The sequence below is a fragment of the Tribolium castaneum genome, chromosome 5 (assembly GCF_031307605.1).
Source record: "Tribolium castaneum strain GA2 chromosome 5, icTriCast1.1, whole genome shotgun sequence".
NCBI classification, from domain to species: domain Eukaryota; kingdom Metazoa; phylum Arthropoda; class Insecta; order Coleoptera; family Tenebrionidae; genus Tribolium; species Tribolium castaneum.
The window spans coordinates 1,392,334-1,502,448 of NC_087398.1; the positions used below are offsets into that span (position 1 = coordinate 1,392,334).

General features: G+C 36.6%; 17 protein-coding genes across 30 annotated transcripts; 10 read left to right on the forward strand and 7 right to left on the reverse strand.

Annotated features, from left to right (window-relative positions):
- The first annotated feature begins 4,505 nt into the window (after positions 1-4,505).
- Orc3 (Origin recognition complex subunit 3) lies at positions 4,506-7,305 on the forward strand. The gene is made up of 9 exons (XM_970136.4): positions 4,506-4,681; positions 4,865-5,008; positions 5,061-5,339; positions 5,389-5,874; positions 5,924-6,235; positions 6,283-6,573; positions 6,620-6,850; positions 6,911-7,095; positions 7,157-7,305. Exons 1-9 carry the CDS (start codon positions 4,655-4,657, stop codon positions 7,257-7,259), a joined length of 2,058 nt encoding a protein of 685 aa, XP_975229.1. The 5' UTR covers positions 4,506-4,654; the 3' UTR covers positions 7,260-7,305.
- Positions 7,306-7,480: 175 nt separating this feature from the next.
- Positions 7,481-8,916, reverse strand: LOC664112 (CKLF-like MARVEL transmembrane domain-containing protein 8). 3 transcript variants are annotated; one of them, XM_970128.4, is made up of 4 exons: positions 8,689-8,910; positions 8,353-8,492; positions 8,038-8,304; positions 7,481-7,988 (listed from the first exon to the last, which is right to left on the reverse strand). In XM_970128.4, the coding sequence occupies exons 2-4, from the start codon at positions 8,485-8,487 to the stop codon at positions 7,854-7,856; spliced, it is 537 nt and encodes a 178-aa protein (XP_975221.1). In that variant the 5' UTR covers positions 8,488-8,492; positions 8,689-8,910; the 3' UTR covers positions 7,481-7,853. The 3 variants fall into 3 exon arrangements, with proteins under 3 accessions (XP_975221.1, XP_064212909.1, XP_064212910.1); XM_064356839.1 differs by having other exon boundaries at positions 8,038-8,492; positions 8,689-8,916; XM_064356840.1 differs by lacking the exon at positions 8,689-8,910 and adding an exon at positions 8,554-8,674 and having other exon boundaries at positions 8,038-8,492.
- A 643-nt stretch (positions 8,917-9,559) lies between these two features.
- ast (asteroid) lies at positions 9,560-11,903 on the reverse strand. Its single transcript, XM_970119.4, has one exon. The coding sequence runs from the start codon at positions 11,767-11,769 to the stop codon at positions 9,586-9,588; it is 2,184 nt and encodes a 727-aa protein (XP_975212.1). The 5' UTR covers positions 11,770-11,903; the 3' UTR covers positions 9,560-9,585.
- A 154-nt stretch (positions 11,904-12,057) lies between these two features.
- Positions 12,058-13,461, forward strand: Icmt (Isoprenylcysteine carboxyl methyltransferase). The gene is made up of 4 exons (XM_008196196.3): positions 12,058-12,383; positions 12,429-12,690; positions 12,741-12,850; positions 12,896-13,461. Exons 1-4 carry the CDS (start codon positions 12,195-12,197, stop codon positions 13,178-13,180), a joined length of 846 nt encoding a protein of 281 aa, XP_008194418.1. The 5' UTR covers positions 12,058-12,194; the 3' UTR covers positions 13,181-13,461.
- Positions 13,462-13,623: 162 nt separating this feature from the next.
- Positions 13,624-20,082, reverse strand: Ack-like (Activated Cdc42 kinase-like). Of its 6 annotated transcripts, none has more exons than XM_008196202.3 (10): positions 19,939-20,078; positions 19,610-19,697; positions 19,166-19,523; positions 18,135-18,949; positions 17,828-18,089; positions 17,247-17,771; positions 14,891-14,962; positions 14,688-14,841; positions 14,141-14,640; positions 13,624-13,921 (listed from the first exon to the last, which is right to left on the reverse strand). In XM_008196202.3, exons 1-10 carry the CDS (start codon positions 19,952-19,954, stop codon positions 13,727-13,729), a joined length of 2,985 nt encoding a protein of 994 aa, XP_008194424.1. In that variant the 5' UTR covers positions 19,955-20,078; the 3' UTR covers positions 13,624-13,726. The 6 variants fall into 6 exon arrangements, with proteins under 6 accessions (XP_008194424.1, XP_008194423.1, XP_008194420.1 ...); XM_008196201.3 differs by adding an exon at positions 19,847-19,890 and having other exon boundaries at positions 17,828-18,949; positions 19,939-20,075; XM_008196198.3 differs by having other exon boundaries at positions 17,828-18,949; positions 19,939-20,079.
- Positions 20,083-20,167: 85 nt separating this feature from the next.
- mRpL20 (mitochondrial ribosomal protein L20) lies at positions 20,168-20,921 on the forward strand. Its single transcript, XM_970102.4, has 3 exons — positions 20,168-20,396; positions 20,446-20,556; positions 20,611-20,921. Exons 1-3 carry the CDS (start codon positions 20,310-20,312, stop codon positions 20,860-20,862), a joined length of 450 nt encoding a protein of 149 aa, XP_975195.1. The 5' UTR covers positions 20,168-20,309; the 3' UTR covers positions 20,863-20,921.
- Positions 20,922-37,923: 17,002 nt separating this feature from the next.
- On the forward strand, positions 37,924-38,914 carry LOC664077 (transcription factor HES-1). Its single transcript, XM_970094.3, has one exon. It carries the CDS (start codon positions 38,025-38,027, stop codon positions 38,721-38,723), a length of 699 nt encoding a protein of 232 aa, XP_975187.1. The 5' UTR covers positions 37,924-38,024; the 3' UTR covers positions 38,724-38,914.
- A 1,333-nt stretch (positions 38,915-40,247) lies between these two features.
- On the forward strand, positions 40,248-40,893 carry LOC664068 (uncharacterized protein). The gene is made up of 3 exons (XM_970086.4): positions 40,248-40,406; positions 40,460-40,621; positions 40,678-40,893. Exons 1-3 carry the CDS (start codon positions 40,404-40,406, stop codon positions 40,819-40,821), a joined length of 309 nt encoding a protein of 102 aa, XP_975179.2. The 5' UTR covers positions 40,248-40,403; the 3' UTR covers positions 40,822-40,893.
- A 189-nt stretch (positions 40,894-41,082) lies between these two features.
- Positions 41,083-41,570, forward strand: LOC664057 (NADH dehydrogenase (ubiquinone) 1 alpha subcomplex, 7, 14.5kDa). The gene has a single exon (XM_970076.4). The coding sequence runs from the start codon at positions 41,172-41,174 to the stop codon at positions 41,478-41,480; it is 309 nt and encodes a 102-aa protein (XP_975169.1). The 5' UTR covers positions 41,083-41,171; the 3' UTR covers positions 41,481-41,570.
- A 635-nt stretch (positions 41,571-42,205) lies between these two features.
- Positions 42,206-44,394, forward strand: LOC663218 (uncharacterized protein). The gene is made up of 5 exons (XM_962465.5): positions 42,206-42,437; positions 43,367-43,518; positions 43,570-43,789; positions 43,834-43,966; positions 44,013-44,394. The coding sequence occupies exons 1-5, from the start codon at positions 42,309-42,311 to the stop codon at positions 44,366-44,368; spliced, it is 990 nt and encodes a 329-aa protein (XP_967558.1). The 5' UTR covers positions 42,206-42,308; the 3' UTR covers positions 44,369-44,394.
- mRpS22 (mitochondrial ribosomal protein S22) lies at positions 44,351-45,540 on the reverse strand. The gene is made up of 2 exons (XM_970067.4): positions 45,372-45,540; positions 44,351-45,314 (listed from the first exon to the last, which is right to left on the reverse strand). The coding sequence occupies exons 1-2, from the start codon at positions 45,496-45,498 to the stop codon at positions 44,407-44,409; spliced, it is 1,035 nt and encodes a 344-aa protein (XP_975160.1). The 5' UTR covers positions 45,499-45,540; the 3' UTR covers positions 44,351-44,406.
- A 141-nt stretch (positions 45,541-45,681) lies between these two features.
- Positions 45,682-47,029, forward strand: LOC664035 (splicing factor 45). The gene has a single exon (XM_970056.5). The coding sequence runs from the start codon at positions 45,813-45,815 to the stop codon at positions 46,974-46,976; it is 1,164 nt and encodes a 387-aa protein (XP_975149.1). The 5' UTR covers positions 45,682-45,812; the 3' UTR covers positions 46,977-47,029.
- On the reverse strand, positions 46,965-48,867 carry LOC100142025 (zinc finger protein OZF). Its single transcript, XM_001815551.4, has 2 exons — positions 48,643-48,867; positions 46,965-48,595 (listed from the first exon to the last, which is right to left on the reverse strand). Exons 1-2 carry the CDS (start codon positions 48,766-48,768, stop codon positions 47,411-47,413), a joined length of 1,311 nt encoding a protein of 436 aa, XP_001815603.1. The 5' UTR covers positions 48,769-48,867; the 3' UTR covers positions 46,965-47,410.
- A 467-nt stretch (positions 48,868-49,334) lies between these two features.
- Positions 49,335-50,229, forward strand: Ctlp-5c (chymotrypsin-like proteinase 5C). Of its 2 annotated transcripts, NM_001167620.1 has the most exon segments (3): positions 49,335-49,412; positions 49,468-49,624; positions 49,682-50,229. In NM_001167620.1, coding segments are annotated over 3 exon segments (741 nt in total). In that variant the 5' UTR covers positions 49,335-49,345; the 3' UTR covers positions 50,199-50,229.
- A 2,064-nt stretch (positions 50,230-52,293) lies between these two features.
- Positions 52,294-73,643, reverse strand: LOC664004 (trissin receptor). 2 transcript variants are annotated; one of them, XM_970028.4, is made up of 8 exons: positions 73,482-73,643; positions 59,699-60,005; positions 57,602-57,746; positions 57,033-57,192; positions 55,540-55,734; positions 55,190-55,327; positions 52,730-53,031; positions 52,294-52,680 (listed from the first exon to the last, which is right to left on the reverse strand). In XM_970028.4, the coding sequence occupies exons 2-8, from the start codon at positions 59,898-59,900 to the stop codon at positions 52,497-52,499; spliced, it is 1,326 nt and encodes a 441-aa protein (XP_975121.1). In that variant the 5' UTR covers positions 59,901-60,005; positions 73,482-73,643; the 3' UTR covers positions 52,294-52,496. The 2 variants fall into 2 exon arrangements, with proteins under 2 accessions (XP_975121.1, XP_015836095.1); XM_015980609.2 differs by lacking the exon at positions 73,482-73,643 and adding an exon at positions 64,858-65,903.
- A 9,758-nt stretch (positions 73,644-83,401) lies between these two features.
- Positions 83,402-95,665, forward strand: Atg17 (Autophagy-related 17). Of its 5 annotated transcripts, XM_008196194.3 has the most exons (13): positions 83,402-83,674; positions 84,004-84,122; positions 88,307-88,521; positions 88,572-88,854; positions 88,906-89,116; positions 89,162-89,344; positions 89,796-90,613; positions 90,659-90,785; positions 92,098-93,145; positions 93,197-93,492; positions 94,026-94,429; positions 94,761-94,814; positions 94,989-95,665. In XM_008196194.3, the coding sequence occupies exons 2-12, from the start codon at positions 84,055-84,057 to the stop codon at positions 94,783-94,785; spliced, it is 3,678 nt and encodes a 1,225-aa protein (XP_008194416.1). In that variant the 5' UTR covers positions 83,402-83,674; positions 84,004-84,054; the 3' UTR covers positions 94,786-94,814; positions 94,989-95,665. The 5 variants fall into 5 exon arrangements, with proteins under 5 accessions (XP_008194416.1, XP_008194412.1, XP_008194414.1 ...); XM_008196190.3 differs by lacking the exon at positions 94,761-94,814 and having other exon boundaries at positions 83,402-83,781; XM_008196192.3 differs by having other exon boundaries at positions 94,761-95,665.
- Positions 95,666-96,267: 602 nt separating this feature from the next.
- On the reverse strand, positions 96,268-103,738 carry gcm (glial cells missing). Its single transcript, XM_008196188.3, has 5 exons — positions 103,609-103,738; positions 100,251-100,588; positions 99,939-100,189; positions 97,295-97,388; positions 96,268-97,245 (listed from the first exon to the last, which is right to left on the reverse strand). The coding sequence occupies exons 1-5, from the start codon at positions 103,617-103,619 to the stop codon at positions 96,383-96,385; spliced, it is 1,557 nt and encodes a 518-aa protein (XP_008194410.1). The 5' UTR covers positions 103,620-103,738; the 3' UTR covers positions 96,268-96,382.
- Between the last annotated feature and the right edge of the window lie 6,377 nt (positions 103,739-110,115).

Here is a 110,115-nt window from a genome sequence, read left to right on the forward strand (position 1 = left end):
GAGCAATGACTTTATCAGTTGGAATTATTATCGGATAATTAACTACATTTTTTCATTGACTGCAAACTATTCCGATGGTAAAACTTTACATTAAAATAAAAAACAATTTTCGGTTACAATTTATGATTAACTGCGAGAAAATAGGAAGAAAATTGGTTTCAGTATTCAGTTAATTCAAAGGTGTAAAGTGATGTAATGTGTGAGAAAAGGTCGCCAGGAGCCACAGCAACTGTACCTCAACGAACTGTTTACAGGCTTGAAAGAAACAGATGATGAATTATAAAGCATTTTTTAAGTATTAGAAGGCCCATAGAGCAGAGTTTTAATAAAAAAAAATTAAAACAATAATTAGGCACGAATTTTAAATTTGTAATCGTCAAAATTACAAGTTACGTTATGAAATAGTGCATTATTAAAATATTGTCATTTTATTACAGAATGCTTTATTTTTTCTTTTTTTATATTTTTGTGAAAAACAATTGTTTCTTACATGTTTTTATAGCATGAAACCTAAACCCAAAAAAAAAAAACCAAAAAAATCACCCCTTATAAAATAAAGCAAGAACAAAAAGATAAGGTTTTTTGTATAAAACTTTCAATAGTTTTTTTAACTTATTTATTTTATTTTCTTCTTTATATTTTGAATTTTTTTATACTTACCAGAAAGATAGCGATGTGTAATTTTAGTGCGTTACTTTTGGTTCAGTCTGTATATCTTTTTTTTAGACAAAATCATTTAGTAATGACATTAACAAACAGTGAACGAAAGATAAAATAAGTAATTCTTAACAATATTCTACAAAGACTAAATAAGGCTATGAAGGTTTTTAAGGTTTTATAATTTTTTAGTAAAATAAAAAAATTTTTTGAAAGAAATATTTATTGTTTGAACATTTTTTTTATTTTATGTCATGCTAGTGAACCAAATTATTCTTTTCATATTTTTCCAAATAATTACGTAGATCAACAAGTACTCATAAGATGATTAATACATTAAAATGCGACGTTTACTTTTCAATTTTTTTTTAATCCGTTTGATTTTCGTCAATTTTACGTTAGGTATTCCTAAGAGATGCAAAAAAACATTGATTAAAAAGTGTATTTTTCGTAAATTCTTGCTTGTCTGTTTACACTCAGCACTACTTTGCAACGATTTCTTGTTTGAATACAATTGTTCAAGATCTTTTACTGAACCTTTTCCAATTTTTTAATGAGACTTTTACGAAGAATTAGTACAGCCAACTTATGACTTGAGCTAAAAAAACTTAAAAAAACAACCACGACAATATTGTGAATGGGTTATACAAAGTCAATCTGCGTCTCAAAAACTAATAAATCAAACAGGGGGCAACCCTTAAATTAAATGAATACTTAATTTTTTTCGTTAAACATTTAAATTTAACCCAATAATAAATCGCTGCAAAAAAATAAAACAATAATTAATTTACACAATGCTTACACAAAATTTGTGTAAAAGCGTTTTTTTAAATAAAATAATGGAAAACTTATCCTTACTAAAAAGTTGTCTTTAAGGGTTTTATAAACCAGTAATTAATTAATAATTATTGAACCAATGAGCATTTTACTTTTCTGTGATATATCATTTATGTGCTTTTCTCTTTTATCTTTCTGCTTTTCTTGGGCCAATAATTTGCAGCCCCGACCTCTTTTCTTTCACTTCAAGTTTTTCAAACCGCGCCACTTCTCTGCCATTGTTCCTGCAACAATCTGCATCGGATGCGCCTCATAAAGAATTCAGAAAATTGTCGGCAACCGGCGATAAAGCCAACTCGCGCCGTTCCGGATCCTGAAAAATCGATCCTTGAAGGTCCTGCTGAAATCGTCCGGAGCGGCGTTCCGGTGTGCGGACTTGCGCAGACTGCGTTCGCGTATACACTTGCCGGCCCTGAATGAAAGTAGTAACGGGACGCTCACTTATGCAATGTATTACAGTTATATTGCGAAGTTCATAGACCTCGGCATCGGAGATCTCTTTCCTGCGCGCTCCAAACGCCCGGAATTTTTCTCTCTCACACTCGTGGAATTCGCGGACGCGGACGCGAATGTGGACCAACGCTCCGGAGTAACCCGAAGAAAGGAGCGTATGCGGAATCGAACTGAATACGAAGTTGTATTGTTTATTTCTTCGCGTTCTCTACTCACTGCTAAATTATCAAGACTGGACTTTAGTTCTACTTTCTGATATAACGGTTTTGGTTTCGTTAAGCGATTAATAAACATTATGCACTGTTTTTGTTTCCATTTCTCCACGCACACCGCGGGAGCTATCGAACGCTTCTGAACACGAAAAAATTTTGTATGTAACATATTGTTCAAAACGAACACATTCTTTATTACTCCATGGATTTCGGCGGTGAAGTCGCTGAACTTGTGATGATCTGCAATTTCCATGTCGTGTGCATTTATGGTGAGTGCTCAGCAGGATAATGATGAATCTGCCTGCGAATGTTCCTGCTGGGTGTTTCGAGTGGGAACTTAGTTTTATTATGTTAATAGTGGGAACGTCTGAATTAGATAGTAAAACTTCGATTTGCAAATTATGGACAGGACGATAAACTAAATGCGGGGAACTGTAAACGTTTCCTCTTATTCCCTGTATTATGGGGTTAAATAAATCTACGTAGTTTGGTATATTGTTTAATTTAGTTTCAAAAAACAAAGAAACATTATCGACGAAAAAAATCTATTTCTATGTAAACCAAAAATAAAATAAAAAGATAAGTGTTAAGAAACCAATATTATGATGCCGATCTCTTCGATAGGTTCCATAAACGGCACAAACCGCAACTAATTAGCTGTTTATGAGCCTCCGGTTTCTGTAACTTATCGAAAAGACATCTGTTCCATAAATGCTGCTTAACTGCCTGCAGAGAAACTCTTTTCACGAAAATTGCAATATTTTGTTAATTATGCAACGAGTTAATAAAATACGAAGTAGTGTATTTTTGTCTGTTTTAAAACATGTCACAAATTTTGGCGTGGGTTTTTTTATATTTTATAGACCGTTTATCATTATTCAAAATTTTAATACAACTGACACATTTTTGGCCCAAATGACCCACTCAGTATCGCGGTGCCTTCCACACAAATACTATTATAATCCAAATTAGAAAAATCTGGCGACAGTTACAGCTACAGTATAACTGTTTTTGATTTATGAATTGGCAGTATACGGAGGTGTCGAGTCAACATATCACTCTGTTTGCCTTATTTGGATAAACGAGTTTCTTCAAGAATAAACAAAACATTGGTTTGTTTATTCTTGGAACATTATGGCAAAAAATAAACAATTTGATACAATTTTTAGGGAGTTAAGCCTCTGTTTTTCCACACGTGATTGTTGCTTTTGTTTTATGTTTCAAGAAACCGTGCAATTATTTCTTTATCAGTCAAACATCGCAAAGTTATACACTTCACCTGCAGAGTAATACGATGACACATCATGTTTCAGAGCAATTTTAAAACCTTATACCTGCTGTGCTTACAAAATGCACTCTGCAGATGGCCAATACCGTAAAACGTGAACCACCTCAAATTAAGTATTTACATAATTAAGTAAGTAACCATGGGTATGTAAAGTATACCTTGACATTAATTTAAAAACTCTTTTCGGTGGGTTTTTTTCGATAAAATCTAAAATGGAAACGCTTCAAAGCACTAGTAATATTTTTTATTCTTGCGTTGTTTAATTATTTAACATCTCATAGTCATAACTCATAACTAGAGTTAGGTGTTTAGTGTTGCCTTGATTTTTGCTCTTGTTCTAATAACGTCTGGCTACAGATTAATAGGTTAATAGGTAGCCAAGCTTGCAAGATGCTATTTTAGCAGATGAACATAATCGTAAGCTGAATATATGGAGTGAGGAAGTTCAATGCTACTACGTATAATAAATAGAACGTTAGATTATGGAAAGGTCTGTGTCAGATTACAAAGTTTACTGAAATTTAAATAAAATGTTGGGAGTTCCACTGTACTTAACTCTGACGGAAGTACACTTTCCTGCTTTAGGAGTGCATTAAATTAGTAATAATTTTTTTATTTATATATTATTTTTATTTATTTATTTATTATTTATTTTTTGCTTGATACACCTAATAAAGAAAGATCTCTCGTGCGCTAAATTATTTTTTTATGGATGCGATTTTCTTAACTATACCGTAACTAGCTATCCTCTCCCTCAAAATGTTTTTTTTTGAAATTCTTATAATCAGTTATTATTTATTTCAGAAAAAAAATAAAAAATACAAGTTACAATGTTACAATTTACAAATTCTTTACACGCCACAATAAAGCTTTTGAGCATGCAACCAACAATACAGTGATAATATTTTTAGTTTTATTTAATTTTTGATTAACACAAATTAATTTAGCACAGCCATAATTGGATATATTTAGTGTGACACAGCACAGTAATATTTTTAATCAAAATTTGTATTTTTTACTTTTATGGTTTTGGAAACTTTTCATAAAAAGCGCCACCAGCTTCAAAATGGCTCGTAATGTCAAATGTCATTTTTCAAATTGTTGTTTGTTGTAACAATTGTAACTTATTTGTGATTACTGAACAATTTTAATCTAAAAAATTTATTTAGTTTTACGCAATAGAGTTACGTGAATATTGTTTATTGAAATGGCTGCGACCGTGTCCGTTTCAAAGGTAATATTCGAAACCTAACCTGAAAACTTGTGTTAAAATTGCGCTATTTTTCCTTTGTAACACTCTTTTATCAACGTTTTCCGCCTCTGATATGCGTACTTAACACTAGTTTATTGCAAAATCAAGATTCAGTCGTACTGAGATTGCATTTAATGATTGTTCACAATTTGGCGCCAATTTCAGGGTGTTTTTGTCTTCAAAAATGGGGCTAAAGCAGCTTCAAAAAAATCCAGAACGAAAGACAAACGTACCCAGAGTCTCTACTGTGATAGCTTGTGGTATAAAACTTACAAGTCTTTGTGGGAATCAATCGAAACCCAAATTCAAGTACTAATCCTCACTTTCGTGCGCTAAGTATTTTTTATTTGATTTATTTTAGGAATTAAATAACGCCATGTTTTCCAATATCCTTTGTAGTTTAGTAAATTTTCTCAAAAACTGTTACAAAGACACAGTGAGTGAAATCCCAGCCGCAGCTTTACTCACTGGCATAAACATGCCCGACCATTCAGTCCAATTCAAAACGCTCAAAAAAGAAATCAAACGCTCAATAACACCACACGTTGTTACTCTCAGTGGCGAGGATTGCCACAGTTTGAAATATCTCGTTGAAATAATGGTCAATCAATTAGTCAAAAGCGAACAACTTATAGATGAGGTAAGAAAGTAAAAGGCGTTTCGTTTCAATGATGCAATGATTTCCGAAGGATTCTGACTCAGACACGCGCCAGATTAAAAAATCACAGTGCAGTTTCACACTTCTCCAGGCCTGGTATGAGGAACTCTACCAACCTCCAGGAACCGCCAACTCGCCAAAAAAGCAAAAAACCAAACACAATAAAAACATAATCGTTGTTATAATCCCCGATTTTGAGAATTTTGCCCCGAAAGTGTTGCAAGATTTTATCCAAATCGCGAGCTCGTATCTAAACGTTTTACCCTTTGTCTTTGTTTTTGGAGTTGCGACGTCCCTTAACGCCGTTCATCGGTCACTCCCTTGTTACGTTTCCTCGCGCATTAACATCCAGGTTTTTCACTCAACTCCCTCCACGGTTTATTTGAACAACATATTGGAGAATATTTTATTTTCGCGCCAGTGCCCCTTTCACTTAGGCGGCAAGGTTTTTAATTTATTCACCGACATTTTCCTATTTTACGATCTTTCAGTCAGCGGTTTTATCCAGAACTTTAAGGTGATTGCGCCGAAAATTGTGTCACTTTTTCGTGAAATTTTGGTTTTAGTACGCCATGCTTGAGCATTTTTGTTACGGCAATGTTATGGCCCTCTGTCAGAGGAAACACATCAAGCAAATTATCTCCGATTTCTCGCACGATGATCTCGAAAATGCTCGTCGGTTGATGTCGTTCCGAAAACTGGTCGAGAGTGAATCCCCGGAAGCCCGAATCGCGCTCCTGACTGATGATAATTATTTCAGAAATGTTTTGCTGCGGGAAGTGCGCAAAATTGTGGCGTATTTGCCGAATTTGCACTTGTTTTTGAGGTGCTTGCACGTTCTTGTGGGGGATTTACCCAAAGCGCCTTTGGGGAAACAGGTGTCAAGTATTTTCATTGCAATCGTCAAATTAACTAGGTTTTGAAGGTTCGTGAACTGTACGCGTGTGCCGTTTCACGAAATATTACCAAAAGTCAGGAATATAAAGAGTGTTTCCAACTACTGGCGTTTCAATCGAGGGACGAATTGTGTAACAAAGTGAAAAGAATCACGGATTTAATTGTTAATAACAGTGAGGGTTTGGAAGTGGGGCGTGTGATAACCGATAGGCTTAACCGTTTTTTGGATAATTTACACAATCTTGATCAGGAAGAAGACGAAAATGAGGTGGCCCAAGAGGGCATAAGTGAACTAATGGGGAGATTACAACTCAGAGAGGTTTTTTCCGGTGATTTTTTATTACGTGTCTAGTTTTTTCTTCCAGAAATTGCTCCAAATGTCGAAGCAAAACAAACCGATGAACAAATACGAGAAAATCCGCTCAGGCTTACTCAATTTTTTGTCCGAACAGTTCGAAATATATTTACAGGAACCGACCGATTTTCACTTTCACGAAATTTTCTTCTTTAACGACATTTCAGTCCAGACTCACATCATAGGCTCTCACAGGGCGGCTATTCACACAGCGCTCAATGACCCCCACGTTTATTTACAGGTAATTATTTTTTTACAATACTTGTGTTAACACGAAGGGGAAAATACTGTATTGTTTTAGTGTCCTTGCTGCGAAATTGCCACCGATTCTGTGATCCTTCCCTCAATGCCTGACATCAGTATCGTCTACAAACTCCACTTAGAGTGTGGGAAAATGATTAATTTGTACGACTGGCTCCAGTCTTTCCTTAGTATTGTTGACCCACAGGAGACTGAAGACAACCCGAAAGTCAGTCCTCAGTTGCAGTATCCTTTTTTTGTTTTTATTTTATTTTTTTTAATAAAATTTGACTTAACGCACATTTAGGGCCCGATTTACGCAGGCTGTAGCCGAACTGGAGTATTTGGGATTCATCAAGAGCTCCAAAAGGAAGACTGACCATGTGGCCAGACTCACTTGGGGTGGCTAATTTTTTCTACCAATGTCTTTATATTTATTAAATTTTTCTACCAATACTTTCGCCAATAATTTAAACCCACTGTTTAATGGACTCTTTTATGCCTTTACAACCCTCTGAAGTTGTTAAAAGTACAGAAAAAAAATCATAGCTTGTTTTTTTAATTTTTTCAGATATAGTTTTTGTGCAATACGTCCAGAACTGCGGGAAATGGGTTGAATGAAACCAGTTAATAGGTTGATGGAATGTAGGTGTCTTTATTAAAAAAATGTAAACACAGTCGTACAAATATTTTAGATTCGTTGCATTGAAAACATTTGTTTCAATTTACATATGACAAAAAAATGATTGCGTCTTAGGACATGTGACTGAGTAAAGTGGCCCCTAAATGTCTTAATCTAGAAATTTGTACAGTGTGTATAAGAATAAGTATTAAATAATCGCTCTCTTAACAAAAATATATTACAAAATTCGTCTTTGATAAGTAAACTACATGCACAGTGCAGTGTTACGTGAAGAAACAGTTCGGTAAAGCTTCCAACAATAACATACAATTGAGACTCTGCAAAACATTAAGTAATTATTTAACATTCGATTAACACGGTTCTAATAATGTGTGGGTGACGTGGTCGTTTGCTTGTTTATGACCCTTTCCCCTTGAGCCAGCTCTCCACTCATTGCCGCCTTGAACTTCAAATAGGCGTCTCCGGCGTACACCACCATGGCACAGAAGCCAAAAAACTGAAACAAGTGATTGAATTTGGGCGAAAATCGGCTCAGAACGGCTTACGGCCGCCACTGCAAAGGCTTCAATTCCGTACGTGGCTGCAAGACATGCAGCTATGAGGTACAGGGCGGCCCACAGAGCGTCGAAACCAAACTCGATTTTCAACCAAGGAATTCGGTAGAACTTCTCTATGACATGGAACAGGTAGAAGAGGAGGAGGAAGCCGGTGAACCAGAAGGCCGTCATCGAGACGAAAATGAAGAAACTGCCACGCGAGACGTACGAAAAGGCACTCACTTCTATGCAGATGAAGCCCAAGAGGTTCAAGACCTTAAAATAAAATTCACTTTCGGAAATAAAGCCTGGCTTGAAATTTACAATCTCTGCGACTTTAAGAATCCCCGGCAGGGTCCTTATGTAGGTGGGGTCATATCTGATATTGGTCTGGACCGTTGTGTTCGAAGTAACAGTGGTGGTGGTCGTGTGCTGTCCCGGGAAGCCTGGGTCTGCCATTTCACCTGAAGCCAAACAAATTTAAACGTGACCACATGATGATGTCACCCAGACTCAATATTTTACAGATAGCGGGCAAATTGGGGTCAGATTTGTTTAACCGTTTTCCCTAAATGGAGAAAACTACGAAAGTAAAATTGGTAATTAAGTTACAGTAGCTGGGAGGCGAAAAAGAGGGCGTGCGAAAGCTGAATGACTTACCAAATGATATAAGTCGGTTCTGAGTGATTTAAGCCCAGTTTTATTGTTATTTGCTACAAAACACGACTTTTGCGACTAGAAACACAACATTCATTCAACTTGGTTTGTTGGGAGGCGTAACAGCCTTGCGCGGTGGGAACCCGATGGGTGGGTGAGTTTTGATGGGCGGATTTTCTCGGGAAACGAGCGCCAAGTCAAAACAAAAGTGTTTCTTTCTTATCTGTTCTGATAACAAAGATATGCAACGTACATGTACTTGTAAAGTACAAAATTGCATGGATAGAAAGGCCAAGGTCGCTGTGTAATTAACTACGTTATTGTTTGATACTTTAGAAAGATTTGGTCATAAAATGGGAAATGAAATACTATACACCCACACCTTTCAACGCCAAACGCGACTTATTTTCGGTTAATATACAGTGCTGCTCAAAAAACTCTGGACAATTCCAAAATTTCCGTTGTGCATTAAAAATTATGAAATCTTTTAAATTTGATTACTTTAGCACACGGGTGTATTTAGCTCTGAAATATCCTCATATCAATGACTATTGGCAAATAATTTTCAAAACATAATATGCTCCCAGTTAGATTTCAAATCCTTTTTCTCATGTTTTCCTGAAGATAAAAATTACGTTATTTACGATTCACATAAGTAAAATAATCTTTTAAATGCGATTAAGCATAACCATGTCAAGGCTACCGTATGCCGGTGTTCCGTCTAATAAACCCCACATCAGAATTATTAACTGGAAGTTATTCCGTCGGTTTTGCCAAACCCTTTTAAATAAATGTGACTATTATAATTTATAATTTTCATCCTTGCGTTTTTTGTCATCTTTTAACTGTGCTATGTGTATTAATATTACGCAAATTAAAGGATAAAAAATCAACCAAACTTTATTTATTTACAAAAGATAACAAAGAGAACTTGTTATTTGAATCGAAAACGTATTCCTCATCCGAGACATCGCTGAAAAGCTCAGTTTCGGGCAGATGACTAATGGCTTTCTTCTTCTTCTTCCTCTTCCTTGGGGGCTCATGCCTCCCCGCGTTGAAGACAACCCGATTTTCAATTTCCTCAGCCATCAGTTCGAACGCATCCAAAATTTGGGGGCACTTCCCCAGCAGAATTCCCATATACCCTTTCAAGTCCGTTCTTTTCCGCAGATTCGCTGTCATGTTGTAGAGAAACGTCCCGTCGTAAAACTCCGAAATTGTGAAATTCGGAAACGGAAAGTTCAACAGCGAGTTCAAGTACTTGATATGCAGCAGACAGCTCTGCAGTTGTGCAAAATCGTGGACAATGCCCCTGTCAAATAATTTAACGTAACAGCGCATTTTCGCGTCCATTTGGAAGTAATCAATCAAGGTTTTCGCACACGAGACACTGTTACTCAAATCGATTGCGCTCAAGGCCTCTGGTATGTTTTTCGTGGAAGTTGAGGGTTTTGCGGGTTCGTTATGCGAGTTATATTTGGACAAAAATGATTTCGTGGATCTATAGAAACCGACTTTGGTGTCGACGTGGTTTAACATGATTGCGCAAAGAATGAGCGAGTAGACGTGGGGCAGGTCGATTTTTTGCGTGTTCGTCACCCAGTAATTAATAGCGATCAGGAAAAGTTGCCAAGACTTGGGGAAACGTTCGAACGATTTGTCGATTTTTAAAATTTGTAGTAACACTTGCTGGGCGTTTTGTTGGGTCATATGTTCAAGTTCTTGTAGTTTTGGCACTTCGCGGTCGTACGCTGGGACGGGGGATCTTTTAATGTTTGAAAACTCGTTGCGCATTACGCAAAATAAAGGTCGTGTTTTTGGGGATGTTAGAATTTTGTAAATTGCCGCAACTATTTCCCAGCTGATTTTATGGCAAGGTTCGAGGGAATAATCCTCGATTAGAGGGATGAAGTAGTACGTGCTGGACATGATCATGTCCATGAACGAGGGCGGATATTGACACTTTTTGTAATTTTCGCGAAAAAAGTTGGGAATAATTGATTTTAACACAGGGATTGATTCTTCAATTTCTGGCTCGTCGGGCGTTAGTTCTTCCGAACTGGACATTTCATCCTCAATTTCTCCTTCTTCAAGCTCTCCTTGCCCCAAATCTTCAACATCTTCAGGCTTGGGCACAATTATTTTCCCACGTTTATCACCAACTTTTTCAATATTGAAGTACGAACAAATGTGGCTTTCGCCGCTTTGATACGCCCCAATTGCCTTCTCAATTCTACGTGCCAAAGTCCTCCGGTGATTCATTTTATATCGCCCCAAAATTTTCCGAAGGGCTGATTCCGGCGTTTCGTTTTTGAGCCAAACAATTACCGATTTAATCTGAGTTTGCTGCTCATTCTGTTTCGTTTTGTGCATTTTCAACTGACGATAAAACACCGAAAAGGCACTTTTCTTTATGTAATCGTTCCCCAACAAGGCGGCAAGTAGCGGCAAATTAATTTTATCCAAGCCTCCAAACGAATTTAAAAATTTTTCGATTCTGTACACCTCACACACTAAGTAGTTCACATTTTTGCGCTTTCGTAACCGTAACTGCATGGTGGAGAACGGGATGTACAACACGTCGAAAATAAAAAAATCCGAGTCGAAACTAACAATAGGGCACCCCAAAGTCCGCGCGAGCTCAGCTGACTCGCTGTCACCCTCAAAGTCACATCTCAGGCACTTTATGTTCAAAGTGGTGACGATGTCGACGAAAAGTTCGCGCAAAAATAGGGGAAACACCGAAATACGGCCCTCGGTCACACTGTTCAGGTCTTTAGAGGCACTGATTTTGTTCCTCATTCTGCTGTATACTGTCTTTAATTTGCGTTTTTCGTACGCTCCATCGAACACAACTAGAGGGGTGATGTTACAGTCGGACAACAATTGAAAGAAATTCTTGATAACGGCCGCGTATTTGTCGTAATCGCCCCCAAAACAGTCGTTGCATTTGCAGTGCCATTTGTATAACTGGCAAGCAATGCTGTTACCATCGACCACCAAATAAGTATCGTGCAGTTCGTAACTCTCGAGGTACTGACTCGATCTGTTGGCTATAAATGTTGTCAAGCCCCGAATACCCATTTTGAGTTTCACGTTTACTGGTACAGGTTATGTGCCATTGTCAAGTTGACAGATAGCTAACCTCCCTAATGAATAATGACAAGACGTGGAGAAAGTGGCTACAGTAGCGTCTAGCACTTCCGACGTCGTCAAATTTGGACACAATTCGTACAGTTAAAAATTACTAAACCAGTTTGAATCAACAATAACCGAATTGCCTTCGTCCCGTTGTTATTTCGCGTGATTTCATCGCGAAACTATCAAAAAGGTCTGCCCTCAATTTTGAGGCGTAGCCTCAGCCACACTCTGTTTTGATATTTTGACGTTTATGGTAGTGTTATCTAATTCCAAAATGTGAACAGGTATTCCCGTGTGATCATTTCCCCAAATAATGCAGAGTGTTTTTTATTGTGATAAGGGATAACCCAGCTGTTAAAACCAAAAAAATGTTAAGTCCCGCAGGAAAAATCTCGTTGCAAAGTTTCACCGGATCGTCGCTCGTATTTTTCGTAATCTGCATGTTTAATCATTATTACGGCATCACAAATCTGGTGGTCAACACCTTGATTGTGTTTTTCTACGCCGTCAATGTTTACTTTTTCCTGAAATTCTTCTATAACGAGTTTGCTTTCGCGGTGAGTTTTTTTTTAAGTGACAAAAGTCGGAGCAATTTTTTCTAGATCGCAATACGTGCCGCTTTTTTGGGCCTGGTTCTGGTTTTGGGACTGTATATTAAGCTAGTCGCGCCCCCGAACATCCAGATTTTTGGGGGCTATATGTCCGTCATGGCGTTGTTTCACTACAGCGAGTTTTTGGCCATTGCGATTGTGCAACCCAAGCAGGTTTCAACGGATTCGTTTGTGATAAATCATAGCCCGCAATACACAATCGCTGCAGTGAGCTCGTGGGTGGAGTTTTTCATTGAAACTTACTTTTTCCCTGGTAGATTCAGCACTTAATTATATTTCAAATAAATATCTGGAATTTTTTAGGACTTAAAGAAATTCACTGGCTTTCAAACATTGGTTTATGCGTTTGCATTCTTGGCGAAGTTTTACGTAAAACGGCGATTCTCACAGCTGGTTCGAATTTTAATCACTTGGTAAGAATTCTTACTTTACCCAAAAAAATCTATTTTTTTATTTAGGTCCAATGCGAAAAATCAAGCGATCACGTTTTGGTCACCCATGGGGTGTATGCCTGGTTTAGACACCCGAGCTACGTTGGGTGGTTTTACTGGTCAATAGGGACGCAAATAATCCTAATAAATCCACTTTGCATTCCAGCTTATACTCTTGCAAGTTGGATGTTTTTTAAAGAGCGAATTTATATTGAAGAAAGCATGTTGTTGAGCTTCTTTGGTCAACAGTACTGTGATTATCAGCAACAAGTAGGGACTGGTATTCCCTTTATTGAGGGATATAAAATATAGGAAGCTGAAATGACTTATCATTTTTATCTACTGTAAACGCAGCACAGCTTCCTTGATAAACGAAGGAAGCTAGTAACTGACCTCTAACGTGGCAAAATGAGTTACTTTCTTCATTTATCTAGAAAGCTGTGAAACACAGTATTATGGAAGTGTCTAGGCCCCAAGCGACTAGCGACTAAATGTTTTAAGTTGGTGCCAGAATCCTGAAGCATTCTAATCTTTTTATATGACTTATTTTTGTTGTTACTACTAATTCTACAATAAAGATATATTTTACGTCACCCTGACCGTGTTTTTGGGGAAAATGAGAGCCGACCTTTTGTGTATAAATTTATTGTAAAACATTGTATAATTTTTAAAAAGTGTCACTACTGGTTTAAGATGTATAAGCCGTAAAAATTTGTCCACTTGTACAATTTGAATAAAAAATAATTCTAACATAATTATTTGATAACAAAATTTATTTAAATGTCATAAAAAATAAGTTAATTTGTTTAAATAATATAACATTGGCAAGACAAAGAGAATTTAATCTTAGTTGATATGTTACACTTGAGTCACTTCGTCTTGTTGCAAAACCCATTGCGCAGCCTTAGCCACATCCCAGGCCGAGTTCTCCAACGCCTTACAACAGACACTCATTTCAGCGCCCACCATATTTTGCAGTTTGACGATTTTTATTGCTTTCATCACCTCCCACTCACACTGGTCCAGCGCGTCCACGCATTTCTCCTTAGATACCTGGGCCATGCAAAAAATAACATTTCTGAGACAGATTTTGATTTTGAACAAAATTGTGGTGCCTTTCCTAGCCATTTTTTTCAACTGTTTAAAAAACATTCTTTCAATTCTACGGAGGACTAGATAAGAAGACAAAACAAGATACAAAAAATATTTTAAATTAATAAATTAAATAAATACAGAACTGTTGAGCATTTTTTTTTAAATGATGAGACTTACATCTTTCCCTAAAACCTTCAACATAATCCGGACTTCGTCCGAATCGATGCCTCTGGCCCTCGAGCTCGGTTTCGTGTTCGCAAACTTGAGCAGATCCTCGCAACTCACATGATGACTACTCAACTTCTCCTCATCAACCCTCCCATCCACAACATCCAGTTCTTGCGGAATCTCGTCCAAAGCGTTCAAATCCGACTCGATTTGCGCCTCAAAATGAATCGACTCCGGATTTTTCTCCGCCATTTGCGTCACACTATTCGAATAAACCGGAAACGGTTCAACCGTAACCGTCGCAGGCGGTGTAACCGTATTGATTTTATCCAGTGTGCGTTGCAAGTTACTCGGGGGGATGATAAGGGGGTGCTTGCGCGTATGTCGCGGTTTCGCCGCCAAGAGCGTCTTGTTCCTGTCCCTTGGCGGCAAAGGAATGGGGTTATCGTCCCGGTGAGGGTGCGGTAAAGTATTAAAGTTCTGTCTTGGAGCCTCTTCAACGGACAAATCTGCAATCTGGTGGTTAACTTCTATAATTGAAAATGTGTTGGCACACCTGTTTTCGTTCCGTTCAAATTCTCCGGGACAGAATTTCGGACCGATTCGTGGAATTTCGGCGGGAGAGTGCTGGCGACGCTTGCCGAACGCGTCCGAGGGTTGATAACGGGTTGACCCGAACGTAAAATCCGCAATGGGTTCGTGACCATTAGCTGAAATTGGGCGTTTTGTGGCTTTTGATTGGTGATTGGGGGGACTTACTTGAGTGACGTCAGCTGAGGGACTTTCGACGAGTTGTTTGTAGGCCATCTCTGCCTCTTGTGTAACTTTGGACTAAAGGGAACAAAGAAATAAAATAAAAAACAAAAGAGGTCCGGGAGAAGAAAGTGGAAGTGCGGCCGTTACCGATTGAAGCGTCTCGTGATCATATTTAATTATACAAAGTTAGTACTATATTGCTATCATTGTAAATGGGAGGGATACGTTACGTATAATAAAGTGTATAACAAAGTATTAAACGCTACATTTATTACAATTGCAGCAATAGCTTTACATTACTCTGATTCGAGCGGAATTTGACAGTGAGGGCGCCTTGAATTCGGAGGAAGTTACGCCTTCGGGATCCATTTTTCTGATATTTAGCGGCAATTTTTTTTAAGGGGATCTCGACCGAAAGATAACGAGAAATTCAACATAGTTCATGAAAGGAAACGAAATGCTACTGATAAATGTGATGCAATTAATAAAAATAAATTATATCAGTTAGTTTTAGATTTTTTTATTTGAAACACTTTGACATTAAGAAATTTTTAATCCGCATTTTTAAGTTCGAAACAAAAAATAAAAATATAATATACAATGTTGTTAGCCATTTTTATATCAAATAACGTACTTTTTTGGGCCAAATTTTTGTGGTCTGATAATATTTTATTGCCCTGGCGTTTTACCGGAACCTAGCCTTTGTTGTTAATTTGAAAAAACTGAGTCGGTGTGACGTTATTTCTATTATTTATCAAAAAATATTTATGTAGTGTTTCCGAGTTTTTTTTGGGAACAAACTTAACATTGATTTTCTCTATACCTCCAACCAGTCGAGTTCTCCTTAATCTGGCTTTGTGAATTTGTGTTACCACTGATTTTTTTAAAAAAATTTTTCCAATTTCTGTTATTTTTTCACTTCCTCCGAACCGAGCGCTTTTACAAACTAGATTCCGAAGACGTGGAATTCGAGGTCCTTTGACACCTCGCGGCCGACGTGGGCGACAGCCCGCTCAGAATGCTATTACTTGGAGGCGGTGACCTTCCCATCATTTTCGCACTGAAATGCGGTTTGAGAAAAGGATTGGTCGACCTTTTGCACATTTCCGACCGAATACTACTATTGGAGGCCGAAAGTCGCGACAGTCTTCTGCGCCTGCGCCAATCCAAGTCCACAGACCCGACACTAATACAATCGCTATCGCTCGAACTCGATTCGTACGCTTTCGGATTATACGATTGTCGTCTTCGGTTCCGATCGCGTATACTCCGCCCGTTTTTCCTCGGAATATTATCCTGCGTATCGCTGAAGCTTAAAGTACGAGGCCTCTCGAAAAAGTCTTTCTGTTTTGTTGCAGTGTGTCTGTACTTCATGTCCTTATCGTAGTCAAACACGTTATCAGTCTTGTAGTAAATGTACGAAGTCTCGAAATACTGCGAGCCGTTGGCGTTGTACGACCGCTCCGGGATGTTCTCCCGGAAGAAATGGTCGTGGTGGAGGCGCGGGTCCGGAGCGTAAATCTTCCGGGCCATGCTTTCGGATTTTGTTAGAGTCCGGTCACGGTACTGCATCTGAGGGCGATAGTAATTGTCTTCGAACGAGAGATTTTGGAATTGGTGCTCGAGACCGTAGTCGTAGTCGTGCAAACTCGACAAGTTCCGACACGAGCTGTGGGGGGCTCGGTGGTGCGCTGAGGGGAAAGGCCGCGAGAGCAGTTCGCGAGATTTGGCAAAGTAGAATTCGGCCGAAGCTTTGTCCCAAAGCGGGAGGCGTAAGCTGTTGTTTGAAAGCTCGTCAAGGGAGGAGGGTGAACTCATAAATTTCTAACGGGACGTTTGTTGGAACGAATATAATCGAAATAAACGAAAAGGATGTGGGGAAGGGGAGAAAGTCTGTGTTAGTATTGTGTACTAAATCAGAACGATTACATTCAACAGACAAATGCGATCGGCTTTTGCAAATGTGATTACTGACAATCAAATGCAGTACAGAAGGGACCAATCGCTGTTGTGCTCAAAAAATAGTCATGGAGCACATGGAACTTTTTTTTCACGTCTGTGGCCAAAAAAATGACACGTCCAGGAGCTCAAATCTTTCAATAAACGTTCATAATAATTATGAAACCATTTAACTAATCTAATATAATTGAAGAAACTGAAACTGAAGAAGAATAATTATTTTATGGTTAATTGTTAAATCTGTTATAATTTCACTTCACTGAAAATAAAAATTAAAAGAAAAAAATGCTTTAAATCACTTATTGACACCCTTCTTTACTGTATTTTTGTGTATTTCAAAAAGTTAAGAACGTGCGTTTTCAACAATTCAAAAAATATTTTTTCAAATTATTGTACCAACCTGTAAATCGGACGTGGACAACGCCTCCTCGGAGAAATTCCTCCTCTCGGTGTTCTTGTCATGTTCCCCAACTGAGGGAAACCTAAAACTGAATTTCTTTTTGTTGGGCGACGCCGGCGTCGTAGGCGCCGGTGCCGACATTGACCTAGTGCTCAACTCATTCGCTAGAGCAATAGCGGTATCGAGAGTTTTCTGATCATGAGTTGAAATCGGTTTAATCGTTGCTTGTTTCCTCGACTTTGTCCCCAATTTCTCTCTCAACTCATTACTCCGATTGGAGCCCTCATGGTCCAGTGCTTGGTTCGGATGCCCAAACGAATTCAACATTAACTCCATCTCGGCCATTAACGAGGGCCCCAGGTCTAAATGGGGGCTGTGCGTGTTTTCTTCATCGCTGATTTCGTGATATTCGTGGTCTTGGAGGGGCGCCGGCGCCGGCACGTGGTCCCCTTCCAGGAGAGGCGCCGCCTCCAGGTCTTTGTGGGGGCGGTAGGGCGCCACGACTTGCGTGGGGACCGATCCATACTATTTATTAATTTTTTTTATAATTTAAACCAAGGAGACGATTTCCAATAACTTACACTTCCTTTTGATCCTCCGAGAAAACTCAAGTCGCCAAAGTAAGCCCCGTCTAGACCCACATGACCTGTATGTTTTAAATCACCCTGAGGGGCACTAATCATTTCACTTCGGAGTTTTTTCCGAGAGGATGATCGGGTGCTATCGGTGCGCAAAAACGAAGAACTCGGGAGATCACTACCAAGGTAGGCAACGACGTTGATTGGGTCAAAAAGCCCAGTTTTCCCACTAGCTGTGACTCCCTTCCAGAGGGGGTGGTGTGTCCTAAAATAACGTTTAAAATTTTGATTTAAATTTTTCGGGACTGACTTTTTATCCAAGACTGTGATAACATCACCAACGCGGAACGACAGCATGTGCGGGCCTTCCCCGGCCGAAGCTTTGGCTTGGACTTGTTCGGGCCGGCATTCGGCCAAAACCGGTCCGATCTCGGCAAACTTGGGCCGAGCCGAAGCTTCATGCCTCCAACAATCCAACATTAAATTATAATGATCTAGCGGACAACAATCCGGTTGTTCTAATCTCTGGAAATTCGGTTCGTCGATCGCTTCAAGTATTTGTTGGCCAGTCAAGGCCGCCCATGGTTGAAAACCGTACGAAAACATCTCCCATAAAGTCACACCAAACGCCCAAACGTCGCTCGAAGTCGTAAATCTGAGATAACTTATACATTCGGGCGCACACCAGGCGATTGGTAGCTTCAAATTAACGTTAAAATTCGTCTGGTAGTAATCCTTGCCCTGGCCCAGGGCCCGACTCAGGCCGAAGTCGGAAATTTTTACTTTGCTTTTTGAGAAAACTAGAATATTTCTTGCAGCTAAGTCCCTGTGGATTAGACGGTTGGCTTCGAGGTATTGCATTCCGTCGCATATTTGGTAAGCAAAATCACAAAGCGTTAAGACCGGGAAACTCGATCTTAACGAAGGTTCTTTTAAACATTCTAGAAGAGATCGCAGAGGCGCTAATTCGGTCACGAGCATCAGACTTCCCTCAACGTTCGGTAAAACGACGCCGAAAAAACGCACAATGTTGGGGTGGTCGATGTTGTGCATTATTGACGCCTCTTTTAGGAACTCGACCATGTTGCTCTGCATTCGGTCCCGCGATAGGCATTTTATCGCGACCTGGAATATTTCACAACGTGAAGTCTTAACTTTCTAAAGATCAAATAATTACTAATAATAATGAATATCAAGCGTGCAAGGACGGGAAAAAACTATCTCTGTGACGAAAATCTATTCTTTCAGAGCAATGAACCATTAGGTAACTGTTTTTTGGCAAGGCCTTGTAGGGAAGTTAATTGGCGTTGTATTTAATCGCGTTTTCCTGCCGATAATTACCTGTATCCTTTCGCCTTCATTGCACCAGACGCCCTGTTGCACCACCCCGAACTCGCCCATGCCCAGCTCCTTGTTAATGGTAATGCTGGCGGCTGGTATGATGTGCTTGCTTGAGACTCTGGGGGCCCGCGAAACGGACAAAGAGTCCATGTTCATGAGCAGATAGGCATCGTTAGAAGATTGTCCCTGTTTTTTGTAATTGATGATTTTCTTGAGTTTTGATAAATAGTTGTGAGGAAAGTGTTTATCGTAGTATTTGCGAAGGCGCCTCATTTCCGGCTTGGACATTCCTATTTCTATTAAATCACTTTCAGCTGTAAATTTCAGCTGGGAAGGATGAGCAATTTTCAAAGTATTTCTAAAAATAACAAACAAATGTTCACTTTGTTGGGGTTTTTATCAAATTAATTGGGTAAGTGAATGGGTTTCATTGATGGAACTTACTTGAAACTATTAAAATAATGTTGGAGTTCCGCCTCAACAAGGAACTCATAGAGGCCAGGCCCCTTTTTTATGGAGGCATTGACACCCTCTGAAAGTACAATGATTAATTGTTACACGAGGAAATTTAGCGTGTGAAAGGGGGACGAATTTATTTAAACAAACATGCGAGAACAAGGAAGATTTGTAGATAAGATTTGTGCAAAATATGAGGATAGAGAAATAAAAACAGTATCATACCCATGTCCACTAAACTAGGGAAAACCGCTCAAAATACACACACACTACAACAATTAACTAGTACACAGTTGAAGAAACCATCTAAAGGGTACCTGGAAGTATTTCCATCTTGAATGCACTATAAATATTTATACAATTAAAATAAATAAATACATTCCAAAGATTTCTATTGCTCAATATTTATCATTCCTCCATTGTGACAGGAGATTGACAACTGACATTGACGGCTTGTAATTTGACACCAGATATTGAGCGGACGTAATCAGCACTTCCCATTTTTTTCGTTCAAGTTGCATATTTTATCAGTTGCAATTTATGCAAGAGCGATTGTTATCATAAGGCAAAAAGTGGACTTGATTTTATTTTACGGTTTTCTATAAGTGGATTTTGCAAGAGCAAGTCCTTCACTTAGCTGCCTCCATTTAATCCTAACCTCTTTTTTTAACCTAAAAAAAAGTAAAAAATGGTCTTTACAACAGCAGTAAATTTTGTACGAAGTCGTGGCCCTGACGAATTCTGGCGTAAACGCAAAGTCTTCAAACTAGCTGCCGTAATTATGCAATTTGCTTGAGTTACTTTTTCCATTTTTTTCATTACAGGCCTATATCGGTCGAAGTCGTAATTGTTACAGTATTGCTATTCGTAGCGTCCATCGGGCATTAGTTTACGCAACCAAAGGTAGAAAACTAAAAAAAGAGGACTTCTCCAATGTAACTATTGTCATAATCTTTTATTATCATTGGTCTCATTTTCGCCAATTCCAGTTGTGGGACACTAGAATCACCGCAGGCTGTGAGCAACATGATATTAATTACCACGTTTTTAAAGAGAGTTTGGCGAGAAATAATATACTTTTGAACAGAAACACTTTGGCTACTTTAGCTTGTTGGGAGCCCTTCACCTTCAAGGCTTTAACCGACATTGCACACAAAAGGGCCTCAGAGGATGGAATTACACCCCCAAAGGAAAACAAGGTTCTGTACATTCCGAAACGGGGCTCACAAAGCAAAAATTAATTGTGTTTTATAAAATTAGTTGTATAGTATAGATGAAATAATAAAAAAACTCGAACTTTTTTTGTAGTTTTTTTTAAATGTAAAAAAGCCAATAACAGACAATTAGGCCAATAAACGTTCTCATTAGATTACAAGAGACAAAAATAGTCTGTGTATTTAATTTTTGTATGGAAAATAATGAAGTTTTTCATGATTAATTGATTACATAAAATAAAAACAGCTCCCGTTGTTGTTACGACGGCCTCTGTCAGCCACTGGCTTAAACAGAGCAGTTACATTCTCTTCTTTACCAACTTCAAGAATACTTTTTTGCGACACAAATATCCCAAAAAAAGTAAAAACTAATACAGTTAAATGTAAAATGAAAAGAAATTTGCGTTTATTTTGCTTCAGCCGCAAACTTTTATTTCCAGAAAGCTTTTGCTTTTCGGTGCATCTCCGTTTTATTTAGCAAACTTAATTAGAGTTTATTCTGAAAGTTTTTACAACGTATCCGGGCGTAACCATATAACGTCTAATGGAAGGACGGAAGACAGAAGCCATAGGGGTAGTCATAAAGATTAAGTACAGTGTAGAACAATCATGAAGACATGAAAGCAGCGACCGGCTATAAACCGTGCGGAAGTTATTCAGGGACTCTCCTGTAAAATACTGCAGGCAGAAGCTACATTATTTTTGGTTTATAATTTGTTCCCTAAACATAATTTTTATCCCTCTCCTGGCACTTTGCAGACCGTATCAATGTGTCAAGCCCCACCGAAATAGTTTACCCAAACTGTATTTTCAGATCGAGATTTTAAATATTTTATTTGGCAAAGTGCAACGACCGTCATTATTATTCACACCGATTCGCGACCTAGACGGACTTTCTTATATTAACCACAACTCAAAGGTGCCGATAAGCAGCTTTTAATGACCATTTTTCCATCGATCGCGTTTATTAAAACGTTATCTATTTACACCGATGAACAGTCATGACTTTTTCATTAAACTGGAATCGATCACAAAGCCATTCATCGACGCTTGCTTACAGATAACTAGAAATAGCACGTGCTGCTATTGTCACAATAAAGAAATCGGTGAAAAATTAATGGATTAATTGCGGTCAGTTTTTTGTGTGTTTCCCTTGAAAGAGTTATTTGTCATCGATGGCACAGCTATAGGTGGAACCGTTTAGAAAGACAGAACGTTAGAGGGCCGTTTAACAATGGTGCGAGTTGCGGGGGCGGTAAGGCCATGGGGTGGCTTCGTAATCAGCAGACTGTGGAGGCCGCAGGGGGAGGGTGAGGGGTGTTGAACCACGCCGCGACGCTCGGGTTGACCTGCCGCCACGCTTATCACGTTTACATGTGGGCGTCGAACGCTGCCTTCCTATTATGATATCCACCCACGGTAATTAATCTCCGGGGTGGTGGGTATCCAGCTCTGTTTGTTCGCGAGGTGCTAACTGAATTTTGCTAATTTCCAAAAATGCATTTCTAGACTCGAGAGATTAAATTTGCGACTTTTCGGACGTAATCAGCGTGGGATTAACAATGCGGACGTGATCCATCACTTTTTTATCATTCTCGAGGTGACCCAGATATGGGGATAACAGTTTTATGGTTGGTTTGAATAATTAAAAAATCTTTGGGTCGTTGTTAATTCCTAAATCAATACCTCCCACGTTGTTGGACACTTGACTCATCGCGCGTTCCAAGATTCGCTCAGGTATTATTTTTACCGGGATCAAGGACTCAAAATCGCGTTAGCGCCAATTTATTTTTGTTTATTTTTTTGTTTACAAGATTAATTTTATCACCGATCAGCGTGTTGGAAACGTAATTGTTGTTGAAATGAGTTAGAAAAAATGTTTTTTCTGGACTCGGATTTGTGGTAAATGGACGAAGGGAAACGATTTCGTCGTTGGAAACCTCCATGTAAACGTGACGGCGGCGAGCTGGCGTCCGGGCGCGCGTGCCGCCAATATATGAGAACCACAGGAAAAGTTGAGCGAGCGGGTTTCAGCACGATTTCAAGACGAAAAATTCTGTGTTACGCAGTTATGGACAAAAGAATTTTTAAAAGAAGTAAAAAGGCAATTGATTATGTTCGTAAAATGCAATAAAGGCTTATACTTTATCTAGTTTTTTTTTTTAATAAATTATTGATTAATTTTCATTTAACTCATCTACACAACTTAAATTTAAAAAAAATATATATTTTTTTAATTCGTTGCTCTAGCAAAGTTTTATGGACTTTTATATGCCCCTACAACCCACTCGAGTTGTTAAAAGTCCAAAAAAAGTCCATATGTTCGATTTTTGTTGTTTGATTTTTCCAATTTTTGTCGCGATTTTTGTCGATTTTGGGTACCCGGAACATTTGTTGAGCAATAGCTCCGGAACTATCAGAGATAACCCCATGAAGTTTATTATCGTTGGAAAGCTCTTTGAATTATCTATTTTTTTCAAAAAAATTATTGTTCTCCGACTAATAGTTTTTGAGCAAATTGCAGATAAATGCAAAAATTGGTAAAATTTTAAAAAATTCATAACTAAAAAACTATTGGGAATTTCGCAGTTTTTTTGATGCCAATCGATTCCCCGTATTATTTTGCATAGGTAAGGATCAAAACAGTTCCACTTTTTCGAATAGTTTAGCCGTAATTTATAAAATAAAAAACAAATTAAAAAAAATTACACAAAATACACTCAAAATCAAATACAATTTATCTGATGGAAAAAAGCCTAAATTGAAAATATTTTTGCGAGAAATCTCGCTGAAAGCTCTCCTGCTCGCTCGTGTCGCCGATCCAACGTGGTGGGGTCGGCGTTATATATCTCGGAAGCGAGATAGAAAGCGTGAAAGTATGAGCGCTAACGCTGGATTCGTAATCTTAAATCGTGTGTGCTTATGACACAAGCACGGAGTCCTGAATCTTGCAGGGTTTTTCCAGTTTTATGGATCGGGTTAATGACGGCACCAAATAAAAGAGGGAGGTGTGTAAATAACGAAACGTCGAAGATATCTAAATTCGAAACTCGGCGAATCCACCATTTGTCACATTTCTAACTAAAAGCCTCGACGCGCCTCAATGGCGCAACATTTTCAGGCTTGCACTGCAATCGGCATTAACGAGACAAAGGAAAACCGAACGCCGTCCGCGCCTAGAATTGAAGCAATTTATTGCCGCCGTGCCGTGATTCCAACAGAAGGAAAAAGACATGATATCGGGGGATTTTTAGACGCGGATTATCACAAGGCTTAATCGAGATCCGATTTCCAAGACAATCTCTGAGAATTTTAATTAACACCAACAGTGAGACATTTTTAAGAGCGGTTATTTACCAAAGCTTCACTTAACGAAGCCTTCAAATACGTGTTTCGAGAAACCGGATTTCGACAACATTCAGACTTATTAAGACTAGCCGTCAAATGTGAGTGGTATGTGCTTTGATCTGAATGAAGCTTCTCGTCAGCTTAGAACTTAAATCAGAAGCGATTATAACGGATTTCACGCACTGTGTTAAACCCGAGAATAGTATCCACATTTTTTCATTCTTCAAAGTACAAAAGAATTTTTTGTTATGTACAAGTACTAGAAAAAACTATTTATTAATACCGACGTTAATGAACATTCGACGAAAAATGCAAATAATACAACTACATATTTGGCGAAATCATAACAAAATATCGTTGTTTTCTGCGTTCTCTTAGTTCGACAAGGTGAGGCCATTAGGGGTAACAAGTTTTACAGTGATGGTCTGCCAGAAATAACCGCAAAAAGTAACAGTTCATTTCCACATTATAGCCTTTTTGTGTCGAATAATCCGAATGTAATACATACAAAGCGAAAATTCGCCATAAACAGTTCATTAGCTTTTGTTTTTGAGTAAACCACAAACACGCATTGCTCATATTCTGATTTATTTTGCGTTACATCAAACACGATCCGTTTTATTTACAAAAATGAGCACTAGGACATTTCAAAGTGGGATTTATTTACTTGTATTGTTCAAAAGTGGGATCGAATTTACCAATTAATTGCATAGAACGAAAAATATAAAATTTTGGTTCGAAACCTCAAACTGTTGCCTTTCATACGAGAACTTCCAAAAGCCATCAGCCCTCTGCTCTTTGACAAAAACGTTTCCATTCACCGCTGTTACATCTCTCTTCAGATCTCATAATCTCGCCCTACTTATTTTTGTTTTACGTTTCTTGCATTATGCAGAGATTTACTCGTACTGTCAAGGTTTTACAACATACAAGCGAAATTATGTCACGAGGGGAACATTTCAAGCGATTGTAATAAAATCCGGTAAATGAACGCAATCCCTTTTTCTGCTGGACTCTTTGATTTGCCCTAAACAGTTTTCGGTCCGTTGACTTCTAAAGTCCACCTTTAAAATCAGGAATGCTCGACTCTCGGAGTGACTCATGGGCGATGAAAGCCACCACCAAAAGGCGGACTTAGTTACTGGTATTGTTTCCCAACGACTTCAATACGGCATCGGCCAACAAACAACTAATACCCTGACTTAAAAAAATATGTAAAAAAATCCAAGTGGCGTTTTTTAATCTTTAATGAAGTTATGAAAATTAAGTTCACGTATATGTGCCATCTGCCATCCTAGCGTCTGACGAAATTTATGAATTTTTCCGCTAATTTCCCCCTGCTATTAGACGCGGCGCCGATAAAGAATAATAAATAAGCTTCGACGGCAGCGATCACGTGCCAAATATCATTTTTGTATGTGTTAAATATTTGATATCGCAGTCGGTACAGGGGCTCCTAATTGAAATCGAATTTTCCGCTGCATATCTATAAATAGGTGTCGTGTCTCGAGACCGTGCTAAAATAGTAATTAAGGTGTCCCCCGCGAACGCCTGCATATACCGAGCGTTTGATAATTCAGCCGCTCTTAGCTAGTAGGTATATGGCAAAAATTCGTCTATAATTAAATCGGAGCGGTGCTAATTAGCATCGTCTTGACGCCGCCGAAGCGCTGACAGTGTAATTACGAGCGAGCGACGCTGAAAAATGCGCTCCGGTGATAAACCGCTGAAAATGTGTGACTCCGGGCGTCCAGGGTGAAGTCCAGGGAGGGCTTCGCACCCTCTGACGGAATAGATTTATCAAAAGCTTCGAGTACAGTAGTCATGGTGGCACGAGAGGCGCTAACCGAGACATTTGCCACAGACAGGTGGCCTCCCACGCAATATCGCATCCGTCTTCGTCTACACACAGGGGCGGATTGTGCGATTCTTTCGATTATTTCATTATTTAATACAGGTAAAAATCTGAGGCGTCAGAGTTTGATAGAGCAAAACGGTTTGTAGTGAATTCTACACTTCATTTTATGTATTCTACCAATTTATCACGAGATTTAAAATTTTGATTTTTTTTGCATAAAATTACCTGAGTACCTTCAAGAAAGTGAAAAAAATATTTTTTTTAAATTCGTTTTTTTATACTTTTTCGTATTTATATATGTCTTTACAACTCTCTAGAGTTGTTAAAAGTCCAAAAAAAGTCTATATGTTCGATTTTTTGATGTTTGATTTTTTCAATTTTCGTCGCAATTTTTGTCGATTTTGGGTACCCGGAACATTTGTTGAGCAATAGCTCCGGAACTATCAGAGATAACCCCATGAAGTTTACTATCGTTGGAAAGCTCTTTGAATTATCTATTTTTTTCAAAAAAAATTATTGTTCTCCGACTAATAGTTTTTGAGCAAATTGCAGATAAATGCAAAAATTGGTAAAATTTTAAAAAATTCATAACTAAAAAACTATTGGGAATTTGGCAATTTTTTCGATGCCAATCGATTCCCCGGATCATTTTGCATAGGTACAGATCAAAACAGTTCCACTTTTTCGAATAGTTTAGTCGTAATTGGGAAAATAAAAAAAATTAAAAAAAAGTTAACACCCCCCTTCAAAATGGTCAATTTTAAAAGTGTCTCAGAATCGAATAAAACCGATTTTATCTTATAGATTTTGATGTGCTCTTTCCGATCTAAAAAAGCGTTTTCTCCTAGCTCTTTTAGTTTGGCCGTAATCGGCGTTTGAAAATTGAAAATTTTTTTGCGAGATATCGCCTTAAGTCCTATGCCATTTTGTAGAGTTTTTTATTCCGGTTATCCTCCATTTTTCCGTTTCTCGATATCTTTAATAGTTTCGCCGTAATTGGCGATCGAAAATTGAAAAAAAGTGAAAATGGAAACTTTTTTAGCGTTTTTCTCGGAAACTGTAAGACTTAGAGCAACGAACAAAAAACCATCTGATAGCGCTTAATTTTCTCTATTTTTTCGATTAAACCCGGAGCCGCTCCGGGGAACGGTTCCGGCTACAGAGGCGATCAAAGTTTTTCACTAAAAAAATTCATAAAAAAAAAACTAAAAGTCGTAGAGCATTGCGGTTTGTTCGATTGAATTCTACGGCTCATTTTACATATTATATCGATTTTTCACAAGAACTAAAAATTTAAAATTTTTTGCCTAAATTTAGGGTAGCCATTTGTCATAGTGGAAAATTTTATCCAACAAAAAAATTCATAACTCAAAAACTAAAAGTCGTAGAGCAATGCGGTTTGTTCCATTGAATTCAGCGGCTCATTTTCTGTATTATACGAACTTTTCATGAGATTTAAAAAAATTATTTTTTTTGCTAAAATTTCCTGAGTAATACACATGCCTTCAAGAAAATGAAAAAAAATTATTTTTTTAAAATTTGTTTTATCATACTTTTTCGTATTTATATATGCCTTTACATCTCTCTAGAGTTGTTAAAAGTCCAAAAAAAGTCCATATGTTCGATTTTTTGAAGTTTGATTTTTTCAATTTTCGTCGCAATTTTTGTCGATTTTGGGTACCCGGAACATTTGTTGAGCAATAGCTCCGGAACTATCAGAGATAACCCCATGAAGTTTATTATCGTTGGAAAGCTCTTTAAATTATCTATTTTTCTCAAAAAAAATTATTGTTCTCCGACTAATAGTTTTTGAGCAAATTGCAGATAAATGCAAAAATTGGTAAAATTTTAAAAAATTCATAACTAAAAAACTATTGGGAATTTGGCAATTTTTTTGATGCCAATCGATTCCCCGGATCATTTTGCATAGGTACAGATCAAAACAGTTCCACTGTTTCGAATAGTTTAGTCGTAATTGGAAAAATAAAAAAAATTAAAAAAAAGTTAACACCCCCCCCTTCAAAATGGTCAATTTTAAAAGTGTCTCAGAATCGAATAAAACCGATTTTATCTTATAGATTTTGATGTGCTCTTTCCGATCTAAAAAAGCGTTTTCTCCTAGCTCTTTTAGTTTGGCCGTAATCGGCGTTTGAAAATTGAAAATTTTTTTGCGAGATATCGCCTTAAGTCCTATGCCATTTTGTAGAGTTTGTTATTCCGGTTATCCTCCATTTTTCCGTTTCTCGATATCTTTAATAGTTTCGCCGTAATTGGCGATCGAAAATTGAAAAAAAGTGAAAATGGAAACCTTTTTTAGCGTTTTTCTCGGAAACTGTAAGACTTAGAGCAACGAACAAAAAACCATCTGATAGCGCTTAATTTTCTCTATTTTTTCGATTAAACCCGGAGCCGCTCCGGGGAACGGTTCCGGCTACAGAGGCGATCAAAGTTTTTCACTAAAAAAATTCATAAAAAAAAAACTAAAAGTCGTAGAGCATTGCGGTTTGTTCGATTGAATTCTACGGCTCATTTTACATATTATATCGATTTTTCACAAGAATTAAAAATTTAAAATTTTTTGCCTAAATTTAGGGTAGCCATTTGTCATAGTGGAAAATTTTATCCAACAAAAAAATTCATAACTCAAAAACTAAAAGTCGTAGAGCAATGCGGTTTGTTCCATTGAATTCAGCGGCTCATTTTCTGTATTATACGAACTTTTCATGAGATTTAAAAAATTTATTTTTTTTTGCTAAAATTTCCTGAGTAATACACATGCCTTCAAGAAAATGAAAAAAAATTTATTTTTTTTAAATTTGTTTTATCATACTTTTTCGTATTTATATATGCCTTTACATCTCTCTAGAGTTGTTAAAAGTCCAAAAAAAGTCCATATGTTCGATTTTTTGAAGTTTGATTTTTTCAATTTTCGTCGCAATTTTTGTCGATTTTGGGTACCCGGAACATTTGTTGAGCAATAGCTCCGGAACTATCAGAGATAACCCCATGAAGTTTATTATTGTTGGAAAGCTCTTTAAATTATCTATTTTTTTCAAAAAAAATTATTGTTCTCCGACTAATAGTTTTTGAGCAAATTGCAGATAAATGCAAAAATTGGTAAAATTTTAAAAAATTCATAACTAAAAAACTATTGGGAATTTGGCAATTTTTTTGATGCCAATCGATTCCCCGGATCATTTTGCATAGGTACAGATCAAAACAGTTCCACTTTTTCGAATAGTTTAGTCGTAATTGGGAAAATAAAAAAAATTAAAAAAAAGTTAACACCCCCCCCTTCAAAATGGTCAATTTTAAAAGTGTCTCAGAATCGAATAAAACCGATTTTATCTTATAGATTTTGATGTGCTCTTTCTGATCTAAAAAAGCGTTTTCTCCTAGCTCTTTTAGTTTGGCCGTAATCGGCGTTTGAAAATTGAAAATTTTTTTGCGAGATATCGCTTTAGGTCCTATGCCATTTTGTAGAGTTTTTTATTCCGGTTATCCTCCATTTTTCCGTTTCTCGATATCTTTAATAGTTTCGCCGTAATTGGCGATCGAAAATTGAAAAAAAGTGAAAATGGAAACCTTTTTTAGCGTTTTTCTCGGAAACTGTAAGACTTAGAGCAACGAACAAAAAACCATCTGATAGCGCTTAATTTTCTCTATTTTTTCGATTAAACCCGGAGCCGCTCCGGGGAACGGTTCCGGCTACAGAGGCGATCAAAGTTTTTCACTAAAAAAATTCATAAAAAAAAAACTAAAAGTCGTAGAGCATTGCGGTTTGTTCGATTGAATTCTACGGCTCATTTTACATATTATATCGATTTTTCACAAGAATTAAAAATTTAAAATTTTTTGCCTAAATTTAGGGTAGCCATTTGTCATAGTGGAAAATTTTATCCAACAAAAAAATTCATAACTCAAAAACTAAAAGTCGTAGAGCAATGCGGTTTGTTCCATTGAATTCAGCGGCTCATTTTCTGTATTATACGAACTTTTCATGAGATTTAAAAAATTTATTTTTTTTTGCTAAAATTTCCTGAGTAATACACATGCCTTCAAGAAAATGAAAAAAAAATTATTTTTTTTAAATTTGTTTTATCATACTTTTTCGTATTTATATATGCCTTTACATCTCTCTAGAGTTGTTAAAAGTCCAAAAAAAGTCCATATGTTCGATTTTTTGAAGTTTGATTTTTTCAATTTTCGTCGCAATTTTTGTCGATTTTGGGTACCCGGAACATTTGTTGAGCAATAGCTCCGGAACTATCAGAGATAACCCCATGAAGTTTATTATCGTTGGAAAGCTCTTTAAATTATCTATTTTTCTCAAAAAAAATTATTGTTCTCCGACTAATAGTTTTTGAGCAAATTGCAGATAAATGCAAAAATTGGTAAAATTTTAAAAAATTCATAACTAAAAAACTATTGGGAATTTGGCAATTTTTTTGATGCCAATCGATTCCCCGGATCATTTTGCATAGGTACAGATCAAAACAGTTCCACTGTTTCGAATAGTTTAGTCGTAATTGGAAAAATAAAAAAAATTAAAAAAAAGTTAACACCCCCCCCTTCAAAATGGTCAATTTTAAAAGTGTCTCAGAATCGAATAAAACCGATTTTATCTTATAGATTTTGATGTGCTCTTTCCGATCTAAAAAAGCGTTTTCTCCTAGCTCTTTTAGTTTGGCCGTAATCGGCGTTTGAAAATTGAAAATTTTTTTGCGAGATATCGCCTTAAGTCCTATGCCATTTTGTAGAGTTTGTTATTCCGGTTATCCTCCATTTTTCCGTTTCTCGATATCTTTAATAGTTTCGCCGTAATTGGCGATCGAAAATTGAAAAAAAGTGAAAATGGAAACCTTTTTTAGCGTTTTTCTCGGAAACTGTAAGACTTAGAGCAACGAACAAAAAACCATCTGATAGCGCTTAATTTTCTCTATTTTTTCGATTAAACCCGGAGCCGCTCCGGGGAACGGTTCCGGCTACAGAGGCGATCAAAGTTTTTCACTAAAAAAATTCATAAAAAAAAAACTAAAAGTCGTAGAGCATTGCGGTTTGTTCGATTGAATTCTACGGCTCATTTTACATATTATATCGATTTTTCACAAAAATAAAAAATTTAAAATTTTTTGCCTAAATTTAGGGTAGTCATTTGTCATAGTGGAAAATTTTATCTAACAAAAAAATTCATAACTCAAAAACTAAAAGTCGTAGAGCAATGCGGTTTGTTCCATTGAATTCAGCGGCTCATTTTCTGTATTATACGAACTTTTCATGAGATTTAAAAAATTTATTTTTTTTTTGCTAAAATTTCCTGAGTAGTATACACATGCCTTCAAGAAAATGAAAAAAAAATTTTTTTTTTAAATTTGTTTTATCATACTTTTTCGTATTTATATATGCCTTTACATCTCTCTAGAGTTGTTAAAAGTCCCAAAAAAGTCCATATGTTCGATTTTTTGATGTTTGATTTTTTCAATTTTCGTCGCAATTTTTGTCGATTTTGGGTACCCGGAACATTTGTTGAGCAATAGCTCCGGAACTATCAGAGATAACCCCATGAAGTTTATTATCGTTGGAAAGCTCTTTAAATTATCTATTTGTTTCAAAAAAAATTATTGTTCTCCGACTAATAGTTTTTGAGCAAATTGCAGATAAATGCAAAAATTGGTAAAATTTTAAAAAATTCATAACTAAAAAACTATTGGGAATTTGGCAATTTTTTCGATGCCAATCAATTCCCCGGATCATTTTGCATAGGTACAGATCAAAACAGTTCCACTTTTTCGAATAGTTTAGTCGTAATTGGGAAAATAAAAAAAATTAAAAAAAAGTTAACACCCCCCCCTACAAAATGGTCAATTTTAAAAGTGTCTCAGAATCGAATAAAACCGATTCTATCTTATAGATTTTGATGTGCTCTTTCCGATCTAAAAAAGCGTTTTCTCTTAGCTCTTTTAGTTTGGCTGTAATCGGCGTTTGAAAATTGAAAAATTTTTTGCGAGATATCGCCTTAAGTCCTACGCCATTTTGTAGAGTTTTTTATTCCGGTTATCCTCCATTTTTCCGTTTCTCGATATCTTTAATAGTTTCGCCGTAATTGACGATCGAAAATTGAAAAAAAGTGAAAATGGAAACCTTTTTTAGCGTTTTTCTCGGAAACTGTAAGACTTAGAGCTACGAACAAAAAACCATCTGATAGCGCTTAATTTTCTCTATTTTTTTGATTAAACCCGGAGCCGCTCCGGGGAACGGTTCCGGCTACAGAGGCGATCAAAATTTTTCACTAGAAAAATTCATAAAAAAAAAACTAAAAGTCGTAGAGCATTGCGGTTTGTTCGATTGAATTCTACGGCTCATTTTACATATTATATCGATTTTTCACAAGAATTAAAAATTTAAAATTTTTTGCCTAAATTTAGGGTAGTCATTTGTCATAGTGGAAAATTTTATCCAACAAAAAAATTCATAACTCAAAAACTAAAAGTCGTAGAGCAATGCGGTTTGTTCCATTGAATTCAGCGGCTCATTTTCTGTATTATACGAACTTTTCATGAGATTTAAAAAATTTATTTTTTTTTGCTAAAATTTCCTGAGTAACACACATGCCTTCAAGAAAATGAAAAAAAAATTTTTTTTTAAATTTGTTTTATCATACTTTTTCGTATTTATATATGCCTTTACATCTCTCTAGAGTTGTTAAGTCCCAAAAAAGTCCATATGTTCGATTTTTTGATGTTTGATTTTTTCAATTTTCGTCGCAATTTTTGTCGATTTTGGGTACCCGGAACATTTGTTGAGCAATAGCTCCGGAACTATCAGAGATAACCCCATGAAGTTTATTATCGTTGGAAAGCTCTTTAAATTATCTATTTTTTTCAAAAAAAATTATTGTTCTCCGACTAATAGTTTTTGAGCAAATTGCAGATAAATGCAAAAATTGGTAAAATTTTAAAAAATTCATAACTAAAAAACTATTGGGAATTTGGCAATTTTTTCGATGCCAATCAATTCCCCGGATCATTTTGCATAGGTACAGATCAAAACAGTTCCACTTTTTCGAATAGTTTAGTCGTAATTGGGAAAATAAAAAAAATTAAAAAAAAGTTAACACCCCCCCCTACAAAATGGTCAATTTTAAAAGTGTCTCAGAATCGAATAAAACCGATTCTATCTTATAGATTTTGATGTGCTCTTTCCGATCTAAAAAAGCGTTTTCTCTTAGCTCTTTTAGTTTGGCCGTAATCGGCGTTGGAATATTGAAAAATTTTTTGCGAGATATCGCCTTAAGTCCTATGCCATTTTGTAGAGTTTTTTATTCCGGTTATCCTCCATTTTTCCGTTTCTCGATATCTTTAATAGTTTCGCCGTAATTGGCGATCGAAAATTGAAAAAAAGTGAAAATGGAAACCTTTTTTAGCGTTTTTCTCGGAAACTGTAAGACTTAGAGCAACGAACAAAAAACCATCTGATAGCGCTTAATTTTCTCTATTTTTTCGATTAAACCCGGAGCCGCTCCGGGGAACGGTTCCGGCTACAGAGGCGATCAAAGTTTTTCACTAAAAAAAATCATAAAAAAAAAACTAAAAATCGTAGAGCATTGCGGTTTGTTCGATTGAATTCTACGGCTCATTTTACATATTATATCGATTTTTCACAAGAATTAAAAATTTAAAATTTTTTGCCTAAATTTAGGGTAGCCATTTGTCATAGTGGAAAATTTTATTCAACAAAAAAATTCATAACTCGAAAACTAAAACTCCTTGAGCCAAATGGTTTGTTCCAGTAAGTTCAGCGGTTCATTCTACGTATTATCACTAGGTTTTAACAAAATTTAAGAATTTGAAACTTTCTGCTTAATTTCAAAATTTGACTAGCTATACCCTCTCCTTTTATAATTTGTACGTAAAAATCTCTCTTCGTTTATTTCAAAATAACCAATTAACTAAAACAGCCCTTGTCCCCTGGGGCTTCGCTGTAGCCCCGATAAATTATTATTATGTATTATTATTAGCGTATCATGTATCGCATTAATGGGTTGAATCCCGCTGCTGGCCAGTCCAGCCCTGCAGGAGGTCCTGGCGATTGATCCGATTTGCCTATCGATTTGATTTATGCGAGGCCCCGGTCGTGTGTGTAAAGCATCCGAAAATAAGCAAAAATGCCTTGGAAGGCGGCTCCAACAACCCACGACGACGTCGCCGACGACAAAGCTTAACAAAAATGAATGTTGAACGCCTCGTGCGACCGTTGAAATTGATTAGTCTTTTGCGCTGAGAGTGTATGCGGATCCCTCGGGTTAGATAAGGACAACACTCGACCAGAGAATTCCGCCAGCAAGGGCGTCGCTAGCGTGACGCCAGCACCACGTTCGTAACAGAGACGTATTTAGACCACCGGATCGCTTTCATGCCCCATTTCAACGCGAAAAACTCACGCTTCATGCGGCAATTAGGAGGCGCGTGCGACGAAATTTTTACATGTGTTTACACGCACTGGAATTTTGAATGGAGGGCTTTCCATTTTTTTGAAAAAGTACACTACCAAAGTTTAAATAATGGAAACTAGTCGGAAGAGTTCTCATACTAAACTAAAGAATAATAAAAAGAATGACGTGCTTCGCAGTAGAGATCAATATTCTCTATTAGCTCAATTTAGACATAAAGGGTATGGAAATTACGAGATTAGTGTCATAAATATTTGATTTAGATAAAAATTTATACCCATTTCGTCCGAATAACATTTCTGTCTTCCAGCTTAATGATTTCATTTTTGAATATTTAATACCGAGTATTGCAGTTTGGTGTCCTTTTAATTTTTTTTAATAAAATAGTACAACAAACCATAATTTATGTTTTTTTGCATCATTTGATTGATAATGTACTACTAATTTTGAAGATGTGACCCGACAAGACAAAATAATACAACAAAGCCAGAGAAATAATAAACAGCTATGGCCGCTTCTTTCAGTTTTCACGCCGTTTTTTTTATATAAAATGGTGGCACTCTTTTAGGTATATTCAATTACGTCCTCTAATGTCGGTCGTGTTTTTACGAGAAAACAATGCAAAGTAAACCGACGTCAATGCTCGAAGGCATTAGAATAATGCCGGATTTCCTAAAAGTCATGTGCTTCGAAAAAGACAATAGGCGAGCCATGCAATGAATAAAACCCCACATAATGTAAATATATAACGCGCATTTCGTCCGCTTCTGAGGTCACCTACATACGTGCACCAGGTGATCGTTAAACGACAACGAAACGAATTTAATTACATAGATGAATTAATCGTTTTCAGTAGTTTTCTTGTCTATGTTAGAACTGCGCGGGTTTGGCTCGCTCCAGGTCGTCCTGCATCCACATTAACCAAGTTTGCGAACGGGCTCCGGCCCTGTCCGGTCCTAAAATATTGAATATTGACATGATGGAGTATTTATAGTGTAGGAGAACGTGCAAACTGGCCAAGGCATGTCGGCAGTCAAAACAGGCTTTCCACATGGAGATCACGTCTCGATCCGGCCCGAAAAACTAGCCTCAAGACTGAATAAATGAATCTCGTGTGCATATCCGAATTTAAAATATGAGTCTGGGCCGAGGCATATTTAGCGTCGATGCCGCCAGCACAGGGAACAGGTTGGCCGGTAAATGAGCAATAATAAAGCTGGGTAGCGTCGCGACGCTGCGGTGTGGACGAGGCGGCGCGTGTCTGACGCGTCTCGTGTCTAACAAGCGACCCACCCGGCGCCCCGCGTCAACCGCAGCACGGGGGTTCTCAAACGGCGGCGCTTTTCGATTTTTAAAGACGAAGTGCCCATACGACCGACGTATTAGACCGGTCTGGAGGCCCTTAGACGCTCCATTGCGAAAAGTGCGGTCAAAAAGCGGGATTTTCGCCGCTTCTATGGCGATTTCGAGGGAGAAAGAGCGTTTTTCTTTAATTATAAAGAACGAAAAGTGATTAATTTCATTGTAGTCACAGTTTTGGACGCATCGAACTGTTTTTTATTCTAAATTAGGCGTAATTATGAACGGTTGCAAACTGGCACGAAGGTGTCCGGAGATATTAGAAAATCAATAGCTAGTTCGGGAAAAAGTAAAGGATGTGCTTGAAAAACTACTCGAAGCAAGGCTCGGATGGAAGGGCAAATTAACCAAATAGGGAATTAAATTATTATGGTTATTATGGTGCGATCTTTTATTTACATTCACCGTGGTCTTTTGTTTTTCGTACTTAAAGCAACGTGTTTATGTTTCTCGTCCTTTCGGCCTTTATTTTAATTCCGTCCCAAAGTCAGTTCAAGCTTATTTTTAACTCCGGCATTGGAAAATGTCTGCGTTATTCCATCGAATTTTTACAAGCTAAGTGACTTATGGTGATTTTTCGGCATGAATTAACGAGATCATTTCACATAAGCCAACAAAACGTAGTCGATTTACTCGTAGCTTGGCCTACCCATTAAGTTTTTCGCTCAAAAAAAATAAATCTAACGAAAAAAATTAAAAAAAAATAATTTTTGGCTTTCATTTGCACTTTTGGTATATTCTGGGATAAATGTAAAATAAGTGAGTATTTGGTTGAAAAAAATATGCTTGAAAAAGGTAAAAGCGTAATTTTTTTACGAGGTAATTTTTTAGTCTGTTTGACTCTAGAAAATGTTTGCTTAAAAATGTGCTTAAGCACTTAAAAACGACCTAAATAATGATTTTGAACTAATTATTATACCTACGAGTAAGCTTCCGCGTAAAATTTCAGGCCTTTTTAAATAAGATTTTAGCAAAACAACTACATTAGAACAACAAATTTTTTGCCGTTTTAAAAAAAACAGTCTTATGTTTTTTTATAGGTTCTCAGGTTTGTCAGTTCGGGTTTAATTTCGAGATTTTTCAGTCTAGGAGTTTTGAGAGGTTTCAGTAAAAAATTCTACACAAAAATTATTGATGCATTTGTATTTTTTAAGTTTTAATTCAACGATGATTATTGATTGGTGATTCCGTTTCTTAAAGTTAACAGAAAAATGTTTATGATAATGAATTTAGACATAAAATTCTTATATGTACTTCGATATTTTTTAAAAAGTAGGAGTTCATATCAAGAAAAACGGTGAGGTGACGACGACTGCTAGACTAATCGCAGTTAGTCAGCGAAAAAAAAAGAATATTTTTTAATTTTAGGAAAGTTTTCGACAAATTTTAAGTGTAACATCATTGATTTCTATTCCAATTTGTTTTTATACAGGGTAAGTCAATAGTGTTTTTTTTAACGATTATCGATCTGGTTAGCTGAAATTGGTATTACTATTTGCATATTTACATAAATTCAGAAAAAACCCACTATTGAAACAAAATTTAGAGAATTGATATTAAATGCCTCAACTTTCCCAATAAATTTAGGAACTCAAAGATGCCATAGTAGATTATATTTTTAGGCGTAAAGTGATACTTTATGTGGCAAAGCCGAGCGTATATTTTACCAAGTCAATAATTCACCAGAGCTACAAAAACTTACTCTTACTTTTTAAAACATAATATTTTATTCGCAAATGAAATTTCTCAGGCATAAAAGTTGTCACTTTGGAGAAATTTCCGGTTAAAAATTATTTATTTAGCTTAATATTTAGTCTGTTCAACTCTATATATTTCGCTTATTTTAGACCGAATCGAATCCAAGTCAAAAAAATCTTCTTCCCCATCTCCCTCCGGGGCCTTTGAGGCCCCAAAACCCCAATTTGGAGTCTGTAAAAGTGCGTCCCTTTTCGAAACATTTTGGTGTTCACCGATCGGATCCGTTGGTGTGATGTGGCGGTGTCGGCACGCGACTAAAGCAGCGCCCTTCCCCCGCACTCGATCCTCGCTACCGCACGCGCCACCCCCCCGTCACTGCCACCGCCGCCTGGCAGCTCGCACTCGCCCACTCGTCGGCTCGTGCTGCAGCAGTTCGCCTCGTCCTCTCGCCGGCATCGCCGCCGATGCGCCTCTAGTATGACCGCCAAGAGCAAGCGAGCCTCCGAGCCACGCCGCGCCAACAAGCCCCTCATGGAGAAGCGCCGTCGGGCTCGCATCAACCAGAGCCTGGCCGCCCTCAAGACCCTCATCCTCGACTCGGCCAAGGCCGACAACACCAAGCACTCCAAGCTGGAGAAGGCCGACATCCTGGAGCTCACCGTGCGCCACTTCCAGCGGCACCGCAGTCTGGACATCAAGGGAGTGCACCAGTACAAGGCCGGCTACGCGGACTGCGTGCGCGAGGTGCAGCGCTACCTGGACACGCCGGACGCCCAGACGATGACCGTCGTCGACGCTGGCGTGCGCCAGCGGCTGCTCCGGCACCTGGACAACTGCGTCGCCGAGGTGGACGTGGACGTGCGAAACGCGGGCTTGCCGCCCCCCGAGGAGCGGCTCCAGCCCCCGGACTCGACGCTCGAAGAAGTCAACAATAACCAGAACCGGAGCGAGGAGCCGAAGGAGGATACGACAGCGAAGAATTTTGTTCTGTTACTTCCCGAGCATTATCTCCAGTTGGCCAACGCTCTGGGGGTGAATTTGAGGCACAGTGAGGGTGGAGCCGATTCCGGGGCCTCCTCGGGGGAGAGTAGCGATAGTTCGAAACAGTCAAGTGGGGAAAAACCGCTCGATTTTAGCAAAAGTAACGACAATTGTGATATGTGGAGGCCGTGGTGATTTAACTGTTGGGATTTTTTCTATCTAGTCACACTTTTCCAAGACTTGAGCTACGCTGTATTTTATTAAACGCTTTACAATGTTAGCTAAATGTCTGTAAATAAATTGTACAAAACCGTACTGAATGCGTTAAATTTGTATATAATTATTTATTGTAGATAGGGTTTGTAAATAAATGATTTAGAAATAAACACACTTCTTTCCACGTTTGTCCACTCCATTCACATTTCCCCCTACTCGAGATAAAACATTTTTTCAAGACTGTAGCGTTTTACTACTCATTCTCAAAAAAAAAACTCAAAAAATTCAAGCTGAATGAAGTCTTTTCTCCTTTTATTTATTTCCATAGCATATGTGCAAGCGCCTAACCTTCCCAATCAAATTAAAAAATAATTTATTAGTTGTGGGTTGTTTCGAGTCCGGGTGTGATTAAATTACAAATTTGTAGAATCCTCGTGCGGAGAGCCCTCACGACTTAATCAACCCCGGGGACATTCGCCGGTTCGGCATCGTGCCAAATGAAGCAAAAATTTCGCTTGGGTGTTTTGCGCCCTTAAAAACGAAGATGCGTTTATTATTTTTCGTTGGTGGTCTAAATTTGACGCGTTTAATTAAAATCGACCTTAAAAGATTCCGCGCTGGTCGCATGCAATTAAAATAAATAATGGAGCGTCATCTTCTATAATAACTTAAAAAATTATAAATTGTGTGCGGAAAAAAGTTAATATGTTTGGCTTACGGCCGTTTTATTAAAAGCGGACTGATTAAAATGTGAGACGAAATTAAAAAGAGAGACCGGGGAAGTGGTATTATTGTGATATGGTGCGGTATCGACGCGGCGTTTAATGGCCGATTTTGAATTATTAAGTGGGTGCATATCGAATATTATCAGCGCGAGTGTTACCCATTTATATTTTAGATATGTTTTATTGATGGGTAAAAGCCGCGCCGAATAAAAAAGAAACTGGATCACGATGCATTACCAACAAAACATTCACACAATATCGGCTAATATTGTTTGGAAAAAAGTTTATCTATTTTTGTTTACCTAAATTAGCATAATTGCATTCAGAGATTACAAATCACTTATCAGTATAAGTGAATATGTATCTAAAAACTGGTTCTATTAAATAAACCAGGAGAAAAGTTTCGGCACTTTGACTGTGGTGCCTTTCCATATTTTTCAAAACTCTGCAAATAGCTCAAAAATACAAGAAATATTAAACAAAGAATGTTGAAAAAGTGGTTATTTACCAATTCAAAGAAAAAATTATTTATGAAAATTAACAGTTGTTGCTAAAGATTAGGAGCACACCACAGTAAAGGCTAGAATTAATTTTTGGTTATAATTTAAAAAAAAAAAAATCCATGGATATTTTTGAATTGGGAGCTCCTATTTTTGTATTCTCTAGTGGGCAATAGCTGAAGCACGCAACTATAGGCGTGATTTCTGTTTTACCGACGATTATTCTAGAAAGCAATCTCGGACACACTAAAAAGAAATAGCGATATGCAACTCCATAGTTTAAACAAAGACAGACAATGGGGATTTTGACAATTTAGTGCGACTGAAAACCTCGTGTACTTTTGATAACCTCATATCGGTTTCGAGCTGATTCTCGTGTTTGCCGGCAAGTTTCTCGAAAGTTCTTCTTTACTTCCGCCAATTAAACACAAAAAATGGTAAGTTTACGCTTAGCAATTAAACGTGTGTTTAAATTTACAAAAAAATGCAGTCTGGAGCTGCCAAACGCTTGATTCCCCTCTTCGACCGTGTGCTCATCAAAAAAGCCGAAATGGTCACGAAAACCAAAGGCGGAATTGTAATTCCTGAGAAAGCACAAGCCAAAGTTTTGCAAGGGACTGTTGTGGCCGTAGGACCTGGTGCTCGGAATAATGTAAGTTGAAATTTTGACGTTTTGGATTTTTCCTGACTTTGAGCATTTTTTAACAGAATGGAGAGACTGTTCCCTTGACTGTTAAAGTGGGAGATAACGTACTACTTCCGGAATATGGGGGCACTAAAGTAGAACTTGAAGAAAATCAAGAATATCATCTTTTCAGGGAATCAGATATTCTAGCCAAATTGACGCAGTAAAACCGCCTTTTGTACTTTTTTTTTGTAATTTCGTTACATTCTCTATGAGAAGTCTGCCGTAAATTTAAGTTATCAACCTCGATTTTGCTATTTTATGATCTGTGGTAACTTAAATTTTACGGACGTGTTATTTTCAGCAGAGTTGAAATGTTACTGTCTGAAAATGTGTTGTTTTGTAGTCATCTAGTTTAGGTTATTTCGTGTATATTTCCAAATATATTTCTATAAAAAAAATCGATTTTATTTAAACTATCCAGTTTTCATCAATCTGCGCAGTGCGCAAAGTCGGCTGTGCGCACTTATGCAACAAACGTCAATTTTCGAAGTAACCTCAAAATTACCAAGTCAAAATGAGTAAAAATATTCGGGATATATCCCCTTTTTTGCAAAAAGTTCGTGACTTTTTGCTGGGAAGGCCCCACACTTTGGCATTGCGATTCCAAGACGAAATTGCCACAAGATCACCCCCGTTACCTAATCTCCCAGACGGGCCTTCGCATTGCTTGAGCAGTAATTATTATTACACAAGGGATGCACGACGTGAAGTGGCCCCACCTGAAATCGTGGCATCCGGACAGAAGTTGATAGCAAGTGGCGAAACAAGTCCTGCAAAGCCGGTCAATAGTCGCACTCCAGGACAGTTGTACCACTGGGATTAAGGGGGTAGGGAAATGTAAATAAGACAGAAACTTAGTGTAAATTATTAGTGTTCGCCTATATTTGAAATAAAATGGGTTATCGTAAATGTTTTTTTATGTGTCATTCATTTATGGACCCAAGTCATTCAAAACCTTTTTAGTTTTTATATTATTATTAAAGACACAAGCTTCCCTTGTTTTGTTACGTAATTTTGTTAAAAAAATGTGAAATAATTTGGATAAATATAGATTTTTCAAAGGTGAGCTCCCATAGCAAAAACTCTAAAAAGATTTTCAAAATTAAAAAAAATCAAATGTTTTAGAGCCGTATAGTAATACGTAAAATAAACCATAGAATTCTTCGGAGTTATACGTTTTCAAACCATTACTGTTCTATATTTTTTGCTTTTTTCATTTATGGGTCAATACTATCAGTTTCGTCATTGCATAAACGTAAAGACGATAAATTAATTACGAAATATGAGATCACAAGACTTGAAGAAAACAACAAATGCAATCGCGATTAAATTTCATCAACCTTTTCTTTCTACAAAAAAAACCGTACTATTCCTAAACCCAGATATTTCGTTCCATTTCCTCTAATATACAAGGACAGCCTTTCTCCCAATGCCCTAATGCGAGAAAATTTCATGGAATCCTCATTCATTTTTATCACAATCTGATGAATTCGTATCGATAAACTGGTCTCACATTTCAATAACTTGTAGTAAACAAGAGTGGGGACCGGTTGAAGGTTACTCATAAATGGGTTGTTAAGCCTTGCCGGTCTTTAGTTCACGTTCATTATTTGAAATTCAGCGATTGTCTTTTATCAAATCAGTATTTATCATGGAAATTAAAAAGGTTTTGGTTGCTGATGCCGTCGATCCAGCTTGTGTTAAACTTCTTGAGAAGCATTCCATTCAAGTTGACTGCAAATACAAGCTTCCAGTCGACCAACTGATCGCTGAAATTAAGGTAAGGGAGGAATTTTGCTCACTTTGGTATTCTAGAGGTCAATCGAGCGATTTGCACAAAAATAAGCCACGTTATTTAATTGCACTTTTTCCGATTAACGGTAATTGCAATGTTAATTGGTTTGCATTGCATTGCAAATGAGTATTTTTTGTACTTCTTTCTTTTCAAATATTTAAATGAGCACGTTCAAATTTTTCTTTCTGATAAGTGTTTTTAATTAATAATTACGTACCAAGGTTAGGAAAAGGGAATTTTTTGGAATTGAAAGTACATTTTACTCATTTTCTTTAATTAAAACTAATGGAGTAAAATACAGATGCTTCTTATTGCTAATGGTTAAATTTAAACATATTTTTAAATAGAGTTTTCACTTATGAATAAGTTTGTTTGAACAAACAATGATTTGTCCACCGATTGAATTGTTATTGTAGTTAGCTCTTAATTAAAATAGTACGAAATACGCTTCAAAATCTATCTCTCGGATGATTTTAGATCATTATCGTTGAACTTTCTTACATCTTGTTTTGAATTTATAAGCACACCACACTGTAGAAACAGTGATAAGAGTTAATTGACCACTTCTCAACTAAGATTACAATCAGGCATACGTAAACATCTCGTACACAAAAACATATTTTTCACCTAAAAGTTAAGTAGTTTTTAATCGAAATAGAAAACTCGGGTCTAAATAACAATTCTAAAGAATGATTGAAGCTCGTTCTGACAAAAGCGAATTTATTAAAGTGGTCCAAAGTTCGGTTTAATTATTTGTCGTGTCTTTAACAGTTATGAAGCCATGCGATTTTAAATCAAGATAAATTTACTAGATCAATAAAAATCTTCTACAATAAATTTTCAATCATATTATCAGTCGATTAATCGGTGGGAAGTAACACTGGAATGGTTACTTAATTCGGATTTATTTTTAGAATTACGACGGTCTTATCGTAAGGTCGGACACTAAAGTAACCGCTGATGTAATCGCCGCTGGAAAAAACCTCAAAGTTATTGGTCGAGCGGGTGCTGGGGTTGATAACATCGACCTTAACGCCGCCACCGCCAAAAACATTCTCGTTCTCAAGTAATTCACACCATATTTTACTCAATTTTTGTGTAATTAAAAAAATCATAGTACTCCTGGAGGTAACGCTATAAGCGCTTGCGAATTAACATGCGCTTTAATTACAAACCTCGCTCGAAATGTGACCCCAGCTGCCGCCTCCCTGAAAGCGGGACGTTGGGACCGAAAATTATACGCCGGTCATGAACTAAGTGGCAAAGTTTTGGCCATCTTAGGATTAGGGAGAATTGGACGGGAAGTTGCCCTCAGAATGCAAGCCTGGGGCATGAAGGTAAACAAAACAACCCCCTGATTTTTTTAAATAATTTTCTTTAGACAATTGGTTACGACCCCATTGTTTCGGTCGAAGATGCGCGAAAATTCAACGTGCAGTCAATGACTCTCGAGGAAATTTGGCCGCAAGCTGATTACATCACAGTGCACACGCCGCTAATCCCACAGACACGAAGTAAAGAATAAATTAAATAAACCGAGTTGTAAAATTTTTTTTGCAGATTTAATTTGCGAAAAAGTGTTCAAATCGTGCAAAAAAGGCGTTAGGATTGTCAACGTTGCCCGAGGTGGTATTATACACGAGGCTGATTTATTGAAAGCTTTGAAGGAGGGTCAGTGCGGTGGGGCCGCTTTGGATGTTTTCGAACAGGAGCCCCCGACCGATCCCGTCACTTTGGAGCTCATCCAGCATCCCAAAGTTGTGGCGACACCCCATCTGGGGGCTAGCACTGCCGAGGCCCAAGTCCGTGTGGCTGTAGAGATTGCGGAACAATTTGTCGCACTTACAGGGAAAAGCAAGGAATATACAACAACACCAGGGGTTGTGAATCACAGCGTGTTAAAAAATGTTAAATAATTGTTTAATAAAGACAATTTCTACAAGTTTTGTACAACTTAATTAAGACCATGAGCTCGTTTGATCCCCTCTTCGAGTGCGTGCTTTTGTTTGGCGGCGTTTTTATACGCTTGGAGGGCCAACTCAAGGGCCGCTTTTTTCGTTGAAAATTTCCCAATATATTCCTCAATTGAATTACCCCTAAATTTCTCCCCATGTAACTGGGCGTAAAGCTCAACCAAAGCATTGGCCTCATCAATATGCTCGCTTTCAATGAGGTCAAGTAATAAATTATCAATCATTTTATGCCAAGCGATAAAGAAGGCAAAACTACCAAAATGTCTAGTAGACCTAATATCCTCAAATTTATTATTTTCGTTAATGTGTTGGTACGTAACTGAGCAAACTTTCTGGTAGAATTCATCGTTGGGCTCAAACTGCAAGCACGCCCTGTCTAGAATAAAGTTATATTCGCCCCTCTTTAACAAATCGTCTAATTTATCATCCTCGAACATTTTCGGGGGCGTAACTTGCCTCCGAGCTACGGGGAAATACATTTGATTTATTCTATCGCGCGTCGCCCAATCGGCGTCCCTCAACGTCCCCTCAGTGTCCCTCACAAGAATAATCCGCTCAGAATCGGGAACACCGTACGAAATATCAGTAAAAATATAATTAGAGGAGTCCAAACCTTGCAAAGCTGGATCTCGCGACACGACTTTATCGCGAGGTTTACGTACGGCAACAACTGGTGGTATCTGGAGGATTTCGTCAACTTTTCGTTTAGCTTCATCCAAAGCCTCTTGGAGTTGTTCATCAGTCATGAATTTGTAAACTGGTTGTTCTAATTGTCTCCCGCCCAGTTTCCTTTTCCTGTAAACTTTGGCCAAATCTACGCGAGTTAGAGTCGTGAGAAGGGTCTGCACTTCTTTCTTGATGAAAATGGGGCCCGGGTCCGGATTCCCATCTAGAAATCGTGGCCACTTAACCTCGAACTTTTGATTACTTGTTTAAACAATAATACCGTACGGCATGGGTGTGTAACTCAACAGGCGGACGCAGACCACATAGTTGTTGCTCACTGGTGCCCTTATGTCGGTTTTTAATGTACTTGAGAGCAGTTTTTTTGAAAAATAGCGAAACGCGGCCATTTCGGGTTACACGTTTCGCGACTGATTGTTCCCGCCACCGAAAGGTGTCCAAATCGAACGTGCTTTCACGGGCAAAAAAAAACCACCATAATCTCTGCCATAACTTAGATTTTTATACCACGCTTCATTAGCAAAGCACTGGTGGTAATTTCTTGCAGGATTGTTGTTTTTGCGAGCAATCACACGTTTTTCTGACGAAACAGTTTTCGGTAACTTGGGCTTGACTTGACAAGAAGCATAAATATAACCTTAGTTTTGTGGTTCACAGATTTGTTATTTTGAGTGTAACTGATGTTATTTTAACATAATTGGACATGTCTCTGTACGACGACCTGGACGTGAAGGCCCGCGCCACGGAGAAGGTCTCCGGCTGGTCCTCCGGAATCAAACTCCTCCAGTCCCAACTCCAGCTCAAAAAGGCCACAGTAACGCAACCAAAGCGCGAACAACAACGCAAAGTTAGTTTAGCCCCCGTGATAGACTTGAAAAGCAAACGGGACGACGACGACATTTACCCAACGTATCAAAAAGTTAAAAATGAGCCAAGTCTCCCCACACTTAGTTCCTCGGTAACTTACGGTATTGAATACGACTGGAACGTGGACGACGAGTACGACCCTCTATGGCCAAATGAGTTCGATAAAGTCGTGAAAGAATTGCGCGAAAATCGCGAACGAGAAAACGATAAGGAAGAAAAACGGCGAGAGAGGAAACGCAAGTCACGTTTTAGCGACCCTGAGGAGTCGCTCGTGATCCCCACACCACAAATAACACAACCACCGCTTGCTAGCGGATTTGCCGGAAGATGGGCCGAAGAAGACGACGAAATAGAGCCTGTGCAAGCCAAACCCCGGGCTTCAGGTGTGGCAATTGCGCCCCCGCCCAGCCTTCAGGAACCGGCAGAATCCGCCCCAATTTTCCCCAATAAGCCCCCAACTCCCGCCGCCAATTTCGGCTCTTCCGTGGCCGCCAAAATTATGGCGAAATACGGCTTTAAAGAGGGTCAAGGTTTAGGCAAGCAGGAGCAAGGCATGGCGAGTGCTCTCCAAGTGGAGAAGACTTCAAAACGGGGCGGGAGGATTATTCACGAGAAGGAAATTATGGCAGCAGCGACAGCGTCGCCGGTTCTTGAAACACCAGCAAATACACAACAACAAAGCATTACTGAAATTATTAAAAATCCCAGTAAGGTTGTGCTACTGAAAAATATGGTAGGGCCGGGTGAAGTTGACGATGATTTGGAGCCGGAAGTCAAAGATGAATGTAATACGAAATATGGGGAGGTTACAAGCGTAATTATTCATGAAACTCAAGCGGAGAATCCTGAAGAGGCTGTGAGGATTTTTGTGGAGTTTAGGAGGATAGAGAGTGCGATTAAAGCAGTGGTGGACTTGAATGGAAGGTTCTTTGGGGGAAGGCAAGTCAAGGCCAGTTTTTATGACACTGAGAAGTTCGATAATCTTCAGTTGATGGACTAAGTGTTTGTATTGTTTTTTATTTACAAAATAAATTAATGTACGGAATAAATAAATATTTGTCTTGTTAATAAAATGCACAAAATGAATCATTTAAAAATAGAAAAAAAATGCATATTTAATATCAAGCGCTTTTAAACTAATGGTCCTGTGTGAGCATTACGTGAATGAAATGTGTGGAACTAAGCGTTTCTTGCCTAGGACAAAATAATTACTACATCAAGTCCGAAAAAAATGTGATCACGTTTAAGAATAACATTTTTCGAGAATCTTTTTAGTTTTCGAAAAATTTTATTCTAAAAATGACTTCTACTTCATTATTGTTTTTAACTTCATACTGTTCGTTTACAATAAAAGCGACCTATTTTTTACTCAATGGCCACTCAATTTCGCAGTAGAAAAAAATACGTATGCACCTCGTTACACATTTTTGCTCCTCAGCCTGTCGTTGGCGCGTGCACTTTCATATGCGTGTTAAGAGTATTACTTTGCGTGAAACTCATACCACAAATACTGCAAGTGTAGGGCCTTTCCCCTGTATGTATCCTCACATGTATTTTCAAAGTTGACGACTCTCTGAACGCTTTCCCACAATACATACAACAGTGATTTCTCTCCCCTGTATGTATCCTCCTATGCGAGGTCATATGTGACGAAGCTTTGAACTTTTTCCCGCACAAATCGCACTGATAAGGCCTCTCATCAGTGTGAATCCTCATATGTATCCTCAACTCGGACGTAGTGCGAAAACTTTTCTGGCAAACATTACACGTGTGCTTCAACGGCGGTCTTTCCCCCGTGTGGTGTCTCACATGCTTCTTCAACTGGTCTTTGGTCGGATACGCTTTTCCGCAATCATTGCACATAAAGGGACACTCGTGCGTGTGTTTGGTCCGTATATGACTATCAAGATTGACTTTCTGGGAGAAAGAACGGCCACAATCGGGGCAAATGAACGATCTTTCCCCCCTGTGAATTTTTTTGTGCGTTTCTAACGAACCACTGTAAGGAAACGATTTCTGGCACACGTCGCACGTGTACGGCTTGTCTCCGGTGTGTGTTTTCATGTGGATTTGCACCTGGGCTGGGGTGGCAAAGGCCCGGGAGCAAACCCCACACGAGTAGGGCTTCTCGCCCGTGTGCGTCCTGAGGTGGATTGTGAGCTTATTGCGCTCGTAAAAGCGCAGCCCGCATTCGTTGCATTGGTGTTTCTTGTCTTTGGTGTGTCTTCGGACGTGTTTTCTCAAATTACCTAGCTCTATGAAGGTTTTTCCGCAGATGTTGCACACGTGGGGCTTCACCCCGCTGTGGATGTTCATGTGGCGGCGTAAAGAATGGAGCGTTTTGACCTGTTTTTTGCAAATGTCGCACTGGAATAACTGGTGGTTTAAAGAGTCTTTCAGGTCTTCGGTTTCGGTGAAATCGGGCGTTTTTTTAATCTGGCGTAAAGATTCACTTTTGTTGTCATTGCTTGTGGTGTAATTGATACTTTCACGTTCTTTCTGGATGCAACGCAAGGTCGTATCGCTTTTGATTACTTGGAGTTTGAAGGAGTACCAGCGGTTGACCTCATGGACGCAAATCTTGCACAGAAGGTTGGGAAGACCATCATTTTCGTCAATCTGGCGCAAATTAAGATAGGGTTTGTGTCATGAAGTGGACCACATACCTCAATTGTTGCTAGTTCTTTCAATTTCTCTGATAAACACTCTTCAAATAGGTGTTTCATTTCCTCGTGTTCGTTCAAACAGATGCGGCAAATTCTATCCACGTGAAAATTCGACCAATCGTTCATTGTAATTTAACTAGTTTCAGTAAAGAAATGTTGTTTGTAAACAAATTATTGACCTACAATCTAAAACTAGGTTAGGTGATTGACAAAATTACAGGTTTCTGTAATTTTCGAGCGCCATTTTTTTTCCAAAAAATGTTGCAACTTTCCAATTTAATTTTTTTTTCATATTTTAAGCGTTAATTACGATCAAACTATTGAAACTAGGAAAAAATGTCAATTTGTTTAAAAAAACTACAAAATGGCAAAGGTTTCAAGGCGATACCTCGAAAAAAAATCAATTTTTACTCTTCTATTAGGGCGACTAAAAGAGCGAAGAGAAAACGTTCTATTCTATCTTAAAGACCACATAAAAATTAGTCACGTTTTCTAATTTTGTATATTCTTTTTTTGTTATTATCTGAAGGTATTTGGAGCGATCGTTCCAAATTACTTATTAATAAAATGCCAAAAATTATCACCACTATCAGTAAATGTAAAACAACCACCCAGGGAGAGGTTTGTAGAACATGATATGTAAAGTGTGGATCACAAAAATGTATAAAAGTCGCTTGGTAAAAAATAAAGCTACAAGTACAAAATGAAGCGTTTGTGTTTTTACTTCCCCACGATTTTAATTATAATTTCTGGAGAAAATCCGTGTTTGGGTAAAAAATTACTAAATACCAAGCTTTTGAACACCAGATTGTCTATTTATAGCAGCAGAAGAAGACGAATCGCGAATTGTGGGCGGATTTGAGGCAAACAAAGCCGACTACCCTTACGCTGTGTCCCTGCGGGACCCGAACAACCACCACTTTTGTGGGGGCACCTTAATCGACCACGAACACGTCGTGACCGCCGCCCATTGCGTCGCTGGGTTAGACCTCCTCAAAATCTTATCAAAAATCCTCAAATCGTTTTTCCCCGTTTTCAGCGGCCGCTCGAACGTCGTAGTCGTGGGCAGTGACTCTCTAGACAAGGGTGGAAGCACCCACAAGGTCATTTCCACGACGGTTCACCCCGAATACGACCCAAAATTGGTCGTAAACGACATAGCGCTGTTGAAAATAGAGCCGGTCACGTCGTACAAATTTTCATTTCCGGTCAGAATGCAATCAAATTTATCGGACTATGAAAATCCGTGCTACGTCATGGGCTGGGGCTTAACGGAAGCCGGGGGAAAACTCTCCAATAAATTCAAAGTGGCAGAAGTGCATCCTGTGAGTCCCACACACTGCGAGGAAGAATGGAAGGAGGCGTATAATCCCAACGTGATTTGTACCACCAGCGATGGAAATTCCGCCTGTCAGGGGGATTCGGGGGGGCCGTTAATTTGCGATGAGAAGTTTACCGGAATTGTGTCTTTTGGGAAGCCGTGCGCTACGGGAAAGCCGGATGTGTTTACCTCGGTTTTTGCCTACAACGAGTGGATTGACAAAAATATGGAATGATTTTTCTTCGAAAATAAAAACTTGAAGAAATTTTGATAATTTTATTTTATATCCCGCAATGGCATTGTTAAAGTTGGTATGTGCGGCAATTCCGGGTTGTTCGAGGACTTGTATTACCAGCAAATGCGTTCGAATTTATCACAGCTTTGCCCGGAAACATTTTACAATAATATAATATGTTTTATTTTACGACTCTGAGTTTTTAGACATTGTTAATTAAGAAATACACATAACTTCAAGTCAATAAAATGAAAAATCCAGCTAAAAAGCCGAAATACTGTCACTCTAGACCCTTACTTGTGATTCCTTGTCTTATTCTGGTAAATTTACGTCAAATAAATGAGTTTTACCTGAAAGACGTAGGCATGAAGGAAAATGCGTTCAAATATTTTAGACGAAAGGGAAACCACACTCTAAATTTTGCACACTTTTTTCCATAATTGGATGATGATTTTCTGTGATTGCTTTAATATTTTTTCTGATTTTTCCAATATTGCTCCTAAACTACTTTCTCTACATTTCTCGGTTTGTTTGAGCAAAGTTCTCGAGAGTAACTTAAAAAAGTGCTTGAAAATGTTACAAATAGTGACTTTGAATTAATTATTATGTAAGGTTTTTTGCCTTTTTCAGGAAAGTTTTGTACAAATTAAATATTAGTAGCTCTCTCATAAACGGAATTTTAGGAAAATGGATCAAAATAGTGTTATTAGACGAAATTTGGGCAAAATTAACTCACAAATAAAGGTCTATATAGGATAATGTGTCATTGGTTTTTATACTTTAGGGTTTATTTCCTCACCTACTTTTTAATTGTTGTTAATATGTAACATATTTTCAAATAGTAGACAACAGAAGAAATTAAAAAAAAATATTTTTTTAGTTTTAAATTAAAATTCGTTTATTTGCTGTTTGAAATAAAAAAATAAGTCATAAAGTGTGGAAATAATTGTAATTTTGCTGACCATAGCTCAAGAATATGATTCTTTGATGTGTAAACAGCAATAAAATTTGTGTAATGTGCATGATGTACTAATGGAAATTGTCACTGTCTTGGGAATTCCGGAGGACCTTTAGTCTGTCAAGATCAGCTTACCGGAGTCGTGTCTTTTGGGACACACGCAGTCGGAAAACCTAATGTGTTCCTTGCGGTGGAAGATCACAATGACTTGAATACAGCGTGAAATGGTTTTTTCAAACTAATTTTTTATTATTGTTAAACAAATTCTTGTTGACTAAGTTCATTAAAATTCCCCTACGGAGCCTGGACAAAGCCTATTATTTCATATTTATTAGATACAGACATAAGAGTTTGTACAATATTCCCATCTAATTAGGAGCCCTAAAGAAAAACAAACCAAAAGATAAAAAAATGTATATGCAACTGAAAGTTTTTAGCTATTCGTTTTAGCAAAACAATCCTTAGCTTTACATGCATGTCTGAAAACCTTGACTTCAAAACGTGTTCTTGAATTAAATACATTATGAAATTCTGAACAATATGAAAATGAAATATCACTGTAGTTTTTGTCTTGAGAATTATTTTGTTTGTTTTATTTTACGGCAACAAGGTTCGAGTTTTCCATAAGCTCTTTTAAAACAAAAAGCTAATATGAGCAAAGTTTGAATGTTGGCCGGTATACAGTCATTAGCTCCACCTGTGACAATCAGCTTTTTGTGCATGGTCGAGTTCTGCAGTCTTTTGACTCAATTTTGTCCGTTATTAATTAGAAGTCTGTTACACGTAATGAAAATTATTATCAGGTGCATTCATTACGTTAAAACCGTTCGTTTATTCATATTTGTGCATTATTACAAATTGTGGCTTAACACATTGTTCAAACGTTAAAAAGATTTGTTATTTGACGCACCTGTTATTTAATAGCAACTCCCAGTAGGAAGGTATTTAGTACATAAATCACAGGACGTAAATTAAGCCCTCACGTGCGATTATGACAAGCATGTCATTATTCCACATGATGGAAGGCTCACATAGGCCAAGTGAAATTAATTGATTTCACTGATCGTGAGCTTTGATCCTGGAGGATTATTTAGTGTTGTGGCGTATCTCAGGTTAATAAAACCCATTGATTTTTTGTACTGTTTGATTATTATAAAATACATTCGTTTACAGTCTTTTGAAACAAGTAGGAAAATACATATTAAATTTACAATCATTAAGTATTTACAAGCAAACATCACATCAAATTCACAAATTTGTAACACTTTAATCGGTTGCTATTTACAATGGCCTCTGCCCCTTTAACTGTATTTGGAACAGTAGAGGCAGGAAGCGCAGCCTCATACATCGTGCGAGCATTCCGAGCTGTGGTCATTGTTCACAATCGTGACCGTTGTGGCGTTGGCTTTGACGGTGGACCTGGTGGACGCGTGCCTCTGGATGCCCACATGCAGGCTCAGATGGTTGCTCTTCCCCGGCTGGCGCCTCCTGCGGCAGGAGCACAGGAGGATCTCCCTCATGCCCCTAAATGACCCCAACAGTTGGTTTTAAAACGCGAAATTGGCCGACTCACCGCCTGAAGTTTTTCGACAGGAAGGCGTACAGCAAAGGGTTGACTCCCGAGTTGAAATATGTGGCGAGGAAAGTCAATGGGGTGAAGAGGGCGCTAAAGTTGGTGTCCCCGTGATAATTGGATGACCGATATTGCCACATTTTTCGAGCATGGAAGGGCAAGTTGCACACGGCGAAAGCACACACCACGATTATGAGCATCTTGATGACGCCTCTGCGAGCTGCAAGGACGTTCTGGCTGGAGTTGGATGTGGACATGTTTGAGGAGGAGTTCTGCAGGAGTTTCGCGTCGCCGTTGGCCACCTGAAAGGCCATAATCAAGCGTTAATTTATTTTTTGTCAAATTTCTTATAATTCCTTCTAACTAAAATTAATTAATTAAGATAAGAAGCCAATTTCATTAACGAATTTAACTTTTTATTTAAATTTTATGTCGATTTTACCTCTAAACTCTATTTCATAATCATTTCCATTGTATATTTAAAAATTAAAGCCCGTTAAAGTTTAAAGCTGCAATTTTTGCCCATTAACGTATTTAATTCTCCATATAAATTATGTATTTGCAAATCACTATCGCACGAAATGTATTTTTTTAACCCAGTAAAGTGCACTGTAATAAATTTTTCTAACTAGCATTCGCGTTTTCTTCAAAAAAATCTTCCTTCCCTAAATCATACTCTTCATTAACTCCCTCTAACTATTGTGTTTTTTGCAATTTTAAATTTTAAAAAATTGTAAAGGGAGTAACTTTCTTAATTTTATTATTTTTCGTCTTTGCAACAATCACACATCATCAAATTCACTCTTAGAGAAGACAAATTCCTACATTCAGTTACGTTTCATTCGCTCATATTGATTTGCAAATTTTTTACATAATAAATGGAAAGCTAAATACGTAATGGGCGAAAACAAGCATTAATGCAATTTGTTCATAAAAGCAAAAATAGGGACAATTTAAAAAAATTATATCAATATTTAAAAAAAAAATTGCTAAAACCCTTCCTATTTGATAGATTTTGATCTGCTCTTTACAATGGAACAAACTGTTTTGCTCTCAGTCTTGCAGTTTCGCCGCAATTGTTCCATTTTTTTTAAATTTAAATTTGTTTGGAAAATCGGCCCTCATTTCAGGCTGAACAAAAACGCGCATGTAATTAAGCAAATCGGTACAATTATTGGGATTAGGTAAGGCCGATATCACGCTCGAATGTGTTTTGGCTTGACTATAGATACTACATAAACCCCTATTAGATCAGATACACAAAAGCCGAAAGGGAAGTCACTGCCTGAATCCCTGAACCGATTAACTAATTTGAGAACACGTACGTGTGCTAGACGATCAATGACAAATTAATACGAAATTTTCTTATCGCCACAAGAGTTGTTTGAACGGAAAATTGATTTTCACTCAAAGACAATTGATTTAAGTGAAAATCTGGCTTGAAGTTGCTTTTGTCTAAACATTGAAACTTTAAACTATAAGTTACGTAAGTTTATCTTTCGGATGAGAGGAGCGCTTTGTTGCTGTGGAGCCGTTTTTTAATCCCGGTTTACGTTTCACTGCGAGATAGTAAGTTGAGGCGAAATAATGCTTCACTAACCGTTTCCCGCATTAAAATAAATAAAAATGTTCGAGGGTTTACTGCTTCCAGTTGATTTGAAATAATGCGATTTACGTCCAATTCCTTGACCTAGAAATTTTTATTTTAGAAATGAAATGTTAAAAGCACACTTTTAATTGTGGATTTGAATACGGGATTTGGCCCCGAATGGAGGAGATTTGTGTCAAAGAGATTTGAGCGAGATTAGTTATTACTTTGCAATCCTTGATGTGGAATCATGAGCAACAACAACGGCTCGTTTGGAGGGATAATGTGGTTCTTTCATTTCACTCCAATTGCAAAATTCGTTTCACGCGCTTGCTGATCTGATGAGCATTAGACCCAAAAATGTAAAAATATACGATTTTGTATTTGCAAAAGAACTTTTAAGATATTGATAAAATAACGAATAAACACTCGCATCCGCATCCTGCTGCATGTATCAGACTCTCAAAGCGCATTTTAAAATAATGAAGTGTTTATAGAATTTACCTACCAATTTCCTCTCCTATTTCGCAAGCTCAAGCGATGCTATTTGAGTGTTAATTCAATATTATGAAACTTTGTACCGAGATGGGAGTGGTGTAAAGATTTATTTCAGCATAAAACTCAATTAAAAATAATTACGGGTTTTAAATACCTACTCTTGACGACACAACGCAACTTTTTAATAACTCTACTAAAGCTGCTAATAGATACATAAGCCAGAGTTACAAACTTGGACAATGTAGTCGCTTTATGAGTTGATTTCTGCTCAACTCAGTTGGATAAAACCGCACGAGAAGGCAAATATTGCTCATTGATTGCCTCGTATTTGCATAGTCTGATGAAAATAAAGCATTTTTCCGGGTGTAACCTACCTTTTTATCGCTCCGATACCGACTGGATTGCCGTTGACACAGCCCCTGGTACTGATTGGGATTCGTGGAAGCGTTGAGTTGTTTTTTCAACTGTTGCGAGCTATTCCAGAGACAAATCGCAATCCTCGAATAGAGCAACTGCAAGCGATGGAAATTTAATTTTTGTGAACTAGACACGTCCGCGTGATAATAAGAGGACGTGACTTTTGCTGCCGATACGTTTCAGGAAATGAAAATCATGCATGAAGAGGGCCTAATGTTTCGACAAGAATCGTAAAATTAAAAGCAAGTTTACAACAGGGTGTAAATTACAGTTGTCGCTTCTGGATGGAGCATAAAAACCCACTTACTGACATAATAATTAGCGGGATGTTGTAAAACAAAACGAAGTGAGTCACGTCGAACAATTCCGAATTGTACTTGGTCCTGTTCAGGACGCACATAGTCTCTGTCATGTTCTTGGTTGGGACGGTCACAGTGTTGCCCCAGTAAAATTTCGGGGCGCTGTAGAGGATGCACGTTATCCAGACTCCTAAAATGATTAACTGCAACAAAATGGAAATGTTAATGGCAGTCGTCCGCCATCGATTTTTATCAACAATAACTCCAAGGAATAGTTGAACGAAATTCTTGTAATTTAATTAAAGTTCCTGCCGGATTTAATTTTATTCGGTTGCTCTTCTTTCCAAGTCGCTGCCACTTTAATTAAAAGAATTGTGGCGCAAAAATTAGTCGTTATTTTTGGTAAACAAAATCAATTTTTGGCGATACTATGATTGATGGCCGGATTAACCACACGTTATCACTTCGGATTAGCGTTGGAAAAACAGCCAGATTAGCGTTATTAAATTCTTAATTGTTTTATTCAATTTTCTGGTAATACTCGCGAATAAGCTCGTAAGCTAAAATCAATGCAGCGTAAGAGTGGATGAAAAGTTTAGCACTTGATTGAACGGCAAAATTTGAGCATGATAAAAAATAAAATTGGGTTTTATTCGGATTTTGTTGACTCTGCGAGCTTTTAAAATTAGAGCCCGTAGTAAATATTTGCCACTTTAATTAAACGTGTTGATAGACGATTTAACAGAACTTGCCGCTCAATTAAAGCGTTTTTTGCTTGCATGCGAAAAATTCACTTTTGGCTTTTATTAAATCTTGCTATGCGGACCATATGTTTGAGAAATTCCTCAAATAGCTAAAATATCGACCGGGACATTGGCAAACAGGACGTGTTGGGCATTTGCCTAAAGATTGAAAGTGACATATTACACAAGAATTTCAGACAAGAATTTTGTAAAACTAGATAAAAGTTTATTAAATATATAAAATACAAAGGCGTCTTTTGTGTCCTTTAAGATGCTTGGATCGTAAAATTAAAATTGGAGTATCTGGACTGGTGAAACCAAATCTCCTTCAGTTATGTAACACTGATGCATATTCAAACTCTAATGATTGAAAATGCATATTTGTTACAGTTCAACGCGCTGTGTACATATTTACAGTAAATAATTCTCGCTCCGGTACACCTGTAGAAGTGAATGTATACATAAACTAACGCAGCGGAAGCTTTATTTATTTTACACTTTTACCAAGCGTTGAAAGTTAGTGTAACAACATTCGTTATGACTCGAAAATGGTTTTAATATCATATTTATGGAGCTTTTGCTGCACAACTAGTGTTACAATTAAAAGCTCCGAGCGTAATTTCGTGTAATGTGTGTAGCAGTGCTCAGAAATAATTAATTGGAAAAAGTTCGAACGCCTGCACCTACAATATCGAGCAGAAGTAATTAAAAACTCCACGAAAGAGTTATTAATAAATGTCTTCGGGAACAAAACCTACCCTAAGTCGCCTCGGCGTGAGGATCTGTTTGCAGGTAATGGGGTAAATTATGGCAAAATACCTCTCGATGCAGATGATAACGAGGATAAAAATGCTTGCTGTGTTACTGAGTGACTGGATGAACATGTACATCTTGCACAGGAACTCGCCAAGCATCCAGCTGGAACAGAAACTTGCAATCAGTTTACGATTTCGTCTCCATAGAGTTCGAGCTGTAGCGAAATTTCGTTTTCATTGCGGACGGGATGAAAAATTTAATAAAACCCCAATGGTTTCGCGCGAGGCTGTGCTTTCATTTTCCTTAATTTTGGTTTAATTGTGCACCACCTTTTCATAAATAAAAGAAAGCAGAAACTGAGGATTTATAAATAAATTCGTTTCGGTGAATTTATCCAAAAGCTCCAAAAGCCGTATTTCTCTATTTATACGATCTTATCGGCTTAATGTCAGCATGTGCTGACCTTAATATTTTGCAATATCCTGTTTTCTTGCGCGAACCGAAAATATTTACAAAATTTCTCTTGTTAACGACGTTTTCTCGAGTAAAATTGGTAAATAATCGCTCTTACCTGTCGACGAAGTATATAAACAGATTTTGGTAGACGCAAAAAACAGCCACGCAGAAGTCGGCCACCGCCAGATTAGCTAGGAAGAAGTTGGTGATTGATCGAAGGCGTCGACTTAACGTCACGACCAAAATAACCAGCAAATTCCCTGAAATGACAAAATTTCTCGCTCAGGAAATCATTAGTGTCTTCTCTCAATTAAAATCGGATATTTCAGTCTTGATAACAGGTGGCATTAGACGGAGAAATAATTAAATTAGGTCTTGCCTTTCAGTGGTCTTCATTTACATTTTTTAATGAATAGGTAAAATCGTGTACTTGAAGTAACAATGAAATGTAAGACTATTTCCAGATGGCTTAGGAAAATTGAGACGCTCAATTAGTGCTGTTGTCTTCTAGAAACAAAGCATTCAACCGAAAGACTTTAGTACTTACAGAAAATATCTTTCTAGCTTGTTTTTGCATTAATTCATTAAAATTTCAGCTAGAGTTATAAAAAACTAATTTCAAAAGCTCTTCAATCCAGGAGTTTCTTTCTCAAAAATGTGTTACCTAGCATAAATCGTTGGCCATTCCAGCACATTAAACCTAATTAAAACAAATTGTCTTTAATTCCCTCAAAGCCCCAGCTCTTTCGAGCTTGAATAAGACATAATGAAGTTGCATTTAGGTGCAATTATTGGTTGCTTGGAAAGTTCGGGATAGTGGCAGACCTGAGAAATTTGATTAATTGGGGTCTGTATCGGTGCGATGATTTACTACCGACAAAATTAGATATGCCAGACATATCAAATACTAATTTATAACCAAACGTAGTGCGTCTAGACGCGCGATAATCCCAGCTTTTTGGCACTAACTTATCGGTCCAAATTTTGGTTAAAATTTTAAGCTTCTGGGATAAGAGTGCAAAGTTTGGCTATTGATCTTATTTTGAACGTTGCTGATACTTTCAGAGATGTTTACGAAAACTAGGCGAGCGAGCACAGATTAAACCGTCTGATTTTAAATTAATAGAACGTTGTTTTTGCTGTCACAGTTTAATAAAATAAAGAATCCAGATAGAAATTTCTGCTTGAATGAATGATTGTAGTGAGCACCTGGTAAACAAAATTCTAAAGCTTCAAACGTTGTGTTTTCGCAATTCGAATTAAATGACTAATACATAGTTAATGTTTCATCATTTGTGGGAAGCACTGGTTTGTTATTATTATTATTATTATTAAATCAATGATGTTTCTACAGTTGTTCGTAATATCATTCATTATTCGAAACAACAGCTCCAATTTAATCAACATGGGTGGCCTGAATTCATGTTTGCCGTAATTCAATTTGTTTAATAAGACTAATTAGAAGTTTTTGGGCAGCAAAGTGAAAAACACACGAACTCCCATTAAATCGAACAGCTGGACTTTATCTACGATATTCCTGGGAGGAAATCTTGTCGAAAGCTTTTTATGGGCCATGAAGCTCATGTTTTATGTGTTTTAGAAACTTGTGCAATAGTTTTGAACATTGCTTTGTCTCGCCGTTTTCCCACCTTTCTTTTATTTGTCCGCTCTGGATGACCTACATTCTGAAAATATTTGTCAATCTCGAGCTGAATTTAATTCCAGAATGCTTGTGCTCGTTTAATCAAGCATATAATATGCAATACGTGAGATTCTTTAAACTAAAACCAATATCCGTTTTGACGTTTTCATTATAAAGAGAGCTTAAAGTGTCAGGATGCACAATTCGATCGAGATTTATTGTGCACTCAAGGAGGGCCCTAATTGGACCGTTTGTCGCAACAAAACAATGAACGAAATCGTCGTTTCATGACTACAGGTTTGTTATGAATGAAATCGTTCTATAAATAACTGTTTTACGGCGCTCATAAAACGATTTTCCCGCAAATGGACGAATTATTCGTAATGACCTGTGACGTTGAAAAACTAATGCTTTTGTCAATTTTGACCCAATTTGGGCATCGATCCCCCAAATGACGTCAAAGGCACGAATGAAAATTTTATCCATAAAATGCTATTTCAGCTAGCAAATGATAGAAGTTTAAATTAATGAACAAGCGATTCTGACGATTTCAGCGCAACAATCACTTACCGAAAAAGCACAGACAGAAGACGACGGTGTAGAGCGAGATGAATATAATCCTAATGTAGACTTTATCATAGATGTACTCCTCGTATTCCATGGCAAAGTCGGTGCCATTGTGCTGGTCGGAGTCGTTAGATGCCTCCAGATAGATGCTGGCTGTTGACATTGTGTCTTCAGTGAAATTATCAACGCCGTCAAACTCATTCATGATCGTCCGGATGGAAGTAAAAAGCCGGCTTTCGAGTTTATCTCCCAGACGAAGGATGCAAGCGCTTCATTTCGTTGATTTAGCTACTTCGATTTGTACTTCATTCTGGAAAACGAAGCACATTATGGCTGATATATGTGGCTCTGGCACGGGATTCTTTTCCGGCGAAAGATTTGTGTCAATATTACACCGTTTCATGTTTAACATATAGATTAAATGCAAATTTCTGGCGCCATATCTTAATTTGAGGTGCAAACGCAGCTGGGGTCCCACAATCACGCATGTTTTGATGCAAAATTACCGTTTCTGTGTTCATTTTTCCAATTAGAATTGTCCCCCCGAATACGTGTGTGCCAATTAAAGTAACTTCGCCGCGATGTTTGGCGTTTGTTGTAAATTACAATTAAAGCACATAAAGCAGTGAGTACGTGTTGGGATTTTAATGAAACATTGTCGGAGGAAAATTAGTGATACAACTGGTGTATGTTTAGGCAATATGTGTACAAAATTTCAAACATGCGGCTTGACACGTTCTTCTGTTATAGTGCCTTCGTATGGAAATGCTTCCAGAGTGGGCTATTGATACTGTTGGTATGGTAAACGTCTCTGGAGACTCACAGTATGAGAAAAAACGTGTTTACATATTCGAAACATTGACATTTGCCAAATGTACGATTCGGTACTTTTATGTCGGGTTAAAAGCATGAAATTGGAGCGCTTGTAGCTGAAAAAGCTGAAAAATACGTGGCAGAAAGCTCGCATTGCCAAGCTGTGACTGCTCGATATTGAAACGGAGGCAGGCACCCAAAACCTGTCAATTATTATCAAATTGGAGGTAATTCTGGAGAGCTGCTTTCAGGAAACTCCATTATTATCGAGATAATTTCTGTTACGACTTTTTCTTTTCAGACAAGTCTTGGAATAAACCTGTTGGCATAAATGTGATAAATATTTTTTTTATTTATTAAATAAATAGTGTAATTTTGAATAAAGAAAATTACTTACTTACAAAATATTTTTTTTAATAATAATAATATGGGAAATGTGGGTTTTTCACACATTCTGTGCCTTATCGTGTCTACAGTTTGAAAACAACAAAAGTGAAAAGCTTTTTAAATTTTGATTCAAATGAGCGCACCAGTCAGATAAGCAGCTAGTATTCAATTTTTCTCTATATAAAAGTGCTTTCACATTTCAAACAAGTCTTTATTCACGAAGAACAAAACTTAACATTTAAAAAGCTTTCCATTGGTGCTAAAATTTCGCAATAAACCTTGTCTCGCAAAATGTGGTTCAGAGAAGTCTGAATCATTTTTAATCAGTTCTCAAAATTGGATGTGCAGATTTAATTCGAAAACTTTTCTGAAACGTTGAAAGTGGTCGAACTAATTAAGGTCTAGTCCAATTTAAGTTCATAATTTATTAACACCTTGAACTTGAACGAAAATACAGTTTTGCGGAACTACGATCTAAATTAGTAATCAGGGACAAGTCCAGTTTGTTATTTTTATTTATCATTAATTACTACCAAATTGGAGGTAATTCCAGAGAGCTGCTTTTAGGGAACTCGATTATCTGGGATAATTGCTGCTACATTTTATTTTTTAGCTACGTCCTACAATAAAACTTGGATTATTTTTTCAGGAAATGTGCGTCGAAACGAATAAACGAATCAATTTTTGTCAATCAGGAATAAGGGAAATGAGCGTTTCGTGTCTCGTGTCTAGTTTTTTAAAACGTAAAAAAAACTAAAAAAAGTTTTTGTAATTTTAAGTTTCAGCGAGGCGGCTAGTATTTGCTTGTAATTTCAGGACTAAGCTTTTATTCGAGAAAAAAAAACTTTCGATTGGCGCTAAAATCTCGCAATAAACTTTTTCTCGCTAAATGTGTTTCAGAATAGATGACATAAATCATTTTGATCACTTCCTAAGATTGGATGTGCAGATTTAATTCGAAAACTTTTCTGAAACGTTAAAACTGTTCGAACTAATTAAGACCTAGTCCAATTTAAGTTTGTAATTTATTTACAGACTGCACTCCAATTGAAATGAGAATACAGTTTTGCGGAATATTGTGCTAGTAATTAGTAATGCGATGCCCCCAAATCGCTGATAAGTGGCTAAAGTGCTACTTTAAATCTCTCGATCTAAGCTCTTTATTGCAAGAAGTGATAAAACGTGTCAAATGAATTAATATCAGTACAATTACCTCCAGCTTTCTGATTTGTTGAATCATAAAGAGCGTTTAATTAAAATTACTGATGTGATTTCAGCTGTGATATATTAGCATTTCAGAGTCAATGAGCAAAGTGAATTTTGCTGGATATTGACTTTCGTAGGAATTTTCGTACTGATAGAAAATTGCTGTTACATTGTCTGTACATAACATGTCACCAAAGTGGATTTTCTCTACTACACCATTTGAAATTTTGGTGATGTCAGTTGACTTAAATTTAACGACAAGGTGATCGATCGCTTCCTGACAGTAAAATCATTATTTCCCCAGACAAGATGTGCAGGTGGTAAGAGCAATCATTCGCACGTTCTCTTTACGTTTTTCAACGCAATGTTAGAAAACACCTGCATTTCGTATTATTGTCTCTTGTGTATCTGAGAGGAATTGGCTTGAAGTCACGTCACGTGTGTTGGAAAGGGTTCGATTCAAGGATGTGTGGCACAAATTCCAAATAGTTGGGATTTGTTCGTGGATTGTGGGTAAAAATTTAATAAAACAGGCTTTTAAGCAAAAAATTGATTTTTTATTTTCAAAACCTCTGAAAACAGATCTTTCAGGAAATTTTCTTTTCGTAATTAAATCGTATATTTAATGGACGAGAGGTAGTTCCCAGTTTTTTCTTGGTGGACAAAATTGAATTTTGCTCCGAGCCATTAACCCGAAAACTCTCACTTATTATTTTATATACGAAATAATATGCAATCACATTTGAGGCTTAACTCGCATACGCCAGGAATCATTAAAAATAATTTAGGGTTTTAGCGTTTTTGCTATTTTTGGAAGCTTTTATAATCGATAATTGATTGAGAATTATTTTAATTACAGATTCGCTAATTAGCGCTTTGTGAAACGATGTTCTTTAAGGAATTTATTGGTGTTCAAGAAGGCGCTTCCGCCGATTGCAGCGCAATAATAAAAGTGCAAATTACAGCGAGAACAGACATAAAAGAGCTAAAAAATCAATTAACATTGTGCCGTCTCTGAGGTTGTATTAGGAAATCTCTTGACGATCCACCAAAACGTGCACCGTGTGCTGAAAAATTAATACTTGTGAAGTAAAACTCTGAAATTTTCGCTTTGTAAATCTAAAATGAGTTCGGAACTTTTAAACATGTCTTTGAGGTGAAATTGGCAATATGTTTGCAGATGCAGGTCCAGCGAGAACTGTTCCCGAGTTTGAAGAAATTGACTTGGTATTTCCGTATGTTGCCGCACATTTAATCTTATCTTTTATCCAGCGCTCTATTGTGACTTCTCCAAGTTGAATTGTTTTGTGTCGGTCTTTAAAAAAGCGACACTTTTATTAAACGGACGCTGGTATTGATATAAGCGAAATGTGAGCGAGCTTTGAACTCGGCTACTGTTTTTATTTGTTACCAATGGAAAAATATTTGCTTAATTAAAAGTGGAATTTCTGCTTGTTGTCGTGAGCCAGCGGGCGCAGAAACGACAAATCGAACGAAAGTTCGACAACTCAATCTTAGAAAAAAGTAATTAAAGCTTCCCTCGATTTCTTTAAGATCAAGTATTTTTCTTTCTCTAATTAAGTCTCCAAACAATATTTTAATAGTAATTTAACTGGGGAAACATTTTGATTTTTGACCCAGTTTTTGTGTTTACAATTTGAAATATGGTGAACCACATTTAAACAAATTATTACCGGTTTAAGTGAATCTGAAAATTGTTTGTTGATAACAATTAGCAAATAATTAAAACTGGAAATCGATTCAAATAAATATTGCGTTGGTTGGGGAAATGAAGTTCTGGTTTAATTACCAAACATCTGTAATTCTACAAAATTTATCGTTGACGTTCTTGGAAATACTTTATGCAGCTTGCAGCAAGTTTAATTGTCCCTTAACCTTTACCGTTGACATTAGGATGAGTTAGTAGGCGAACTAATTATTGCAAGGCATGAACTACTAAACTACTTAGTTAAATGTAATAGAACTGGGACGCAGTTAGTGCTGGATTTTTTCTAGTTTGTGTCTTTATTATGTCCTTGTACACATATTTCGTGCATCGTTTGACACCCATTTCGGGCTATAGGGCATTTAAGGAGTAATGTTAGAATGAAGAGTCTAATAAATCATATTTTATCGTATCCGAACATGCACGTTACACTTTCATGTTCTCAGACGTTTATGTGGCTATAAACTGATCCCACATTTGTTTATTAACCTGGACACTTGTTACAAAATAACAATCTTTTATGGATTTTGTGTCAGGATTCTGGGTCTCTCTTGATTATTTTCACGAAATCTGCGAGACTCAGCGTCGACTCTGTCAGGATCCAATTGTGAAATGTGTTGCTTAAAATGATTGAAACATTACTTATTCAGAAAACTTTGTTTTCTTTTTCGGAAAGAACTAATTTATCCATAGCTTGTGCAATAAACTAGTGTCTGACGTCTCAAACTGATAATAGCCGATAGTAAATTCTAAACATTTATTGGATTGCTCATTTGAAGCAGAACAAGTTAATTGCCAATCTCGTGAATAGAACTAAAGTTTAAAACTGAGTTGCAGACACACAAAGTTTAAGATTAGTTCGAGACCAAACATGCGATTTTATAGATAAGTGGATCAAATTTTGCGTAATGACAAATGATTCTTTGTGAAGTACTTTGATAAAAAGTAACGATAAATTCTAAAATTGAAATGTTCAAAAATCTAGCACAACAATGTAGTAGAAAATCTTTCGAGATCGTTCATATTTTACCTAAGTAGATGTAAAGTACATGTTGCTGTAAATAATTCTGTGTTCGTAATCGGTTGAGATTTTCCGCTACTTGGAGTCTTATCCCGATGAATCTTTTAAAACTTTTGATACAAACTCAGCTCGGTTCTCCAACTTTCACCTCAACGTGGAACAACAAATATTTCACTCTGTCCACACTGTTGTACAATCGAGAGTAAAATATTAAAATTCAAAAGATAGGAAACCAGATAAAAGCTCTGACGTGACGATATGTAGCAGCTGACTCGGCATAAAAGCTCAAATAAATTGAATTTTTAACACGAGAAGCAGCAATTGGGGTGTGTTGACTGTTATAAATATGTGTTTGACACAGTTTAATTTTTAAATCTGCTACACCAAATAATTGCGATTTAGTGCACTTCCGCACCGATCAATTGACAGCCGGCAGACAGGCCATTTCACCGCGAAAAATACCCGATTAGGGGGAAAATAGCTCATAGTTTAGGTATTTTTGGAGCGAGAGCTTTGTCACACTTTAATAAAACATGTAATTGTGCTGCATATTTATGAGGGTTTTAATTAAGTCTGCAGTCTCAGAGACGATCGCAGCTGATTACACATTCAGTTACAATGTGATTTTTATTCCTGATTTGTAGTTTAATTTTTCCGGGCTTTGGAAACGCTGAATAAATCCTTGGTAATGGTGGTCAGATGGTACTTTTGTTGCACTTTATTACAAATGTGACACGTTTTAGTGTTGGATACGTTGTTGCAGCGAAAATGTAGCCGTTATGTTAGGGAAAAGGGCCATTTGCTCTCGCATGTCTCGTTTTGAAAATTTGAAGGTAGTGGAAACATTTTTAATCAAAATTGATGAGCGCTTAAACCGGTTAAAATACTTCTAACCAATTAGAGCGGTAAAAAGTGCGCCTGAAAAATGGGTCTCTTTTACACTCGAACTCGTTTAGTTTTTGCGTTTCATGTAATTTGTTGCGTTGGTGATTAATCGAATTAAGTAGCTTAAGACACAGTTTCGCGTTTGCTTTGCTCTAAAATAAATGGACGCAAAAACCAAATACAACATGAGAGCGATTAGGCGTCTCTTATAAAAATATTAGTGTGTAACTTTATTATTCCAGAGGATGCTCCAAACTTTCGCAAAAATTTCAAAATAATTGGGTTTAATTAAAATCTGAATGCTTCTTCATTCGCTGAGTTTGGCGGAGACCAATTTAATTAGTCAAATTGAATTATTAACGAGAGTTTAAAGGTCACTTAAATTTAGCAGATCTTTGGAATAATGTACTTCCGTGCCGTGTTTCCCACTTTCAGCCCCCAAGACTAAAATCGGAAACATCAAATCCGGGCTGGTTTTATTGAAGCGATTTCAGGTGAAATATCTTTGAAGTCGTGGTTTATGTTGCGGAATAAAAAAGCCTCTGTAATGTAAAGAAATCCTATTAAAATGCTAGTCAGCTGCTTGGTCATGTTTTAAAAATTAAGTGAAAAGAACGTTGGGGTATTTTCATTACATTATGCGTGACCGCCAAGGATTTAGCAAGTGCATCAGGCTAATGAACATAGGGTTTAATTAATAAATTTGCAAGCCCTACATCTTGTTACCACACTGTGGAAGGTGTTAATTTAACGACTCATTAAGTTGCTTTATTACCTTAATTCAGAAGTGACTAACACACGGATTTTATCAGATGATAGTCAATATTTCAAATTTGTTTTCAATTGTGTTAGGAGTCTGGGAGTTGTAACAAGAAGCCAGACCGCGAGAGCACTTTGTGCCTTTGTGGCTTGTTATTGCTACAACTATTTTTTGATGTTTCCATTTTCCGTACCAAATAGAGCTTTTTATCATTATGGGCAATAATTATAAATCTCTTCTGGTTTATTGTTGGACTATTTCTATGACTATCAAGCTAGTAGAAATTTATTGGTGGCCCGAAATTAATTTCTACGTTTGTTGTGGCAAAATAAATCTCTCAAATGTACGAAATTCGGGAAACTTTGCTTCCAAATCTATACCGATATTGTAATTCCTTCCTGGCAGTTCCAGTTGTAGTTTGTTGGTGTTTCAAGTAAAATGTAATTTAAGAAGTGTATGTAGATTTCTCATTTCATACTTTTTGTCGTCGTATACACCCCATTTTTTAATATAAAGTGATTTTTTATACGTTTTTGCGCTTTTCCTGTGCTTTTTTATGTCCCCATCTTAATAAATTAGACGTAGCATTGGTGATGCAAGGGTAAATAAACATTCCCAAGTAAATGAAATCCAGCGGGTCTTCTTTAGAAACTTTTTTCCTGATGCGCATTTTATTTAAACTAAGAATTTCCAACTTTTTATAACTTTAGTTTAATTAACTGAAAAACCGTGTATTGAAAATTGAACCAAGCGAAGTTCAATATTTCAACTGTAGAAACAAATTTAACGATCATTTAGTTTGCTGCTTCGCCAGCTTTGCACAAAGTTTTACGTGAATTTTAAAGTTTCAAGCGTTTTAGTATGACACTGGTCTATTACGTTTAAAGTAAAATAGAAAAGTTGCTTTCCCTTTAGATACCCGGTTTATCAGTTCATAAATCAGCTCTAATTTATATTTGACGCATAATTGGCTTTATTCACTCGTTCGCGCGTGTAATTTATTGAACTGCAACGAGTAATTAAATTAATTAAGAGGTTAAAAAAATAAAAAATACTGGTTAATGGTTTCCCCATTTTAGCAAAAACGCAGTTCTAAGTGCTTTTTAACAAACTTTTCATTAACTACTGTACTTATTTACCAACAGCTCTGGTCCACAAAAGAGTAAATGTAATCTTCCTAAAGCTTTAATAAACTTTTAATGTGTTTTACAATTTGGAGACCAGACTACAGTCACGTTTATTACGCACATTACAGTTACGTAAAATTTTTTCAGAGCAGTTTAAGCCTGAAATAAACGATTGAGATAACAGGACTTCTGAAACACACGCAAGGCGAATTATTACACGCTGGAGTAATTTCAGCCTGAAAAGCTAAACTAAGTTGTTGAGGGAATCGTTCCTTAATTTTAATTTGAAAACGAAGTTTTTCGTTTCAAGCTTTTTCTATTGAAACGGCTAGTGAAAATTCATACTTTTCGCAATATGTCACACTCGCTCTAAATTTTTTCTGCTGCGCCTAAAATTCGCTTTTGAATAGGATCATTTTTGTTAGCTTATGCTTTTCCGGGTTTACTCCTTCGTTTGGCATTCAGCTCACGTCGTTTTTCATATTCGGAATTTTGCCATAAATCTCTATTTGAATAAATTCGATCCTGTATTTATTAAGATTTCAATTTTGTATTGGACGGGTTTTAATCCTAAAAACTGGAAATGGAGATACAAGGAAGAACTAATTTGCTGAATTCGTGCTATTTAAATCCGGTCAAATTACGATTTTTAATCTGCACATTCATGCCAATTTTGCCCAAAAATTTAATCAATCAGTTCGTCGGTTTGTATTGAAAGAAATTGATTTGTTTCATGAATAAAACAAAATTGGTCAAGTGGATTGGTGGATTATTTTATTAGAAAAACACAAGCAAAATAGGGGAGGGAATTTTTTGTTTTGTCCCGTGGCGGCCATAAAAACCTAAAGTAAATTCAGAAGCGTGAGCTATTTACAAAACAAACCAAAGCAACTGTAAAAATGTCTCATCATGTTTGTATTAAAAACAGAAATAGCCCAAACAATATCAATACTCAAGACACGCAACGTTTCTGAACTTTCAGTTACATTTTCAGCCACCACTTATGCAAAACACTGCAACATTTCCGTTATTATGCAACACGCGACTTAATCGTATTGTGATCACTCTTGACACAATTATGTCTCGAATTCAGTTCGCCATAATCCATTTACGGGAGCTTTTTATGCTCGCTGATCATAGGTGGGAGCTTTGTGGAGCAGTTAGATCTTATCGGAAGCTCAAGTGCGAGCTTTGTGTGCAATTACATTAAAGCTCAACCCTCAACCATTTGTAACTGCAACAGGAAGTTTACCGAAACACGCGTTCGGCTTCGATCTGCTTTTTCGCACACTATTAAGATAACGGGAATATTATATTTCCGCTGTTATCACCGCTTTTTAATTCTACGACTCTTAATAATTTCCGCTGTTAATGGAACAATATGGCAGGCATTTAATTGAGAAGGCTTGTATCATGTGACTGTGTTTAATTTTTGCAACGTTGCCTTTGTATTGTACACAATGTGACCCAAAGTTAATTAGCCTCGGTAAACACAACGACACAAGCTTTTGTGAACTACTTTGAGTAGTTTTTTATGGAGGCAAGGGCTGTTTTAGTTCGGACATTTGGCTTTAACAAATTGATTGCATCTGTGGTAAACGAACCAGAACACTTTTTAAGTTGTAATACAGGTGGTTCGCGTAAGATGATGACAAAAATCTATTTCGATAAGTTAATAAAAAAAAATGTTGTTATTCGATTATTCCAGTTTGTCTAAACCAGACCTTCATAAGCTTTAAGGGTCAGACGTTTCCGGAAGGTTCTCTCAAACTGGGCATGGAGTGTAACTGGCATTTTATAATACCATTCTTTATACAGGGTGTTTTATTTTATTAAACATATTAAATTATCTTGACTTGAGCAGTTTAATGGAAAAGTTAGACTACATAGCATTTGATTTAATTTTGAGTAAACTTGGATACGCCCGATATAAATCACAATCAAAAGAAACGACGAAAGATTTGGCGTATATTTGGGTAGAAAAATATTTATAACCCTGCCAAGCCGGGGATTGTCTAGTTTAGATTCATATTACAGCTCTGCTGAAAAAATGCGTCTGGATCGAGTGACAACTTATAAAAAATGTGATTTGGAATGTAATTTCGTTCACAGTTAGCTGGATTAAAGTGTAAACAATGCCATGTATGGAATATCAAACAGCTAAACAAATGTAATTTACAAATCTATTTAACTTTTGTCATTTATATGTTGGGTTTTTAAATTTAGCACAAACAAACAGAATGTTATATTGTTTTGCTACAGCTCGTTTGACCACATTACATGTTGCTAATAAAATTCTAGTTAAATTTTGTTGACTCTGAACATTGTCAATACGCTCAACCAGTTATGACTCTTTTAATGAACAGTTTTTTTTTGCTTTTAGCAAAAATCATTACGTGTTTCGTGTTTATTTAATTAGCGCGGCAATCTGTTAAATCGAGACAGCGTAATTGTTAATTAAATTTAATGTAGCATTAAACGGAAAGTGAGCCATTAAAGATCGAGCACCAAGATGTACAATTATGATAATTTTAAACGACACAAAATAATTTCTCCAAAGCTATTAATTTTACTTGATTATTGGAAACTGGGAAAAGTGCCTACACTCAGGGTATTTAGCAAGTCCGTTACATTTTGTTAGCTTGGAAGTTACTTTTGCGTTTAGCATTTAATTTTACGACCCAAGTTTGTGTTTTCTGAGAAAATTAACTCTCTTGGTGCTTCCTTGCTTGGTCTCATGCTAATAATAAAATTCGTTCTAATCTGTCTATTAATATTTAGGGCAAATGTGCAATTTTTATCGTTAAAGAAAATAAATAAACTGGGGCTGCTACCGGTCGTAAAATTTTATAGCGTTGTTTTTTTAGATAAATCATAAATCAATATTATATCAAAATTACATGTCAGCTCAAACATTTGCATGTGTAGAAATTTTGTGTTTTTTCAGCTGAAATCTGTCACGCAAAATCTCGCTTGTGTTTGAGCTTGCGACCGCAGCAATTGGGTTGGAATTAATTTACAAAAAGTGTGTTAGAATGGGGCGAGTGTTCAATTGGGTAATTATCTGGGTGAAATAGTGCATGTAAAGTTCAGTACGCAGTTATCTGATAAACTGTGTAGACGCAGATTAATTCGATAAACAAATTAGCTTAATACTACTGTTGGCCGTGTAAATATTTTTATAAGGACTGATTTTATCGGTACATACATCTGGCACAGAATAAAAGCAGCCGTTCCACTTTTATTACAAATGCTTTGATATATCGATCTGTAATATTGCTTTCTCTTCAGCCAGAATTTCCCATCAGATATGATTAAGCCCGAATCATTGACAGGATACGGGAATCAATTTAAACTTGCGGAATATCCAGGTGCAAGCCGGCAACAAACCTGTCTCTGAAGTTTGTATTGTTAACTGGTCGCAAGTTTTGATTAATAAAAATTCCAAACTTTTGGTGCTCCCTAACTTTTATCTATCATTCGAGTTGAGTTAGTAACAGATTCCGACCAAAATATTTTCAAGTGTAGTTATAAACAGAATGGATGATTGCATTAAAAAGCTGGTCGGAAATTAGCGGGAGCGGAATTATGGTTTTTAGCGTGATTTAAATGCGAATCTCAACTTGGTCTAAAAATGATCTCATTTTTCATCGTTACGGTTTCGTACTAATATTTTATGTAACTAACGTGGCGAATTTAATGGTCGCGAAATATGAGCAATTTACATTATTTTTCCATCCCTTAGCGGCCACATCAGTGGTTTAATAATTTCAAAATTTCTTATCTACTTTTTAATGCGGCATATCGTATGCACTGCATGCGAATTAAGTTATGCCACTGTAATACATAACCTGGGCTGTGTAATTACAAATTATTTGCATACAGTTATGCATAGTAACGCCGTAATTGCAATTACTAGACCAATTTTCGGATTGTAACACAACCGCTTCGAAAAAGCGAAAAAGCACAAACACTTGACGCCGTGTTAATTGGGTTACGACTCGCTAGAGCTATCTCATTGTCTCTAAGTCCCTATAAACTATTTGAAGGATGCGAAAGCAGTCGCTGACGCCTCGTTATAACAGCGCTTTTACGCAAATTAGTTGTTTTGGGACTTCCAAAGGTATAAAAGTTCAAGCGACGCAATTGCAAATATGCGTAACAGTTAAAAGTTTTAACAAGAAGCATTGTCGCCCTGTTTTTGAATCCAATTTTAATTAAGAAAATGATTAAACGCGAGCACGTCAATTTTAATATAAATTTTGAAGGTTTTATGTTTTGCTCTTTGTTTAACGCTTAAACTTTACAATCTCCTGTAGCTGCCAGGTGCAGCAAAATTTGAATAAATTTGATATAACTCTAGCGAGTCAGCTTAAGTCAAAATTGTTGCACCCCAAATTCAGGGACTGTTTTTTATTTTTTTTCAAACAGTCAAATGATTAAAATGCGATTATCCGAGTGAACCGTCAACACAAACACGTATTTGTCCATAATTTCAAGCGCCGGAATGCAAAATTCGCCCTCCGTACGCGTGAAAATTTCATTAAAACCGGGAAATGAACCGTAAGCCCGCTGAAATTGCTAATCTCTCCCACAACACAAAATAAATCAGCGAAGAAACAGGACACTTCCGTTTTGTTGGTCTAGTGTTTATTTTAGTTGACACTTGGATTATTTGTTCGGTTAACGAAGCTTCCGAAAGCTTTACTTCACCTCGATTCATTTGCATCTATAGTGGAATTGGGGAAATTAAGTGTGGACGGTGAAAGAGGGTCCATTCGTTATTAGGTCTTAAGAAGTTAGATCAAGACGGGAAGACAATTTCCTCCGTGGCGGAACGGTTTTTTTGATCAAAAACTTCGCTCGCTCTAAATATTACGTTTCAGTTGTTTACAGGACGGAGCAAATTGTGTCGTGAATACTATTCAAAAATTATTTATTTGCTGTGTACTAATAAAAGCTCGTTTTTCAAACGCAAATCCATCAGTGTTTATTATTCTCTTTGGCTATTAAAATTATTCCGACTGCAGTGATGACACCCAAATTTATATAAATCAAACTGAAATATGCATACAAACAATAATAAGAATTTTCATCGCACTGGAATAATAACTAATGAAACGTTTTTACTTCCAGTATTACGTTTGATGCATATTTTCATAAACTTGTACAAATATACGTTTTCATGTGTTTTGGTTTTATTTTCGGCCCAGAGAGGAACTGTCTGAGCGAAAAATTTCCACACTCAATTATAAAACGTTAAAGTATAGGTTACTATGCAAATTTAAATTTCGAATTGCTTTGTTCATTTTTGCAACGTAGAGATAGGGAAATTAAAATAATGGATCCAATTCCAGTTTTAATTTCAGATATGGTTGTAGTTTGATGCCAAAAAATTGTAATTTTTCTAATTAACGCTTTTATCTCACGACCATTCATCACGGACGTATTGGTGGCGTTTATTTTTGCTGCAAGCTTAATTGCATTAGAATTTTGCTCCCTTAAACCTCAGTCCGGACCCGCGTCCAAATTACATCTCACAAAATTTGGAGTGAAAATGATCACTCATTTATTTGTATTGCAAATTGAATTTCACCGGAAACAGAAAGCGATTGTTATTTGATCCGCAGAATAATAAATAAAACGTGGGCCTGGGTAAGGTCAGTGTGAGCCTCCAGCGTGTTGTTAACAGTGTTTTGTAAGCTCAAAGCTTGCTTGAACGCCAATTATGTCTTAATTGTGAAGTAAAACATTTTAAGTGAATGACCGTAGAATAACGTCATTAGCAGATAACAGTGTTTCTGTTTGTTCACATGATAAATTAAATGACGTCCCGTCGCACTTTTCCTTCAAAAACTTACTTTTAATACTCCGAGAGCTTTTAACACGAAACCACTTGAAATTGTGCGTGAGCGCCGACTGAATACTAGCGTTTTTTTAAATTACCGAACGCACAACGAACACGAGTTGATGCACAGGAGGTCTTTAGCCAGCAAGGAGCGACGCGCATACTGATAGAGGATACTGCCGTCGCGGCGACCCCTGATATTGATACTAGATACCCCCACTCGGCCACTGGGGTAAAGTCAGTTATTTGGTGATTCCCCTAATTGTGTTTGTTTTGGTCACAGGACTAAAAATAGCCGCAACTTATTGTGGTTCCGAGAATTAAAAGTTCGAAAAGTAGCCAATTTTTCCCTTCTAGATCAAAGAGCTTTCAGCTAAATCAGTGTGCAAAATCACTGAACCAATACATAATTAAAATAATTAGTTCCAAATGACATAAAATTAATTACGCACAGAACTGCACATGATGAATGAATTTTTTTGTTGTTTTGTGTCAAAATACAAACTAATTTAAATAACGATGAAGTTGAACGGTAATGAACCTTGTCTCCGGCTCATCTGCCTTAACAGGACATTATCAATTTAAATAATTTGGTTAGTGGAACACAAGCAATTGTCGGGACCCACTGAAGATTTGTTCTACATTTCAAAACTTGTAATTGTTTAACAATCGTTTAAATTGTGTTACTTTTGCCTCGGACAAGCAAGACAAATACGCAACATATAATAATTCATACTTGATGCTTGCAAGCTTTGATAAAAACCCTTGTTCCTTCCGAGGCAAGCTTTGTGAAGCAAGGAGAAACTGCATTTCGTTAATTTCGTCCAACTTCAAACAAACTGCGAATATGTCAAAGCGCATTTTTAAGTTTATTTCGCGTACGGTTGCTAAATTTTCAACTTGTCTAAGTTGAAATGTGGCGAATAAATTTACCAAACCTGAATTAACAAATGTGGATATCTATCTGTATAAGCTGTAAGTTTGAACTATTGTTGCACCACTTTTAATTAAAATAACTGAATTTAGTTAATTTCGTTTTGGTATAAAAGTGGTGGTAGCTTAAACAACACTTCCACAGTTGCCAATGTCACGTATACATGATTAATGGTGAAATATGTTGTGAGAAGGGCTAAGTTATTAAAATTTTACGTTAACTGAACCGTTTCTAATGCTGAATTTTCGCCCGAGACTGAAAAAATGTAATTAAAGCTGTTAACGGATGACTAGTGGCAATAATTGCAGTGTTAAAAAAGCTAAAGTGTGATTTATCTCTGACTTTAATTAAGATAGATTTATGCCACTTTTTCCAATTAATAAACCAGACAAGTGAAAAAATTTATGGTACGATTTTTTAATCATTGTTTGTTCATTGTAAATTAAAGGTAAACACCAAATCGATGAGCACAACTATTGATAAAAATTCTGCTTACGCCGGGCTATGGAGAAAGGTTAAAATTTACTGCACTCTCCGGAGATATAAATAACCTCTCAGAGAGAGTAGTCAGGATGCACCAGCCTTAGACAAATATTCCTAAGATCAGTTGTAGACAGCGCCTTTTTATTTCTCAACAAAATCATCGTTCGAAAGTTGCTTTATTACCGCCCAAAGCTATATTTAAACTAGAGCTATAAGATAACATCGCACGCCCAGTTTAAGCTCAGATTTATTATTTTAAACGTGACCATCTAAGCTTTTTAGTTTTGTTGTCGTAAACAGAGGAAACCGACAATAATGCATTTAATGAATTCACAACAACCTTTTATGGTTATTTTCCTCGTTTTGATATCTCGTTTTACTGATTTATTGCCGAGTAATAAATTTTGAAACTGTCCTCCAATGCACCCGGCGCCTCCACCAAAATCGATTATTTTATCTAGGCGGTTTTTCTCATTGTAAGCTCCAAAAGCTAAGTAGTGGTAAAAAATTCAAGTCGGTGAAATAAATATTTTCTTTTAAACTTATCTGTTGAGATGAGTTTTGGACGTGTGGGGAATGATAAATTGAGCAAATGTTACAAAAGGAAAATTGACAAATGTAACACATGTGGCTTGGCTTTGAAAAATGTTTTATGACCAGACAATCGACTCGTTAAGTATTAACGAGTTGTTTATTTTTATTAAGAGGTTGGCTACCCCTTAACACTTAAATAAAAACGAACGGTTTGACCGCAACTTATGAAATATTTATTTATAATATCATAATCTTTGATGAAAAACTCCGATGCTTAAAGGATTCGAGTTAAATTATTCACGAGCCGTAGATTCGAATTAAGGCCCAGCATCAAGGGTAGAATTTGCCTAAAATCAATAATTTATAATCTCTTATGTTTGTTCTCGGATTTATTTTTGTTGATTTTTTCAAAATTGGATACGGAGCTAATAAAAAGCTAAAATTTGTTTGATAAGTTGTGACCGAAAATAAACTTAGACAAGTCTGTCCAAGTTGATCAGACTGGGGCGTTGTTTAAATATTTCCCCACAAGTTGGCGATTGTCCCTAACCTACTCAAACTTTCTCTTAAGATTTAATGCAAATTCCGGGTCTTTGACGAGTTTCATTAGTTATTCGGAGAGCTTTTTTCTTTTGTGGATAATTTCAATAGCCCTGCCATGTAAATAATTCATTCGGGGATGCAGACGCTGACAAGGACATGATTTATGTCTAACCCTCTGCATTGGCATTATTATTGCATCAGTTTTATTCTGTTAGATTATTTGCACGGACGTGCAAAAAGTTAAATTATTAAAATTTCCAATTCGCCTCTTTGGGAGCATAAATCCGGCTTTGTGAACTGTTCTGTTGGGTTTTTCAAGAGTTAAGACAACTTTATTTGCCTTTATTCTTTATTGTATTTGTGTGTTTTGGTCCCATATCTTATCCTTAACTCAGTTAAAGCGGAAAATTTGCTCCGCAAAATTTTATTTGGGAGGTGTAATCGGTTCCCAACCTTGAACGCAGTTATGCTTTTTGGATTTCACGGCGGAATAATTTTAATCAACGTTTGGAATTAAAATCGAAAAAAGTTAAACCTGAATTGCTCGAACAAGGATACTTAACTGAAGTTCAACTCTAATTTCGCCACATTGGTATCGATTGAGGTAAATCCTCGTCCAAATAAGCAATTGACTGATGACCAGGGTTGAGGTAATTTTCCCTTAATGTCGGATTCGGTATTTCATCAACTACGACTAACCCTATCTACAGGAAATGAGAATTTGTGTCATTATGCCTCTCTCTTGGCTTCGGCTTAAGTTTATTAATTCAAATCGTGCACAATATTGTCCCTACATTCAGCGAAACAAGTAGGAGCTAGTCGACTTCCCTCGAAGACCGATGCAAAATTTTAATCGCTTGGTGAGGCGAATTAGTGGCATAATGCCAATCTGGTGAATAGCCAGATTTTTATCATTAGAAAATCGACGGTTTTGTAGAAAAAGCAATTCCAACAAACGAACAATTCTCTTTTAATCCACGGATAATGAAATTTCTGCTTCATTACATGAAATAATAATTTCGCATTCCGTGAAAGGGCACTATTGCCAAATTTAGTTTTTGATCGATCTAGTCAGACTTTCAGTGAGTTAAGAGACAACAACCCTAATTTTAAGCTTGTCAGGATAATAACAGAACTGCTACGGCAAGTAGCGTGTAATAAAATTTTCTGCGAGCGTTTTCAAAGAACAAGGTGTACCGCCAGAATTTTGCTCGTACTTGCAAATTACGCTGAGTACTAGCTCTGTCCATACTTTAATGAAATATCTCAAAAACGCGATGTTTTATGCATGCAATATTTAATTAATTGCGAAGAACGCTTTACTCGAATGAATTTCTGAAGTGACCCACTTGTTTTTTTTTGCCCTAAAATTTACATACTGATCCAGCTCGAGTCACAATTTTTAGTAAAAATTCTTTATGAATTTATATCGCACACTTCGCGGAACGGAGGTTTAGCACTCACTGAGCTAGATAAATAGAATCCCCGGAGAATTTCAAGTTAGGGATAAATCCACAGACATCGTCTTTCGGGCCACTTGTGAGGACTTATCTCAATGGAATTCAACACAGCCAATAAATCCAGCGTTCGGTCCTGATGTGGTCAATTGATACAAAATGGATCTACATGTAGTTAATTGAGCTGGTGGGCCGTTTGAAACTTTGTGTGCAAACAGACACGGTTATCCAGCTTTTTTCATCGAAATTATTTGAAATTTTAAACTGTTTTTTATCGTTCAAACGGCGAAACTACTAAAGACGCGGCAATTTATGTGCTCACAGTGTGAAAAATCTGGTTTCATTTCTCTTGCAAAGATTTGGGTAACAAATATATCATCTTTCTGGAGGCTGTGCCAGCTTTGGGGTCAATCTGCTCTAGTAAATTCTAGTGCTTTTGTCAGCTTTATCCAAGTGTAAAGTATGTTGTAAATTGTGTTTCTGTCAATAAATATTTATAGACTTTCTGCTTCGCTCGATTACATATTCCAAATGGATTATCGGACAAAGAACGTTTCACTTCTTTGTTGACTTTCATATGTTATATTTCAATCGGAATGTTTCATCTTGTTTTATAAACAAGTCCAATCTGCTTAATCCGACATGAACGAATATTTTCCCAAACTTTTGGCAAGGTTTAAGAACGATTTAGCGTAGTAGCAGGAAAAGTAGTTTAATACTATCCCGGCGCATCCACCATTTTTGAACATTTTTATTTTTGTTGCTTTTATTTCACGTGACCACAAAGTTGATTTTTTGTTAGTTGTTTTTCTACATAAAAGTTAAAGTAAGTGACTGTCTGCAGTAACAATTAATTATTCGTTTTTCTAGCTTTTGCAATTTTTCTTTCCCGTGATTTATACGGATTTGTTTCAGACTCTTTATCACTGTCTTGAGCACCTTTCACTTTTGCTCCCACACCTTTTGTCACCTCTTCGCACTATCAATTTATTCTTGTCTCTGTGATGTCTTACTTTTGCGTGACTTAAAAATATTATTTTTAATTTTCTAAATTTTTTACATTGCCATAAATTGGAAAAGTTTGCTTTAAATAACCATTATCACACATTTGCGCCTCGCAAATACTGCACTTGACAAGTCTATTATCTATTATAAATTTTGCCGAAATTGCAGCGTATTATCCATTTTTGTGTGCTTTCTTTATGGCTGGTGCAAACTTGCTTGTTATCACAAAAGTCATTTATTAAGATTGCGGGTACTAAACGAAAAGTTGCTTTGCAAATAGATTTTATGGAATTATGCGCAACAGAGATTGAATAAACCAAGCACTCAAATCGAGCACGATTATAACTACTTAAAATAATTGTAATAATCTAGATTCGAGCACGGTTCCAAATCGATTTGTTTGCGGAATCACGCCAAGGTGTGCTTTTGGCTCTCTCATTAATAATTTAATTTGTCCATTTCGAAAAAAAGCGTGCACCGGAGGGCTGTTTTGTGCTCGAAATGATGAATTACCGAACGCCGATACGACCACATTGACTAGATTATTATTTATTTCCTTTTGCTGGAAGTGATAAATCTCTGGTCTGCTTAATTGTGGGGAATTATCAGCGATTTTTGTCGATTAAAAAGATAGGCATTGGGCGGAACATTCCTCTAGTAATATTATATCTAAAATTGACAATTTGTATGCGAGTTCGTTGAACGTCAGGCGGATTACGTGGAGTTAATGTTAATTATTGATTAATTTAGCGCCGAATGGGATTAGACGGGACCATCCAGCAAGCGCTTTTGTTTGATTTTGTATTGGTAACTGCTTTATTTGAGAAAATCCTGTCAGCATTATCTGGTTTAGGACGTGATTTAGATTAGGAAATAATTGTATCGCAGCACGAAAGCGTGATATCAGTTTTCATGCTTTTGAGATTCGTCAAGGAAAACTCTCCACTTTAAACTAATTCGCAACAAGGTGAAAGTAAATGTATAAAGCACTCAGAGCGACGAAATGACAAAGAACATTACTTCAGTAAAATTGCTTGTTACATAAACCTAAACAAGGTTAATTAATCAAGCTGTGCAGAGTGTAAAACTTTCGAGATTAGGGTGGCTCTAGATGAACAGTTCTGGCTGCGAGAAAGCCGATTTTACACAATTTCGGGTCGTGATAGCAGACGTCTTTGTGAGTTGTTTAGAGATTTCGTTCGAGATAAGCAAGTGGGAAAGGCATTATTGAGATCAGACGCATTTGCATTACTCTCATTTCGGATAGTTTAGTTGTTTGCATAAAAATAAAATGGCAAAAACGGGGAAATTTCGTTTCTCGTAATCCCTTTTGAACGAATTAATCATATTAGAGTGAAGTGTTTTCTATGGCCGCTATCGATTTCCAGTTCGGGTTTTTATTCGCGAATGTGGAAGATGATTTATTCTGACAATGCCATTAATTATGAACAAGACATAATTGGAATATACCGTGTTAACAGCGTACGTAGATTATCCCAATTTAATAAATTCCGAATGGACAAGAATGTGCACAGATATGCCGTTATGAAGGTGGTCTTCATTACGAATAAAATAATAAATGTTCGATTAGGTGCTTCACACACCCGTGCCCGAGTACATGCAAATTTAAACGCTGCAAAGTAATAAAGATCTTTCTGTTGCAGCTGTGCGAAAGTTTGCGTGAAAAATCGCGCCGGAGTTGTGGTTGCAGCCGGAAGGGAACTTCCGACACTTGAAAGAATCTTGTTCGCATCTAATTGCATTCAGTTCTCGCGGGATCGGTTTACATCAACTCGAAGAGGTTGAGCGATTTTGTTTGTGACAAAAAATTGTCACGCTTTATTGGAAAGCAGTCGCATAAATATTTGGCTAAATTACGGCGATTTGTTTTCGCAATTGCTACTTGACGTGATTTATTTCGTAAATTGCCCACTTAGATTGTAGGTCAAAACGGCCTGATTTACGTATATAAAATCGCTAATGGACTACTCAAAGGTGAATAATGCGCCTAAAGTACGGTAAACACAGCGCTTATCGAAAATGCAGCGAAAACAATGCTCAAGCATTCCTCGAAAGCATAACACAGTGTTTTTCATATTCGACAACACGAATGCACACACTGAGCTCTTCTCGACTCGACTAGTTTGAATTAATCACTGTTTTTTCATAATAATAAGTGGCAGCTTGAAAAAATACCTGTGCTGGCTATTTTTTGGAGTAGTTATTCTTATAAATGGCTGGGCATTTATTTCTTATAGGCTTTGCTCTTAATCCAATATTTATGGCATCGTTTGTTGGGCGGTTTGACTTTTGTTTAATGGCGAGCCTCGTGCGTTCATTCATCACGGAAAAAATGTCCAATATTGGCTTTAATTAATAATGTTGCGGGACGGATGAATGAAGCTTATTCAAATAGAGCGCTTTGTGACATTTAGCTTTTATTTACTCAATCATAGTAAATAAATCCAATCGGAGACAAAGGCGTATTGATTTGAAAGAAACGCCTGTTTACTTTGCTGGCTGACCGGAAGTGTGATATTACGATTTGTTCCGGAGTTTTTCTGTCGCAGGAGCCGAGATTAATGATGGTAGATTACCATTTTGACTATAAGGAATGGTAGGAAGTTTGATGTAGGTACTCAGCTTTGATTTGTCGAAAAAGTTTGGAGCACGCTTTTGCTCTATTTATTAATGAGCGAGCGAAGTTGCGGTGATTAAAACGTTACTCGTGACCATCGCTAGTGTGAATTCAGTCGAAAGAATTAATAAAACGCATTGGATTACTTGCTACAAATTGAATTTTTTTTAAGATACAATTTCCGGCTCGGGAAATACTACACCTGATAATTTGTGTTATTACAAATTTTTTCCACTCTGACAGCTGAAAGCAATATTTCTCTCCGCGATTGTGGAGTGGGAAATATGTAACGACGTCGTTAAGAAAAAAAATTGTTTATTTCCTCTAAATATTAATTTTATTGTGATGGAACAAAGAATACAAGGATGCTGTTTTAAAACGTAATCAGTCCGACAAATGGTCGTGATTTCTCTCACTTAAGAAACGTATTTATATCCTAGTTGGGTTTCCAGATTTAAATAATAATATTTTCGTACATAAATAAAACAAACCAATAAATACTACAAAGATGAACAAGATTGAACAAGATTCAACCTCAAGTCACGGCATAAAAGTTTTATTTTACTCACGGGTATTATTAGCCTCAGTTTGGTTCTACCTCTTGGTATTTTAAGTCCACAAGATTTTCCTTTCGCTTTTGCTTTCATTACAGTTTTTTATGCCGGCTTTTATTTACAAGGGTTCGAAGAAAACTAGAAAATGTTGGAGTGCATCATATTTCTTTTATTATTGTTGTAGACATTTTTTACAAAAGATTTTTTACATTCGTGCTATAAAATTTCAATTTTTTCATCGCGATTTCAGCTTTTTTTGGTAGAATTGGATCATTTTTTATTTCTCTTTTTGTTCTTTATGTACCTATTATGCGTGTTTCTGCGTACACCACCTTTTTATCGATTTTTTTATCATGTTGGTGATACAGCAGAAATTTTGTTATGCGCGTTTTCATCATTTATGTACACTAATTTAGCAATTTTACATAAATAGATAAACAAAAATAGGTATGTCCATAATTTTGTGTAATGGAAACTGGGACTGAATAAATAATTGAATTGCAACTGAAGAGCAAGTAATTAATCACCATGAAAGTTATTCAGTTTGTTTTAGTTTAGTTTTTCAACTAAGTAATTAATTGCTTAACAAATAATTTGTAGATGCTTTGGCTAATGTGAACAATTAGCTGTTTTAAAGTCTATGTTCTAATTGATTCAATATTTCTGGTTCAATAAAAATATCATTGAATTAATTTTTTTCAAATGTGTATTTCTGTCATCATATTGTTGCTGATTGCTTTTTACGGGCGTAAAAGTATGTACAACACATGCAGTCGTTTAAATTTATAATTAGAGTAGGCGTTTGTTTTTCTTTGTAATTGATAAATAAGTGCCAACTGAAAGAAAAATATTCTAATTAAATGTAACCTTTTGAAATAATTTAACTTTTCAGCTTTATTAATTATGAAGACCGGCTTTTTCATCCAAGTTAAAAATCCAATAAAGCCTACTCTAATTATAAATTCAAATGATCACACGGTATTTACGTTGCAACGTAATATTTATATACTTCCATAATTTTTACACAAAATATTTGCCTTAATTTTTTGGTAAAAAAGTTATTTTGACAAAAAATTAAATTAAACTACGTGTATTCACTTCAGATAATTGTTTCCGAACTTGACGAAAAAAATTTCATATTTCAAGTTAACGGCGTTAACTTTAAAAATTATTTTTATTTTTGAACTTGAGGCCTCGTAAGTTTAGATGACAATATAAACAGCAAGATTGTAAAAGATTTTGTTGGGATATTTCCTGGCATCAGTTTTTGTCAATATTACTGCGAAACTGCAAATAAGAGGCTTCAAAAAGATCAGCTACTAGTAAGTGATCCCTTTGTTGGAAAAATATACAATCTTGCATTTGCGTTTAAATAAAAAATACCGATTATTTAGCCAAACAATTGGTAGGAAGGAATTCACTTTTTTTCAAAAAACGAGCTCTATCTACTTTATATACTCTTTCGGACATCTAAATAATACAGATTGTTTCATATAACTTTACGAGACCTGCACCTATGTAGGTACCCAAATATACAAAGGCCACAAAACACTAGATAATGCGTGCTAGATATGTAAAAAATCGAGTTTGTATCGGCACAGGCCTTGTAAAATTACAAACACTTGTATATCATCTAACTTGAAAACGTGTTATGCAACCAAAAAAACACTCGTGTTATGTAATTTTTGTTACAGTTTCCTGTATTTGTTGGTTTCTCAAGCTCGGTGGGTATGGTTTGCAATCCTTTTTCTAGATGTCCCTGCGCTCGTTTCAAACGAGTTTGTCAGGAAGTGTCCTTGGTTTTTAATGAATTGCACATCGTACACGAGTTTGCAAAACAGATCTTACTTCCTAGTCAGCTGATGGTCAAATTGCGTTTTGGCCAACATGTCTGATAACGGACAGAGTGAATCGTTCGCGATCGTGTAACCAAACGTGAAAATGTTTGTGAAAATTGGCAGTGTTTGTCAATATCAGCTGTGAAAATGTCAGATAGCTGTTCTGGCAGCTATGGACAAGAAAATCGTTGGGAAATCGTCGTAAATTCCATGTCAGCACGTACGTATCGCTGTACAGGCCCCTGAGGGCGCTTTCCACCCCGCATTCCCGCATGGACCCCCTCTGCGAGGGCTTCACCACCGAAATCTCTTTGTTTACCTACCCGTGTATGTAAACATGCATCATTGATGATAATGACGTTTTGTTGGCTTTATTTATAACTGTGACCGCCAGAATTCACCTATTGTAGGTGGCGGACATGCACAGGCCCCCAGCTCAAAAGTGGCAATTTTGCCCAATTGACCTCGAACTGCACCACTGATAACGCTATCGACAGTCAAAACATTTTCTCCGGGGTCTAGATTCGTAATTATTGCGTTCTTTTACAGGTATCTCTAATTTTGGATTTTTTTCGAAGACCGTTCCTAAATTGCCTTAAGATGCTGTTCGTATTCCAAGTGGACACTGGCCGTATGATGACTTTCGATATGAGCCTCGCTCTAGAAAGGTTAGTTTTTTATCCTTCAGGTTATGTTTATGAATCCAAATGCACAAACAAAAAGTGCTAAATATGGTATTTTTAAACCCGAGAATATTTTTCCATCGGAGTCATTTACACCAGTTATAAATACACATCAACAGGGACAGACCTGTTCAAACATGCAGTTTATCACGTTTCATGTACTCGCAATATTTACGTTTGCTACCGATTCGGAATTAAATTTTGTAATACATACTAGCCAGATGCTAACCGGAGAGATTTTTTTTCATGTGTGGATAATTACGTGATTCATTTGCATTGTTTGATTGTTTTATGTAGCTTTTACAGGCTTCCAGCACGTGGAAGAAAATTACGATAAGAAAGCGTAAAAGTAATTAAAACAATGCATTTCCGGTGCAGATTTATTGCATGCAGGAAGACCCTGAACTCGTGCACATATTTAGGGAGTTAATTGTGGTTGTACACAAGATTGACCACAAACTTGTCCATCAAAATGGCGCATACAAATGGTTTTTCTCCAAATTTAGCACCAAAACCACTGATTTGAGTAGTTATTTTTGTAAAGTTGGCAAAAGTTAAACTTGATTAAAAGTACGAGTGCGCAGCGCTCACTGCGCATGAGGGAGCCACTTGGAACGTGACGTGTAACCAATAATGTTACAGCGCGGTAAATTAAAAAATTGTGCGGTTTCTCAAATAACTGCCAAATTAAATTGTGACATGAAATGGCATTTTACCAGGGGCGTATCCAGAAATTAATTCATTAATTTTTGTTTTGTTAGACGTTTGAAAAAGTGTGGGGAAACACTGGGTTTTTGTAAAACGTTTAATTTAGGGTATGAATGATTTGTTGTTTAATCTTTGACTGCATTAAAGCCAAATTGTAGCTTATCTACGTCTCGAAAAACGAACAACACTCTACTATATAAATTTGATTTACTTTCCACCTGGAATTTTGAATTCCAGGCACGAAAATTAAATGTTTTTTCGTAGTAAAATCGCTATTTTAACTTTCACACTCGGAGTTCTGCCATCCTAACTAAATTAAAATTCACTCTAATACTCAAAATGCGACTTAAACTTCGAATTTAGGCCTCGTACACTTGAAGAGATGTTTGGCTTTTAAATTCAGACACAAAACTTCGTCTTATAATTGAACTTTTGCTAGAATGCATTTGAACTTTCTTCTTCGGAAAACTGAAAATTCGCACATTTTTAGTAAACGAAAATACTTTCATCATCTCATTGTTTGTTTCATTGTAAATCTGTATTCGTGACTCACCATTATGCAACATTGCACTTTTTTAAGTAATGTGTGAGGAGATAATTTTTAGTTTTGGTACATTTGGTATGAAACTGGGAGCGTGCTATGCTTTGTGTATTGATGAATTCAATTAAAATTTGTGTAACGTTTCGTAATAAAATTACAGTTGACGAAATAATTACGTTTCGTTGACGTAGATAACAAATTTGCATTCGCACAACTCTTGAAACTAATTAAAAGGGTTGATTGGTCAACTCTAATACATATTCATTATCCCAACTAGTAGCTCTTGGACGGTTTCAAAAGCGCTCTATTTTGGATTGGTAATAGGGAATGAATTTGATCAGTTTGGGATATTAATTTCGTGGAAAAATCCGTCTAATTGATTTATCATGAAGGCAATCCCTTGCGATTAAAGTTCGCTAAGCGATCGATTTTCGCGTTTGTGGCCCGCTGCCAAATTCGCATTTATTGTCACTATAAAAAACGTACGTACAAGTTGTTATTACAATGTGACGTTTTCAAATTGGCGATCTCGCGGTCGTCGACCTTGTCAGCGCATATAACTCATAATTATCCCAGTCAATTAGGTATTTTTATTCGAACCCGGAACACGTAATCGCTCTATAAAACGGACAGTTGATAATTATTTTAAGAAGACGCACCCACAATAAGTGGGTCGATAAATTTTGTAGGCATTATCGTTCTTTGAATTAAAATCTGTCGATTGTTTACTCGGATTATCGCTAATCGTGGACTAGTTGTGTGTAAAATTAATGACCGCAATTTTTAGCTTCGATAGTGTTCCCCAGTTCTAGTTTATTGGATTGATAATAATGCGTTATACTGCGTTTGCTTTCACTCGATGGTTTATTTGTTTGAATTTTGACTCGAAGAAATCCGACTATTACAAGGTTAATTAAACACAGAGCAATCATAAAACTGAAATTAGATTTGCGACTGTAGCGTGGCGATTTCAGCGAAAGGTGGTAAAAGCTACTCGAGATTCCATTATGCTGGAAATTGATTGCAATATTACCCAGATGATAGAAACACTAATTGCACTAGTTTTGTTAGAATTTCCATAGGCAAAAGTTAATAATAAATTGATGCAAGCATACGATGATAATTTTAGTTGGCTGACACGTGTAGGGTCGAGGTTGGGAATCCGTTCCCGAAATCTTCACAAGAAAGCAAATAAATTTCCTTTGATGATTGTAAGGTCATCATCGTTTTTCGTGACATTTTTGGGGCAGTTAAAGAGATCGCGCAAAAATATGGAAGTGATCAAAGGTTGTTTTAATAAACACATGTTTGGTATTAGAAGTGGTCATGGTCTAGACGTAATTTAAATAATTAAATGAGGAATTTTACAATCGAAACATGGACAATGACAGTGTCGCCAAACAATCTTTTAAAAACCACAAGAGACGTTTTTTTTACTTAATTAAATCGGCCGTTTATCTTTGACAATATTAGGGACAACAACAAAAAACGATAATGATATTTTTATTAAAAACTTGTCTGGTGTGTTTCATTATGAGAATGGGAATTTTCCAGCATAATAAATGATTCGTTTCAAGATTGCTAATATTGAAGGCATTATTTCTTCTTTTCTTGGCATAAATGTTCATTTTTCTTGCTAATTAGTTTAGATTCTTTGTCTGGAAAAATGGCGCAATAAAAAACGTGATATGGGTCAAGGCTAATTTATATCGTTTAGTTTTGTGAAAAATTCCAATGAAGATAAATTCTCTAATCAAAACTCGATATCACTGGAGCTAGCCTGAAATGGTAACAAAAAAAAAATTTAAATATTAAGTAGCCAACATCTTATCCCATTTTTGTAGGTGGAAGATGAGGAATGAACATGTAAATGTTTACCTCATGATAAGCCATTGTTTTGATTGAGTAATTATAGGCCGTGATAACTTATGTTCTGCTTTGTTTCGTTATCTTTTAATTTATTTAAGTATATTTTAGGTATTTTTGTGCTTTTTAAACAGTGTGGTCCAAACGGATAAAAATGAAATTTGCTTCTAGAAATCTATCTAGCAAGATAAGTTGTCAAAAATTACTGAACCTTCAAATGGCTTGTCTCAAAATAAACAAATCACGGCATTTATTTATTATTTTAATTAGTAAAAAATAATCAAAATTAATAAAGAACTAGTCGTATCTCTTTCTCTCTGTGTGATAAAAACTAATTTTGGGGTGTTTCATTCAGCGCAAGGGATTTTGCGTGGAATATATTACCTTCACATTTGTCTGCGAGAATGCACGGAGAAAAGCGTGAAAAATGTCGTTGTTTTTCGTTAAAATCTCAATTTGAGCGTGCTATTTTCCCGCTCCGGTCGATATACTCTTGTTTTGACAATAAAAAGTTAAAAACCTGCGAGATGATTTACGCTACAAACATTTCTTCACTTGATAATAAAATCAGCAAAATATTTGTTTTAATGTGAAGAGACTGGAAATAATTAATCCAAGGTGTTGGCGAGACATAAACACGGCACGAATGGCTTGTTTTACCACAATTCCCGAGATAAAATCGTAAATATTTTGTTCGATGAAATAACAAAGCGATTAAGATAAGGGGTTATTCATTTTGCAAAAAAGAATTTTCGCGATTGTTAATACATCATTAGCACATAAATCAAGTGTTACAAGGCTAATTAAAAACAATGCGATTCTAAAAAATCGAAACCGAATTAATTTGCACCAAGTCTGGTCGTCTGGCGCGAATTTTATGTTAATAATTCGGCCGCGTTTCCGAAACCATCTTACGTTACCATTAATTACGATTGTTACAATCACCCGACAAGGTTTCAGCCGAACTAAGTATATCGGCCTTGAAACTAGCAAATTTACGCCATGTAAACACATTAAACGTGGGTAGTTCGATAAATATTTGTATTTCTTCCAGCGTGCAAAATTTAAAATCACACGTGGAGTTAGCGTTTAAAATTCCCGTCGACAAACAAGTCTTGCTGATCAGCGGAGGAGAGCATTTGCGTCCTGATGACAGGGTTTGCTCTTATCCTGCTGGAACCGACACGAATCCGATTTTTCTCTTCAGCAAGGCTGTGATCGAGTCCGATCAACCACCGGCAGCTAGTGTCGATTATGGATCAGAGCAGGGTATTGTCACCCCAATTTGCTCGATTTTTTGTGCTAATTTTTCCCTTTAGATCTTTCCAGTAAAGTAAGAGAGTCGAGTGAATTGCCGGCGACTTTGTCCACCGTCCAGAAACGGACGCAACTGGCTCGACTTTTCTGCGAACTGAGTCAGAGTCAGATGACGACGTGCGAAAAGTTGGTCCACGAGCAACATTTACAACAACAAGGGTGGTCGGCTGTTGTTGCCAATTTGGAGGATTTGTACTCGGATTTGAAACATCGATGGAAACTCTACCAGGACGCTTTTAACGAATATATTGCAAAGCGCGACTCGTATTTAGAATTTTTAAACCAGTGAGTGGATGATTTGGGATTTAGGGATGAAATTGTAAAATTGTTTTGTAGTTTCAAAGATGATCTCCTTGTGTTACAAAAAATTCCTGTGTTACCTGCCCTTATAGAATCACAAAAGTTACTAGTACCTGAGCAAGATGATTTCTCTGAGGATAAGCAATCGGGGAGTGTCAGAGGGGAAATGACGCTCCATGAGTGGATATCTCAGAGGGATGATTTTATGGATTGTTTGTTTGAAATTTGTTCGAAAGGACTGATACAGGTTGGGTTAAATTTGGTTGTGGTTTGGTTTGATTTCTGTTTTTAGACGGATGAAAAGGAGTTTCTCGCCTTACAAGAGGAGATCGAGACGAAGTTAGCAATGACTGACGATGTCACTATGAAAGAAATTAAAGGTTTGGGTGACCGACTTTTCGGGTTAGAAAAACTAATGGTGGACGCTAAACGTTACGTCAATGAGCAAATGAGACTGGCCGAGAGTTTTCAGAGGGTAAGTTAATAAAAATTGTCTTTGTAAATACAATTATTTAAGCGGAATGTATATTATTTATTATGTGTTAAAAGGCTGAGAAAAATGCTATTTTTGACCTAATTTATTAATTTTTCTTACCGATAACAAAATCTCTCATACAAACAGTTCTTATTTTAAATGTTCGTAAAATACAGTTCATCGATTTTTTGTTCTATTTTTGTGCGAAGCTGTTAAATAATCTAACAGCCTAAACACTGCAACAATAATTTTGATTAAATTTGGTGGATTTTCGGTTTTAAATGGACTTATATGCTGATTTTTGGACGGAAGAATTGCTAAAACGCTTGAGAAAAAAGGAGAGATAATATTTTTTTTACCTAATTTAAGGATTTTTTGTTACATTCTGCGAAAATTTGACGTGTTTAAGACCATTTTCGGCCCAATTCGACGATTTTTGAATTTTTTCCAGAACCAGAGTAGGGCGAGCCAGGTCAAGGAGGCGTCGATATTGCCGGCCCTTTGTGCAACTCACCTTCAACAACTGGACGTTTTGCTGGAAAACCACAACCGTTTGCGTGACATAACGCGCCGTTGTATCCTCGCTAAAGACGAGCTTAGTTCTAATTTGTACCACAGACTCAAATGGATTGTGTTCATGGAAGATAATTTATCCGAATTCGACAATAAATTAGTGTTTCATTTTCAAAATTTGTTAAGTTTGCAACGACAGCTGGAAATTTTGCAACAAGTTCATACGGCACCAACGATTTACCTCTCGTCGATTGTCGAAGTTGTGAGAAGACGTAAAGTCTCGCAGGCCTTTCTACTGTGGGCTTCTGACGTCGCTTGCCATTTGTTAACAATTTACAATGAAGAAATTGCAAGGCGGAAAGATTTTCAAGCTCAAATCGAAGGGCATTTTCTTAGTAGTTTATTTCCGGGAATGGAGGATTTTCCACCCAGTTTTGCGACACAAGCACCGAGCATTTTTGATTCAAGTTTACCGAAACTAACGGAAGAAGATGTGGAAAATTTGAGGCGCGCTTTGCCCGATTTAGCCGAGTGTCTTCAAATACCGGACACTTCAATTATCGAGAATTATTTTATGCTGAAAGACTCGAAAGACGATTTGGATAAAACCACGAAAACTGTGGAAGATAAATTGATTGAAGTTGTTGCCGAAGTGGGGTTAGCTAGTAATTTAGACCAGACGATGTTGAAGGCTATTGAAGGCGAACCGCAACAAACCACACCACATGGACTTCCGCACTTGAAAGATCTGGACAAGTAAACTGACAGTTTGTGGTGGATTTTTTCTAGTTATTTTTTTAGGGGTTGCGAGTCGGAGACGGACACTGAAGAGTTCGAAAAGGTGGGCCAGAGTCCGTTCGATCTCCACTTCGACAAGGGAATTCCATCCCCACGTCCGGGCACTCAAGACGCCTCCACTTTGACCGAGGTTGGTGAACGTAGTCCTCTCCCTCCTAAAAAACCTCCCCGTACATTCCAAAAACCCCACATACAAACCCTCGACGATTCAAACATCCTACAGCGTACTCTGAGTATCAGTGGCAGTCAGAGCAACACCGAAAGCTTCACAAACCTCAAAAATCCCTCGCTTGAATCAATCGATGAGCTCTCATCGTTGAAAAACTTCAGTTCGAACACGGAGAGTTGTTTCAATTCGCATTATCAACAGATGCAAGGCTATTCGACGCTCTTGTCTCGTTCCAAATCGATCTCCCCTCACACACCGCAAAGCCCAAAAGATATCATCCAAGGAGAATCACCCAATTCACCTGTCATGGGCCACCAACAAAACGATTTCGTTAACGATGAGTTTTATATTGACGAAAGTCTACCGTCGAGTTTGAGTATTGAGACTGGACAGAGTCAAGGCGAATTCGTTAAGCAGCTAGACACTGCTAATAATGTTGTGGCCTTGTTGCAGGTACTTTAGTGATTCTTACAGTAAGACGCATCTTCAAAACACTCTCTTTAGTTGGTTTTAGTTCGCTAATCGATACTTTTCTCCTCTTTAGCGACCTCTTAGTCTTTCGTTGCATGCGGATTTTTCCTCGTTTTATTTTGTTTCTCACGAGGGGTAAACCGCTGATGGATTTCCATGTCCCTCAATTTTTATGGACTTAACTGGATTTATGTGGATTTGCATAAAAATGCAGTAAAAACTCCTACGTAGAACTCGAAAATTCGATAATTTCGAGCATTTAATAATAATAATAAACATTTATTTGCGGTACTAAACCTTTACATTTACATATTTACCAGTACATAATACATTTTTTACAGAACGTTTATACGAAATACAGAAGAAGTTTGTTAAAATCTATACTATCACCATAACTAAAAATTACATGAACAAAAAACAGTATTAAAAAAATTGTACCTGTAAAACTGTAAATTTTACTTTAAGTATGAGGTTTTTGACCGTATTTTTGACACAATTTAGCAAAATAAATGAGTTTTAATTTAATTTATTAATTCAGGTATTTTCCACGGCAAAAATTTAAAAACAGATGCATGAACCAGCGGTTTATCTCTCGGTTTTTTATCACTGGAACAAATTGGGTAGACAAACATGACTACACAAAAGAATGATTTTATAATACAATAAAAAATCCTTCTTTTTTGTAAACTAGCAAGTTGGTGGTCCAAATTACTCCCGAACCAATCCCTACTTTTGTTGCATGTCCCTCACACATCGCTCTTTAATTTGCCCTAAAAATCTAGCCATTTTTATAATTTTTTAGGATAACTTGCAAATTTCGCGCTCCGAATACGAAAAACTCCACTCTTTTCTTATTCGACTGTCTCACTTGAGCCGACTGGCTTGTACTAACTTGAAATCCGAGTTAATCGAAACCAAAAACCACATACTTCGCGAGAAAGTCATGGTTGAGGAGGCTTGTGGCAACCTCAAAATCCAGATGAATAACATAATTCTCGACAAAGAGAAGCAAGAACGCGAAATAGTTCAACGGTTGACCGTCGATCACGAGTTGGAAATTAGCGATTTTCGCAAAATTGCGCAGTCGAAAAACGAGGAAATCAAGGGTTTGAGGGACGAAAATGCCCGTTTGAGTAGCGAACTGCGGAAAGTTTCTCAGGAGAATTTGGAATTGAAGGAGGGATTGGAGGCGATGTCGTGCAAGAGTTCGAAAGAAATGGACGATATGAAGAAGAGAATGGATGAGGTTTTGGCTGAGAAGGAACGTAGCACGAAAGAAGAGATCGAGCGGCTTAAAAGCGAGTATAAGAGCGAGATGGAGAACATTAGGGCGCGTTTTAAGTTAATGACGATGGAGAGAAGTCCGTCTGAGAATAGTTTAGAGAAGATAGAACGCGGGGATTACCCCAGTATTACCAATCACGAGGCGCTTTTGCTTCAAATGACGGAGAATTTCGAATCGGAGAAAGAAGTGGCTGTGAGTGATGCCGTCAGTAAGGAGAGTCAACGATGGCAGAAAATATTAGACGATAGGATTAAGCAAATGGAATGTGATTTTGAGCAGGAGAAGGCGTTTCTCATCCAAAATATACAAAGTAGAATTCAACAAGACCAAGAAAAACAAATCAATCAATTACGGGAACAGATTAATAATTTAAACTTGGAGTGTATTAAATATAAGGATACGATACAGCAACTGGCCGAATATCGCGAAGAGAGTGATTGTAACGAGCTAATGCGCCGGATCGATAGCTTGGAAAGGGAGAAAACGGCTCTTAAAAACGAATTAAAGAGAATTAAAGTTGCGGAGCCGCCTCCAGCCATGGCTGCTTCAGTTGCTGTGTGTGAAGGTATTTATTTAATTTTTGTGTGTTTGTGTTTTTTATTTGGTTGATGCCTAGGTGCTGCAGCTACCGCAGATGCTGCTACTAGTCCAGTTAAAACAAGAAAACGTAGCGAAACTTCTTCACCTAAAGCGGGAAAATTAAACATAGATTCGTGTAAAGCTGGCGATTTAGTATTGGTAGTTTGGGATATACAACACCAAAATTTTAAAATATTGCAAGAAAGTAGTTCGTTATATTTTCTCAATGCCGATTGTCTTGAATCTCTGGGCTTGAAAGTGGTCGATGGACAACCTAACAAACTTTATTGTTACGCTGAAGTTGTCGAAAAGGAGTACTGCCATGCCAGAAAGGTATGTTGGGGAAGTTTTGCCCAATAATTGAAGTGGAAGCATGCATTGGGGGCTTTTTGCTTTATTAACATTTTGGCATAAAGATGCAAAATAATTTTTATTTTTCGCAAATATGTGAACAAATTGATAAAAAATTGTTTTATTCGTAATAGGCAAGATTGTGACAATAATAAAGGATAACTTTGTTGATGGAGGAATTTTTTGCTAAGACATTAAGACTGTAACAAGTTCAACTTATTTAAATGAAACAAGTGCCAAATATATCTCTAAAATTTAATTCTGAAACAAACTGTTGTATATTTTGCGAGTTAAATTTGCGAATTTCCTGTTATCCAAACGTGCTGAAATTTTGCATACACACGTAACTCCGTACCTGTAAATATCTCGGCCCGTAATTAGAGTTCGGACATGAAACCAGCAATGTTTTGAAGATGTTATGCTGGTGTAACTCTTGGCATGTGAAGGGTCGCTTACTAACCCTGTAGCTCATGTTTCCCTTTGGTTATTGAATATCGTTTGAAATTTTTTTCTAGGACGAAAACTATAGTCTACTTTTTCAGCCTGTTAACCGGTTTAGGGTACCTCAAGGTACGAAATTTTTCCGTGTGAAGGTGAAACCGCCTCCCTCTGGTAAAGAAATGCCTCCCGCACAGTTTCAAGCTCCGACTCAAACGACTCACATGTCGCAGAGTCAAACAACTGTTTCGCAAGTGGTTGATATAATTGCGACGGCAGGTCCTTCGCATTCTTTACCGTCAAGTCCTTCGAAAATCAGTTGGGAGAAGTCGGGGTCGCAGGAGGCGCCGATTCCTGAAGAGAAGGGTGAAGATTCAGCGGTTGGAAGGAGTGAGGATAGTGGAGGGAAGAACGAAGAGGATATAGAGAAAGGAACCGAATTAACGGAGAATTTCCATATTGATAATCACAGTATTGATCGGTAGGTCTCGTTGGTTATTTAGTTTTTTAGTTTAATTTTTCACTGAGTTATTAAGGTTTTTGTACATAATCATCCACTTATTATGAAACCGACGAATTGTGAGATTAAATTTACGTTATTTTGTAGTGTGATTTGTTCCATATCAAAATTCGGAGAGTCGTAAGCAGAGCATTCAATCGGATTTTTCTTTACATTTCTAATCACGGTACGATGTTCCTTACTTTAATTACAAGAAATTTAGTAGAGGGCATTAGAGGCGATAATTACTCATTTAATAGTAGGAGATAAGTTTATTGACGAGTTTGTAAATAGGATATGTTTCTTATTACAGATCGCAAATTTGTGTAGTAGTATAGTAGACCCAGGTACTTCATAGATTTTCTAGGTAAGGTGAAAATTGAGTGGCCTTTAATGTATCATCACTCTAAACGCATCTCATACTGATGCAGTATTCATTATTAATCTAGCTCCAGTGCAAGGTTATTTTACTAATCATCATCGAACTAACAGTATTCAAAATTCCATTACATCATTGGTTTAATTACATAAATTATTGCAGGATTGAAGAAAATTGCTGCTTACTGCTCTCCCCCCAAAAGTAGGAGTTTTCCTTAATTTGTGTTATGTGATATTTTAATATTGTAAATAAAGCATTAGTCCATCACAGCTATATTATGTGATTCTGTGGTTGTTTTAGTAAGACATGGGTATTGGTTCAGGTTACCGTTTTGTTCATTACTTCAGTCCAGGATTAAAAATTGTATTGGTGGCTGGATATTTATTTCATTTTCCTCACGAATGTAATAAATATTCTGTCTTTGTATTATGGCCTTACGGATCATTGAATCAAAAATGTAGATATTACTTTCAAACTATAGAAAATAGTCTAGTTTTGATATTTATAAATAATTTATTTAATCATATATCCATCTCACTACTTTTGAAAACTTCAATCGCATAAATAGACTAAGTACTCTAGGAAAAATTCAACCACAAATTATGCCCGTTATTTTAGTGAGTTTCTGCTGTTACTTTGTGGTGTGATGCAAGCGAATGACTTTTTTACAACTGAAACGCGTTATTTTGTTTCGGATTAGATTTTCGTTCATGAATTAGATTAGGTATGTGTTTTTAAGCTTGTATAAGTGATTTTTCTGAACATTAGGACTAAATTAACGTAACGTTTACAAATTTTTTATAAGGAACGCAAGTGTGCAATAAATATATCTAAACTCACTCTGCATTTATTTACACCCAACGCCTACCCTTTCAATCAACTTTTTATTTTAATTTTTGGTCGATTGGAAAAATTACAACCGTATTTCGTCCGATATCTCCAAAACTACGAATCGGACAGCAAAAATGAAAACAGATTTGGAAACCCCACACAATTTTACGCCAAATACGCATAATTTGGTTGTAAATTATTATCTTTATGATTTTTTATTGATAGGTAAGTACATTCAAATTTTGTCAATGCTGTTTTATTGGCATTATTGAACAATTTCACCACAAATTTTGTTCATAAATAAATAATTAACAAGTAAAAATGGCTACACGGACGTTTTATATCAGTTTATATTTTTTACATTTTATTTATTTTCGGTGAATGAAAGTTTAAAATTGGTCATATTTTTTCTAATATCTCTTAAACTAAGAATCGTTGAATAAAAATGAAGACAGATTTGGAATCCTCTGACGAATTTACGTCAAGTAAGCATATCCGTGACATAAATTTTTGTGTACTATAACCATTATGATTTTTTTATTGGTGGGTGGGTAAATAAAAATAAATAAATAAAGGGGGTGTGAAATGATCTCGCCAGTTGTATCACAACTCTATTTATTTATACATAGTATATACAATGTGTACAACAATAATACTCAAACATAATGAAGATCATTGAAAGCATAAGTGTTCAAGGCACTCGAAAACGTGAAAAGACTGCCTAGTTACTGGTGTGTAATTAGATCGAAATTTTCGTGACTGTAGTGTGAATTACTCGCACCTGGTACACAGTTATTAATTCGGAAATCGAGGTCACCAAACATGGCACTGTCATTGATTTTGCTGCCATCATAAGCCGACAGAAAATTATTATAGTCGGTGTATTGCCCCAAATCGATGTATTTCTCCTGGTAGTTGGACTTGTACGTCTTGGGAAAAGTTTCAAAGTGTTGCATGTTTTCGTCAAAATAGACCTTGTTGTCAGTGATGATTTCAAAGTTTTGCGTTTTGTTGTATTCACCGTCGAGCATCGTCTGCTGGTAGTAGTTCGTAGCTTTCTGTACACTATACGAAAGTTCGTCCATTTTCGCACTTTCCACGTAACTGTTTTGGTTTATTGAAGGAACTAGGTTGTTATTAAGACTTAGAGTGTTATCAGGGGATTGACTTAGATTGAACCGGCTGCTGCCGCTGTTGTTGCTGTCGTCGTTGATCATGGTGTTGAGACTTTGGTTCCAATACTCCTCCGACTTGAACTCCCGGTGTATGGTCCCGCTGCCCAGATCCAGGAGCGTGGAAGGCGACCTGTTGAGCTCGCTCTGGGCGTTGCTCACAAAGTCCGGCTTGATGGGCTGGTCCAGCTGGAAAATCTCTTCCGGTTGGAACAGATCTGCCGGAATGTTTGTGAAGTCGTACTGCTGGTTGAGGGTCACTTCGGCAGGATAGGACTGGGCCTGGGCCGGCTCCTGCGTCCAGTAGGAGTCCAGGACCTGCGGCTGTTGGTAGGTCGGGGAGTACTGTTGCAAAGTTGTGGGAAGCACCGGCTGATAATTACAAATACACTCAAAAGGCGGGCAAGAACAATAACCTGCAACGGTACCATTAAATCACCTTGTTTCTAATTAAAATTTCATTACCTTTGTCTTGGTCCGCGATCAGTGGAGGAGGGTTGAGGGCGCGGGCTGAGGTCAGATCGCGACACTGCCGTTTCGGCTCTCGCAGCGACATCAGCTAGAACGATAAATTGAGCTCTTGCTGAAGGGTTCGGTAATGAGAGGTTTGTCTAACACATGATTAAGCATCAGCAATCACCAATATTTCGATACAAATTGAGTTACGACTGATAAATCGACCACACGTATGTAATTATATGGTGGGGCCGACGATTTAAGAAGAACAAACCGGTAATTAATGCTAGTAATCCGCTATGAAATGCTGCATTGACAGAAACATATGTCTTCTTCGCTTTACATACCAATTTAATTAAATATACATTTCCGCCTGGCTTGGGATCATAACTCTTTGTTCGGATGATGTCATCAGACATGGGGAGAGGAAGGTGGCGTTAAAAACTGAACGTTTATTTACGAATAATTGTTCCCAATTACGATTATTGGATCAAAATGCTTATGCAAGGACAAAGGGAATGCCGGTAATCGGCATTGTGGTGCTCGGAGAAGATTTTGAAGAGGATTAATAAATTAAATGAGAGGGGTTTTAGAGGGGAATGTTACAAAGAACCTACATGGATTTTGAATCATTTTTTTACTGATGAGCACTTCTCTTGAGTGATTATTGTCTTACAATTTTCGATACCTATACAAATTTTGAACGTCTAATTCGGGTTATTTATTCTTTACCTACATAATATTCCACGTTTTTATTATTCTTCGATAAGCTGACTCGGCAATATTGATGAGGATGACGTATCTTAACTAAAACCTACGCAGTACGCTACCCAAAAGTTGATTAAGTAATTAAATAAAAATTTAAAATTCAAGAACGCAGTTTTGGGGCTATTTTTTACGTTTTTTTAAGTAAAGAATTGCAAGAATTTTGTCGTTGTTTATATTTGGTTGTTTATTAAAAATTTCACGTCAAAATACAGTTATAGCGTTTTTTTATCATCATTTTCTAAGAACTACACTGGCTTTGAAGAGTTACAGTTAAGTCCTGAAAATTTTAGAAAACTTTTCGAATATCAGTTTACCAAAAAAAAATTTTTCACAGTCGCAGAAAGTTGAAAAACAGCGATTTATTAAATGAAAATTTCGATAAAAAAATTAGCAGATGTCAAAAACTATGGCAGGTAAGTATGGAACGTTTTATTCAGTTTGAGAATGCGAATTCAAATTTACAATAAAAATGAGTGGCTACCATTTTAATTTCCAATTATTTGGCCCCAATTCTTTATAGTACCAGAAGTTCACCTATTTCAAAAACAATTTTATTGAATTCAAAATGGTTGATTTTGGTTCGGTGCAAAATTTCAAAAGTCGTATCTTTATTGCAATTTTAAGAAGGTAGAAAAAGTGTTTCTAGACGAATTTTGAATACAGTGTACACACAGCTTTAGAAACGACTTATTTTATTTATTTTGTAAAAATTACAGTTTTTAGAACAAACAATCTTATTTTTAACAATTGTTAAGATTACAAAATTAATAAAACATTAACGCAGCTTTCCATCTAAACAATTTTAAGGTAGGTAAGGTAAGATAATGTTATAATTAATAAATGGTAAAAATTTCATCAAAATCGAATGAGCAGATTGAATAATTTGAGAAAAGTAGTTTCGAGATTTTTTTGTATTACCTTCTATTTACTCTTCAAAAGGAACAGATTATAATAAATTAATGTAATAATTTTTTTTTTTTGAAAATTTGTATCTTTACTAAAAGCTTCTAATGTAGACTCGAAAAGAATCAGGCTGTATTTAACAACAAATGTTTTTACATGGCTTTGTACCGAAAACATTTTTATATTCGTTACATGATCATCATGAGGGCACAAGGCAAATAATTTTCATAGTGGCTACAGCTTAAATTAAATAAGAAAATTCTTAGCTATAAACTGGTGTGGTAGTTTATTAAACTAGCTTTGAATTAAAAATGTAGGAGCTCATAATGAGAATTTAACAATTTTGAAGTTTAACAAATTTCCTTTATTTTTTTAACAAATAATATAATTTATACATGTTAAAAATACGATATCTAATATTAATTAATCGAAATTTCGCTAGTTTCGAAAATGGTTAGACGGGAAATTTTAGGGTGATACACTGATTTGATTGTTAAAAAAAATCCGGTTGAAAATCAAAAGATGAATTATTTTTAATAACTAGTGACATTTTTTACATTTTTTTTACACAAATCCTTTATTTTAAGCATCTCTTGTTTTAAAATGACTTAAGAAATAATACTTTTTCCAGCAACACAAACAGCGATTTAATAGTAAATAAGTGATTAATTATTTTAATTATAAGGAATTGTACAAAAATTTTGGAAAAAATCAGATGCATAGGGAGTTTTTTGATAGCGAACATTAAATTTTTGAGTGGTTTATTGAAAATATACTGTCAAATACAGATACTACTTCGGAACCACCTTAGGCTTAATTATTCCACGATATAAATTGGGTGCGAAATGTCGTAACGTAGTGTATTTTTTTGTAATGAAAAATTCTTGAAATGAATAAAAAAAAACATTGCCAATTTGATGGCCATTAAATAAATCCGAATGCAATTTAGCCTAGCTTACCGCCTCCCATTTTTCTCACTCACCTTATTACCGAGCGCTGCCTCCTTGGCCAATAAAACCGCCAATCCTCTGACCCTTCTTCCGCTCCCCAGACTCCTCCTCGCCTCAGACGTGCTCTTGGCTTCCGGTCTGGGATGATCGTGCACTCCCTTCGCTTGGAAGAAGATCGCATGATCGGTGTGTCTCCAGAAATGCGTAACGGGATACCCGCAGTGTCCCCGACAGGGGAGGATCTCCAGCCTCCCGGTGCACTGCCGATTCGGACACGGCTTTCCTGCACATAACAAACCTCGGTGAAAATTGACTCGGCTTGAGGAGCGGCTCAATACCTATACCTTGTTGCTTCTTCCGGGCCTTGTCGCAGATGGCGGGCCGCAGATGCACGCGCTCGCCGTTGGCGAGGGTGCAGCGCAGGGAGCAGACGAGGACTCCCAGACAGCTCTTCTTCAGGATGTGCACGTTGTGGTTGTTGGTGTTCCGCATGGCCCAGCCGGAGGAGTGCCGTTTGGCGTCTTCGTTGTCGGCACGGTAGACTAAACGGCAGTGGCCATCGGCCCATTCGGAGAAGGAGTCGAATTCGTTGATGCGGGGGATTGCGCTGTCGTTGATGTCCCAGTCGGAGGATGATGAGGAGTAGACCCGGCACGACATGCCAGGGGACGACGGGGTATGCCTGCAAAGCGCCCCGTTTGAGACCCTTTTATTTGATTTATTTTTAATTTGATTAAAAACTAGCTGCTTTAAAAGTTTATTTTGTTAAAATTTGAAATAAATAAAGCATTATGAAGGCTTTGTCTTTTTTTTTTCTTAAACCAGACTTTTCACTTTAAAATTTACAATTTTTTTGACTTTTTCATGTTCGTTTTAAAGGCGAAAAAATAGGTATGTGTGTGTGTCCAAAAATAATAAAATGACGCGGCTATTTATGAATGAAGAACGGGGTAATATTACAATTATTTATGAGGGTATTATAAGGGTGCTTATTATCGAGGGCAAGGGTTTACGGCCCAAATCGCTTGCTTAATAATATTTTCGCAATATTGGTGAATTCTCACTAGAATATTTGAAGTTTTAAACTCTTTTCAGGTTATTCGAAAACTAATTTTAGAGATTTTTATTCCATATATTTTGCTGATAAGTTATAAAGATACAGTGAAATAAAGTCCATTTTCAGAATTAGTTAACTTTATTTTACAAGTTTTGTAACAGAAATAATGCTAAAATTAATCTAAGGAAAATTCTAAGAGAACCTGTATAAGTATTTTGAAAAGACACAGAATGAAATCTAAGAGAAAGTTTGGAGAATTACGGTTTTAAAAATTAAAGAAATTTTTCCATTATACGCCAGTATCTTAAAAAAAATCCTAAAATTTCCTTAAAAATTTTGAACAATGTGAAAACATCAAAGGATAGCGTAAATAATTCTCTGTCGTTTAGACTATTAATTTATTTTATTACTCGTCTAGAATTGCTTATTTTTTATTTCGGCCATAAAACTTCTAACATCTTTGGTATAGAGTTTAGAAAATAATTCTTTAAATGCAGGTAGAAAAGAAGTTATAAAAGAAACTGGAAATGGATTTATAAACAATAAAAAATAATTCGGAAGAATTCTAGATGAAACTGTCAACAAATTTTGAAAAGAAGTAGGATGGAACCCAAAAGAAAAATTGGGGAAGGTAGAAGTGTTTTAAAAGAATTTTGAATAATAAATAGACAGCTTAAGGAAAGAATTAGGTAGGTATTTATTTAGAAAATGTTTCTAAAAAAAATTGGATACAGTCTACAAAATAATTCCAAACAAAAATTTAAAGAGGAATTTATTTAGAGATAAAGATTTACAAAAATAAATAAGTTAAAGAAAAGTCTTGACTTCAAGTCTATACACGGCTTTAGAAACAAAACTATAAAAAATTGAAAAGACGAACAGTAGAAACAAAAAGAGAGTTTAGAAAATGTAGAAATATTTATGAATCTAAAATAAATTTCTGTAGACTTTAGAAAGTAATTGTAATGTAGCATCTGGAAAAGAGTCTGCAGATGGATTTATAAAATGATATAAAAAAGAGCACAGAAGCAAAACTATGAATAATCTGGAAGAATTCTAAACGAAACTGTAGAAAAATTTTGAGAAAACGTAGAGTGCAACTCAGAAGAAAATTTGATAAGGGTAGAAGTGTTTCTAAAAAATTTTGAACACAGTTCTTAGACAGCTTTAGAAAGGAATTATTTATTTATTTATTTTTCTTATAACAATTACTGTTGTTTGAACAAAAAGTCTTATTTTTACCGCATGTTATGATTTAATAGTTGATTAAACATGAAGGCGGCATTTTATTAAAATAGTCTTATGTCTTAGATAATATTATTATACTTAATAGATGGTAAACAATTTATTAAAATGAGTTGTGGAGATCCCAAAATATTCTGTCTACAAATCAAATAAGTAGTTTCGAGAATATTTTATTTTACCTCTAATTTACGGCTTAAAATCATAGACTATAATTAGTAAATTTATCTATTAAAAAAAACTGATTTTTGATAACCTAATGAGGATGAACGAACAAAGTTCACTTGTAGACCAACTTATAGAGAGCGAATTACGAAATTTAAATACATACTTATTCAAATTATTAAGCTAATAATATTAGTGACTGCAAAAAAATTAGTTTGTTTTAAATAATAATAATAATAGTATTTGTCTGTGCTCAGAGTTGTTGTGGACAAATAAACTAAAAATTTTTTTTTCATTTTCAGTTCATTTTATTTTCAATTTTAAAAACTAATAATGACACAGACGTCACCGTTTGCAATTAAACACTATTTTTTTCTCTATGCATGTGATTTTTTAGAAGTTTTCTCCAATTCTTTCTAATCAAAATTAATAACACCCAGTAAATAAAGCTTTTAGTAGACTCATCTTGTGTTTTTTCTACAGATTGATCTCGTATATTTCATTATTTACTTTTTTTGAGAAATACATATTTTATTTGCTTGTTCATTTTAATTAGGAACGGTCTGTACCTTCCAATGGATTACCATTTTCCCCAAAAGGGCAAAACGAATTTAAAACAATTTTGCTATTGACTGTAAAAAATTACCCGACCGTCAATTTATCACAGCGTATTGTAGTGAGCTTTTTTGTGCTTTGCCGAGCGCAATTTGTCGGCTAAATATAGCACAATAAGCGGTTCGTCGTCTTATCGCACGTTGGAGTCTCCGAAGACATACGAGGAATTTCCTCGTATGTGAAATTGAAAAGGTAATTGAGGGGTTGGCGATCAGATTAGATGAAGAATTTGTGCGCGGGAAAGATGAATTTTAATAATAAATAGATGAATGCACAACCCACACAATCTTTCGAATGTAGAAAATTAAAGCGTGTAAAATCAACTATAATAAATTTTATCTTACTAAGTTATCGACTTCTTGGTGAATCGGTCGTAAAGTAGCCCTGGGCCTTTAGTTATTAAACAATCGTAATTTACCGTTGTCAATGGGACGGTAATTATCATGTTCGATTAATTATAAGATATCTGATTTTACACTCGTAAATAATTCACCAGTCGAGAATGGGACTGGATATACGAGTTCACGCACTTTTGTGTTCAGAATCTAGCGTTCTTATCTCGCTATTTCGACCACAACTAGTTTAATTTAAATACGAAACCTGTCAGAAATGAAAATACTTACAGAATTACCATATCTCCGGAAATGTCCGATTAAGATCCCAAAGTGGTCACGCCGTGTCACTTGTTACACATTCAGTACGTCACAGTTCCGGTGCGTTTGCATGAAACACCCTGTCGTTAGAAAGGTGCAAGGACGACTGATCCTGAAAACGCATGTTCATTCCTGGCAATAGAACGCCACTCCCTCTATCCCTTCCCCGGGAATCTAACGCTTTGCCGGCCAATAGGAGCCGCGTCTATTTCAGGAAACACCTCCCGGTTTTCGGTATCTAACACCTGATGCCGGTGCGTAGGACGATTGGCGGAGGGCTAATGAGAGTGGGTGTAGCGTAAAATATTCATATTCCAGTGAAAATCCTGCAGATGACAACGCCACATTAATGCGAATTTAATAACGAGGCGAAAAAATCCCTTAATCTCCTGAAATTGTAAGGCGGTGCTGGTGGCGGAGGTCCGGTTGTAATGACTGAAATAATTGCGCCGTAGCTGGGCAAATATTTTAATTAAGAAATTAATTGGTGAATGAGCCGATAAAAAGCCCATCGTCGGGCGTCTAATTAAGGAAATGATAAAATTCGCTATTTATGAAAAATAAACGCGCTCAAGTCGTTTCACCTGCTAATCCGCGGAAAAAGCGATCATTGATTTGAAAAGTAGTAGAGTGTGTAGTTGCATTTGCGACCGGTTGGTTTGCTTAAATTAATGCCAGCCTGACTGAAACCTCCAAGAACGCTATCAAAAAGCAATAGACTTCACCGAGTCTCTAATTGCGCCTAATGGACGTAAATGGGTGCCTTATTATAACCCACAATAATTTAATTAAGGATGCGCTAATGGCATCAAAATTCAACTCGGCGAGATTTGCAAGCTTTTTGCTTGTTTTCACACCGAATGCGGGAGGATCGCAAGTCCAGGCTCGTAAAATATTTGCTTTATTGCAAATTGGTGTTTATCGAACGGCTCGTAAACATTTGCGCCGAATTATGACAATTTTTACACCGCCTAAGTGGTGCCTAATTGCTAAATTAGGCCAGATTTAATAATTTCATAAGCGGCAGCTTTCAACTCGAAATTTAGGTCTCTGCAGGCGATAGCGTTGCTGACACTGCGATGATGTGAAATAAAATCGATTAAGGATCAAAGCGGTTCGCCTGATATTAAAGCTATAAACTTATTCTCAGTGCTTAATACTGACCTGCAATAAAATTTTTGTATTAAACAACAAATTTTCTCGAGTGAACCGATAACTGCTATTCCATTCATGGACAAATTTAATTTCGCTGCGCGTTTTTATGCGTTTGTTTTAATACGATTGCCTAACTGTTATTTGTCTGTAATAAATTGTGCCAAGTTATTTTTTGCTTTTATTAAATGTAAACAAGGGCATAACAAAGTTACAGGCCTGTTTGTATAGAAATTCTTTTATAGACCGGTCAAGAAAAACGCCTAATTGCTAACTGAACGCATCTCAATTTACCATTAACGACTTGATAACTCCACTTTATTACCGAATCGCATTTTAGTCTTTACACTGCAATAAATTTAATCAAAGAGAGATAAAAGTGCGCAAAAATGGAGCGCATGCTTTCAAAACAAATTTAATTTCTCTCTTGCCGCTTGCACTATCATTACATCGAACAATGTATGCAAGAATCCTAATTGTAATATATGAAACTAGTAAAATATTTCACTTTTATGATGATTAAAACAATCTTAATTTGCCATTAACTCCGCTTCATTACACAAACTGCTTCCAACATTGTATCCTTTAATAAATTAAATCGAGATTAGCAAAGCGGAAAAGTGACCATTACCGGTTCATCTACTTAGGCCTCATGGCTTTCAGATAAGATGTGGGCTACTATTTTGAGAACAATTGATACTTAGAGCAAAAAAGAAGTTGGTAATTGCTATTTGTATTCCAAGGGACTAAAAACATGTATGTCCTCTCGAAAATGAACTAATCATCTAAGGGAGAGAAAAACTTTCTCTGTGTTAAATTTAAGATTTTTCTATACCTTCATCAGAAAATATTGTTTTTCACCTTCCAAAATATTCTCTCACAGAACGTGGGAGGAAAATACTTTCCTCTCCAGTAAAGAAATAACGTACTTTAATGGGATATTTGGAGAAATTGGAGAGTGAAGAATATTTTATAATGAAGTTGGCGGAAAAAAAAATCCAGTTCAGAAGTCTTATTAATTATTAAAAATAATTATTATTGTATGGAATTGCAGAAAAATACAGAAAAGAAATTTAATAGCAAACGCTCAATTTAAACAAATAAAAACAAACAAATATACAGTAAAATCTCTGTCAGTTAAAGTACATATGTTGCCACAAAATAATTTGTGATATCGAGGTTTTTAGATATAGAAGTACCATTTTTTTAAATTAAATTAACATTACAAACTATAATTGCTTTAATTCGCCTGAAAGACAAATATTTTTTGCACAAATCAGTTCCAAAGTCAGCAAACTTTACTACTTTGCTACTCTACTTTTTCACATCAAAAAACTCCAGATTAAAGTACAGAAGACAATGTATTGTTTTGGAAAATTTTGGAAATATCATATTTTGAAAAATTTTGAATCAAACAATGACTCTTCGTACGACTTTCTTCTTCACGTTTTTGACTTCGAAAATAATAATTTTTGCCGAATTTTTTTCATAATTCTTTCAAAAAATCATCTAATTTATGCATTTTTTACATTTTTGAGGCACAAATAATAAAAAGAAATAAAAACTTTCAGCAAATTTGCTTCGTCTTTTTTTGCACAAGAATAGCTAAGTTAAGCTCACAAATGCATGCAGCTTTAGAAAATAGAGTTGGTCAAATTGCAAGAAAAAAATGCTTCTATTAGAGACTTTTGTAAACTATTGATTTGCCTTTAATGTTTTTTTTTGACTTTCCGAAAAACGCCTTTATTAAAAAAAATTGTTGACTTGTTATCATTTGACAAAATGAAAACCTGAAGTGGAAATTAGAGAGATTTTAAGGCAAAACTGCTGTTTATTGAGCTTGGGCTTTTTTCTTTAGTTGCGTGTATTAAATATACTGTGAGCTTTTTAAGTGGCACTAAGATTTGTCTCTTGAAAGCTTGAATAAAGCTCCAGATGTGCATATTTCGCTCGGTGATTTATTGGAAATGATGTGATCATAGCAAAGAAATCCTGTGGAATGAGTCAAAGCTATGCAAGAATCCTCGTTCCAATAAACATAACTGAGTTCCAGGTGGTGGTGATGGGCAGGCAGGTACAGAGTAGCTGGCCGGGTGTGCGCCCGGTCGTGAGCCGTGGACGTGCGGTGCTCTGGCACGAGCTAACAGTTACTGAACGGTTACGCTAGACAGACACCCGTATCGGTGTCCACGTGCCAAATACTGGATACTGACTGGATAATACGTCGCACACAGCGAGATACGACCTCTTCGAGGACCAGCCACAGGTCCGTGGGTGGTCCTAGACCATTCCGGTAATGAAAGCCTTCACCTTCACTAAATCAAGGAGCCCAACGATTTTTCCGGGTTGTCACAAAGCTCCCGATACACTTGATTTGTTATTAAATTAGTTGCAGCGGATAGGTTCCGAGGCGGTAAGCGACTTAGAAGAGAGTTTATGAAAAAGCGCTTCCAGCGACAGGGATTCTGATCAGATTTTATCTTATTCTGCTCGGTTGCTTGCTTCCAGATCGCAAAAATTTTAATTATTTATGTTTGTGTCAACATTACATATTATGTGTTCGTGGCATTTGTAATTACCGGCTTGGTCTATTTAATTCGCAGCTTTGCAATATGTAATTATGTGTGTGACCGCTTTATCACTTCGAGCTCCAATTGATAAGAGAAGAAAATGCGTATGGCTAACGGCAAAAACGATTGTGCCAATGTTTGGATTTCTACAAATTATTATATTTACCACAATTTATTAAATACTTGCGGGAGAAATTGTTTCACGCCACTTTTTCAAAGTCTCTCAGACTTGAAATTAGCCAGAAGTGAAGGCACGTTAATTTATTCAAATAAAAACCAAAGCACCTAATCGTAACTTCAACACCTCTGTATAAATTTGCTGATGTAGAAGCACACGCAAAGAAGGAGTCCGTGTGAAATAAACCGTAAATTAGCTTCAGAGGCTATTATTTGGTGCAAATAAGTCAAATTTGCACGTCGTGCGTTGGCTACTTTAGCTACAGGGGAGAAGCGCTAACTTACACAACCTAGGGGAGCAAATACCCATTGGTTTGAATTATTGATTCTACTATTTCTAAAATAAAAAAAGTACAAAAGCTTTACCCGCACTTTGTGGTTCATGTTTGAAAGTCATTTAATTGTTTATCTTTTTTTTAGGTGAAAACCCGGAGCCGCTCCGGGCAAATAGAATAATTCATAACTCAAAAACTGAAAGTCCTAGAGCAAAACGATTTGTTTCAGTAGACTCTACGGCCCATTTCACGTTTTATACTGGTTTTTTAAACCAAAATTATTGTTTAATTTTTCAAAAAAAGTTATCTTCATAACTTGAGAAATTTGTTGAAGTTGGTAGTGAAGGCTTAGCAGGTCGAGGATTGTCTTCTGCTGGGCGCTGAAGTGGTCGTCAACTTTACACCCTCATTAGCGGCAGCAGTGTAAACATTATCGCACAATCTGAGAAATCCCCCGATCCTTGTAGTGAAAATTCGAACAAACTCTCTTGAAATTCTCTGCATAGCCCATCGCTCGGCCTGAAATTCCATGCAAATGCGTCTTGGCTGCAAGTAACGTCAGTCGATCCCGGGAGTGCGGTGAAATGAATCGGTCTCTGCGGGAGGACATGTCTGCATTTTTCTCACCTGATTTATCGCTGTTTGTATTAAATCTCATCCTCGCAGCGTCCAACACGATCTCGTGTAATAAAATGAGATTATCCCGCCTTTAGCGGCAATTTGAGATTGTTCCAACCAGCTGTGTATTCGCCCATTAGCCAAAGGATGTGCACGATATTTGCCAAGCATCCAGGAATGTTAATCATCCCTTCGAGACGATGTGACGAGTTAATTTATCACGATTTTGTCATTGCGCACGGATGCGGTTCTCATATACTAGTTCGGCTCATTCTTCCACCAACTCGACAAATAACGCAGTTTCTCTGCTCTTTAATTAACTCAAAATATTTGCCGAGCTGAGACAGTGTTAGGAAATCCTTGCTGCCAGAGCTTGTCAAAAGTTTTCCAACACGGACACATTCCGCGCATTGTGATGGCGGAAATTTATTCACTGTGTGAGGTGTACACATAAATTACGCGTAAACCGATTTTGTCCGGCTAAAGTTTTACAATCAATTTAATTTATAGGCGTATTCTATGCCACAAGAGCTGACACCTTGTCTACTGTGTTGCTCTTGTTTCCCAACACGAATAATAATGCTCTTACAGCTTCAGCAACGCTGCAGAGGATTAATTCACACAAAACACAGTGTTTCCGTTGAAAAATATAATTTTATCGAGGAACGGAGTTTTTTTGATTGTTGTATTTCAGCAGAATGCCACCTTTCTTAAATACTTGCTCAATATATTTCAGCAGGAGAATATTATTTATTTTTGCTTTCTTTCAACAACTTTTTCTGTACTTTTTTAGTAAAAAATGATTGCATTATACTTTTATTAATTTGTGTTTTTGTCTATTAATTTTTTGTTTTTTGAATGTTGCAATATATTTCTATTTACCTGACCTGACCTGACCTGACTTAATCGGCTTATTATTGTGTGGTAGTATCTATTTTGCCAACTTCTCCTGTATCCAAAATGCTATTTTTTTCAACTACTTTTATTTATTATTGACCTGACCTGACCTGACCGGCTTATTATTATTTTGTGGTATTTCAGCAGAAGAATATTATCACATTTGCAATTTTTCAACACCTTTTATTGTGTTTTTTTGGAAAAAAAATGTTTTTTAACCTGACCCGACCTGACCTGACCTGGACGACTTGTTATTCTTCCGTAATATTTCAGCTGGAGATTTTTATCACACTTGCTTATTTGTAACACTTTTCATTGTGTTTTTTTGGTAAAAAATATTTTTTGTATTTGATCGTTGTGGTATTTCAGCAGGAGAATGTTGTTTTTTTGGGCTCCGTTTAGCTTAATTCGAGCCTTGGGGTAGCATCAAAAATAATAAATGACTGCTCACGTCCCATAAATTCCTCAAGTATGCATTTTTTCCACTTTGCAACAACAATAACCTGCTGTATCATTACCGTCCATAATTAGGTCCATGATAGAACACGTGTAATACAATCCATTTAATTTCGAATAATGATTCGATGAAGCGCGCATCTGATCAAAGGTGCAGCTGCTGTTATTAAAAGATAGTAGCTGGCCACGTTTACAAATAATATCAACAATTACATTCGAACATGTTGAGAGCCGCCGATCGTGAGAAAAGCAAAGGATGCGATTAAAGGAAAGGAATCAAAGGTTAGTCTCAAGCTTCGTTGGATCTGCAACTGTTAGTTCTCATGTTTACG

Bases quoted from the DNA above. Each gene is read 5' to 3' on its own strand.
- LOC664112 (XM_064356839.1), bottom strand. From the start codon at position 8,487: ATGGCAGACCCAGGCTTCCCGGGACAGCACACGACCACCACCACTGTT. The intron at 7,989-8,037 runs GTAAGCCGTTCT...CACTTGTTTCAG, and splicing joins AAGCCTTTGCAGTGGCGGCC to TTTTTTGGCTTCTGTGCCAT.
- LOC664004 (XM_970028.4), bottom strand. From the start codon at position 59,900: ATGAATGAGTTTGACGGCGTTGATAATTTCACTGAAGACACAATGTCA. The intron at 57,747-59,698 runs GTAAGTGATTGT...TTGTCATTTCAG, and splicing joins CTTCTGTCTGTGCTTTTTCG to GGAATTTGCTGGTTATTTTG. The intron at 52,681-52,729 runs GTGAGTCGGCCA...GGGGTCATTTAG, and splicing joins CTGTCGAAAAACTTCAGGCG to GGGCATGAGGGAGATCCTCC.
- Icmt (XM_008196196.3), top strand. From the start codon at position 12,195: ATGTTAAGTCCCGCAGGAAAAATCTCGTTGCAAAGTTTCACCGGATCG. The intron at 12,384-12,428 runs GTGAGTTTTTTT...AATTTTTTCTAG, and splicing joins ATAACGAGTTTGCTTTCGCG to ATCGCAATACGTGCCGCTTT. The intron at 12,691-12,740 runs GTAGATTCAGCA...GGAATTTTTTAG, and splicing joins TGAAACTTACTTTTTCCCTG to GACTTAAAGAAATTCACTGG.
- LOC100142025 (XM_001815551.4), bottom strand. From the start codon at position 48,768: ATGAACGATTGGTCGAATTTTCACGTGGATAGAATTTGCCGCATCTGT. The intron at 48,596-48,642 runs GTATGTGGTCCA...AATTTGCGCCAG, and splicing joins AAGAACTAGCAACAATTGAG to ATTGACGAAAATGATGGTCT.
- gcm (XM_008196188.3), bottom strand. The intron at 97,389-99,938 runs GTGAGTGAGAAA...TTATCGTTCTAG, and splicing joins AGGCAGCGCTCGGTAATAAG to CTGATGTCGCTGCGAGAGCC. The intron at 97,246-97,294 runs GTAATGAAATTT...GTACCGTTGCAG, and splicing joins GATCGCGGACCAAGACAAAG to GTTATTGTTCTTGCCCGCCT.
- LOC664068 (XM_970086.4), top strand. The intron at 40,622-40,677 runs GTAAGTTGAAAT...ATTTTTTAACAG, and splicing joins GACCTGGTGCTCGGAATAAT to AATGGAGAGACTGTTCCCTT.
- Orc3 (XM_970136.4), top strand. From the start codon at position 4,655: ATGGCTGCGACCGTGTCCGTTTCAAAG. The intron at 4,682-4,864 runs GTAATATTCGAA...CGCCAATTTCAG, and splicing joins CGACCGTGTCCGTTTCAAAG to GGTGTTTTTGTCTTCAAAAA. The intron at 6,851-6,910 runs GTAATTATTTTT...GTATTGTTTTAG, and splicing joins ACCCCCACGTTTATTTACAG to TGTCCTTGCTGCGAAATTGC.
- LOC664035 (XM_970056.5), top strand. From the start codon at position 45,813: ATGTCTCTGTACGACGACCTGGACGTGAAGGCCCGCGCCACGGAGAAG.
- mRpL20 (XM_970102.4), top strand. From the start codon at position 20,310: ATGGTCTTTACAACAGCAGTAAATTTTGTACGAAGTCGTGGCCCTGAC. The intron at 20,397-20,445 runs GTAATTATGCAA...TTTTCATTACAG, and splicing joins AAGTCTTCAAACTAGCTGCC to GCCTATATCGGTCGAAGTCG. The intron at 20,557-20,610 runs GTAACTATTGTC...CGCCAATTCCAG, and splicing joins AAAAAGAGGACTTCTCCAAT to TTGTGGGACACTAGAATCAC.
- ast (XM_970119.4), bottom strand. From the start codon at position 11,769: ATGGGTATTCGGGGCTTGACAACATTTATAGCCAACAGATCGAGTCAG.
- mRpS22 (XM_970067.4), bottom strand. From the start codon at position 45,498: ATGGCCGCGTTTCGCTATTTTTCAAAAAAACTGCTCTCAAGTACATTA. The intron at 45,315-45,371 runs GTATTATTGTTT...CACGATTTCTAG, and splicing joins TTACACACCCATGCCGTACG to ATGGGAATCCGGACCCGGGC.
- LOC663218 (XM_962465.5), top strand. From the start codon at position 42,309: ATGGAAATTAAAAAGGTTTTGGTTGCTGATGCCGTCGATCCAGCTTGT. The intron at 42,438-43,366 runs GTAAGGGAGGAA...ATTTATTTTTAG, and splicing joins AACTGATCGCTGAAATTAAG to AATTACGACGGTCTTATCGT. The intron at 43,967-44,012 runs GTAAAGAATAAA...TTTTTTTTGCAG, and splicing joins GCTAATCCCACAGACACGAA to ATTTAATTTGCGAAAAAGTG.
- Ack-like (XM_008196198.3), bottom strand. The intron at 17,772-17,827 runs GTAAGTTATTGG...ATTAATAAATAG, and splicing joins TCGGAGGATCAAAAGGAAGT to TATGGATCGGTCCCCACGCA. The intron at 14,641-14,687 runs GTGTGCCAACAC...ACCAGATTGCAG, and splicing joins TTTGAACGGAACGAAAACAG to ATTTGTCCGTTGAAGAGGCT.
- LOC664077 (XM_970094.3), top strand. From the start codon at position 38,025: ATGACCGCCAAGAGCAAGCGAGCCTCCGAGCCACGCCGCGCCAACAAG.
- Atg17 (XM_008196190.3), top strand. From the start codon at position 84,055: ATGCTGTTCGTATTCCAAGTGGACACTGGCCGTATGATGACTTTCGAT. The intron at 90,786-92,097 runs GTTGGTGAACGT...ATAATTTTTTAG, and splicing joins ACGCCTCCACTTTGACCGAG to GATAACTTGCAAATTTCGCG. The intron at 94,430-94,988 runs GTAGGTCTCGTT...AAATTATTGCAG, and splicing joins GATAATCACAGTATTGATCG to GATTGAAGAAAATTGCTGCT.
- LOC664057 (XM_970076.4), top strand. From the start codon at position 41,172: ATGAGTAAAAATATTCGGGATATATCCCCTTTTTTGCAAAAAGTTCGT.